Source organism: Pungitius pungitius, chromosome 7 (genome assembly GCF_949316345.1).
Source record: "Pungitius pungitius chromosome 7, fPunPun2.1, whole genome shotgun sequence".
In the NCBI taxonomy this organism is placed as follows: domain Eukaryota; kingdom Metazoa; phylum Chordata; class Actinopteri; order Perciformes; family Gasterosteidae; genus Pungitius; species Pungitius pungitius.
This window is the reverse complement of record NC_084906.1, coordinates 13,708,661-13,852,839: the sequence shown is the minus strand read 5'-3', so window position 1 is coordinate 13,852,839 and position 144,179 is coordinate 13,708,661. Positions and strand designations below refer to the sequence as shown.

Below are 144,179 nucleotides of genomic sequence, written 5' to 3'. Positions count from 1 at the left end.
CTCCTTGAGCCACATGTATTTCTTTTGTTGCCTTCTTGTGGCCTTCGTAGACTTTTTTTTTTTAAGGAAATGTGTGCCCAAGGCAATAGCAAGAAGCTGAGACCCTCTCTCTCTACACTCCCTATGCTCTTCAGCCAAGGCCTTGTGTTGGTATTGATTAAGCGCCGTCTTTTTTTGTCTCCTGGCAGCATTTTGCACAGCTTGGTGTGAGCTGAGAGGAAACAGCAACACAGAATAAGGAGGAAAGAGAAGGTGACTAAATCCAGAGGGTAGAGAACGCTTGTTCTGAGTTACTCCATCCAGCCAGGCAGGGAACCATACAACGTCCCCCATCCCAAGGCCAGATGCCTTCCAATACAGTCATTAAATGGCCCAGCATGATGCCCGTTTCCCAATCGTTCTCCACTATGGCCAGCTCGTTACTATTATATATATATGTATATATAGAGAGAGAGAGAGAGAGATTGCTTAACACGGTTTAAATGAGATATCCAGAAGATGCAGGGACAATGTTAAAGCGTGATACTGTACTTATATATACTGTATATGTGTTTTTTCTGTTTGCCACGTCGTTATCCTGGTTTCTGTCTCACTCATTCTCTCACCATCTGCTTCTTCCTCCTGCTTTTCTTAGGGTCTTTTTTCTCCGTTGCATCACATCCTTTTTTCTCACCACTTTGGCAAACCCTGTTCACAGACTCGCAGAGACTTTCTAGGGGATTGTAAACAAGTCTCCAACACTGTGCAGACACGAGTGGGTACTGATGTTACAGCTCTGAAAAAGCACAGCCCACAGCCCAGTCAAACAAGGCATCAACAAGATTTAGATGGGCTGTACTGCTTATCACCACATGAGATGTGTGCTGCTCCCCTGAGCTCGACCGCATTTAAAAAGTAAACTTGATTAATTTCATCTATGTTCAATACATGCCAGCATCATTTATTTATTAATTATCGATTTGGTGTTTACAATTTGTAGTGAGAATTTGTAGTGAGTACCTGGAAATGTCGATCTGTAGAGTGCATGTTTATAATTTAAAAAGGTAAAAGCCGCAGTGGATTATTACACATAAACACATCCCGACTTCAATTAGGTCTTTTGCTCTCTGGGGAGATCATCACATAAGACCCATTGTTGGTAAAAACTGACTCATCGTAGGCCCAAACAAAAGAGAAGTGTGGTGAATTATCCTTAACACTGTTTCTATCAGCACTTCTCACATATTCATTGCCAGTGCAAGCGCCTGAGGCGCTGCTGGTTAAACTGTAGTGGAGCCCAGACATGTGTGTTCATGCACAGGAGGCCAGATGCTGGATGTTTTTAATGTTGGTGCAATTAGCAAGCTCCCATGGCATTTTTTGGATGTAGTGCTGGCTGCTGCCTCGGGGTGAAAGTTATTATAAATAATATGGTGGGATGGGTAGCAAATGTGGAGATTCAGGGGATGTAAATATGTTACTTCAGTTCAAATGATAATACTGCAGAGTGAAATCAGATCAATATGCGCCTGTCGTAGCAGTGCCTGTGATACAACAAAATGAATACAATCTATTTGAATGCATCGGCTTTCAAGAATTTCCCTGTCGACAATTTGTGATTGAAGAAAAAAAATATGCTCAGGTGGAGGATCTGTTCTGAAAGGTAAATGAAGCAGAAAAGGAAAAATGTGTTCCCTTTTGAAAGTACAAATAAGAGAACGCGACCAGTGGGTTAGAGAAACAACCTTGAACACAAAATAGTTCAACCGAGGGGAGGTGAACAGCCCAAAAAGGAGAAAGAGTGGAACCTTTTCATAAATTCTCAGTGCAGCCATGATAGAAACATGTGGAAACACCAAGCGGTGAATCAGGTCTGTTAACAGTAATAAATTACTGTTTTGGTTTGCAGCATAATTCATGAACTATAAAAGGTATGTTCTTGATCTTGTTAAAACAGTAAATATTTGAAGTGACTGATTTTTAAGTGTAGAGAGTTCTGACTATTTACAAAAAACACATACTCAGAAAACATCTACATAAAAGGATAATGATCACAGGGAAACGTTTCACTCCTTTTTGGTGTTATATTCATTCATCAATAGGATGCCTTGCTCAGTGCATTCTACGTTGTTAGATCTTGTCCTGTTGTTATTTACTCCCAAGCCACGCTGCTCTGATCCAACTACGTGAAGTGATTCAGTGATGAAATGCTTCTCTTCAGTGTGGGCGGCTCCACGACGAGCCCACGGCTTTGAAGTTTTGCTGTTCATTAATTAGAGAAGCAGAGACTCCTCTGTTTGCGAGTGGCCCCCGTGGCATGTCTGCAGCGCTGATCTGAAGGCTGTCTGAATGGTTTGTGGGCGGAGGTTCACAAGTTCCACCAAGAGCTCTGAACTGAGGATCCCACAAGTAAAGAACCATCGCTGTTACCACATGGGCTGGCCCGAGTCAGCTGAGCTTATTTGGGCCAAAATGTACACGATCACACGTCACCATCTTAAAAGCAAATGCTTTCAAGCTGACATATACACATAATATGAATGAAGAAACTAATATTAAAGAATCCCTATCCAGAAGACGTAGATAAATGCCAAAGACGGTCTAACGCTGTTGTAATTGATATGATATAATTGAGCTACTTGAGGCTTAGTCATTAGCAGAAGAGATCTTGTTCCAGAGCACGCAACTTTAATTAGTGAGTTCAATTAAAGGCATTTATTAGCTGCAAATGACACTCAGTTCATAAAAGTGGATCAGATTAATTGAAGGTTTTCATGTATCAATTAGAATAAAATGATTATCTCTCACGTTGCTGGCAAACATGTTTAAATAAAAACTCATATTAGTAGCGGTGTGATTATTTCTACGCAGTTTATGCATCAGTGAATATTACGTATTTGAATGGTTTATCAAAAGTTCATCCAATAGTCAGATCTTCAATATAAAATCATACGCTGCTGACTAGCTATTGCACTCCCGTGACATTGTTAAACTCACAATGGGCCGTAAAAGAACCAGAGATATTCTTTATTATTATTTCATGCATTCTTCTTCCTCGTCTCTTGCCAACATTACCCACAATGCATATATGTCATGCAATATTTTTTTCACAATTGCAGTCGCAACCCAACTACCTTTAAAGCACATCACTTTGGGACATTTTAACACATTAGGTAATACTTCCAAATTATCTCTGTATCTCTGTATATACATGTATTATGTTAGGCTACCCTTTAAAAGGAAAATTTTAAACAGAAAGAAATATCCTTTTCACAGCTCAGAACAAACACGGTATATCTCTACTCATAGCACATTGATGTGCATCAAAGGGTCAAAGGTTAATAGCTGCATAGTATGCTAAAGATGTAACAAAGTGCCTGATGTTCCTGACAGGAGCCATTACTTGCCAGTAGATTTTTTTCGAATGCTAACCTGCTGAAAACCACATCCTAAGAAAAGGACCACTTCCCAATAAATCTTGTATGAGCACAGAATGAATTCCTGTCTTTTGGCCCTGTGCAGCAAACGAAAGAGAGAGGTAAAGTGAGAATTGTTATTAACCTAACGAAAGCCAAGCAAAATGACAGCTCTACTGGAAGAGTGTCTCGATTACAGCTCAAATCCACTGACACAAATTTTCAGTAATTTGTATTTTTTTTAAACCCCATATAAACACATTTTTGAGGTATTTCACCAAAATGTAAATGCAAACATCCCAGCTAGAGAGCAGGGCAGGTCGTTTTCATGGCTAGAGCTAAATTGTGTAAAGACTCGTTGAAAATGCACACTCAAACTAAGGGTATATGCAGTAAAAGGATCCCATCAACAACATTGGTAATTAACCATGTAAGGATACTGGCAGAATGAGAAACAGCCGCCACTTTGACCCAGCTGCGACCTTTCCCAAACCTCAACATGGCATCGTAGTTCATTCGCCCCAGAGGCAAGTCGGATAAACCCGCTTCTCACTCCACGGGATAACAGGCGTGAGTCAAAATCCGATATCTGGCTTGTGATTGAATAGGCTTTTGCAGCAGTAAGACATTATCTGAGAGAAAGTTGTTGGACATAATAGTAGACGCGGGCAGGAAGTGCAGTTGGATCAGTAGGTTGGAGGCAGTTGACAAAAAAAAAACCTGGCCGCCCATTGTTCAGTCAAGTGGAAGTGATCGATACTATGGATCTAAAGTTGGAGAACTACTTTTTTGAAAATTGCAGATGTGTGTGCATCTTGGATTCAATAGATTATTTGTGTGTGTAGGTGTGAGCGTGTATGTGGCCATAAACGGTGTAAAATAGCTTAAGCGGCCATCAGGCAGAGCGGGGCCCTCACAGTGGTCGGTTGTGCTCATGAAATTGTAGTGAGGAAAGATGCCTGCACAGAAGCTTGTATTTTTTTCCAATAACACAACAAGACAAGTATGAGAAAAGATTGTTGTATGTATTGTTTTGGGTGGGTGGAGGGGCGGGGTGGGGGGGGGGGGGGGGTAAGCTCAGTGGTCATGAGTTGTAATAACAGGGAGGCCAGTGAGCTCATGGTATTGTGTCCGACTAGAGCTCATTTCAGTTAGTTTACTCAAGTATCTTTTATATTTATACAGAATAGGGTGAACTTATTGTCACAGAAAGGTATTGCATTTGAACAATAATCAATCAAGTTGCATCAGATTTCCCTTTGGCCACATGCAGAGTTGTCAAGTTTCCTTTAGAATGAATTAGTTAGGTTAAATATTTTTTTTCCGTGACAATACAGTGTGGCTGAATGAAGTTAAAGGGGTTGCACAATAATATATAGCCTTAGTATATAGTCTTAGCAGATTGTGAAATGCAGATTTTCAACAATATGTGTTTCACTTTTATTTAGAAAAAAATGAGATTACAATACTCTATCCTGATCCTGATAAGTGATCATAAATGACAGAATCAATGCAGTATCTTTCATGTTGATGCACTGTTTTTGATGATGGAGAGTTCATGACTCTTTGGATTTTTGTTTAGTTTCAATTTTGAAATAAATGTTTAACCTTTACAAAGCCTTCCAGTTGAATAAAAAGGTAGACAAATCTATTTAGAATTACGAAATGTTGGGAGGTTCGAGAGGATACAATTGGCTTTCATGAGTTGTCAAACCAAACAACAAATGCACTGCAATGTACATTTTTAATGAGGACTATTTTTGTAATCCAGTCTAGTCTAGAGGTATGATGTCAGGAGGCTGATATACTGCATGTATTGACAGTCTATTTTCAGTTACAGTTAAGAACATATTTATTGATTTCACAGCACAGACGGCTGCCCCTCCCCCCACACACATACAAACACACAGACAAAGGTCACCTGCCAAAGAAGAATCCTGTAGTATAGTATTCATTTTCCTATTTTACCATAAAATACAACCTTATTTTTTTGTGAATATAGCTTTAGTGTTACTGCTGATAGAAACAGCTCTTTTGCTAAGTTTTGAACTGGAACCACGTTCCCCTCTGGTAATGTCACCTATCAACAAAAAGCCTACTTTTTCTAAATGGTCAAAAGGACAGTTTATGTGGATGTTATGTCTATGTTGGTTGATAGTTGCCATACAGGGTTCCTGTCTATGTCCTTGGGGCTGGCCTGAAAATGGTTAAAGTGTGTTTGAGCCCAGTCTTTGTTGCTTGAGGCCCGAGCTAATTTAATAGGTGTTACCGCAGGGTGGACAGGCCGTTGGCTTTGGGATTAAGTTTCTCTTGTGCCAACATAAGTGGTTTAATTGTGTATACCTGGGCTTCATTCAATGCCAAAAAATGTTGAAAGTAACATCAGGAATGTTGGCGACTGGCCAGGGGACCTTGATGAAATTGCTGCAGATATCCCAGAAAAGTCTCCCTGCAGCCTGTCTCTACTGTCTGCAGTTATGGTACACTTAAACACAGTACAAAAAAAAAAGAATAAAAGGATCAGGTTTGTATTTATCGTTTCAGCGAACTTGAGGGATTAGTGCATCCAGTTGACACTTCTTCAAAGCAGATCTATTTAGTCAGTATTATTAAAAATCTTCTCCCTGTCACTCAAATATTTCTTTTTTCCCCCCAGTTATTTTCTTGAAAAGCATGAACACTTTTAGGTAACATACACTCAATATTTTAAGTTACTACACACAATAGAACATTATTTAATGTATGATGGTAATATTATGGTCTTTGTAGCATGAATGAGCTCATGAATACTAACATAACGCCATGTTGGATCGGTTCAGGAACAACGTTACAGATGCCCAATCATACATCTTACCAGGGCAAAGTTCTATCAGTATCTGGACCACTTTCATCTATTAAACACTAAAGGTTAATGTGGACAACTTATACTGCAGAAAAGATAGTCAAGAAGGTGGTGCCATAATTTGGATTTTTTTTCATTTTCAAGAAAATATCAGCCATATGCTTCCAAGATGCTCTCATCAGCTTTGTTATCTCTTCATGGTCACGGTGGAATCATGAGACCATCATGTGTCAGTGTGGATGTGCATGTGTGTATATTTATGTGTATATAAAGAAATATATATGTATGCACACCACACCATTTACATATGTATACGCTCTGTTCAGTCATGCAGCAAGCAACAACATTGCTTTTTGGTTTTTTTAAAGGAATATCACCTTTGGGCTCATATTGATGTCAACCAGAATTCAAGAGGGACAATTGGGTATGCAAGCCACATATATATTTCATTAGACAGGGTATGAATATTTATGAATAAAAGATCTGCAGGGCACTCGTTGGAAACTCACACATTCGTCACATTCACTCTGAATGAGGTAAGATGGTGTTCAAAGAACTTTTTCTTTGAAGAAATTATTCATCCAGATCAAAGACTTATTGTGGGAGATGGAACCGTGTAAAACGTGCCACTGTGTCTTGTGTTTATGTGAGATTTGTGGTAAAGTTGGGGAGAGATTAACTAAATTGAGTAAAATAAGAATCAGTATGATTTACCTCCTTTTTTCCTGAATCTATTTTTTTTGTTACATGTTTCCTCCTTTTTTTTCTAAAGGAGTGTGAAGGAAAAGATTTTTGTATTAAATGTGGGGAAAAACATTGCTCCAGGTTTGCAACTGTGCATGAGATTTGTCATAAACCAAAACTACATCTCAACTAAAGATTTACGCTCTAAGAACCCTCTACTATACATGAACTAGGGGTTTGGGGTTTTGAGCACAAAAAGTGTGTGTTTGAGCCATGGCTGTTACACCTGTGTCCCCCTGAGGATGTACTGCCCCAACAGGGACATGCATACAGATGTTGACTAGGACCTCTGCCGTTTTCTTCTTTCAATTTACACTGCTTCAACTGGTAGAATTACCAAAAAACACTTAAGTAGCTCAGACCTTGAGATTTGTTTAGGTTTTCTCTCGAGTCCTAGAATGAAATTCCACTTAAGGCAAATTTGGGAGTTCTGAGAGATGATGATCGACGTGACATAATTGACTAAGCTTCATTGTGATGACGTTTCCCCCCTTGGTGTCTGTTAGCTGTCAGATTTCAAATTAAATCTAGTCTAATTTATTATGTGAAGTGAGTCTTCATGAGCTTTTTCATAATACAGATGAAATGAGCTGGCAAAGATCACTCTCTCCCAGCTTGAATGTTGAGATTGGAAACAGCATGGAAGCATTTTTTTTTGTCCTCTCAACTGCAAATTACTTTAGAAGTCCACAGCCCCCCCCCCCCCCCCCCCAAACCCCTCAAAGATATTTCTGTCCCCACCAGTGTGGATGTGTTAGGAGAGAACGCAGTCCCTGTTAAGTGTCACATCTGCATGGGAGAGACAGAAAGCGGGGGAGGGTGGGGTAGGAAGGTTGTGGGAATTTGAAGATTATTGTATTCTAATCTGAATCTCTGGAGTTAAGGTTCACTCTGCGGGACACGGCACGAGCCGACTGTGGATTTCGATTTAATTCAAAGCAAGAACAAATACTTATTCATCAAGTGTTCCTTTGAACACATCACAATAAAGTAAATAATATAGATTTGAAAAATACTCCTTTTTACTGAATAGATCATTATAAAACTGTGATAATCTTGAACTGTTAGCTAAATGATTTAAGCATGCAGGACTGTGCTGCCCATTGGCTGTAAACAGCTAATGTCAGCTAGCTCTCCTGCAAATTCAAACTCATATCTGTTGTTTCTAATGTAGCATCATGAGGGGAAAACAAGAGTGCATTCTAGTGTACAGTGAACAACGGGCGTCCATGACTAGTTTGCACATGTGCAGTACCGAGCAGGGTGGAGGTGCAGCAAGTGACATGTAGCATAAATAAGGTGATACATGACATGACAATTTGATATAGGATCAGTGCATATGCGTACTTGCCAATTCCAAATCCAGTTGACATTGACATTTTTATCAGTTGCATTTCTGATACTGGAATCAGTGTTGGAACAACTCCACTTCAACGTTAAAAGTGAACCTGGACAATGTAGAGTGCTGAAAGCACAAACAAGTTATATGCATATTCTTGCTGCAGTCTAATGATAAATCCTGCCAAGAAGAAGACATTCTTCTTCTGACGATAGCGGACATATGCCTCCAAGATGCTCTCATATGGTTTGCAGTCTCTCTTGACTCACAGCTCAAGCATTATTTTCTGGAGTCATGGTCATGGAAAAAGAGTGGAGGTTTTCATTTGCAGATGGGTCAGCATATGTGGTAAAACCTCTTGAGATGAGGGCTCTGCATTTTCTGCTCTTTGTCACGGAGATTGATGAACCAAAATGTTTCTGAGAAAGCATGTCAACTAAAGATATTTGGTGTGATTTTTCACTTCACTACACCAATTTTCCTACAGTCCTTGATGTGATTATTTTTTGCAGAAAAACATAGTGTGAATCTAAATTATATTTACCGAAAGAAAAACTAAAAAAGTATTTGCTCAAGCTACATTTTTCAACAACTGCTGAAACTCTGACCTGGTCAAAACACATTTACAACCTTCATGTGTGATAAACCATATTGTGTTTACCATAACCGGAGACTGACCAGTACCACTCTGTATACGTTTTGTTTATTTGGTTTAAATTTGAAGTCGTAAAAACAAGAAAACAAATAGTATTTTCATTTTGTCCTCACTGTGACCAGAGGTGTACTTAGCCTGGAGGAGGAGGGGCGGGGGGGGGGGGGGGGGGGGTTGACATCTCAAACCCCAGCGCTGGACCCCGGGAGACTGTCACGACACCCGGCAAGAGCCGTTTCACAGGTAAAAGGCCGAGCGTTGCACCTTCAAAACACAAAGCCACTTAAGCAAAACATAAGGCACCCATAACCTCTTATTTCTGGTGTATCATTTTTATCAAAGGATTCAGGTTTAGCATTTTTTTAAATCAAGAACTTATTTTTTTTAAATAAGAACCATACATGCAGTTTTATGACTGTGTGTTAACATTTTACATTTTAATGTGCACTTACAAAACTAACACTATAGCCAACAGATGAAAAGAAAAGTGAGGAAAATAGAGAAATCCTTTTCCTAAATGTGCCTAAATAACTGTAATAAAAAGTATACGCTATATTGGTAAGACTATTTAGCAAACAGAAACATGTAACCAAACTGAATAATTACATGATGGATAGAAAATAATATGAAATGCATCTTTCTCTTTGCATTTCTCAGTGTGTAATATGTAATATAGGTGAAATAACTGAAACAGAAGTATCAAAGTTAAGGATTTATTAACATGATGAATGATAATTCTTTCATTCATCATTGCACTTAGGGACTATGAACCTAGACAAACTTAGATGATGGATGAAAAGATTTTACAGTTGGAATGGCCCTCACCACCTTACATGAAAACAGTCCATTAGTTCTCATGTAGATGAATAACACTTCTATTAGTCCATAAAAAATTAATTGAATTCTTTATATAATTTAAGCGCTAGCAAATTTGAACTTTGATTTTATTCCACTTGTGCTGATTATAGGATAATTTAGATTTGCATGAATATTTGATAACCCTCAACAGAGTTTGAAAGGAGATGTTAAAAAGAAGCAGAACCTGAGAGCAATGCTTGTGAAATTTAATTGCGCTGAGAAAAGTTTTCCTGTCACCGTTCAGCTCCTGAATCTGTGAAACAGTTATGAGACTGTTTGAAGTGGACTGTACTTGTTTCATAGGCATGGCTTTCAGCCTACTTGACTTTTATTAGAATGAGTGTTGCCACTGTCACAATGAAACTGTAAACGGGATCAGCAAAGGAAGAATATTTCCAAATGTTCACTGAGAGGGAACACTGTTTTTTTTTCTGAATCAAAATAAAAAATATAATGACTATTGAATAACCACAGTCATGCCCATTTCAGGAAAAGAAGTCCGCTGTGTCATTGATGTACAGTCAAAAAGTCCTCTATTGTTTTTGAGAATTCATCAGTTCCTCCCAGCACCACAGTGAAGCATAAATTTGCTTAGGAACAAGACCACAGAGACAGATGCAAGACCCTCGTAGTGCAGTGATGTAGAGTGAATTTCCATCCTGCGTTGAGGACATGAATCAAAAAGGAAACTGCAGTTTTACTATAATAATTTAAAATCACACAGTTCATGTTAAAAATGGGGCCAAAAGAAATTGTTGCTACGGTGCAAAAGAGAAAGGTGTAGCATATGGATGAAAACTGAGGAAACATGGGTATGTCAACAGACAGACCAAAACCAACACCTGCATGGCAAATCAATTGTGTACCAGTCGATATTAATGAGTAGGTGAGAGACCTATTGGCCAGCTAAAGGAGGCTGTGTACTTTTTCTCTCTCTCTGTCTAATGTGCTATATTCTAATTCAATATTTACTTTAGAATGTTAGTTATTCCTGCTGTAAAAGAGAAGGAGAGATGTTGTTAGCTGTTTCTTCCAGCATTTCCATTTGTCTGTGGGTTTTGGTTGATAAATGTTAACAAACGCAACTTTACCACGTTTCTCACAGCTTCAGTTATCCCCCCCGGTTTTATTCCCTCCTCTAACTCTCCTGCTGCTCTCTCTTGCTCCAGGGGCTTGCTAATGTGGTGGAAAACTGAAAGCACCCCCCCCCCCCAAATAAGGCAGCCTTTCCTGTGTGTATTGGTCTTGTTGGAAGTGATTAAAAAGGGATTTGTGCCGGGAGGTTTGGGATTGTTATCGCTGCATTTGATTTATCACCCCGAGCTTGTGCGATGAGGGTCCTATTGCTGCCGTAAGAAAACCACTAATATCCAGGTGCACCAAGCACCCACGGAAACCCCAAAATGAAGTCCATCCAACACTGGCACATGTGACTAAACAAAGGGAGACACACGCGCAAAACAAGCACGCTGACAACCTCCCACGCCTGGATTTGTCCTGGATCGCAGCGGAAGGGTGCTCTTATCTTTTCACACCGATTATTCCATTAATGAAATCTTAGCTGCTATGCTGCTTTTCCATTTGCCTATGAAACAACTTGTGTAATGACCTGTACATGTACTGATGCACATGTGCATGGCAGGTAGTGAGTCATCCCTGGTGATTCCTCTCAGTTAAGATTATATTCACCTTTTGCTTTTGTATTTTGTTACTACAATGAGGACCGGACATCAATCCAAGTTGTGGGCCATGTCCTGTCTTGCATTGGCACACCCATGAGCAGAAATAACGAGCATGCAGTTTCTGTCCGGAATAACAGCTTTGTCAGAAGGAGGTAACGATATGCAGAGTGAGAGAAGGGTTATTCATCGTGTTTTGTCTGCATAATCTTCTGTTGATTAGGGTCCAATCGTAACACAGCTTCCCGATTTCGTTGACTTCATGCACAGGATCCAGGACCGCGTAAAGGATCAATTAATGGATTTGTACGTGTCTGATGATAATCAGTTTGTGTGTGTGTGTGTGTGTGTTTTGTGTCGTCGGGAAGGCTTTCAAAGTACACCAAGAACAAAAACAACAACAACAACCGTGTCCTTGGTGAGGCTAAACTATCTTGATAAACTTGCTGGAAACAGGTCTAAAAGTAGGGGTTTGACCCGTGACAACACTGAATTATGTATGATGTTACAAATGCATGCATGTTTTAACAAGCGCCTCACACTTGAAACTCAATGCCATTTTATGAGACTTTTTCCCTGCCTGTGACTAAGAAGAAATGAAAGCTAATATATTGTGCAGCATGTTTAGAAATGTTGAGTCATATTTCGTCGCTGTTCGGACTGGATGTAAAGCGACGCGTCTGCTTGTGACTTTTAAGGCTCCTCCATCAAGAGGCGGAACTGTGGGAAAGGAAAGGACTTTAACCTCCATTAGAAAGAACGGGGCCTGCATTATGAAAGGAGACAGGGTCAACTGGAGGGATTTGGTTTCATTAACGAGGAGCGTGCTCCCTAAATGTGGTGCTGGTGCGGGTCAGCCCAGAATATGGAGGTGCATTAGTCAGAACAAAGGGCTGTACCAACGGTGGCAATGAGACAGAGGTGGGGTAGGTCAAATGATCCTTGGGGCCAGCTGGAAACCATAACAGCCGGTATTTTGAAATAAAACGAGGCATAATATGGGGATTCCTTAGATTAGTGAAAGTAAACCAGTCGAGGATGGATTGTCGGTGTCCTTCAGAGGAGAACATTTTATTTTATTGTTGTGCACCCTGTTTCAGTAACCTTGAAGGATTTTAGTTGTGCTCTCTGACCAGAAATTGGTACAAAGTAAATAATGACTGTAACAAGTCTACGAAAAGAAAATAAGCTTTGCTGGCACAGCTGTTTAATGGGGGTAAACTCAATTATTTAAGTGGGATTGACCGTAAATGCGGCAGCAAAGAATTATGTGGTGATGCTGACATTATTTATTACGGTGTTTGGGCTCTTTTACTGGCGTCCATCTAAGACGACAGAGAACGACATCGGCCATATGGTTGTTTAATTCCACTCACGGACTGTTACAGGTTCAGGAAATTAGAACGAAACTCACAGAGCCAAATGCCGTCAGCAAATTTCTCACCGAAAGCAGCTCGTTTTTTTTATTTCATTTTTATGTCTGTCCCTTTCATGGTGGTTTTCATGTAGTGATCTGGAATACTGTTGCTACATTATTCTTTGCTTCGTGTTTGTGTGCGACTGTGTATGTTAAGAGTTTGTAGACAAGCGTCTGGGCCCGGCTGCTTTCTGAAACCACATGATGACAGCGCCCAATGAAGTCACAGTAAACAGTGAGCCAGTCTTCATTATCACTCGTGTGTGCTTCTGGATTTATTTCCCCCAGTTATAAAACTCCCCACTGTTCTTGGGTATATTCTTGTGGCATGTCTCAGTATTGAAGTTGAATTTTGGCCCACCACTGTGGACACAGCGTTTGAACACAAAGTGACAGCTTCTGACAGCATAAAACCCGAGGCCGGATCTGCCTCCTAATTGTCGAATGAAGTTTACCGAGTTGCTGATTTGATACTTTTTGAACAGCAGTCCTAAAACGCACGCTGTGTTGCTATAATACTGAAGAAAACACCTCGATAGGTTTCACCTAACATGAGCTGGGATAACTGCAACTTTAACAATGACAACACACATTTTGGAGATTTGGCCAAATAATCAACAATCAACTGCAAAGATAATGGGGCATTTTTAAGTCTGACGGAGTGAATGGCTGCGACATATCCTTAACATTTATAGATTTAAATATTGATAAAATAATAATTGGTGCATGGAAGCATGTGCACCACAGAAAAGGGCACAGAAAAAAACACAAAGGTTTGAAAAATCATTATTAACGTTACTCAGGCACCGGAGGAAATGACCGCCCTCTGATGACCTCTTGGCTCTATAGAAATCCACATTCTTTCTATGAGCACTAATATTTTTCATCAGAATTTTTCAGGACCGTGAAAGTCACTTTGTAGGTGTATCTTTGACCTCCAAAGTTGCTTTCTAAAATCCAAATCTCATCAGCGGTAGTCAATTTTCTTTGAAACACGACTGTCAGGCCTATACAGAGGTCTAATCCCACCACACCCACCCACACACAGCTCTTTTCCTCCTTTTACAGCATGTGTAACACAGCCACAAACTGTTTTCATCACCACTTCCAATGGCTTTAGCTTTGGTCTCCATCCGTCTCATTATCTGGTGCTGGGAAATGAGGATCCAGTAAAAATACAGAGCATCATTAAACACTGTAAACTGTACACTCGGACTGGCAAAAATAGCCCTGTAAAAGGGCTGGGAGAGCGCCAGGGAACCTATTTAATTCCTCCAGCTGCTGGTGTAAGCTGCGGCAACAAATCACCCATTCTACAGGTCTAATTTGTAAAAGACAACACCGTAAAACATATACGGAGCGTAAAACGTCCCCCGAACAAAGGTACTGGCATAATGAGATATATGAGACCTGGTACCTGCCAGATTTGACTCTTTCATGTTATCAGACAAGGACAGTGAGGAGGTTAAAAAGTAGATAATTACATTGGGTCAAAGTAAATTGACAGATATACAGATTAAAACGAATCCAAATGATAAAAGTCAACAAACAAACAAAGATCAGTTGAAAATAAAGTAAAGCTGATTGAAGAGAAATATTTGGACAGTGAGTTAAAGTAAGTTCTTTCCAACCCCAAGCCATGAATGCTAAACAGATTTTGCTCTAAAGCATTGATGGAAGGGTTTATGGCTGCTTCTTTTACAAAAATATAAATAAGTTCAAGCTATGGAAATATGCAGATATTACTGGACAACAATCATTGCATTTAGAGGATAACAAAGTCTTACATTGATATTTCTAAAACGTTGCAGCATTGAAAGTCAGCCGTATGCGGATCCGACAAGAAGAAGGTCGAAGGCAGCATGAATGCTATTTTAGGTTGAACACAAATAGTTTCTTTGTGTGCAGATTTGAACTGACGTGATTGGACCAAGGACAGATCCGAGCACTCAGGAAACCCGACCAGAGTATTTAGCTTGGACGGGTGAAGCGCTGCGAGGCTGCCAGAGTGCTCACCTCGCCCAGCCTCCCATAAACCCCCTCGCCCTCTTCAGTCCCTCGCACTCTGCAACGCCTTATCCATATTCCACATTGCAGTGGAGATGAGTTTCTCATACAGAGCCGTGGCTTTAATTGGAAAGTTATGCAAGTGTGATGTGATGTCAAAGTGCAGACCGTAGACACCGGGGGAAAAAAAAATGACCACGGGACTGAAATTGGGGCCGTCGACGGCGGGCCGCTTTCGGAGCCGTTACAATAAAGTGTGCCCACGAGAGCCTATTCTCCAGTCTGCCATTCGTCTATTTCACGTTGTTTTTATTTTAATTTAAGTGAAGGCACTGTAAAAACCCGAGTCGCCTCCTACCCTTCAGAAGTCTTTATTTTAGGCGTATTACCTAAATCACTGGGGGTAGGTTGGAAAAACAGGACACCCCATAAAACCCTGAAAAAGGCCTCCTGTTTTAATATACTCAGGGGGAACTGAATCAGACTATCGGTGAAAAGAGCACTTGTGTTGGATTGAAAGACAATGAAATTGGACAGCCAAGTGCAGGAACATTTCATTATAGTTTGCCTGTTTTCAACGGGTTGAGAGCTTTCGGACTCTGGAGGGAGATACAGTACATTTTGACTTGAGACAAAATAAAAGCAAGCCTTGGTTTCCTGGTGTTTCAGAATATGACACAATATTTCTCAGCCATGTGACTGAGGTTTAAGCCAGAGGGAGAAAAAGGGGCGAAAGGTGACTACGGCTTAGGAAATATCTAGCTCAACTTTCAATTTTGTTGATTGATGGAAGGGCCGACTTGTGCCCTTTTTATCTTGTTATCAGTGATCAGATGGAGCAGGGGGGGAGGAGGGTGGGGAGAAGAAAGAAAAAAAGAAAAAGAAAGTACATTAGGACGGTCAATATGACATCATGTAGGGTGAAGGACTTTTCTTTGGTAACTCAATCTGATCAAGTGCTCTAAAGATTTGCCAGATTACCTTATGATTACATTTTCATGTGATTTGACATTTGTGTATCAGTAGGTTCTGAGATCAGAGTTAAGCACCGGTCATGTACTTGTATTCTTTATTCTGAATTTTAGCAAAGTGGTTTAGACAAATGTTACTAGCCTTCCAACACCTGCATTGTAAGTCTATGTCGTTTTACGTTTGTTCTATGATACTGTGTGTGCTTATAAAAGGCTCTCATTTAAACATTGCAGGACTGCGTTAAATTTTGAGGGCTAGGACATTTGATGGGTCAAATACACAGGAAAAGGAAAAACTAAATTCCCACGGCAGGTGACATTCAAAACATAACTTTGCCCTTATTTTGTGGTTGATTGTTTAGCTAAATCACAAATTGGCTGGACTGAACTAAACTTCAATACCTTGTGGATCTTATATCTGTATCAAGTTTGAATATTGCATGAACAAAAAAATCTTGCTTCAGTCTTACAGTTTCTACTGGGGTAAGGAAACTCTACTTGTGTTCATGATTATAACAACATTTCCTCATGTGTATTTTGGACGGTGCAGCAAATCCGGCAGACATGCCATGAATCGTGGGTCACCCTGTTGTCTTGAGGCGCAGTAGAGGAATATGCTTCATTGGAAGAGCCTTTAACAACTATGTGTAGGAATTAGCAGACATCTATTACTTTCTTTTTTACTTTTTTTTGCCCTTTAAATGTCAAGTAAAGTAAAGTACATGACAATATTACAGAGTAGTTTTGGACTTGCCTTTAAAATAACTGCTGCACAAATTAGGGAAACTCTTGATCCATGTAAGATCTCTTACGGCTAATCCCATGCAGATGATCTTGGGAATGCATTCGTTTTTCTTTTTTGACGTCCCAAACCACTATTCCTCTGGTCACACCAGCCCTTTGTTCAACAACGACAAGCAGCATCAGATTCACCCTCTAAGTCCTACTGCATCATGCGAGTGGGGACTCTCTTGTTTCATGCGGTTACTATAAAACTTACCCCAAGTACTTGCAAAAATTGCGCTCTAAACCGCAGCCACAGCACTCACCCTGAAACACTTACAATGGGACAATTACAAACTCGTTGCAAATTATGGCGCGTGCATTTGGGAGTTGTCAGAAAGCTGAAGCGGGTTTAAACACTTTCAAAAGCTGAAGGGGTTTTAAAATATTTCTATTTGTCTAGGCAGCTGCAGTGAGGAATGGCAGCTCAGGCTTACTAGCATGACTGTCTAAAAGTGTTATATGAATATGGAATTATCATTTAAAACAAGTTTAAGCTTTGATGTTAATCATTGAGTGCACAAAGTCGCAGGTGATAATCAAATCAGGCAACCCTTCGCTCACTTATCACATTTTTTGGCCTGCGCTTCATGTGCAGATAATGGTTTCCAGTGGGGAAGGAATTAGATCGATATTTTTTATTTCCTCCTGAGATGTTTCTAACCACATTAAAGAAACCCTCTAGTGTCACTATACTTAACCCCTCGCAGGGATGATGTGATTTGCCTTGGCTGCTCACACTCACAATCTGGTAGTCGTCTGTTCTTTTTCTTCCCCATCTGCTTAGTGCATGGCGGGTAAGGAATGTAACATTGATAAACTGTTATTAGATGAAGATAGATTAGACTTTCTTTATCTGACTGCTCGATCTTAAATCATCTTTTAAAAAGTGTGAAAAATGATTGGTATGCATCTTATCATGTCCATCTGACACTTTCGTATGTTCACACACACACACCTATACTGTAAATCCATATTTGGCTCACACACAGACACACACACACACACACACACACACACACACACACACACACACACAGTAAGGCCATAGCTAACATGCAGCAGATGCTGAGAGTGCAGAGGCAGCAAGCTGCAGAAGGGAGGAAGTCAAGTGTACTGTTTTCTACTCTCCTACCATGCCACTTTTCTTTATTTTTTTTTCCAACTTGGCCAGTCCTGTTGTGGCCCGTGATGCAGGGTCCCAAGGGCCCGGTGGTGAAATAGTAATATGGACCATCTGACACCTGTCAAAACAGCCCTGTTAGTTGAGCGTCAAGCCCTGTCAGCTTGCAGAGGAAAGTGCTACGCAGCCTCTCAATTTCCCCCCTCCTTCCCCCTATGTCTCCTTCTCTCTTCGTCTCCCCTGTTCTTCTCTCTCTCTCTCTCTCTCTCTCTCTCTCTCTCTCTCTCTCTCTCCAACAGTGGATGGCTCTTCTCACTCCTTTTCCCTCTTGAATCTTTCACTCATTCACTCCATCCGTCTTCTCATGTACTATATTGCTATTCCTCGTTAAGTCATAGCTTTCCAATGCTGTGACACCCTACTTTGCCCATTTGTCTTTTCGCATAATCAAGCAACATCTAATGCCAATATGAAGAGACAGAGAGGAGGTTGCATCTGTTTCTTTAACTTCATTTCCCTGAAAATTTCTGACTCTCACATGTGTCCCTCTGTGCTCATAGTGGGGTCAGTTGAGCTGCTCAGGATGCAAATGTAGGACAGTGCGCTTAATGATGATACGTTATATGATGCAACATTTACGTTTTGAAGCAACACTGAGACATTCCGATTAGATATACCAGTGGTGTGATTTACTCAACCAAAGAGATGCCTTTGTAATAATCATGGAATAAGTGAGCCATGTTTAGTACTCCTTCAGCGCTTACCCCCCCCCTGCTCTCAGTTTGTGCTCCTCTCTGTACGCCAGCAGATCTAGAGATGCAAGTGGAAGTAGAGAGGCAACATCAGGCTCAGCGTCTCTACTAGGAAACAAGTCCTGTCACGGTCTGTGTCAGTTCAGCTCAATTCAATTACTATCAGCCCTATCTGTTTACATTGGATGTTTGCAATTGCTTTCCCAGTGTGGAACAGGAACTGGGCAGGGGGGAATTTAGTTTGTGTGGTCTTCCTTCTCCTATGCTCCTGAGTTCTTTTCTATTTGATGAATAGATGAAACAATGCAGCCAGGTTCAGAGGAAATTCATATAAGATTGTGGTCAATTTTTTTCTGAAAATGACAATAAAAAAGAATTCCACGGCAAACGTTCCAAATGTCAGTAACTGTATATTTGGATAGAACAATTAGGTAAATGCCCATGGTTAGTAAAGCAGATGTTCTGATACAATCCTAAAATGAAACCCTTGAATTGTAAAGGCGACGTTCTGAAATAAATGGAAGGTTGTTTTTGGAAGCCGGCTCGCTCTTATTTTACCAATCCAATGAAGTAGTTAAATATGGTGTTTTTAGGCTAATGACAGGTCTTTTTTTTGGTCCTAGAAAAGCAAAAGTGTGTTTAAGAAAGGAAGGTCATCCCAAGTATTACAGCAGAGTGCAATTGTTGAAAGGAAATAGTTCACAAAAAGAAACAAGAAACAGACCGGCATGTTCCAATTCTGTTCTTCATGTTTTATTAAAAACATACCCCTGGATAATCTCTCATATCCTGCCTATTAGAAAAAGGCGTGCTGGAACTGCCACCAGAGAAACTAAGGGCAATTGTTTCCAGTGTAGAGTCATTAGAACTCATACTGAGTCCCAGCCATACAGTCCGATGTCTTTTACTTTTCAAGTCGTTCCTTCTGGTTTACAGTGAGGGAGGAGTAAGAAGGCTAAATTACTGCAAAAAGGCCTGAGATTTTCTCCTGGTTATGAAGTTCGATACAAGGAATTTAGATCTAGACTATTCCACCCTGGAAAAAATTGATAATAATATTGACATTATTTTCTATGACCTAGGTTGACTTTGAGTAAAATCCTGAACTTAATGGGATTTCTCTCTGGCATTGATCATGACTCACTATTGAGGTTTTCTGCCTCGGATTCAAGCGCCGCCTGAAGCACGAGCAGCTGATGTCGATGCGCTTATGTTGCCCAGACAATGAGGGTAAAAACGAGGTACTTGATGATGTTGATCTTTTCCCTCAGTTCTGTCAGTAGAAACAACGTGACCCAAGTGCTGCATGTGTCCTGCGTTAATTAAAGCGGGATCGGTTGCGGGGGAACTGCAGCCTCTTCACGAGCGCCGGCAAGGGCCGGCAACGAGGAGACCGCCTGTGTTAGACTGACACACCAAGAACCGCATTAGATGTTTCACCTCCCTTCCTCCCCTCCTGTCCACACAAATAGTGCTTCTCTGCTGCTCTGAGAAGATATTATGTACATTCCATAGCCCTGTTACATTTAAGTACCTGCATTTCTATGTTGGGGTAATGGACCTTGGCACTGATGTGTATGAGGTGTTTCCGATTCAAGTGCCGTGCTGATACGGAGATGGCTGATGGAGCGTAGGATGGGAATGGAGCCCGGCTACCTTGGCTGACAAAATTATAGCAGGGATAAAAATAAACTCTCCCCTCCACAAGTGTTAGGGAATAATAAGCATAACCCCAATCAAAATTAATGATGTCGTATTAAACAGCATTTATTGAGAGAAAAAGGGGAAACAACAGCTGTCTCGTCCTGCATTCAGTAGAGAGATTGTAAACATGATGTGGCGGCTGGTGGCATTTATAGCCTTGCGAGCGGATGATTGTGAAATTGGGCGTGCGGTTGAAGGGTCAATAAGACTCAAGGGGATGCTGTGGAGAGATTGTAAGAGCTATTTGCTGCATAATAGTTATTTTTATCTCAACACTTATCTCAAGACTGCAAGCACCAGTTTCCTGTGCAACGGTTAAGGCTGATTAGATCAATATCATTCATATTCAGTCCAAACAGTTATGCCTCAGGAAAAGTAACCAACCCAGCACGCCAGGTGACTTATTACACCTAATATCTGAGAAGCCATCATTGGAAAATGTTTGGGAATATGCAAGCCAAAAAAATGTGACTGATGATTGGATTAACTATCAGTCAATCAAACTTACTGTAGGGAGGAGAATGGAGTAATTTTTTCCTATTGAGTTTAGTGATTTTCTCTGCTCTTCTTTTAATGAAGAAAATACTCTTGGGTTCCGGCATAACTAATGCTGTTGCAGCATTTGCGCTAACCTCATCAGTAGTCCCCATTGGGGGTTTGGGGAGTTGGAGGAACACTTTGGTTAATTCATTTTGGCCCTTTGTGTTACTCAGCTACACCCGGCCCAGGACACGGGGGACAAGCCCCTAACCCATTGTACTGGGCCCATGCAGTCCATAGCAAACGAGTGGCGCTATACAATTTTGCGCTTGTTGGGGTGACTCTTGCTATTGGTCTGGAGTAAGCATCCATTAAAGGTGACTCGGCCACTCATAAACAGTTATTAGTAAGGGATTATCTCTGGCTGAGATTCTGCATGGGGCTTAGCGGGAGGGGGCACCAAAAAATGATTCGGTAAGCGTGCAATTTTCCACGCATTACATCATCGTCGAGGCACTCTGCGATGCTCCTGCTACCAAGACGGTTCCGAAACAATACCGTCCAAAATAATATGGCTTCTTAATACAAGAATCATCTCTCCTAAGTCTTGTGTCTCTGCCTCTCAGCCAGGTGCAGAGGGTTTAACGGGGGGTTCATTCGTAGGTCAGTCACAGACATTTCTGAGTGATCCATCCATCTTCATTCCATAAAGTAACAGAACATATAAAGAGCAACGGAAAAATAAGTAATGTTAGGTATTCTTGTATGACATTTCTTTGTATTCTTCAAGGCATTGGGTTATTTATCATTTTAAATGTTGATATTTTTTTTATTGTTTTATGTTATCAAAAACACCAAAATTTGAACACTATCTTCTGTTGTTCAGTCTTTGGTCCCTGGCTGCAGCGCTTGTGCTTCTCCACTCTCCCACAGGGGCCCCATGCTTAGGGGGCATCAGAACTGTGTTGGGCAATGGAGCATACACACTATGTCACATAGTCAGTCACTGTCTTTACCCAACTGAGCTTGCCTCTTGATAGGCTCCCATCATCAGGGTCTGCTGGTCACACAAATTAAGAGACAATTAAGGCCTTGAAACTGCAGACAGATCAAAGTAGACGACTGTATAAGAAGTCAATTGGGAGAATTTAACAATTTTATAAGGCAGCAATGGTCTGGCTAAAAAGGAATTTCAAAAGATCCATCACATTGTTCCATTTTATTTCCAAGTCAAACAAAGGGAAGATTGTTTTAAAACTGTTTACCCCTCAAGTTTTTGTTTCTGTTTTCTGCAACTTTGTCTAGAACACTGTTATTTGGACGCTATCAGTGGGTATTTGTGTCTCCATCAACCTCCTACTTTCAGGTCTTGCTTTGGTAAATATCTAGGTTTTGTAACTACATCGCTACGCTGTTGATGTTTTCCAATGAGGAAGCAGTAAAAAAAAAAATCATCTCCTTTGTCACAGCTTTTCAGAAACAAAGGATTTGAGCTTGCAACCTTTTAGTGATTAGCCTGTTTTTGTTTATTCCCATGATTTTTTTGCAAAGGTGAAAAGTGTGTAGTTCAATTCTGTGGCCATAGAGGGGTTATCAATCTCACAATTGAATATCAACAGCTCCCAGCCATTGACATTCTTTAACTCTATTTCCATCAGCATGACAAGAGACAAAAAAGGTGTGTGTGGAGGGGGGGGGGGGGCAAAAAAGAACATCTTCTATTTTTTTCTAACATTCTTTTTCACTGGGTTATAAATGGCAACTAATGCCAACCCCAGTCCAGTCAAACAATGTCTTAAATGAAATGTGCCGTTTTGATAAAAAATCTAATTTGTTACTGTTAATGAAAATGCATTGTGTATAAACACAAGTGCTTTATTGTGTTGAGGGCATGGAAGGTGGGGGCTGGCTTTAAACAATGACAACCGACAGGTCTTTGGAGAGAGGCTGTCTGATGTTTACAGATTGGCCCTGCTGCCTTTAAAAGAAATAAGATAGCGCCGGCTAATTTATTTTAGAAACGTGTGTAACAGTATCTTGAGTCCGTGTTGTCCCACAATTTAATGTTGGGGTTCAACATGTCTGATTCTCGCTCGTGTACCCAGAAATACTTACACGTACCACACAGCAGTTAGTCATTAACCAGATTATTAATTTATTGTAAACTTTACATTCTATTGCTCATAGCGTAAAAGAGGAACATATGTGTTTGACACACTGATAAGTACAGAAGTAGAGGGTCACACCTGTCTTGTAAGGCAACAACATGACTACATGGTCAGCATGCCATGTTGCTCAAAAATATGCCAATATCGTCCTGTGACTTCTATCCCTGACACCCAAAGAGCTTATGCTGATATATGTGGATCTCACTCAGCAGATTCACCATAGGAGAAAGTATATCCCCTGAGAATGTGTGTGTGTGTGTGTGTATATATAGGAATGTGTACTGTGTGTGTACATTTGTCCACAATTTGTTTCGTTGGGTAACAATCTTAAGAGTGCTTAGAGTGGGTGTTTTGGGTGAATGTGTGTCCTTTACTGTGCTTCCCGTAGACCACAGCTGCACACGGACATTAATTCAAACGCAGCATACACTCATTAGGACCGCTGTGTTATGTGGGAGCAATGTGCCCGGGTCGGGGGTTAGGTTATGTCGAATGACTCTTCGAGTGTGACCGCTTGTGTGTTGGGGGTTGCCATGAATGTCGTTGGCTCTGTGTGTGGAAATCTGTCTGCCTCTGAGCATTTGTCTGTCTAAATATCTCCTCACAAATGTGTGCGAACATGGATTTCTGTGTGTGATGAAATAACTTGTGGCATTTGTCGTCTTCCTGGCGTGGGGAGGGTTTTGCCTTACCCTACCCTTACAGTACTAATTTGTTAATGGAAAAAGGATCAGCAAAAGCCTTTACCATTTCTTCCAAACCAAATCTCTAGACCACAGTGCACTCTCAGTTTTCATTAATGCTCCCTGAAATTCTACAAGGATGCAGAAAATAATTACAAATGATAATATCAAGAGAGCTGCTTGAACTGTAATGGCAAAACTTCTCAAGATTGAATGCCACTATTCCACATTTCTTAGAAATGAATATAAAATGTAACAGTTCTAAACTATCCTCTAACTGGTTATGGATGTGGACATTGATTCCTGAAACAGGTCACACATCCTGGTGATTGATTGGAATTTGACTATAACTCTGTGCCTCGAACATAAATTCACACTCGCTGACGTGCAAACCCAATCCTGCATTAGATCGGACTTGCCACATGCTAAATTATGACAGGCACTCTGCAGCCATCTTTAGATTTAGATAGAACATAATAAATATTCAAGTGGCGGTGGGAGGTGGAGAGGGGTCGATGGATTTCTAAGTGTTACCTCTTTGGTCTTTGTATTGACTTTGTATTGCCCGCTTAATGTTCAACCTGGGCTCAGTGTTTGACAACGTCAGTGTGAAGGGAAAATCTGATAAGCTGGCCACTCAGAACATGAAATACAATCCTCACTGCATTGGGCCCTCCATTAGAATCTGAGCAGGCCGATCGATAAGAAAAACAGATGTGTGAATTAAGTTATAAACAGCAAGGGTGCTTGACTGTACACAGCCATACCGTTGCAACAGCCAGACCTCTTTTGATCTGACCTGTGGTCAGACTTGTGCATGGTGAGGGATCTTGACAAGAACGGCGCTGCCTGGACCCAGGGTTTTAAAATAAAACCGCCAATGAAGAACTCTGAGGCGAGGGACCGCTGAGTTGGAGGAAAGAAGTGGAGGGTCTGTGCGATCTCCAGGGATTTTTATGTGACCGGGTGCTTTAGGGCCAGCTACTAAAGAGGGGTTCATTACCGGAAAGCAAGGGTGTCAGAGAAATGCACCTCACCCCCAACCCAACCTAACATTACATCGGAATCACTCTCCCATCCATCTCATTGACAGGTCGGTGGCGTCAAGTGCCAGGGGGTGTGACATTGCCGACAGCAGAGTGTGCCCTACAAATACACACAGACACACACACACACACGCACACATTACTGGTGCCTCGGGATGCCCCCCTGACTCACATCTGGGGACGGCCTGGAGGGGGGTGGGCAACTTGATCTGTGTCCACAGCTTGGGGGGTCGTAGCAGGAAGGACGAGTGGGGGCCCTTTCACTTAAGCTGATCCCTTCAATGCAACTCTGTGGCACTTACATATGGAGGTCAGGATCGTAAAACTTCAGAATGTACAGTTGCTGGGGTTGCAGGGGTTCGGCAAGGCCCCTGATTGCATGGACGCGGTGTAGGGGGAGGGGAAACCTATTTGTATCCATTGGTGCATCAACATGTTTGGACGGTTGTGTGCATGCTCTTGATTTGAGTGTCACAGCTTGTTCAAAGATAAGGGGAGCAGGGTTAGAGGGGACGTGAGCAGGGTTTTTTGGTACGTGACTTGCTGTGAATGCAACCTTTATCATAAACATTAATGTGCACGGGTGGTGGGGGGGAAAAGCAGTAGATCCTGGGGCAGCTGAAACTTTGCCCGACCTCGGCTGGCTATATCTCAACCATTTCTCCTCGTCATGGGGATGGGGCTGAACGCTTGTGTGGCTGTGTGACTTTCCTCTGTAATGAAAATTCCACATTTGGCACATCGGACATGGTTGACGTTAGCTGTCGTCACTACTCACAGCTCACCCCGGTCTGTGGGGCCACTGCGTTTGCACACACTCACACATACACACAAACAGACAAATACACTCATACAAAAGGCCCCTGGAGAAAAAAAACGACAAATGTTTCTCCCCGCGACGTTTCCCGTGGAGATACAGTGACAGGCTGAACTGTTTAAGCGAGCACTTTTAAAACCTCTCTGATGGCAACATTCCTCCCCTGCCTCAACCTTAAAAATGAAACGAATCCAATTGTGTTTCAAGCTATTGTTTTCACGGTGTTTTTGATGAATAGATTATGAATACATTCCTTGTCAAAATTTACCTTTGATGACAACACTGACATGCTGTTTGCGAGGAGCTTCATCTGAAGACCTTTTCAGATCTCAGGAACGTCATGATGCTTGCTGTTATTGCTTCGTTAATGGGTTACCGATGCAGAGGCTGGAGGATCGCTAAATTGCCAGATGCATTCCATCGAGCTGCAAATCGACAAGCACGTGACAAAAAAAAAAAAAGTGTCATTAAATCAACATCTAATGACACATTGGAAACCCCATGAGCAGCTTTGGTGCAAAGCAGAAAAACGCAACTCTCTTCCTCTCTTTTTCTTTCCTTTACCTCCCTTTCTGGCTGTATTCTGTTGGTGGTGGATGGCACCGACAAGATGGGATGGATCTTTAATAGATTTGTCTCGGGCAGCACAATGGGAGGAAGGATCGTTGTTAACATTATAACGTATTGATCGCTTCAACTCCATTTCCCATGGCCCTGTCAGACAGGAGCCATTACTCACAGCAGTCAACCCCACCACCACCACACATACACACACGCATGCACACACACACACACACACATATCCTCGTCTCATGGCTGGCAGTGACAGTGCCTGTCTACACCATTTCACTATTTCCATGTCTTATGACCCCTGTAGGTCTCCTTATATCCTGCTTTGCTACAATTTAGTCTTTCCTTTCTCTCATCGGCTAAAACAGCCACTCTGTATGAGGACATGAGTCCCGCTTGAACAGATGCACTGTATGCATCTCACTCAAAAGACAATTGTTACTTTGTTAGTCCTGATTTATATGAAAGCACTGAAGTGTGGTGGTAATACCCAGGGGCCCAGCATTCCCGTTGGTCATTGAATGAAGCCTGAGAGTAAATTGGGAATGTGCAGGTCATAAACTGCAAACCACAAGCACAGAACACAAATCCCATATGCATTTTAAAAAAAATGAAAAGCACAAAGTCACATTTGTTTGTCACATCCCATTGGTGTCAGATTAATGTGCTTCCTATGTTTATTTAGCACAAAACTCAGTGTGTGCTCTATATATCTTTCTGTCCTCTGGTTTTACTAGGAATGTAGGAGCACAGCTATGCAGCAACACACTTGCAATAAAAGTTGAAGACAGCAGCTGGCTTTTAAAGTTTTTGATGGAAGCTGTGAAGTTGTGAAAACAATTTGGAGAGCAAATTCAATGACAGTGATCAGAGGATCAATTAGGAAAAAAACAGGCTAAAATGAATCCTTTTTAGCTCTGAGGGATGTTAAAAGTTAACACTGTCTTAGAATAGAGTAATCACAAAAGAAGATGTTAATTGGTCCAAAAAAAAGTTGGTAAAAGTTGGTATGGGTTAAAATCGACCCGGACCATACTATGAAAACATTATGGTAAGGCAAGATAAAATAAGATAATCCTGTATTTGTCCTGCAGCAATTATTCAGTAGAGCTTTTGGTAAATTGTACAGGTCACAGAATCAACATGCCATCCACATGCTGTTATGGCCCGAAGGAAACAGGCCGGCTTGGAAAACAAAACAAAAAATGTATGTCTCACTATGTCTCAGATACTGCAGGTCATGTGTTTGTGTTTTTTCTCACAGAGTTGGACAAGTATTGTGTATCCATGCCAACTGCTCCTGTAGCGAAAGGGAGTGGACGGGTGTGGTCCAAAAGTCTATTTTGCTTCGGAAAGTTCCCGAGTCAAATGACGCTTGAAGTATCAAAGTGGTCTCTACTGTAGGAGCTGTTCATTTAAAAATACATTCCAACTTATTATAAACCAGGAATTACCAAGTATTTCATTTTTTTATATTTTACCAACTCTGGAACGATTGGACTGTGACATAAGCAGTCAAATTAGTCATTTTAAATTGAATTATCGAATTGTCAAACATGCAGGGTTGAACCCATAGTGTAAAATTGCATTACAGCCTTATTTACTTATTCCAGGGACACTTTACGACAGGAGATTTAGAAGTTAAAACGTTAAACCAATTTCTTGACAAGTAAAATTTTGACTTTGTTCAGAGCGTGGCATGTTATTGAGGGCAGATGTGGGAATAGCAGGAGCAGATTGAGTTGTCTTTCTGGGCAGCAGATGTCTCTCAGCTGTACAGGCTGTTTGGGATGGAAGTGACAGCCTTGAAACGTCCAAAGACAATCGTTTTCAGAGGGACTGTCCAAGCCAATATACAGAGCAATGGATCTTGCCAGATGTTAATGAGTTGCGATTGTTACCCGGTCACAGGCTTGACCTTTTTTGAAGGCCAATTTATGCAAGGGTGTGTGTCCGTTAGTCATTTAACAGAACACTTTTTACATTGAAACAAGGAAAGTTATGTCCCTTCTCACACACCACACACTCAAAGACTTCAAATCCCCGCTCTCTGTCCCATTGTTCCAAAAAATACAACCCGACCAGCAACCAGCAGCGGATCCATCACGATTGGCGAATCCAATTGGCTTGGCCTCTTCTGTCCCTGCCCATTTGATGACCTGCAGAGGATTGATGAGCAGAGCACTCCGGGGTCAGAGAAGATACCTTCTTTGCCCCACCACCATGACGGTTGAAATGATCTTCAAGCTGCAATCTGTCCTCTTATTTTCTGCCGATTCCCATGTTGAATGATGGTATGGAAAATGAAGAGTGAGGCCTGATACTTAAATATCAATTTCCCAGACGGTCACGCATCACCTACAGGTTATCTGTCTCCTGTGGGTTTTTTTCGGAGGTTTGATATACTCTCGGCACATATATCTCCGGCCTGCTGTTTGTACAATAGTTTTTGAGTTCTAGTTCTTATTTGGGGAATTGAGGTAATTCTTCTAAAGTAGGTTCTACTTCAATAGCATTTGCTGGTAATGGAATCATTAACCACACTTAATGACATTGCCAGCTAGACTTTTGACGTCAGCCACGGTTAGATCCTCGTGTTCCAACCTCTGAGACCTCAACATTTAAATGCTCAGTCAGAGTTTTGGCCTAATGTCAATGTGCCCAATAATAGTGTGCCTAGAGTATACTTTTGTTTGCTCAATCAGGCTTTGAAATGTTGGTTGATCAAAGCCTTGAATCAGGAAGCCTTTTATCAAGTTTCACAAGTGCATATTTTATATCCATATATGCATAGATGTAAATCTGTTATTTTGTGTGAGATTGTGTCTAAACATTAGACATGTGAAGGAAGAAGGGTTGTCACGATACCAAAATAATGACTTCAATACTATACCTGCCAAAATATTACAACACCTGATATTTTCGATACGATACCACAAATAAGATACTGGAATATTTATCGATGATAGTAATAAATAAAACATCTGTAAGGTTCCCTTTTTTACCAGCTTGTTCCTGCTCAGCTTTTTGAACACTTAACAAATATATTAGTATCAACCCACAGCAAGATATTAATGAAAACGACATGGTAAAATCATAGCATTGATTATACACGGCTATGTAGGCCTATTGTCTGTATCTGACTATATAACTACATAGTTATTTCCATAAGTATGAATTACATCATTTTACAGATTTGTGTTTGAGGTGGAAAAAACTAAAAACCTATGTGGGTTGGGTACATTAAAGATGGACACATAATTAAAGGCATTTCCCCCCACAGATGCGCTATTTACTGTCGGTGAGGTCGGAGATGAACCTGTTTATTTATCGTGAGACATTGGATGTGTGGCGTGAGTGTGTGTGAAAACACGGGGAAAACCGTGAGAGGTGGCAGCCCTGTAGCTGTGTTGGCTTGACAACAGCTTTCCTAACAGTCAAACATCAGCAAGTGCAACAGACAAGGCATACGTCCTCTTTTACTACATTTCCTATTTCTGAGACCAAAAAAATGCGTAAAAAAATAAATACTTTGTACCCGAAGTACTTCCAGATCTCACTTCTGGCATCTTTTCATTCAACAAGCCGGTCGACAACAGCTCCCCTAAGATGATTCGCTTTGAGTGACGGCTGCCTGTTGAGAGCTGGTAGCCCCGCCCACCCAGTCAGTGCGTGCGTGCAGGCAGCTGGACAGGGAGCAGAACACTGAGTGCGCTCTGGTTGCTGCTTTTATAAAGAAGTAATCGTACCGTTTTCAACGTAAGGGTACTTTCTAGTACCGGTACACCGTGCAACATTAGAAGGAAGGTATTACTTTCAATCTAAAGTGTTATGTTCAAAGCATCAACCTGATAATATGTGTCCCTGGTACACGTTAACAGTTCTTTGAGAGGTGATGGGGGGCTCGCAGCAAGAATGGAGTGGTGCATGTAGCAATTCCTCACGCATCTCAATTTGGAGATAATTAAAGGCAATAAAAACACTTTCTCTGTCCACTCTCTTAGGACATGTTCTGCTGCACATCTTTTGTAGACTGAGGTGCACAAAAGATCTTCACAAAAGGCCGAATGAGTGACTGCACAACGGGCGTTGGATACGGACTGCTGGACGGGCCACTGCACAAATTGCTGAACGCCCGTTGAAAACGGTTTGCTGGAACGAATAAAACCATCACAGTTCACAGAAACAGTTGAATATTCCTGCATAAACCTGTACATATAGAGTAGTAGGAAATGCCATGAACCTTATAGTGGGATCCCTCTGGGTCTCTTGATGCATGGCTCCATTCCAAGTGTTACACTAAAATACATTTACAAAACAGCACTATTCAAAATTAGATGAGCCTGTAGGGTAGATAACAACTTGGCTTTGGATTGGTCAAAAACATTTTGATTGAGTAGAACACTTTTTTTTAAATTGAAAACCAAACTTTTTGCTATATTGGGAAATGTATTTTCAAAATGAAGTGTTGCCATCATTAGTAGGGTATATGCTTTGAAAAAATGTCATTAATTATGTTTGCAGTCTCCTAGTATGGCTTAAGCATAATTAAAAACATTAATTCCGTGCCCCCTCCATAGCTTTCCAAGAACATAATCTTCAGGTCTGTCATTGGCTGAATATTTCAGCCCGTCCTGTATAGTAATTCAATGGTGCATCTAATTTTAGCCTGTTCCATGGTGATTCATCACATTTTCCTGCATTCACTCATTCGATTATTAAAACAATATGCCCTGTCTGCTTTTTAGAAGCATCTTGCAAGGAGAAACAGTCAAGAGCCCCACAAAGCAATCACTGGATCTCACAACATTCTCACATTAACCGCCCCTCCTGCCTGTCTCCTTCCCCGCTCTGTCTCTACGACCTGACTTTGTCCTCAACCTTTTCCACTCTTTCTTTCTCATTAGTGCTCTCAATACCTTTTGCTCCCGACTGCATTTCTCCCACCCCCTCCCTGTTTGGACTTCTCATCCTACATTCTGTCTACACTTTTTTGTCAAGCCGTCACCATCCGCATGCCTAGTTTTCCGCAGCAGATCAGACTGCTGTCCTTGAACTGGTGCGGGGTCAGGTAACTAATGTGTTGTCTGATTAGTTACCCAGCCAAGTCAGTGGCTGTGACACCCCCCCCCCCCCCCCCCGTGCAGGCCGTGGTGAATTGTAGTCACAGGTGAAGGAGGAGTTGGGTAAAAATTGCTGCGGTTATCCATACCTGGGGGACTATCTATAACAGGCATCACTGCCGGCACCAATAATGAAATCGGAATTAGACAAATGTTTCGGGCAGAGACATGTTGACAGCATGCAGAAATCCACACTTGATGATATCATGCAAGAAGAACTCCCATATGGTGCAAACGGACACCAGTGATCATGTCTACATGTCTACGTGTGTTAGAGTGGCAGAGACGGAGAGGAGGGAATTTAGTTACTACGACTAACATCAACTGCAATCTTTGCTAAAATCATTTGTTTTACCATCTGTGCTTGATTAGCGCCCCGTAGCACCGAGACATCACCAAACCGAGGCAAATTAATTTAGTGCTAGGTCCACTCAGGTAACTCTTATGTTGACACTCAACACAGTTCACAGTTGGGTTTCAAAACTTCAACATTGAGCTACAGGAAGAAAAGCGGGGAATTTAGGAGACGTTGGGAGACCCTGTTAGGAAAACTATTCACCACTATTTGCTTTCTTCCACAAGATAGGAAAAAGCAAGTAATCCTCTTAAGGGACAAAAGCACATGCTCTTAAGTAAGTATTTGATTTTGCAAGGCAAGCCCACAGGAGGAATTCTCAGTTGGAAAAGGGATTCTATAAATAATATGTGCATTTACATGGTCAGTAATGAAAAACCCACATTAACAGGACCAGATTTGTTTTTGCTGTGCGTGAATGCTGAAACTACTGTTGACTCAGCGATTTCTTTGTGAAGAGATGGAACTAACTCCCCAAATAACGGCATCGGATTAGACATCAAATCCTTTTATTTAAAAGTGGAAAGATGTCAGTCTTCCACTTTTAAATGATTGATCAACAATTTAAAAACAATTCCTTCCAACGTAACCTTTCAAAGTCACTTTGTGAGAAGAAATATACGAACAGCCCATTTCTTTTTGTGGTACAATCTAATGCATCTAAGTAACAAATCTTTTTAAAACAGAGAAATGAAGGGACATTTACAACAGGACCGTGACATTCTTAATTTACTTAAATTAGGTTTGCTTAAGGTTTCAGTCATTTGATTTGAGCTACCACAGCTTTGCGTAATCCAAAATTAGAGAAATACTTTCCATTCTTTTCTCCATGTGACGGATTGCACTAGTTTCACTAAATGATCCCTCATATTCTGCGGCTGAGGTCCCACAAACGTCCTCCTTCTTTCTGCCCTTCTATCTATCCGGTCGTCCCTCCCTCCCTGAAACACTCAGCATAGGGGTTGTGCTTGAGTGAAGCATTATAATAGCTCAAGGAAATGGCCCTTCTTGAGAAACTTTCAGGGAGCTGTCAAAGAGAGAAGATTAATGCCTGACCAGGCTCTCCAGGGGACTGGGACCCCCCCCCCCCCCCTATTACTCTCTTCCTTACCCATTACATTCACCCCCTCTCCTCCTCCCCTCTCATCATCCACTCACAACCAACAATGGCATGCCCCGTACAAGCGGAAGATTCTGTAATAGAATCACTCTAAATGCCATACGCGCATTCATTTAGTCAAGGCTCACTTTACGGGTACATGGTTGGTATTTTGTTATTCTCTCTAGGGATAACAAAGTGCTTTATAGACAATGCATCACTGATGTGTTAATTGTCCCCTCCTGGCTGTCTTTATATCTTTACGGTTGGCCTGATGGAGCACTGAAACATTCAACTGGCTGTCATTTTAAAAACGTTGTCACTTAAATCATGTAATGGACAGGAATATGCCTTTTGAGGCAATCACACGGAACTTCATGCAGGTAACATCAATCAACTCCTCAGCCTCTTCAGAAAATAGAGGTAACAGAGAGGAAAGTGAAGGATGGAAATCCATCTGCTCACATATTCGCCCACCTTTCTGCCTGTCATCAAAACGTCACTTCCTGCGTTTGACACGACTGACATGGAGGAATCCACGACTTTCTTCCTCCCTGTTTCCTCCCACGTTGTCTCTCGTATTTCCTTGGCCCGCTCTCTGTCCTTTCATCCATCCATCTCTCACTCTGGCTGTCTCTCATTATTTCCCCACATTCTACTAAGAGATGTGCTTAGCAGAGAGGTCTGCTCTGCATTTAGGTCTCATCTCTCCGTTTGCAGTGTTGGCCGTTAGGTCTTTACTGAGCAGCTATCATGGGCGGTGGACTTTCTTTCCTTCTCTGGCACACGGCAAAGCAGCCATCCCGTTTGTTTGAACGTAAGCTAAGCTCAGCTCTAAATATGTGTGCTCTGTGATAAAAGACCTCACAACTCCATCGGTTTGCCGTCAGATGCCACACGCTTCAAAATTCCAAACTCAAACATTCATCTCTTCCCTCCATCTATCTCTCCTTGCCCAGTTTTCTGAAAGGAAGGAAAAGTCTCAACGGGGTGCCTCTCCCTCCCTCTCTCTCTCTCTCTCTCTCTCTCTCTCTCTCTCTCTCACAGCCGTCCTCCTCTGAGACTGGCTGTTTGAACTTTCAGAATCAGAATTTGTAACGATACGCAGCAAGGCAAAAGAAGACGCAGACGTAACCGAGCGGCACAAACAAGACCAAGGCGAGGAGGGGACAGATCAAACACAGCCTTTAGGGAGTGAGGATGAACCACCAATCTCATCCCAGCGCATGGCTGCATGTAAGAAGCCTTTTGTCTCGCAAACTCTCCGAGCTTGTGACCTCAGTCCATCATTTGCATCCGAGCACTGTAAACAAGCATGTTATTTGTGCGGCGTTCCCTGGGCCACCCGGCCCATCCCTTCTACTGGCAGACGGCTGAGAGAATTAAGCCCTTGAGCTAATCTGTAGCTTTTCTAAAGCACACACTTTGAACAAAGAAAGCAGACTGAAACTCTGCTTCGCAGGACTTCATGTGCCAAGATATTTATTTTCTTTTTTTGTCCAAATCCAGGTTGCTCTTGGACATTTGTGTTGGCTCGGCTGCAGTGACTGTGATAGCGATGACAGGGGTAATTACTTAGCTCAGAAAATGTACACAGAGAAACAAAAACATGGTTTTTAATGTATGGCTGAAGCAGACACCAAGTGCCACTGACCCCAATATCATACTTTGTTATTCTTCGGAAAGGAAGCAGCGCAATGGTGCTGAATTAGTGCCACAAGCATCGTCTGCAATGTGGGATTCTCCTGTTTTCAAGTCAAACTAATTAGTTGAAAAACGCCGTTAAAAGACCAGATTGGACGGCAGCTAAAACAGGGCGAGTTGAGGAGCTAAGAGAAAAACCATCATGAAGTAGTCAAGGGTTCTAGCCTGAACCTAATCTCTGTGTAAAGCAAACTTGCCCTGGGGAAAATATTCCAAAGACCTTTTAACATCAGGTCTATCATGGATTATGGGGAATGAGTGCGGATTTTCTATAAGTGCTCTGTGAAATCCTGTCCTTCTGGATCTTGTAACTGCCGCAATATGTAACTACTTGTAAAGCACATTGTGGTGAAGCATTCGTTGTAGCGTTGGTTCTTGTGTGTGTGTGTGTGTGGCTGGTTAGAGATGCCTATGGAAAACTGAATTCTAACAACTCAAATATTCGTGAGACGGCCGAGAGAAGGTTACAGATGTTTGGCTTGTATTCCTATTTTATTCAATGAAGGTCAAGTTGACTTCTTGAAACTCTGCACGCTGTGGACTCGTCCGGGTTCGCTCCTAAAAATGCAGCCCTTAGAAAAAGCGCCAGACCTTGAAGGCAGTAATACATTTGAGTATGTGAGCGTAGACAAAACCCCATTCACAAATAACGGCTATATGCCCCGACTGTGAGTGTGTGTGTGCATAAACATGCACAGTTCATGCGTTCATAGTGAGTGCTTGTTCACACTGTGAACTCTGTGGTCCATCGTTGCAGCCCAGACCCTGTTAGTCACCACTGTAATCTGTTTCTTGACGTTGGCCAGGGACAAATCGCGCTGCAACACAAAAGGAGAGAAACGTGCACCATATATGACGGCGTGGTTGGGATGTAAATGATATGATCGCACACAAAATTAAACAAAGGTCTTCCAAACTCTCACGGCAGGGTTTGAGACAAACCTAAATCATAAATAAGTATGCTCCTCCTAGTTTCTTGTTTGATCCGTTAATTTAAACCAGCACATTCAGCTTACAAGTCTCCTTGACAAGTGAATCCACTAAGGCAGATAATGTGTTACAGCACAAACAAGCTTTGAAAAATTGGAATTCTGGGAATTATTTGTGAAATATTAGTCATGACCATCATTCTGGCAAAGTAACGTTTAGAATACAAACACTTTGGGAAATGGGGACCAGGTCCACATGAGGACCACACATGTAGTGAATTGGATGTTATGAGATAATATCAGACGCAATACTTTGGAGAAAGAAATCCATCGTACAATATTTTCCCATTACTTACTGAAGAAAACAGACCATTTTATTCCATGTTGCACATCTAACTGAGATATGGCCAGCCAATTTATTTTAAAATCTAAGTAATCCACACGTTAGAAATTTCACAAACGATCATCTCCCAGGTGCATGCATCTTTTTCACACCTCCCTGACATGGTGTTAAACTCTGGAGGGTAAAGCCACATCGGGAGTGATTAAGCAAGCTTTGCTTCACCAAGCAGCCCCAAGTGTTAAAGGTGTGTAAAGCGGCATTAGCAGTAGCACTGCCTGACCTCCCCAACACAGCTGCCTCCCCTTTAACCAACGGGGTCATGAAGGGTCGCAGCTTAGCTAACCATGTGACTCGGACGGGGTCACAGAGGAGAGGTTAAAGGATCAAGTCCACTTCCAGGGAGGCCCGAGTTTGGTGCACCAGCGTGGCGAAGTCACAAGGGCGTGTCTCTCCTAAAGAAATCAACTTTTTTTCAAGCTTTTTTGCTTTGCTGTGCATTTGCTTTGAAAAATTAAATGAATGAATTATTAAAAGACCTCTCCCTCCGTGCCTGAAAGAATGTAGTCGCTGTGTATTATGTATACGTATATATATATATATATAGTTTGTGTCCTGCTGAATAAAGCATAGGGACGGAAATGCAAATCTCTTTTCTTCTGACTTCAAAGATAATCACTCACTGATACACACACAAAAACTCACACACGCACACACACACACAACATCACACGAGGACTCTCCCAATTGTGTCAGTCTGCATTCATGAATTTACTTTTCTTTTCTTCTTTGATCACTGTCTCTCTCTCTGTTTTTTAAAATCTCAACTCTTCCCTTTCCCAGCGTCATATAGTTGCATATGTACACGTGGGACACACCCGCATATATTCACATGTGCCTGCAAATACGTGTGTTCTCACACAAAAAGGATTAAAAAAATTCCTTTTGTACAAAGTCACTCTCACTTGCTCTCTTCACTCACATGCACAACCCAACACATGGTTTTATTTACTGATTTCTACTTTTTAAATAGCAATGTTGTTCTTTACTGAGAGTTTGCAGACATTTAATCATGATGAATTTGGAGTTTCGAATATTATGTTACAGTAAGACACCAGCAGTAGTAGCCTCCTGTTTATAGTATAAACAAAACGATTTGCGTTTTCCTTCAAAATCATTTTAAATTGTGTAATTTGGCTTAATCTGATGTTATGTGTGTATCAGATATACTGTATATTGGTGTTCTTCAGATCAGGATTTCCCAAATTAGGTCAGGCTACTACATTCTACACTCACAAAACACACCATTTTCAGCCAAAAACAGTTGTAGTTTGAAGGGTGTTGGCTCTCTGTTTGAGAAAGCTGATGTCACACTTTGATACTTAAATCAGCATTTGATGTTAATGTGAGGACAGTTGGAAAGTCCTTTTACATATGTTGCCAGGCTCCTGTCAATCAAATCAGAATAATTCACACCCAACCAACAGATTTGACTGTTACAGTTCTCATTTAGTCATGACTATTTTATGGGACTGCAGAAGAAAACGCGAGAAAATATAGATATCCTTTTGCCCCATATACAGCCAAAGCAAAACTTTGCAAATGACTTATTCCTGGTGTATCATTGTATCAGTGGTTAACACTTATCTTGCTTTAGATAAAAGGAAAGTTCTTCGTCTTAACTGGGTCTGGGGTGGATTGATAATAGAGGTTAGTTCATGAAAAATGAATGGAGGTGAAGTACATTGGAATCGGACACATTGGTTGTAACTGCCACCTTTTGCTGAACACCCCCCCAGCCCCCCCCGCCGGCCCACACCCACACACACATCTACACACACAGGCTCACACGTTCTCTTTTCCCACCTCCTGGCTTCCAGCAGTTGCGGACGCTTTACTTTATTTTCCCCTTGTCCACCCACCAAAACACCCACTCGCTAGTCTCTATGCCTCATTGGTTGCAATCACTCAGTGTGACTTTTGGCAGATAAAGTAGTCTTCAGATCATCTCCCCCTTCATTCCCCATCCCTTCCTGCTGATTTCATCACTTCCCTACCCTCCAACCATTGGACATTCAGGCGACAACTCACAAAGGAGGACTGTGTCCTTCATCCGTGTCAGGATTAAACTTTTAACTAGGGTGTGACAAGTAGGAGAGCCCGTGCCTTTGAAATGCAAAGTGGACATAAATGGGAGGTAATAACCTTTTTTTTCTTTCTCCTCTCGATTTGAATGTTGGTCTGAATTTTGTCAAATATTAAATTCATTGCTTGCCGTGTATTGCCTCAATTCTTGGGAGTGTTTGTTCTTTGACTCGATAGCCGTGAGGTTAGTGTGCCTTTGAAGTGGTTTTATTCCAAGAAAAAATTAGCTGCATTTCTTTAAGCCCTGAGAAATAATACAAATGGCCAGTGTTGGAGAATGAAATTACTGGGCTGTTGCATTCCCATTCATCATATTAAAGAAATGTAGTCATCCGGAAAAAAAAGTGAATAAAAGAACACAGGGGAATCAAGGGAAATAATCCACTATTCCACTCAAGGTTGGACCATTTTTCTTTTTTGATTATATGTTAATCAGGTCACTTTTGTCAATGTGCTTACAGGGAGGGAGGCAGCAGCCAAATGAGGAAATGCGCCATCTCTTGTCACTTGAAAGGATGCTCGAATACAAACTGTGTCTGGTATGTCAGGCCTTGTGGTGACAAGTAGGCCCAAATGGTCAGGCGTTGGGAGGTTTTACAATACCGGACACCTTTGTGCCGTGAACCAGACTGTAGACTGGTCCCTAGAACGTGAGGTGACGGATGAGACAGAAGGTGTGAGCCACCAGGACGTCCTGTGTGACTCATTTTCAAAGGGACGGTGGCCAAGCTGTTTTTGGATGGCTTGGCTTTATTGTGGACTGAGTGCAGGTGCCCATTAGACAGTCATTACATCTAAAGCGGTCACATTTCAAGGGGTAAAGCTGCAAACCATCAAAAGGCCCTATGCTGAAACAAGACCTGACTTTGAATGAAGTGCGGTGAGGTGCACACATAAAAACATGAATAATGAATGACTGCATGCTGAATAAATGCATTTCCAAACCTGGCATGTTGGCTGAAAAAGCGCCAGTTTTATGTGTTGAAAATCAAAATTTATGTTAATTTCTGTCCCTTAGTATACAGAACTGCAAGCAAAATGGTTTGCATTTCAATGACAAATCCACACTGCGCCTCCACTCAGACATTTAAATCCAAAGTAGGAATTTCAATTGGAGAATTTTCAGGTTCCTTAATCTTCCCTACCCTGTTGGCATCTTACTTTCCATATGATTGATACCCAATCTCATTGTCTAGGCACTACTTGAAGGGATGGATCTGCATTTTATGGACAACCGCAAAATGGGCAAGAGTGCTTTTAATTTTCAACAGTGAATCGCATAAAATAGTTTCCGATCCCAGTAGCTAATCCTTTTTCATATGTTGTGGTTGGATGCGTAGCCTAAATAACAGTTAGGGAAATGCTGACTTGAAACAAAATGATGGTTATAATGAAAAAACATATTAGAAGGGGATAAAACCTAGTGATTACATGATTGTTATAACTGATATGTGAGGGAAACATGCAACAGAAGCATAAATGTCATACAGTTTGTTAAGAAGTGGCACCATCAACATGTTGATGAGTTTCGGTTCACCAACATACACAACGTATCGAGCACGTACTACACTTCCAAAATTATTGCCAACTTATTTTTCTCCACTCCTGAGACCACAAGCCTCTTTTTTAATTACTTGCCAGCAAGTGTATTTTCACATTTACATCAGGCAATTACAAAGGAAATTGTAATTTCATCATGCTTTGTAGTATTTATTTGCATTTTCTAGGGCAACATATTATAGTCAGTGGAAAGAGAAGTGGAGACAGAAAGATGGAGTAAATATGTTCAATTTTAACATTGTAACAGTGCATGTAACCCAACAGTCTCACATACCCATTCTTCATCAATGTCTTCTTAAAAACGCAACAGGACTTTTTTTTTTGCATAAGAGAAGAACAGTGCATGCCTCTCCTGTATCTAACTTCAATTTAAAGGATTTTGTCCGATATATTTGCAGTTTCGGGAGAAAGTCACAGTATGATGTCATATTCTATTCAGTGGTGAATCTTGCTGAAACAATGGTGTATATGAGATACAATAACAAACAATAAGCTAAAATATGTTAACGTGAGAAACTTGTCAAAAGCCGGCCATGTTGTTAAACCCCGTGACATCTTCAGGTCCTCTGAAGGCTTGTTACTGTCGTTTGGATGCTTGAAGAGTTTAAGATCAGTTTCGTCGAGATTTCTGCGTCACTGCCAGGCGATAAAGAAAAACGCAACTCATCTCCGCCTGACAGTCAAACTGATAAACAAATCCAACCAATCAAAGCTTTCTTTGGGGCACAGAGGTAATCTGTCCTCCTCACTGCTCAACAACAGCTCTCCTATCTGTTTTCTCATTCATTATCTACATATTTGAAAGGATCCTCATCCATCAAGGACTCGGCAGTCAAGCCTTTGGATTCAATTTCTCATTCACCCATTTTATGTTATTGCCAATGAAGTGAAGAATAAAACATTGGCCTTAGGCATTAATGAGACAGCCTCTGTTTTTTTTCACCTGTCACATTCTGCAAAGTCTAGAAACTTCTTTAGGGGAAAAACGATTTCTAGAATCAGGTCCTTCAAATGAGCTGATGTGGCTTTTAAACAATTGACAAGCCATGTTAACAGATGAGGGTTTAGGCCACTTGATAAGTATTGATTTATTGCTAAAAATCCGTGTGGATGCTCCGAGTTGCAGATTGGCCTTTTATGGCTGTTGCGGCACTCTAATCAACACCATTACTGCATCAAAGCCACAGAAATTCACGGCAATGTGGAAAATGGCTCTATTTCTCTATAAGAAAAAACAGCTCACCATTAGATAAACAGTTATTAAACCTATGTATGGTTTTCATCATATTCATTAAGTAGTTCCACCCTGATAAGAAACTACATACTGAGTTGAGGGTAGAACTTCATATTTTTATTCAGACGGGGTCGCCTCATTTCAACGACTTTCTAGAGTTTGCATATTGTGTTTGTCTTGACATATTGTGTTTATGTCTAAGCAGATCACTCCCTAAAGGACTTCTTAACATGACTATAAGGATGACCTTACTGGTAACAAGTAGCACATCAGGAACTATGGATTAGTTCCAAGTTATTCCAATGGCACACTTAATATTACATGGCCTTATTTCATATTTGTTCAGTGGGGATAAATGAAGATCACACAGCCGTGTTTTAATAAAATAACAAAGGTCAAGGTGTGTATAAACACAGCTTACAAAATGTCAGACTTAATTTTACATTTACAGCCCTCACCCTCATAAAATGATACCCGTGGTTGTGTGGAAGGCACAAATTCAATCAAGGAAATGAGTGTAGGGTCGCAGAGGGGACTATTCTGGGGCTACAAAATTTTAATTTGTTTTTCCTCATTCCAGGGATGGGAGCCCGAGTGCCACTCCCACACCCATCCCTGCGAGCACCTTTCAATTTGCCAGATTAGCACTCGTATTGTTCCTCTGGCATGTTCTCGAGACACACATCGCCACAGCAACCCCCGTCCAAAACATCAGCAAACCCTCCTCAAGCTTCTTCGCTTCCACCTCTCCCCGTCTCCCCAATCCTACTAAGCTAATTAACTCTCCCCCTCTACACTAATTTCATTTCATCTCATGCAGTTGCTTCGGCAATCCCATACCCTTCTTTATCAGATTCAAGGTAAACGTAATGCATCTCTACCAGAGGCTTTTCTCTCACGCATCATGAAAGCGGCGAGCAACAGAGATGAGCTCGCCAATATGAGTGTGTTCGTCCAAACTGTCTTCTCTGAATTAAAAAAAAAGGGTGCCTCTATGAAACCAAAAAGATATTCTGTTTCCATGGCGATATGGTTTTAGTGAAGCTTCAAGTAGCATATCATGTGAGTGCTTTAGATTCCACTGTTTCTCATGTGAAGGAAGCGTGAGACTAGAATACTGAATGAAAATATTTTGATGATACGATCTTTTCTGTTCACATTTCTTTTATCTCATTTTTTGTAAACTGCTAAACTGAGGATGTACGTTCTATTGTAAGTATGTAAGAAAAAGAAGAGTTTCAGTTTTGTTTACAGTCCAAATTCAATTTTTATTAACTATGAACGTAAGGTGAAGAGTTTGTATTATAATATTTTAAAAATTAAATTGGCACTCACTGTTGTATGAGAATAAATATCAGAAACAAAGAGTTGAGCAATATGTCTGACATGAGCCAAGTGAGGAGACAGCACAAAAAAATTGCAGCAGCAAAAGGTTCTATGTGTATTTTATATAAGCCAGATAATCTCTACACATCTGCTTTGCCGTAGAAACGTGTTAATATTTCCATCACAAACCAAATAACCATACCTTAAATTGAGCTTACCTTGACTTGTCTATCGATCACGCCACATACCTTGGATTGCGAGGAGATATGTTGAATAAACATGTGCACTCTACCTTTAATATTTTCTGTCTGTGTGTTTACACCTACACATAAACACATGGGGAAGAGAGCGCCACACTCCCCTTCCCTGCAGCACACGTCCTGTTGCAGGAGAGGACGTGATATTTCCCAATCAGGAAGGAATGCTTATGTGTAATGAGAGACATTTTACGGCAGCCTTAATGTCAAGGGTATCCACATTGCCTTCCTTTAGAACAACAATCATGTAAGTTTTTTTAGTTATGTCATGCTTTATATTGCCTTCATAAACCATAAAATCTTTCCTGTCGGTACCATTCACAGAAACAGTATGTGTCGAAAGTTGCAAAATGATATACAATATAAAATAGCTTCAAAGGATGTCCATTGACAGTTGAAGCAACATCATGGTGGGATTCAATACAAAAAACAATACAGCTACCTTCATATTTCAAATCAATTGAGATTTTAATAAATTCATGTTTTTTTCCAGCCTAATGAACGTTAACATTTTTAGGATTTGATGAATCCTAATCACAAATACCTATACTACGAGCTGTAGTACCACAAAGAAAGTATGTGTTGTTTTGGAATTGTTTGAGTGCCATCTCTCTCACTATGACCTGCACAATTCTTGTGTTGGGTCAACACCCTCCTGCCATATTGAATGTACTTTGCACTGAGCGCTGTAGTCGTCAGCCTTTTAAAACACCCGGATATGATTTTGAAACATGAAAACCACTGTACTTACTCTATGTGCAGATATAACTTGACAACAACAAACACCCCTGTAACAAAATAGGTGAAAATAGTTTGTATTCATCTTCATTAGAGTGCTGGATAACTCTTAGCTGTGTGTAACTTGCTAAATTACAGTCTGACTCCTGATTAGAAGGTTCATGTTAAGAATGAAAAACGTTTTACAAATTGTAGGCCCTAAAACGGTCAGTCACATTGTCCTAAAGAATACAATTACCAACTGCAATCACTTATTTCCTTTTCCGCAAGGCCACATGACCCATCAATCTGTCTGTTTTCTACACTTACTCTCAACAACCACCTCCCCCCCAGCTGAACCAATAGGACCCCGGGAAAACAAAGCCCCACCAGAGTCACATCCCCGACAAAGCAATGATCCTTGATTTTAAAGTCTGGATCCTGCCTTTTCTTTCACAAACCTACAGGGCAGAGCCCCCTTGAAGGATTATAATAGCACAGGGAGAGGGAGAGAGAGGGAAACCAGCCAGAGACGGAAGGAAGGATGAGCCCTTGGTTATGGGTGCTGGAGCGGCAGCTGACAGACGCCACATTGTCAATAGGGTGTGAAATTCCTCCTTGGATGGGACCTCCGTCTGGTAAATAGCTGAAGGGACACAGAGCGGGAGGAAACGTGTCAGCTTGTCTGCCCACACCGGTCCCCTGAGCCATGCCCAGGGAGAGAGGAGGGTTTATCTTTGGTCGTCGATCCCCAACCGATCTCCCCGGTGACCTCTGTTGGCGACCAGCAGGGAGGCGGCCATGAAAACTAACAAAACGCTAGCGAGGGGCCCTGACGTAGCCGTGTGTGGCCAAAAGGCTGCGCAGAAATAGCAGAAAACACAGTGATCAAAATGAACCATGGAAATACTGTTCTTGCCTTGGCGTGTGGCTGTTATTTTGAGGAAACAAATACATTGATGAAATAAAGCAAGGGGATAATGGACTCAGCTGTGCATTTGGGTTGACAGCTGTCACCGCAATATGGCTTTCAAAGCAGCCTGAATCCATTTTGCCAGCGTGATACAAATATATGAAAATGTGAGCCTTTTAACAAGAGAGACCAACAGAGCTGGTGTCCGTCTTTGCTTTCTAAGATGTGACTGAAAAGCAGGTTTACATTGAAAACTACAATCTTAACTTGGAAACTTTCATTAGGTTAAGAAATGACCTGTTTCCATCTTATTAGCAAGGACCTCGACCTCGGTTATTGGACTGGGGTCCCATTGCTCCATATTGCCTCACCTCAAACTCTGTGACACATTTCTCCAATAACGGCCCATTAATTAGTTGAGCGCATTAAACTTTTCAGAGGTGGGACAGCTCTTTGCCTGGAGCTGGCCACCCCGTCTCGGGCGGGTAGACACATGCAAATCTGTTTGTTTCATCAAGTGTAAATTCAATTTGCGAGGCTCTTTTTAATCTGGAGCACCTTTGCCCCCAGCGCGTAGGAGGAGACCACAGAGCTCCCGTTTGCGGAAGTTTTGATGAAAAAGAGTAAAAGTAAGGGCAAAGGGAGAAGGAGCGGAAGACAAAAATAAGTAATGAAATGGAATGGTGGGCTGTTGTTCGGGTCGGGGAAAGGCTCAAGGTCTTGCAAACTTGGGGAGGTTACATGAAATGTTGCCTTTTCCATCAGCACCCATGGGAAACATTTGCACATTCCCACAGAACCGCATTAAGCGGCAAAGAAAAAATGACAAACAATGACAGATACAGTAGTCCAGGAAGAAGAAGAAGAAGAAGAAGAAGAAAAAAAGACTGATGTTATCAGCATTTCTGTACCCGCATGCTGTTTGTGCTCGTGCTTGTTTGTAGAGTGTTTTCTGCTTTTCCCCACGGATGCAGTCAGTTGAGAAAAGAGAGATTACTACAAAGGCAGATCACCATCACCATCACTTTCGTGCTGCGAGTGGATAGGGGATGGTACCACGTACCGAAAAGTTTCTTGAAAGCTGATTTGTTCTCTGAGCCATGAAAGAACACCCACATGCATCCAGACCCACATACAAGAATGCGCTCACAATCAAAAAAAAAAAAAACTTTGATCTACCATCTCGCACGCCAAACACTTGTGCCAGAAAACAGATTGCTAGTTACACCCACCCTGAGCCCAAATTCTGTTCTTGTTCATCCAGTCAAGTGAGCACAAACCAATGTCGCCACATAAGTGCAAACACATAAATAACTAACACAACACAGACTCTCACTGAGAGTCTGACATGGTGATTAACTCCCGTGGAATGCGTTTGGGAGTCAGAAAAAGGAGACACCTGACTTTCTGCTCGCGGTGACTCATTCAGGTCTGATTGGGCGGAGGCCAGGATGCGTCGTTGTGCAGCGATGACAGACAGCCAACGTTGGCCCTACACTGTCCGTGTTGAGGCATGCAGCGTCGTGACATAGTCTGTTATCACACAAATGTGTAAAAGCAACAGGCCACAAATCACACCAGGGCAATGAACATGACAACATTTTCCATTTTAGGAAGAAGGTGGGAGGGATGAGAAAAGGCTTCCCGAGCCAAGTAGAATTGTTGTCTGTGTAGCCGTATGAACTTTGGCAGGCAGCAGTTTTGTCATGAGAATAACACCATTGTGTGCAGCTTTGTGTGCGAAATGATGTCATTGCTTTTCACTTCCATATTATGATACGGCCGTTGTAGTCACTCTCGTTTGCAAACTTCACTCTTAGTTATGGAGAACAAGAATAACATATCAGATATGATATGTATTTCAAAGTGATATCCAGCCAAGGGTTTGCTTGGCAAAGGTACCAAAAACAATGCAGTGAGACCACAGAGAGACAACTTTTGCTTCATGGTGCAGGGTAGCGAGCCTCAATGAAATTATACAGCAACTGCACATATTGATCTTTTCTACTCTCCCTTCTGCCATTTTCAAGGAGACAGTATACAAAACGACAGTAGAGGAACTAGGACTGGAACAATATGCCTTTTTTTATTAAATATAAGAACAGCAGACATAACTGAGCAGTAAACAAACTGTCATCAATAACGGAGAAGTGAACCATCAAATTGAGTTTCAAAAACTGCCGGATTCTAAATAATACCATCAAACAAGGACTAATGAGTTTAAAGATTATTTGGGAAAATGAATTGTTTGTCAAATATATGATTTACCTTTTTCTTTCTTATTTGGAATATTGTGTATTTTGTTGTGCATATAATCGTGTATGGCCTAATTATCATTTCAATCCTCCAAGTTTTTAGCTTCCTAATCTGCTGTAGTTCTAGTATCTCTGGTGTCACGGTAACCAAAACAAACAGATGGAAACATAACGAATGTGCCAAATTGTGTTTGTTAAAAAAAGTTTGCAGCAGTTGATTTAGATGATGCACTGTGAAGAATCATAGGAAAATTCCCCAATTGATTGCATTTATAATGCATTGTATTGTATGATACAAACAAGTAAACCAATGATTAGTTCTGTCTCTATTCTTAAATCCTAGGCTTACATTTGTCTCTCTCTCTCTCTCTCTCTCTCTCTCTCTCCCTCTCTGTTAATTGCCTTCGGGGGGTTTGGATGGAAGTGTCTCTCTGGCAAACCCCTCGTGAGAAGACATCTGGCTCAGGCTGACTCTCCCCCCCTCACAAGCAACGCATCGGCCTCAAATGTATTTACACTTTGCCACATGGATATTTGCAATCAAATATTTACAATGGATGTTCTGTGTGATGACCCCAATTTTCTTCTCCGATGTGCAGTGATGGTTTCGGATCAGGTTAAGCTCTGCTGCTGTAACAAGTCGCAGGACCCTGAAAGGACTACAACGGACAGTCTTCACACACGCCGCGCCGCTGGACTGCAGCACCTCAGAGGGTCGCAGTAATCCTACCGTATACCATTACACTTTTGTATAGACTAAACACAAAGCCAGGTGAGGGAATGACGGAGAGTGCAGAGTATGTGTGTGCATGAGTTCACACTGTTAATGTACCAAAGCAAGCATTTTTTCTTTTTTCTTTTTTTCGCCAGAGTAGCTTTGTCAAAGTGTGCCCATGTCCGTGTGTGGGCCTGCTGACCCGTCTCACCTCGTGTTTTCACTCCCTCTATACATTTGTGGTGAACAACAGCAAGAGTGCGTGCAAGCCTGCTTGTGTGTATGTCTGCGTAATTCAGAACAGCCTTGCCTCCAACCCTAACTTGAAAAAAAAAGAAAAAAAAAAGTCACACAGCCAGGAGGCCACTTTGAAATACCAGGTGCTCATTTGGCAAATCCAGGCAACTGGGGTGTTTACATTTCAGCGACTGAGAAGGGAAAAAGACCAGATGCCCCCATGAGCTGCTCAGCAGCGTCCGTACAGAGATCACTCACATCGCCATGGGTGACAGACCTGTGTGTGTGTGTGTGTGTGCGAGGGGTTTGGGTCGTGGGAGGGGCAGAGGCATATAAAAAGCACTGGGCAAAGTCACTAAACACCCTGTGATGACTTGCAGCAGGAAGACATGATATAATGCAACAATGCTGAAAATTAGCCACTTTGGCAAAGTTTGTTTGTTTGAACGGACCCCATTTTCTGTCCCCACAAACCGCACATTTACCCACACACACACACACACGCGCGCGCGCACGCTCGTGGTCACGTTCCTCTTGCGCTGTTATTATCCGTTCTCCTTCTTACTGGCCTTTGAATAACTCTATTGTCCTCTCCCTTTGTTGACACACTGGTTGCAAACAGCTCAAGTACTTCCTTATCAGTTGAGGAAACAATGAGGCATGAAGGACGGTATGCTGGGGGTTTGGTGAATTGCAATTGCATTCTTTTGACACACACAGACACACACCTATGCGCAGCTAATGTTCAACAACGGAGCACCTTGTCCCGGCGGTGGCTGCAGACGTTTTTATCATTTCATTATGTGTACTATCAATTTACCAACAGTAAATACACTCCGTCTTGATAAAATCGTGTCTGTCAATGCTCTTCAGAGCACCTGCTCATAATAAATCGGCATTCGTTCTGACTGATTGCCCCTTGGCACAGCATTTTGTGTTGTCTGTTACGAGGCAGGCACAAGGCGACTGGTGGTTATGGGTTGGTGTGCGGGCAGTGGGACTGTTTCCTGTGTATATCTTTGCCATAAACATGGGTGGGGCTGCTTTAGAGGGAGAAAAAGTCTGCAAATTCAAATGTAAATGTGAGAATGCAGGGATACGTAGTTGGCAAACTTATTAAATGTGTCAATATATGAGGGACTGCACCCATATATATATATATATAGCAAAAGATTTTTATTTATTTTTTCCATTGGTTCTGCCTGCTTTTTTTGTGCGACCACACAAAATGTATTTCATTTTTATCTCAGCTCCAAACGTTTTCCAGATCTACTTTAATGCGTTCTTCTTTGAGTCAAAATCGGAGTTGTGTAAATGTCGTTGAATTGTAAAGCGGTTCAACTTTGCCTCCCCCCCCCCGCGTGTCGCTGTCTGTCAAATACTCGTTGGGTACAGTCATGTGTTTGTGTGTGCCTGCACAACTGCATGCATTCATCCCTTATGCCACGTGCAAACTGTGCAACCTTGTCTGTGCATGCACGCATATTTGTGAATTCTCTGCCTTCCTCCTGGTCTGCCAGTCGGCTGTCACAGCACGCATGAGTAGAGAAACTAAGGGCGCAACATGCCAAAGCATTATTATAAACCTCACATTTAAACCCGTGTGACCTTGTGCGCTCGAGAAATAACGTGACACAAAACAGAAGTAACCTTTACAATTGATAAACCTATATCCAAAAGAAGGGTTGAAAAGAAAAAAAACACAGAAATTATTCGTAGTCAGTCCCTGATTCTTGGTTATAGTGGCCGCTTATTCCGAAACCAAGCAAAATATATAAAAACAGTAATAACAGAATAATTATGTGTGAAAAAGTCATCCTATACCTTTGGCAGCAGAACTTGTTGTGACTCACAAGCAGGGGAAACATTATGATTTGCAGCCTAGCAGCACTAGTTGCTCTTGTTGCGTTAAATATTGATGATATAATGATGTGTAAGAGCATGTACAAGTCAAGGCCCCGAGGCCAAACAATAATATAGCTCTGTTTTGTCTGCTTATGAAACAACTCTGAAACTGCAGTGTGAGTGTTTATTTCATGTGTGGCTGGACTTTTATTTGTTAGACTCTTTATCGAGGCAATATTTACATAAAAGCAGAAAAAGGGAAGTATGGTCATATGCACTATGAACTGCATCAGTACAGGTTTAAGGGATACAATTTTAACTTCATGTAAAAATTCTAGAAAATACATTTTCAGCAAGTACTTCCAACTCTTTCTTTTTCCTGCTTACTAATACATTGACATTGTTTCACTTCATCATACAGGCTTTAATAGTTTGTTACATTGCAGCTAGTCAAAACCAGAGGAGGAGAGGTTTTTGGTTCATTGTATTCAATCCCATAACAATGCAAGATCCATGTAAAAGGGTTAGTTTTCTCCCCAACAATGTAATTACCTTCCGGATCTATTGGTATTATTCCATGACGTGTATTTTATTGTCTAAGTGTAAAGAAAGCCATGTCTTCATTGTCTGAATGTATATGAGGTTGATAACTTTTTTTTAAATTGCACAGCAACATAGTTATTAAGAAACAACATCCTGGTTACTCTGGGTGATCCATAGAATAAGGGAAAAAGGAGATTCATTCTTTCTACAAATATTTCTGTAACGTGTTAAGACCTAATGTCTTCCAGTCTGAAAATGTTGTTTTTTTGGAGAGACATCTAGAATATTAGTTTTTTTACACACCAATAAAGACACCCTGTGTACCTCCCACAAACCATTTAACTGGATGTGATTTAACTTTGAGGAAAAGCCTAGAGACCCTAAAAATGCAAGTTTTAAGTATATTAAACAATTAAAGGATTCTGTATGATCACCCCGACAGATACTAACAAGGTACTTTTCTTAATCTTTGTGGCAGTCCTTTTCGGCACCACCGTGTTCCATTGCTTAACATGTGGAGTAGTTCTCAGGGAGTCTCATCTGGTAAAGAGGAAGAAGGGACACGCAATGCCATGCGAGGGTAATAACTACCTCGGTTACATTACGCATATGCTAAGGTAATAAGGACATATCACGCACACACACACACACACACAGACCACCTCACACCAGCCCAAACTGAGGTAATAAGGGCTTGGCGTACGTATGACCACACATACACAGTGAGTGACTACAGTCCTGCACCGTCTTTGCCAGGTGCCTGTTCTCTCTCACAACATGCAAAAGGCCAGCTAACTAGTTCACCAGCTGACACCCTGTAACACCACCACCTCTGCAAAACAATCTTCTCCCTTTGAGATGGATGTATCGGGACTTGAGGTGAGTCAGCAGTGCCCTCTTACACATGAAGGCCATTAGAAAATATCACAAGCGTTTATTCAAATATGTGGATGACATTTCCTATTGGTTGTCTCGATTTGAGAGTGGTGGTGGTTATAGCTCTCTGCTTCCCATTACCCTGCTTTTTGGTCATGGTGTGTCGTGTATGAGTGCTGTGATCACGCAGTGAGGGCGACCGGATGAGAACCATGTTGAATGGTAGCGAGGGGCTAAACTTAAACCATGTGCTTTTGCGGTTAGAAACTTTGTCATGACTAACTGCCTTTGGGAGAGCCCGACTCGTGCTGGACGCAGAGGGGGAAGAAAATCCCTTTTCACCTGACTGACAGTAACTAGACAAGGACGATTTGTTGCTCATGAAAAGTAGACAGCGAAGCTATTGACCTCCACTTCAGTCGATGGCCTCAAGTAGTTCCTCTATATGAGGTATGAGTATAGCGGTAACGACACTATCACAGAACTTGATGTACTTTCAAATGCCCCCCCCCCAAAAAAAATCCTCCAGGCCTGTTTAATCTGTTAAACCTGTTAAATTCCTCGGCTTGTTTTTGAGAGATGTTCATATTAACCTCCAATAACCCACGTAGAGCATCTGCCACCATTTCTAACTGTTGGCAGCCCACAGGGTCACACACTGCACGGGAGACAACATTTTGCAGCTGGACATGCTAAAAGCTCAGGGGTCAACACGGGGTTTCTGGGTACGGAGGAAGAATTTTGCCCAAGAGGGAGACACTGTGTTTACATTGTGTACGGACACCTTAAACAATGTTATCTCAGACAGCATCAGGGCTCTGGTCCAATCAATCATTTTGTTATTGGACCAGCACCGGTGATAATTCATCATGGAACTCTGATATTGGCCTGAGGTCAAATGATTCTTCTGTGCGCCTGCCTTTTCCCTCTTTGTCTGGACTGGACTCAATTTGTCAAGGCTGTATTTTCTTCAACACATTAAATAGTTTGAAGCAAATTGAGTGTTCTTTTCTTTTATCCACTGTCCTAAAGAGAACGTACACTTAAATTCAAGGTATATTAAACTCAGCTGTGCTTGTAAGAAAAGAGCATATGAACTGTATTATACAAGTAGTCGTACCTCGGTAGAAGAGGTACCAGGTCACACATTTGGAAGGCCATGCATTTACAATGATACGAGCAACAGGCAGGTTTTTTTCCGTGCTTTTTGATGCCACGTCTATTTTGGAAAGCAGTCGGTTTAATATGATGATTAAAAGTCCCCTCCAGACATGTTTTACCCGATAGCTGCTTGGAATAATAATTTGTGTCTTTTGTCATTTTTAAACAAAAAAAGGCTTAATTGCATGATGAAAAAAAATCTCTAAATTAAATCTACGCCTTTGATGCCTTTCAAGGGATATTATTCAAGTGAAGCAACAATAAGGGGGGGACTAACTCTTTTATAGGTTAGAATAATGATAGACCTTTTACCCAGTACGTTCTTTGTAAATGCTAGAAGTATCGTCTCACACAACTGATCAGAATCGAGGGACAACAAAGTGGGTAAAGAATATACCGGACTGTTACGTACACCAGCAGGGAAAAAAGAACCCATGTTTATGTTAAATGTGATGGAAACTTACATGCAGCAATGACTGACAATAAGATAAAAAACAAAAATGCTCTGTATATTACAAACCTTACAAACAGTGCAAAGGAATAAATACTGAATGGAGAAAGAGGGACTGGATGATGTGAAGATGCCCACACAGTATATTACATTCATATTAAAGGATTTATATTGACAAATGTGCCTTTAAAAAAAGTTGTGCACTTAACGATTATGATGTGAGCTGAAACCCAGCCCGTGATGTGCCTGCTCGGGTTGTTCGTCAGAATGTGTGATCCTCACGCGACTCTGACGGCGTCTGCCTATGACGGCCCGTCTGCCTTCCTGTCCGTCGGCACAAAGACGACTGTGTCGGGGTGACGGTGGGCTGAGTCATAAATCTGCAGCCACCTGAGACGGTGAAGTATATCTTTTTCTGTTGGGTAGTGAAGGTGCTGAAAGGTGCTAGATACTCACCAGAGACACACAGTAGCTGGCTGTGGCACAAGTTCTGAGAGTTGGTAGTGTCGAGCGGAGAGGATCGTTGGGGGTGGGGGGGAGGGTGGGGGGGGGGGGGGGGGTGCTTGGCAAGGAGGTGCTGATTTACAGCTGGAGGCGACACAGTGGATTTGGTGTTGGCTGTGTGTGTTTGTGCTGGTGTGTGTGTGTGTGTGTGTGTGTGTGTGTAGAGGAGGGTGGATGGTCGGGGTCTTGAGGGGGTTTCAGTTTGGGTCTGCGTTTGTGATCCTGTGTTAAGTGCTCGGTCAGTGGTGAAGGCCTTTAGGATTAGACCCCCCCTCCCGCCCCCTCGACCTGACTCTTGTAAACAGCCCCAGTCTCTCCCCGCACACACACACACACACACACTTCCTCTCCGCCTGGATTCCAGGTTTGAGTCCTTGTGAGATTCTCCAGAGCCTCCCCCCACCAACCCCTCCTCCACCAGTACTACCAGAACACACACACACACACACACGCACGCGCAAGCACTCACGCACACGTCAGGAGACACTCCATCGCAACCAACGGCTCACCATTCCCTTAATATTGCCACAGTAAAGCGATCCCCTCACACTCACAACACATTACTGCTGCTATTAGACCATACCCAGACGCGAGGGCCACAGGGTGTGTGTGTGTCTGTGAAGTCTGCCAGAGTTTTATGCATGCTAGAGGGGGCGACTCTGTGCGTGTTTGTGTTTGCGTCCGTCCATTTGATTTGTGAGGGAGGGAAAAAAAAGGGGGGGGGGGGCGGGGGGGGGGAGGATTTAAGTGTGTGTGAGAAAAAGGTCTTGGGTCTATCTGGGTTTGTGTGTCTGTTTTTTTTTTTGCGTTTTAGGAGACCAAGTAAAGACATTGAGATCTTGGCATGAGATGAGTGGGAGGAAGGATGGATGAGGTTTGCGAGGTTCAGGCGAGGGTGCACTAGGTGTAAGCTTGAGAAATTTCCATATGGCAGTAAAATGTCTGCCACTTTCCTTATTGAGTGTCTAATGTGGGCCAGGTGCCTCCCACAAACATTTCATGGCCCATGTCTCTGCGCCTGTGTACTGTACGTGTAGAGATATTTGTCTTAAGTCACATTCAGACCACAATTGAAACTCCAAACCAGACCAGCAATTGCCTGAAAAGAAAATTCAAGAGTTGAACTATCCTCTAGTCGTGGTTAGGGGGATCATAGGCTAAAGCTAAGGGCAAAGGTAAGGGTCAGGTATAATATGGTCATTGGTAATATGTAAGATAAGGGGCCGAGTAAAAAAACGGTGCGTCTTCTCCAGAAGTGCGATATCTATGTGTTGGTGGGCGTTTTCAGCACCAGTTTTGACCTGCTGGAATGGATATAAAACAAAATGGTCGTATATACAGTTTTTACTTCTGTATTACTGAGCGAGAAAACCCTCAACTTTCAAACTGGACCCAGATGACACAAACTAGAAAATATAGAAAAATAAACCATCTCTGAAAGTAATGAAATAACCCAAACATGGCTACAAAGCACAGAACCGTTGATTTATTAATGTGGACACTCCAGTCATTGGGAAAAGTCCCCCCCCCCTGGTTCATACCAAGCCTGTATTTTTGGTTTGACACACTTATCTTTTACATTGGTAAGCAGTTGAGGGTTCAGAGGTTCTCTGGGATTAATCCCTTCAGAACTTTTGTTTATCACAGACTAAGTATTTGAGCTTCTGATCTTGTGGAAGAAACCTTTAAAGGTGGAGAGGAGCCCTGAGAAAGGTCCGTCAGAAATATGTTTTCGTTTTTTTCCGCAGTTACTCTCAAGTCTTTATCTCATTTCCTTTAATGCGAGTAAAAAGCGGAGGTGGCTGGCGTGAACTTAGTGTGCTTCTCGTTGCCCCTTAATGGTGACCAGGCAGGAGAAGCTGGGGCTTGGGCGGTTTTGGCAACAAACGAGACGGTCTTCTTTGAAGACGCCACAGATCCCCTTTCCCACATCGCTTCACTTATGATATGATTTATCCTTCAAAGAGGCTATGTCGTGAGATATATAGGAAGTGTTATGGGAAACTGTCCCATCTACCTCCCAAAATACGTTGATAAAGAGGGGACTTTTAATACATTATTTTAACTCTAGTACATTAGTTTCTGAGTTTTTGAGCCCTTCACACTGAAAATGCTAAACCAATGCAACATATTATATACAATATGAATCAAATATGAATATACATTATTATTATTTTGCAGAGAAGATCAGGATGGATTAAAAGAATAACTCATAAAATGTTTCCCTTTTCATCTTTATAGTCATTCAAAGAAATTGCTAATATTTCACAAACATTAAAATAAGTTTTCAACCCAAAGGAACACGAATTGAAAACTTTTAAAATTTGGCCTATAACACAAAGCTAGCAAACGTTGGAGAGCATTTTGCCTCTTCTCATTCATATCCGCAGGAGTCCAAGCTTTTCAACATATTTTTCATCTGTGCTCGCCCCAAAGTAAAGAAAATACAAATTTGCTAAAGCATGGGAAGTAGAGCCTTTGTAGCAGAGTTGAAACAAATCAGCCAACTGAATCCAAATCTAAAAGCAGAATTTCAAAAAACGACAACAGCTCTTTAGTAATAAAAATGATCTTAAAAACACAGAGAAATATTTGGACAATCCACTCTGGATGAGGTTTGAATTCTCACTCTAAATGTTTCTGTTTTCGTTCGGAGCACTTGTAGTATTTCTTCCTAACACAAGTCCACGCTTGTGCCCCATCACATATAAACTAGTTTTGAGTTGAAAAGATAATTGCATTTGATTAGAAATTGAATCCATTTGAAGCAGTGGAAGATTTGTTGATTGCAAGAGCAACAACGTTTGCTGATGATGCTGAAGTAAGTGACACATAAAACGAGTCACGCCACAGAGCGCATTGGTTCCATCTGTATGCTCGCACCCAGCACCCAACCTTTCAACCTCACTCTCACAGATCAGTCATTTGGCTTCACTTTGAGTTTACTCCTCACTTTAAAACACGTCTTCATATATAAGCAGAAAAAGCAACAAAAACAAACTCCTTTTGATCAACATTATTAATATTCTTTGCACATAAATCACAGTTGAAGCTGCCTGGCAATTTATATATATATCTCAAGTCCCTCAAATGTACTTCAGTACTATCACCTTATGTGAGGTGCATAGTTCAACTCTCCACTTCTTTCCTTATCTCTAAATACAGGAGGGAACACATCAATATTCAACACATTTAATAATTTAGTCAACCCAATATAAACGCTGACATGTGCCACGTTCAGCCTGTCGTGGAACTGTGGCTGTCTCTCTGCTGTTGGAAATGTATCAGCTGGATATAACTTAATGAAATGCAAGTGTTTATGTCATTAAATGATCCCATGTGTGTGTGTGTGTGTGTGTGTGTGTGTGCCCACAGTCTGTGCTCTGCAGGCTCTGTTTGGTCGGGGTTGTGATTCACATCTATTTAAAACACAGGAAAAAAATACTCTATATATTTTTTAAGTTATATTAAAGGAGTCATTCGGACTGATATTTCTAATTCCTGCCCTTCTTTTTACTGCTGCTTTTCGAATAGACCGACTGATATAATACATTAATAACACCACTGGGGAGAGGGTTGAAGAGAAAAGCTGTAAAAGCTTGTTCCCGAGTTTGTGACAAATAGCCCTTTTTCTTTCTTCAACACAATCCAGGGAAGAAGAAAAGAAAAGAGCAGCTCTATAATCCCCGCAAGAGAAAGAAAAAGAACACACCGCCCGCTTCGTTTGGCCCAACCGGCTGAGCCCAAAAACGCCTCGCTGCGTTCTCAGTACGAAGCAGCGATTCGAATCAAACTGTTACTGTGGTCGCGCAGGAAGCGCGTCCCGGGAGCTTTTGGAGCACCTTCGATTTTACAGACGCGAGGCCACAAACTCTTGTGATTGACATTTTGTCAATTCGTATCTCATTGATGTTTTAGTATTTAATTGATTCTTTTTTTTAATGAATCCATATCCACGTCGAAGTCGAGAATGTAATCGCATTACGGTGTCCCGATGTCACTATGATACTCACAGGAAAAATCTCACATTTATGCCCGAGGTGCTTTTTTAAATTCCAAAGTGTCTAACGGAGTTCTCCGAATCCACGCAGTTTAAGAGAAAACTGATTTGAGCGAAGGGAATATTCAGCAGAAACTTCCCTCTTCTCTCTCTTGTGCACCGAAACGGAGCGACCCGCAAGGGGGCGCTGTGTGTCCATGTCTTTGGGTTGAGCTGGGAGTCCTGGAAAGGGAAAAAAAACACGCAAAAACAACAACAAATAACTACACAAAAACAACTTGACAGCTAAACCGGTGATATATTACAACATTGTTGAATGAATTCAAATGCACTCATTAAAAATCATCCAAGTCACTTATCCCACGACTATGAAGGATTTCTATTTCGGTGCACTGAGGTCATAAACGAGGCGTCCGGGAGAGATGGTCGTCTCGTATGTGCACCGCTTTCCTGATTGCGCTGCGTAAAGAAGCGCCAAATGTTCACAATGCAAACCCACGTTTCTACAACCTAAAGCCGATTGTGTTTCGTATACTAACAAATGTGAAACTAAATGATTGTCAAGGTAGACATTCTGTTCATCGCAGCTGCTTCGATGGTAACCCCTCCTCCCGGTGCCCCCCCCCCCCCCCCCCCCCCACACACACACACACACACTTCCACTCTGCCGTTATTCCTCCACGGCCGTGCGTGCGCTTCATTCCAGTACACGAGCCCGAGCGAAGCAGACGCTCCGCACATTCGCTCTCAGGGAATAAAAAAAAATCCCCAACCCTTTCAGACCGCGGGGCGCTGCGTCTCCGGAGGAATACCAGCCGAGCGCGGACGCATGTCAGAGCGCACATGCCTTTCTGGGGACTGCACGCCATGGCTCTGACACAAGTGCGTCTATCGCTGCTTCTCTGACCACGCAGAAAAGTCGTCTTTGGATCTCCTCGCGAAGGCGGTTGTTTCTTGGTTGTTTTATTTTGTTTTCTTTTTGTTTTCCTTTTCCCTCCCGCCATTGACTCACAACGAAATATTGCTGGAAATATCCTCCGGATGGTGACCGCGGACTGGACTACCTGTTTTCAGCCGCTTCGCCCCGTACCGAAGGGAAGGGACTGGGAGACTGGTTTAAGAAGGCACGTTGGAGATCACTGAAAACCGAGACGGGCTACCAAATTCACTCATTTGACACCAAGGGTGTCATTCCCCCTCTTGACACGCACACACACCTTGAAGGCGTTTTTGGTGAATGGGGGTAACTCTGGTCCCAGAGGCTTGACACTGCGGGAACCGGGACGGGACTGAGTGCGCGGAGCGTGGGATCACCCAGGATAGTGTGTCTCCGCGGGTCTGTTTACATGTCCGATCTGACTCCTTCATGACGATGGATTACTTTCTGTTTTTATGCACCCTCTTGCTGCCGGTGGTGTCCACCGTAGAAGGTAAGACATTCCAAGTTTGCTAGATGTCGCTTAGCAGGGCGCCCAAGGCGTATTTGGTTTCCTCCATACCAAGTGGTCCGCCAGCACTCTCACAGGCTGGGCTCCGCGGCGGGTGAGGCTCCTGTGTTATACCCACATGCTCCAGTTTCTACCATCCCCGAATTTAAACAAAGGTTTCATTTTCAAAGTGCCCATTTGGCGCGTTGGAAATGCTCACTAATGGTGTTATTGGCTTTACGCGGCCAAGCGCTGTGGCCGCTACAGCTTCCAATACACTATTGTATTGCGCGTGATCGACAGCTCATCCATTTCAATGGAAGTTGTGTATTGTTTTTTTCCCCCTTACATCAGCTATTCCCGATTGCTAGAGTTTTTTGTCACTTAAAGGAAATTAGCGCCACACTGAATCTCACCAGGGAGTCGTGGCTGCCCCCCTCCCACACACACACACACACACACACACACACACACACACACACACTCACGCTCTCCAGACACTTTCTCTCAGGTCGGCGGCATGTATTTTAGGGATGCGTGGCCTTTTGACATGTTTGAGGTCAAAGTCTTCAATCAAAAAAAAAGCAATAATCATTTATTTTGATTTTCTATTCATCAAAACACATGTTCTGTGGTTTTTCGAATTTTAGAAAATCGCAAAATCTCATTGAAATAAATGGCATCAAACGGATCACATTAATTGGTCTCTTTATTTTTTTCTTTGGGATAGTGTTTTTTTTTATGGCATGGCTGGGTGGATCATTTACAGTGGCATTTTAACGCAGTTGCTTTCTAAAAACACCGCCATCTGTTTGAGCTGAGTGTTGGTGTTTGCCGCGCGTCAAAATCGATGCGAAATTCTAGCTGTCTCCCACCAGCGAAGTGTTACAAACCCTCTTATCTATCCTTCCCTTTTCACACATCATGGAACGTCTCACTGTGCCCTCTTTGTTGGAAATGTGGACATGGGTCCCGAAAGCAGACGTCTAAAAGCGGCCTTAAGCTTGAACGGCGAATGCTGGAGCCCAAGTGAGGCTCCCGGTTGGCTCGCGGTGGCAGCAGCAGGAAAGTAGGACAGTGGGCCGGTAGCTGAGCAAACGCCTTTCTCTCTCTCTCTCTCTGCCCCCGCGCACCCCCAAAAGACCCGGTCGCACGTTCTTAAATCACGGTGAAATGCGTCTTTCATGAGGTCAACGTGACCATTTGGTGATTTTCAGAGCAAATTTGACTCATCCTTGTTGTTCTACTTGAAGTCAGTGCGTTTAAATGTACAGTGAATAGGCTGCATACAGTAGCTGAAGCGACTATTTGATAGTGTATTGCATGTTAATGTCTCCCCCCCCGGAGGTCGTGTTACTTATTCAACACCCACAAACCTGAATAAATAAATGGATTTGATTCAAGAGTATTGCTCAACTTAATTGCTAGTTTTCTGACCTAATTTACACGCTGTTTCTTGAGCTCTTCGTCATATCACCATTCTGACTAAACAGCCTTTGCATTTATGTTGCTTGGACCAGGCGTAAAGCAAACATGCGTATCCATGGATCAAAGCATTTTTAAAGTTGATCTTTATCCGGGTTGTTGTGTTCTCGGTAGGCTACCACCATAGATTGACTGTGACTTTATATTATTATATGACACTCTAAGTGAGGATGTGGGCTCGAACGTGATAAGTTCAGACGGGGCTTCTCCCCTCAAATAAAAATAAAAAAAAGTGCCCACTCTTAAAATTGATGTTCTTACACTAACTTCTCCTGAACAAAAATGTTTTTGTAAGTGTAGTTCTTTAGTTGGTGAGGGATTCTTAGTGACCCCGGTAGGTCAACAGAACCCCGTTTGGGAATATCTAAGAGAGAGAGAGGAGGGGGGGGGGGGCGAGGGCAAAGAGGGAACGGGGGGGGGGGGTCCTGACAATAGTTGCGAGTTGGTTGCGCACGGGCTTGAAGTTGATATATTTCGTTAGGACAATATATCCCGTCCGTAAGTGATGCCATAAATTGCCACCGGTGGACCTGGCTGGGGGGGTGGGGGGGTTACCAAAGCTTTTAATACAGCTAGGTGATTTATGCCCGCTGCTCGGACCTCTCGGGGTTTATTGCGATTTAGGGAGAAACAAGTGGCCTGGTGCGGATGTCTCTCCGGGTACCAGGGTCACACAGCCCGGGGAAATGCTCCTAATATATTCATCTTTTCTTTTCTTTTCATCCCTCGCTCTTTTTCCGTCCTTTTTTTCTTTCACACCCCCTCTTAAAATGCCATGTAATTTGTTTTTTAAGTCAACGCTTCCAAATCGTCTACACTTAGATTACAGTGAATTATTTCATTATCGCCCTATTACCCTTTTCGGCCGCTTCGGAGCTGGCAGTGGCACAAAGAGCAATACCAGACACAAATGGGAATCTGTCCACACACTTTGTCATTTAACTTTTGGGTGCGTTTGTTTGGCATAAAAAAAACTTTTGTAAAGAATAATTATTAATTTCGTAGAGGATTTTGATTACTCTGTATTGTGTTCAACTTTATTTAATGTGCTAACCGTCCCGAGTTCCACTCGAGTTATTTCCATTAGAAAGTAAATGTCATTTTTGTTTTATGACAAAGGGAAAGCAGATCGCTGTAATGCGGGTGAGGTCACATTGTCCAGTGTAAGGCCCTGCTTTTCCAACTGTCCTGGGGGAGACAAATTGCGTCGATGACAGTCCTCAGTAGCGGACACCCGTTGTGGTAACTCCTCGCTGTAAAGAACTTGATGAAGTGGGGGAGGCAAAGAAACAACACAAAAAAAGCAACGAAATAGGCGCTATAATTATATTGCGTTCAGGAGAGCGGACGGTGCTCCCACTTGGATGCTGTTTATCAGAGTTTATTGTCTTTGTGCGGCTTTTGTTGACACAGTTCAGTTCGTTTGGTTTAAGGTGAACCAACTTACCCCGAAGTCCCAGTTGGAGTGCCCCGACTGAATAGGCTTGTGTTCACTTAAAAAGTTTGAGCGTATTTATTGTGACAAAAAACGTCAACCCCGTTCTGGTTGAACTTCAGCCAAAAAAAAAAAAAAATTCAAACCTCTTACAAAATCCTTCTAGTTGAACAGCACTCACCTGGAATCATTTTCTGTCTGAAGTAAGACAAATGGGTCCTTTATGGCCACCGCTCAGCGCAGGGTTTCCCCCCCCCCCTCGCTCCTCGTGTTCTTGTTCCTGATGGCCGTGCATTTCTTGGAGTGATTACGCACAAGCTGGACCTTTGAAGCGCACATATTTATGTTTTTATGTGGGTGAGATCGCACCTCCACAGGAGGTTTTCCTGAGCTGTTTGCAGTTGGCACATTGCATATCTCCCGTACCATGATGTATTCTCCCTGCTATTTATCAAGCGTAGGTGGTCCTCTCGCCATTATCATTATATCCGATATTGTCCGACGCAGTGGTGAAACCTATAATGTTACGGTGGGGGTGTGTACATCAATATTTTCAGTTTCATAAGTAGGTAAAATACACGTTAAAAAAGACTAACATGAAACAAAAACTAAAAAAACGATTTCCCACAAATATTAAAGACGCGTATTTAAAGGGATTGCTGTTGTAAACGATCGACTAATGTTTATTTTATATCAGCTTGATTGACGTGTATTCTCTTTCACAACACTAAAAAAAAGTTCAAAATCAAACATGGGCCATTTGTACAGGTTTGAGACGACCGTATCTTACTAAACTCAATCACCATGCGTGACAAAGGGTGTCATGTGGCCATTTTGTCCGGCACGCTCGCTCTCCGAAGGCCTCCGTGCGCCAGGGTTTATTCAAGAGCGCAGCATCGGTCATGTGTGGTCCGCCCCGAGGAGGGCTCACCGTGACGCTGCCACGTTAAACCTGACTGCCGGAGCTGCTCTACATAACATTCAAAAGCAAATTACTCAACAAATGCAGTTAGGGTCACCATTTGAGAGACAAAGGGAACCGTTAAAGGCTCCGCGGAGGCCATCACACAGACCCTTTCAGGGCGGAGTGGAAAACGTGCTAAAGAGGCATGAGAAGTGTATTTGCAAAATGTAAAAAGCGAAGTCGTTTGTGGAAATTCTACTGATCAATCATTGCCGAAGGCACTGCAGAGGTCAGAATAGAAAGTGACTTATGTATCTATTTATTAATCTATACAAGTTGACTTCTGAAGCACTATTAGTGTTCCTTATCTTCGGTATGGTGAGCAGATAGATACTGCTAGTAGAGAACAGAGAGGCACACACACATACACGCACGCATGTACACACACGCGCACGCAGGCACAGAAACAATACGAGCTTTGGAAGTGTCAATTAATGCAGGCGATCGATCGAGCGGATCAGCGCGCGCTGCTCAGCCGTTAAACACCGCGGAATCAGTGCGCGTGAGAGACTGGGAGAGCTGTCTCTGAACTGCTATAACATATATATATATATATATTCATAAAGTTATTCACCAACCGGTCCCGAATCAATCGTCTCGGAAGGATGACTTTTCCCGTGAAATTGGCTCAACCTGGTTTCAACAACAAGCCATAACAATAATTCTTGATAGAATAGATATTTAAGTTGAGGAATAAAAAAAAAACACAATTAAGAATATGATGACGGCGGAAATATCTCACTGTATTTTTACTATTTGTATCATTATTTGTTTACTCACTATATGTGTACTTACATTTGTAAATAAAGTCAATACATTCATTTTATGCAATACTAACTCCAGTTTGTAATATTTAGTAGATCATTTCAATTTCTAACACTAGAAATGCAGGTCCATCTTCACATTCACAGACATGCATTCATTATTATTATTATTACTACACCAACACATGAATAAATTATTGTCGATCGCTTTCAGCGGCCTCCTGCTTCACTGACCTCGGCAGCGGAAGCCGGTAGGTCAAATGCTAGGCAGCAGCCATGTTGAACACATGTACAGCGACTTAGGCTCGGATTGGCGAATGGCGCTCAGGAGGAAGGGGGAGTGGATGACGACATATTGGGGAGTTGGGGCGAGATGGTATCGAGGGGGGAGCTGCGGTGGTTGGGATGTGGGACGGATTTGGATCACAAACCCAGAGGGCAGCGGAGCTGACAGACTTTATAGATGCAGCGGGCCTGTGGGAGCGGTCATGTGCACCATCTGATGGTTCACGGCTCTTATGGTGGCAGGGAAAGATTCACTGAGCTGGAATTTTAACATGTAAGCGACAGCCGTGATAGGCCTGCTGTGGCCAAAAAGTGTACGAAGCCGGACGATTGGGGAAAAAGGGGGGGGGGGGGGGGGGGGTTGTGAACCCAGCTTCAGCAGAACAGCTTTTTTTGTGAAGCTGTGAGTTCCATAAATGGGATTTAGGTGTAGTTAAGTTATTTGGGTACTTCTTAATTAAAGTTAAAGTACAACGGAGACTTTCTGCTTTAGGGTAGAATAATATTTTCCTGCCAATTTCCAAAACCAGTGTGTGTGCGTATGCAACTCGCACGCATTGCCGTTTGTGGATATAGCATTATGTGTGTGTGTGTGTAGTCCATCCTGGCATCCGACAGAGGGGCCTTGTGGGACGGCAGGCCTTTGACACCCACTGTCAAGAGCAAGCGCGGAGGGCAAATGTGTCTGGGCCTGCACTGCACAGACACAGGGCTGGTGTCTGAAGGCAGCCGAGCAGGACAAGGGAGGGTGAGAGAGAGAGAGAGAGAGAGAGAGAGAGACACATACACACACACACACATACGCACACACCCACACAGACTAAGGCAGAGGAAGAGATTTTGCACTCACAGAGCAAGATGGGTGGTAGATCTAGGGGGTAGGAGTTTGAATGCGGTATTAAGGTTACAGGGGTTGTGGATACAGTATGTCATGGTATGCCTACTCCTCTAACTGAAGGCCCTGACATAAACCCAGAGTACAAGGACAGCTGCGGACACGTAGTCATTCTGATTACTTGTCGGAGTGCTCCTGGAGGCCGCGTTCCACACACGCACATTCCTTGTGTTTAATGAATTAAATGTTTACACCCTCTGGATTCTAGCAAACCCTCATATACTGGCAGATGGAAAAAGTAGAGTTTTGATTCATGGGGGATTGTTTTTTGATAATAAGCAATGTGACGGTAGCATGAAGAGGCGGCAACATCATCCCCTGTTTTAATCGCTGTAATAATTAAGAATTAATGCGTACTGTAATCCTTTTAATTAAAGATTTCGCACCATTTTCACACCCCAAAAACACTTAAATTCTTTAAACCAAAACAGAACATTTCCATTTATTTTGCCATGGAAAAGAATAGCATGTGAAGGTTTAATAGCGTGTATACGTGCATGTATGTACTATAGGTATTTTTACTGTACTCAGCTGACACGGATGTTCCCCCCCTTTGGTCCTTACTGAATAATATTAACGCCTTTCAAAAAACCAAGGAAATGTTTGGCATGATATTAATCGCCAGCAGAGTTGACGTTTCATAGGCGCTGTCTGCACCGGATGTCCATAAAGTGCAGCTGAAATGACCACATGTCAAAAAATCCAGATTATAAAGTGAGTTAAGACTCGCTCTGCTTTCCACCCACGTCCTGTGAGCCCGATCCAGAGGTCACGAGGCGGGGGGTTTGAATGAATTCGGTGGGGGCTTTTTCCCCAAGGCCAGTCTTGTTCCATCTCAACAATAGTAGCTTAAACACAATCAAGCTCCAGGGGTTATCCTTTTCCAGTGGTGAAAAAAAAATACACAGAAAGAGGATGTGTATATTTAGAGGGATTGAGTGTGCAACTTTTCACGGCTCGTTGACACATAACCATTGGTAGAGAAAGACCCGGTCAGAAGCACAGTGGGAGAGTTGGTTCGGAGGTGTTCGCTTGGCTTCTTATTGTCAACATGTTCAGCCTCCACGTCAGGGACGTTGTTCTCTTTGCATGTAGAACCGGGCTCAGTTATTAGAGACGGCCTGGAGCTTGTAAGGACATCAGACTGGCATTATGCCACACAGCAGAAACCAGGATATTCAAAGGAACACAGGGTGGTGGACTTCAACACCCCCCCCCCTCTCCCCCACACTTATGTGAGCCACAGTTTTTTGTAGCAAATCTTTTGCTGATGAAGCAGAAAGAGGCCTTTAATATTTGTCTTTAAATATTAGCCAGTAACATTTTTCTGCAGAGTGGACGCAGCTGTAAAACAGTGTGCCCGATTTTTTAACAGTCTTGTTAAGCGTACGAAGATATAGAGATTCAGGAAATTCTTTTAAAAAGAAATAATAGATTTGATTTTTAACACACTCGTCATTAACATATCTCAGAGTGTGACATAGTTAAAAATGAAGTGAAAGCTAATAAAAACATAGGAAAAAACTAAACATATAGTAAAAAACGCTTTCTTTAATTAAAAGGTTTTTCGAACCGTTTTAAAAGATTCCATTTATGGATGTCCATTACTGCATTAAAGGGTGAGTAGTAGAACTTTGTAGTCAATCCCAAATGAAACAAGGAGCCAGTGTAGTGAGTTTGGAATGGGTGTTTTGTTGTTTTAGTTTAACCAAGGTGGTGGGACCTTTCCTAGGTGCAGGGCCTAGTGCCTGAACGTGTTCCCTTCAAGAGCAAGAACACAGCATTTTTTTTTACATATAGTAAGACTCTGCCTGATGATAGCAACAGCTTCAAGGGAAATGCTGAGTTCAGATATAATGTGATGAGCGTAAACGTTCATTGTAATTAACCATAATACATGTCTGAGGAGATAAGTGATATTTTAGTTGGGGTACTCAGGTTCCAATTCACAGTGTTACAGATGGCTATTATTCTATCTTCTGCCCAATTTCTACTTCCTTGTTGTCAAAACTTGCCTCGTGCACTTCATCTACACTTCAAAAAACACGCAGTCAACAGGATGGTCCCCGCTGCTATTAAATATTTCTAGCTTTTTTTTTTTGTCTTCTCAAGAACAGCAGCGGGTTGCTTTTCGCTCATCAACAGTACACCAAATTCACCCTAAACATTCTAAAGTCTGTCTCTCCTGCACGGCTCACATATGGTGAATCCAACACATTTCAGTGGCAGTTGCACCAATCACACCTGACCTTTTGTCAGGATATTTACATAATCCCCATGGTTCCACGCTGCAGCCTCCTGGAGGCACTGTCAGCTGTGAAGAGCATTTATTTAACCTCGGCCCAAGTGGGGAATGGAGTTTCGGTGACACAGTGACTTCATGTTTAGGTGAGTGAAATATTTAGAGGTCAACGGAAGGGAAGTTGAAACGCCTTAGTGGCTTTTATTACATTTCACGACAGCAATCAAGCAAATGTGGAGGTGCCGCTTCTGAGTTTTTTTTTTTTTACTTAGATGGTCTTAACACCTGTCCATTTGGTAGAGAGGTGGATGACCATGCGCGTGTGACAGACACACAACATGTTGTGTGTTTATAGCAGCAGACGGAGGAGGAGAAGGGAGGCCACCCTGTGGGTTTGCCATCAGCTTCACTCAGTTCACAGAGCGGATGTTCCACTGTTGAAAGGAAATCTGTTCCCCAAACAGAGTTTCTTTGTTTTGATAGGAAGATGCAATCAACTGCAACTGGTTGAGTTTATTCATTTAGGTTATTTTTCACACAGGATTTTTCATTATATCTCCATAATATCCGTTACTCCTTTAATATTGTAAGTCTGCATTACTGAAACAACACAAACTGAAATTCATATTATCATGCAATTTTTTTTTTTTTTTGTATTCACATGCTGAGTTGATGTTGGTTGTTAGCTGTGATTTGAAGGATTTGACATCCAGGGCTGTGAAAGACTAATTGCAATGAGTCAGATGAAAGCGCCCAGACAATATAGGCTGACCCCCTCCTTCTGTGCCAAGTCAGGCCATAAACAGCTTCCCTTTCCCTTCTGACCCCCAACTCTCACACACACACACACGCACACACACACACACACACACACACACACACACACACACACACACACACACACACACACACACACACACACACACACACACACACACACATTTAACACACATGAATGGGGACAGTTGCTCATGGCCATACACACACAGGCACGCATTACCCCCCCCTCAATGCACATGCACATAAGCCCCTACAAACCTTCACCCAATCGCATACACACCCAAATACACACACGTTTCCTAATGTCAGAGCCCACATCCACGCGCTTTTCTGCTAATGAATCAATCAGCTGGTTCCATTCATTTCATTGCTGTCAGTCTCCATCGATCAGACCCCTTTCTCCCCGTCCCAACAGAGCAGCAGGGGAGCTCAGAGATTGAGAGGAGAAGAAGGGGCTTGAAAGATCCTGGCAGTTCAAAGACTCCTCACTTCTCATCCGCTTTGGTTCCCCAGAAATATTGCGTTTTGATGGTGTGTAGCAGTGTGCATGTATGTGTGAGAAATGAAAGAGAGGGAAGGGATTAAAAAAAGATCAAGAAGGCAAGACGTCTGTCTTCACCCAGAGTTTATACGTGGTATCTGACCTTCATTTTACCTTTGCAAGACTACTGTGTTTGCACTGCGGTTTCCAACATCACCGGAAGGATAGAGGTGGCGGATTTCAGTCAGTTGCAAGCGCGTTGGCTTCCAGGGATGTCCCCTTTTTGGCCACGATGCATAAACAGCCCCACCCCGCGCTGGCTTTTGAGCCTCTAGCTTGGCTAGGTGAGCAATGTGTATAGTGGGTCCAACTCTCGCCATGCACCACTCCTCCACCTACAGAGTCAAAGTCAGAAAGGTTATCAGTTTTCAAAGCCCCACAAAAGCTGGAGTTGTGTGTGTGTGTGAGAGAGAGAGAGAGAGAGAGAGAGAGGCCATGCAGAGTGAGAGAAAGGGAGACAAGAGAGGGGGTTTTAATTTTCAAAAACCACTTGGTTCTGTTTATTGGCCGGCCAGCTCATTTCTAAATGTGTTGACATAAGCAATAACGCAGAGACCCGAAGTTGCAGGGGGGCACTGAGAAGGTAGGAGCCAGAAGAGGAGGAGGATGTCCTGTGAGGAGTGGAGGAACAGAGCAGCAGAAGGGTCTGCGATTGTGAGATCCAGCTCAGCAAAGGAACTGCAATCTCCTGATTTGGACACGTGCCACCAAACAACCCCTCACTTTCACATCGTGCAGCTTTCTCTATCCTGGATTGGTCTTGTTGCTTTTGACAGTACCTTTCACGATCCTTCTTTCTCTGTATGCTGCTCATGCATTTACACTCACATTTGTTCCAGATGAAAGGTCTATGCTTTAATGCAGTCTGGAAGAAATCTGCCAGCCTTTCTTTAATGAATGTGACAAGCAGGCCAGCGCAGACCAATTGAAACATTGTGTGACGATTTCAAGATGCAATCTCAGATTGTGTCACAATGGCGTCAATGACAGATGTAACAAATTAATTAGAGTTGACCGAAAGGCGTGTGTGAGCGACTGAGTAAACACTCATCTTATGTACTGTGATTGCAAACAGCCAAACATTGTGGTTTTATTATCTGCTCACGGTTAAGTGCCTTAGAAAAACAAAGCGTTGTAAAACAAGTTTATTAACAAGAGCAAAGCATGGTATACATTAAGGGTGACAATTTCCCCTTTGATTTACACAGACATTGATTTATATGGACCAATAGAGTTTATTGCTATTTGATTATAAAGTGTCTCAGCTTTTATAACTGCAATGATGGTTTATCAGTCCTCTTATGTATTGTGTCAGGCAGACGGAAGAAGAACTGAACTTTTCAAGACTTTCTATATAAGAAAGGTTGTCATTAAGCAAAAACCCTCTACAGACAAAGCCTCCTTTTGTATGCTATTTACCTTCCCTTTCTTCACCTCCCGTCACTCTCTTTGGTCTTGCTCACAGTCCAGGCTCTCTTTACCGTCTCTCTTCAACCGTCATCCTGGTCCTTTGTTGTTTCATCCCATGCTTCTTGTCCATCAGTGTGCCCTCTGTTCCTCTTAAGTTACCATGTGACTGTTACAGTTAGTCTTAATTGCAGTATTACTTTCCATTCTTTGTTATCTCACGCCCTTCTGATATCAAACTCCCAACAGTGACAGTAAGAAACAGACAAACTATTTGCTGCTCAGAGAGCCATTCTTGTTGTTTACTACTTGATAAGGTCTTGACTGTCAAGAGGACTTCCTCTATCGTGTATAGGAAAGTCTGCAGTTGAAAGGCATAGCAAATACATGTCATGTCCCCTCGTTCCAATGACTGAAAATGTTTCCTGACATGACATGTCTGACACACACTTTTCTTTCAACATGTCGCCTTTGGCTTTTTCCACAAAACATATTGCTTGCCTGTCAGCTTGGACAATAAAAAAGATTAGCGCAGACGGAATGGATACAACACACGAAAGACAAGAGTAACTCAGTGGGCTGTAACGCAATACGTTGCTTTGGTGGGTAACAAGAGGGTGTCTAAGTGGAAGTCACATGAGGTGTCTGGGTTTTAAATACCTCAGCCAAACAGCTTAGAGTGTAAAAACAATCTGCAGAGACATGAAAGTGGGAGTGAGAACACACACCAGGGTCAGATAACCCCTGGGCAGATGGGGATGGTCAACTGAGCAGGGAAGAAAGGTTGTGGGGGGTTGCCATGTTTATGCCACTAGTGTGAGGAAAGCGATACAAAAGCAATACCCTGCGCTCCACTTTTGGCCTCTGTAAATCCCCAGAGATGCTGGAGCTAAAACGGTGGTGATGATTAGAGATTCAATTTGGCCTGCCATCAATCAATGCCACCAAGATCGACAGGATCGCTGCCGATAGCCCACGCTTGCAACCAGATTGGGCCTGTGCCTCTCGGGATTCACGCCTTTTTTTCACGCTTTGTTAATTAAGCGCCCAAGCTGCCCCTGCACTTACTTATTTATGAATGTTGGCTTCGACCGGGAATGAAGACCACTGGGTTTACCCTAATTAGTCTCCCACTAATGGCCCTGATTCCAGACAATCCATACAATCTCAATCCAGACCACGGGACCCTTTTCTGTCAATGCACACACGGAACCATGAAGGCTATATGACCTTGACGTTACACAACCCATGTTGTCTGGTATCGTGTTTCTTTGGCACTGGGTGAAGTGCCCCACAGGGGATAATGAGGCATCACTTAAAAAAAATCAATTTCATCTCCGTCTGTCTAAGTAATGTCTCACCTGTTCATTAACCCAAGAGTAGAACTACCCAGATGTGTTGATTCTTGGCTGTCATTTGGTGGGAAAGGACCACAAAAGAAGGCTTCATGTTGGTGAAATATTAACGCTTTGCCATAGCGGTAATGGCTTTGCAGGTCAACTCTGCAATGATTTATTGATGTCTATCTTCTGTCAAGCACAGATGTTGAAAGGAAAAAAAATCATGTGTATATATATATATATATATATATATACTGTTTACTTCATAACACCTTCTTGAATGTAGTATGTGAGTAACATGACATCATTACTAAAACCCTAACTTATAATTACTGTAACTACTAATCAGTCCTCCAAACACCCTGCCCAAAAGCCTTTTTCCTTTCCTCTCAATGAAGTCACTGTTCAGGGTCAGTTGGCCCATTCGCTGTGGCCTTGTGTGGTGTGGTTTGAATCCCATAAACACCGGTCCTGACTCAGTCAGATTTACTGGCTAGCGGCCCCTAGGGATTTATTTGTATTCTGCCCACTTTGACTGGTTCAGGGTCAAGACGATGACTAATCAGGTCAGTGCTGATCCACACCCTGCTGTTGGAGCATTACCAACCCCACCTAGCTCACTTGGACCACCAGGAGGTCTGGCTTGTGTTGTTATGTGTGTGTGTCAAAGGTAAATGAAACACATATGAGCTTCAGCGAATGCTTTGTGCATCTCATTTCCTGTGAGAAAAAAAAATAGCATCGTGTTGTTCTATATTCTCTTCAGATTGCATCGCCACAGGCCACAACAGAAGTGAACCCAGCTGAACACTTGTACTAATGGGTGAGGTTAGGCATAAACATTAGGGTTGTTATTTTTTAACTAGCTAAGTTAGCCAGAGGCTGGGTTATAAGGATCACAATAAGGCAGGTGGCTAGGTGGAAAAAGTTTTGGCAAGTTATGACAAAACATTATTGCCACTCTTTCCTAACCGGGTTCCAAATAGGAGAATGTTCACTTAAATGTTTATATATATGTTCATTTGTAAATATAGAATAAAACAAGATGAAAAGATCCCCTTCTCGTTTCTCCTCACTTCCTCCCATCATCGAATCTGGTAATCGAATTAAGACAGTAATGTTCTTTTAAAAATGAATGGGCTGTGAAAAGAGCAAAAGGCTACACTGCATATTGACCATACATATACCCCAACCAATGACCCCTGCTCACATATAAATAAAATCCCTGTCCCTTGGATCTACTTACCATCTTCCCCTTCTGTTTATATGTGTATCACTTTTTATTTATTTGGTTTCCCCTGATGTTTGGAACACTACAGAGCTTATGTAAACACACACACACACACACACACACACACACACACACACGCTAGTCTCTACCAGGATGAATGTGGCACCTACATTACATTTGTACTTGTAGTTTTTTTGAAATTCCTAGACGACTTTCCATATGCCTACAAACACACACTCACAGACACACAAGTTTTGGATACAAGAAAATGTTTATGTGTGTGCTTAAGAATTTGCTTGTGTGTCGGTGAATCAATGGGTGCCTGGTGGTCTTGGGGCTAGAGCCACTGTGTGTGTGTGTGTGTGTGTATGTGTGTGTGTGTGTGTGTGTACGTGTAGGTGTGGGGGTTATTGGTGACACCTCGCTGCTTCCTAACTGACAGCTTTAGTTACACATCAATGAAGGGAGAATAATACATTATCTGGTATAGCCCATATCCCCTCCCGAAGAGGAATACAGAATAATGGAGAGATAAGAAATTAGAGGAATGGAGAGATAAGAAATTAGAAATTTACCATTGGTATATATATACTGGATATACTGTGTCGATAGAATCTATACATACAGTATATACAGTATATATATATATATATATATATTGAACACCCCAGCACCCCAGGTTCTCCCTATTCTCATTTGTTATTCATCATTCAGCCGAACCATGAAACTTCCACCTGCATCACTTCCTGTTTAGACGGTGTCCCTCTCCCCCTCCCATGTCCTGATTGACGACTCGCCTGTCTCTTAGATCTATGCTGCTGTTTAAGTGCTTTAAGGACAACAGGACACCTTCCAGGGAAACAGGAGGCATTGAGCCGGTGTGAGTTTATGGATCGGTGATGCAAGTGGTTCTGTAATCATGGTGGGATTATTTAGACATCCGTCTTACTGGGACGAGGACAGGATGACAGGATTCTGTTTTTGGGGTAAAGAAAGAAAGAAGGAAGCCTCCGAAGCCGCCGTGAGATTGTTTCTCTACAAGTCTATTTGCATATATGTGTGTCCATATGTGGGCGCGTTACTAACTGCTGGATAATTTATTCTTTCTTTCTCTGGTGTTTCTGTCTAGGGCCCTCTGTGTGTCATGCCAATGCGCAGAGGACTTTAGGTAATTGCAGTGGGCCTCTGAAAGCCAACTGCCATATGGACTCTAGGAAACTTAAGTGTCTACGCGTCCATCCGTCAATTTATTTTAATTGCCCAGAGCAATGTGCAGGGCCCATATCTATCGAGTGGTTTCTCTATAAGTTAAATACATTAATTATTAATATGTTTTGGGACCCCAAGAATCCGTGGCCATGATATTGCCTACATCATACAGAGCTGAGCTGAGAGTGGTTAGAGTTTAGATGCTACCGGCTCTAGAAAATATTGTTCCAATTTAATAAGTAAATACAGCAACTAGTTCAAACTATTTTTCACTTCTATTTCGTTACCTTCGCATTGCATCATACTTTCAGAGTCACATCAAAATGCTGCACCTCCTGGTTTCCAGTTCTTAGGCCATGTTGCAATCTAGAATCTGGAGCTTATTGCGCAGTGCTGCTTTTTACAAAAGCCTGTTTGTGGGGATCTTATTCAAATGGATGACTTGAAAATGCACTTAAGTATTCCCTCATGCAAATACAGGCATTGGCATGACCACCTATGAGTTTTTTTTTTATGGTCCTGTCTATGCCTGTGTCCTGGCTGGTTCACAACTGTGATGCTTTTTTAGCTGCTGGAGAGGCAAAGTCCATTTGCACAGAGGTCTAACAAGTCAAGTTATTGAAGCCGCCAAGTGCGAGAATAATTAACTCATATGCAATTAAGAATGCGAGTCCAACGAGGATCTTGCTGGCGAGGTGGGAGGAGCGCACACACACACACACAAAGATACACATGAGTGTGAGAAAGAGAGCTTTAAGTCCAACACGGATTAACGTGATTAATCTCACCCAGACATTTTTTGGGGCTTGGCATTGCTAAAAAATATTGCCATGAATAATTATGAGCTCAACCTCTCAAATCTTACTTTAAGTTAATGATGCCACATATAACAAAAAAAAACATTTGATCTGCCCTCAAGCTGCTGCAGAATTGAAATAAATCTATAGTCCCTAAAATACATGTATAAACCCTTTTCAGCAATCACTCCGCAGCTGTTTTTCATGATAGACCATTAACCCGTTGCCCACAGTGCGTCGAATGAAAAAAAGATAGGACTATCTCATTCAAGAGAACAATGCTTCTGCCATAGTTTTGGAGGCAGTGAAACTTGAACTACTCCACTTTCAAGCTGGCTCGTTGGGCAGCAAACACACTTTTAGAAAGAATATAGAGAATACTGGGAGTGGTTGGAAGGAGAGACTGAAGGTAAGAGACAAAGGGGGAAACAAATGAAAGCGGAAGGACGAAAGGATTAGTGAGTGAAGAAGAAAGAAAAATGACAACCTGCCCAGTTGACCTTGCCCAGTGCATTACATAGTGTAAACAGCATCTGCTGTGTGAGTGCATCCAGGCCATTGTTCCTGTTCCTGTTTGTGTTTGTAATGTGTTTTACATAAAACGCCACTCCCACACTTCTTTGTATGTGAGGGTACAGGGAAAGAGATATCCATGCTATTATGTGATCTTTCCCCCCCCCCCGGTTATAACAGAGAATGTGTGCGTGCGGCAGTGTCTCAGACACACAGGCCCGCGGAGCCCTGACCTGGCGGGTTGCATTCCTGACTTTACCTGCCCTAACCTCCCTTTTGTTCTCTGTGTCTTTGACCTAAGAGGCTAAAGACTGGGCAAGCAGGTAAACTTTAACAAGCCCATGTGAGAAGCATCAGTCTGCCCGCAGGGTTTGCTCGCCACCTGGTCCTCCTTATCCGTTCTTTTGAAAAGAAAAGACAGGGGAGTGTGGAGGGGGGGGGGGCGGGGGGTGCGATGAGGTGCGATGGTGGTTGGGTTGAGTTTAATTACTCATCAGCTTAAATTCCCCATATGCCATTTCTCTCGCTTTTCTTGTCTTTCTCACAGGTAAATTAGGTTATACCTGCGAAATTAACACAAATGGCGGTGATAATTAACTTGACAATTACCCTGCAACATCTTCATAAATCAGAAGCGGTTGCTCAATGAGCCTTTTATAGTCTACACTCAGAGGGTAGTCCCCAACCTCCTATTTTATTTCGTTTCTTCGTTGATCCTGTCTGCCCAAATTTCCGATGAGCAGCAGAAAAGAAACGAGCAAACCTCAAAAGACTTTTGGTCCCCACCACTGCAGTATTTTTTTTTAAACTGTTCTTAAGTAATTAGAAGCCACTGGCACGCTGAAAATGTGGACCGCATCGGGACTTTGCCCCTCGCTGCTGCGGACGCCCAGGCAGCTGTTGAAGCAGGAAGTAGCCCGCTTTAAATCAATTCAACGTAATCATTACACGCTGCACTGGAAACGTGATCTGATATTTTGGTAGAACGTGGAGAGGTGGCATTAAGAGAAACAATGGTAAAGGGGGGGGGGAGGGAGAGGGGGCGAGAGGGCATGCGTTTGTCAGAGAGACGCGCTGGCTGGTGAAACAGAATGGCAAAGCTGGCCTGCTAAGCCCTTTCACTTGTGGCGCTCAGCCTTTCAAAAAGCCACAGCTTTCATACAATGCCCCGTTCCAGCTCTTTCTAGGCTACACCCCCAGTGAACAAACAGGATTTGTGTGTGCGTGTGTGCGAGAGAGTCTTAATAACACGTCTCCTTTTCCATTTGGAGGTGTGTTGGCGTTCTTATCGCTTAATTATGTATTATGCATAATGTGTAAGCATTCGAATTATGAAAGTTTACAGTATGGGTTTGTGTTCCCATGTGATTGAGTTCTGTTTGATGAGTCAGCCGTTGCTGACATACAGAATTGCTTGAAACCTACTATTAGAGTTGTGGGGTGACTACACTCACACACACAACCCAACCACGCAGGCAGCACAATGGCCCACCTCGATCGAACAAAAGCGTGTGTTTGTTTGCGTCTGTTTGAGCTTGTTTATGCTTTTAGTGCCTCGGAGACAAGCTCAGATAATCGCTAGCTTCCACCCAATAAAGCAAATATTCATTTGTTCACACGGAAGATTGTGTGACTCCAGACCAGCTCCGCTCTCTACGCCAGCGTGTCCACTGAAATTCACACATTACTCTCCAAGGACGAGTTTCCATATGTTTGGTCTAGCAAATCTGCGTGGTTATCTTCTACACAGTCTGTTGCCAGGGCTATCGAGCGGGTTACGAATGGACGCCCTGGTTGGCACGGGGGCAGTGGAAAGGAGAGGAGACGACGGGGAGAGGAGAAGAGGAAGAGAAGAGGAGCAGAGAAAAGGACAGCAGTGGAGTAGATGATGGCTCCCCGGGCTGCCATAAGGCAATGAGCAAAAAACAGTTCCCATCAGGCTGCCTGTTAAACATAGACACTTCAGCAACACGCACACGCACACACACACACACACACACACACACACACACAGGGCTTTGTAAAACGTCTACGCACACACACTTTCACACGCAGACAAACCGTCTCTGAAGGCCGCTGCATGTCAGCATGCCAAAAAAACAGTGGCACTGAAAGAAGCACAAGGGCTGTGGGGAATACAAGAGAACCAGCATGTACCGGCTCTCCAGCCTCATCTACCCCACCCCCCCCCCTCCCCTTTGTTTCCTTGCTGGCCCTCTAGCCTTTCATTCCCATCTCTTTCCCTGCTTTGCTCTCTCCTTCTCTCTTTGATTTTCTCTTCTTATCTTTTGCACTACAGTAGGTCTCCCTCTTCCTTCCCCGTTTTTTTTTTTTTTTTCTTTTCCCACAACTCCTTGTCTTTCCCTTTTCCTCTCATCCTCTTTTTACTTTTGCGGAAATCTAGGGAGGATTACATGTAGTCTGGTATAAATGAGTGTTCACGGACCGCCTTTTTTTCCACAAGAAACCACACCCAAAGCTGTGAATCTCAGTTGCTTTCTCTGTGTCTCGCCTCTCCCTTGCTTATCTCAACAAATAAGCACATATGAAACCGATATTTCCTTTGTTCTTTGGCTGTATTAAGCTGCTGAGTAATGCATTGAAAATGGCTGTTGGCAGATGTCCTAGTTAGTTTTTCAAAGACTTTGATCCACATCCATTGTTTTTTGTATCTGATATGGCTTTTTTTTTTACTGCTCCAGTTACAACCTTTGAGCAAATACAAGTGCACTTCTTTTCTCTGGGGAATTCAACAGTGTTATAATGGCACACACTGACCTTGCCGATCAAACCTGCCATGTGTTTGTTCCAGCGTGGCCTTTATACCAACAAAGCCAGTCTCCTTACAGGTCTACGGGCTGATGAAATCCCAAAGTACAGTATAACGTCGGGTTGTTGGCTGGCCTACTTGGTGTACTGAACGTGACTTTGGGGTCAGCGACTCCTCCCACTCACCTGACATGTTCTAACTCCCCAAATCCCTTAAAGCGGCACAGGTTCCAGGTGAATTTGCTCTCCCAGACAGACACACATGCTCAGCCTAGCGCCACACTTGCGTGCTGCCTTCCTTGAATAGTGAAAGAGGAAAGTGGGAGGCAAAAATAGATAAGTGATGCTTGATTTTGTATACGCACATTTTTCGGTCATACGCCTGGCGGTCTGCTTCTCACACCTGCATGTTTTTCTGTTTCTTAATGAGGAATTCAAATTGAAAAGAGACTGTTGAGAATGAAGGAAGATTATTTCAAAACCCATTAAATCCCCCCCACCCTTCTCACATTTGACCTTCGAGGCACTTCATATTTATTGGCCTTCGCGCCACCTCACATGATTTGGTATCCGGGTTGCTGGTTACTTTGTGCCGTTTGCTCATTAGCCGTATCGGCTGAGGAGTCACCGGAGCAGTCTGCAGGTTTGGTCAGACAAAGAGGCCCATCAAAGAATATCGGCAGTGCTTTATCTCCTTCAGTTAAATTACTCAACCGCCCGTCCTTTTATGTGTCTCTCTTTGTAGATAAAAATATAATGAGGCAATTGTTGAACATCAGCAACACGCTTTAGGTAAATGCCAGGCTACGTAGAAACACGAGATGGAATGATGAAAACAAGTGTATCGGTTTTCAAAAGATGTTAAAGAATATATTGTGTCATGCTAGCAGCCCGTGGTGGTGCAACTGATGTTAGGAGACATGTTGCCTGTTTGTTATCCGGATGTGTGTCTCAAAAGTCTTTTTATAGAAGTTGGAAAAGTGCACCTTGGCGTGTTCATGTTTGTGTGTCCGTGTGCGTGCGTGTGCGTGATTTCCTTCTTTGACTTTCATCTGCGTACCGGGGCGACTAAATCAATCAGACCCGGCGGAGGTTACACTTCACTTTGACTATTGCGTTTTTAAATACAAATTGTGTTCCAGGTACTGCAGCCCCCCCCAGGGAGAGCCAGGTTAGACGGAATGAAATCAGCAGCCGCAGTGACATGCACGCAGTATACAGACACACAGGCATTTTACTCTGTCTCGCTTCTTTCCTTCCACTCTGACTAATACGTCCAGGCAAATACTCACAGAGCATGAGTAGGAGATCCATATTTCCATATGCAGATCCCCGAGGCAAAAAGAAACCTGCTTCTCGCTGGCTTGTTTGCATTTTTCAGATGCAGTTGAACTGAGTCATTTGTCAGGAAATCAGATCATGGCATTTTACATCCACCCCCCCCCACCCCCCCCCGCGCTGCGCTAGGATCCAGCAATCCAATTCATGACTGGCGTGTTGTGATTTAACAGTGTTTACCGTCAGCTGAATTGAATTGATGGTGAACTTAATGAAGGGCGGGAAACAAATGAATTCAGACTGAATAAGGAAATGTTTTAAATAGAGAGGGAGAGAGAAGAAAATTTCCAGAAAGCGTTCATTTATTGTAAAAGATGAGGCAATAGTTTCCATGTTAGGTGATGTAAACATCCTGTGTCCCTACAGAAACCTGCCCCTCCGTTGGTGGTGTTTAAACATATGCAGACGCGGTTCCCTTAAGGTAGTCATTTCAAAAATGAGTAAACATGACTAAATGTGAGCGGTGAAAGTGACATCAAAACAATGAAGTCATCTTCTAGTGCCATTTCCTTTAGGAACTTTTTCAATTTCTAAAAAGAAAAATAAAGAAAACATCACGCACTGGAGACATGGCTTTTCAAAAGAAAATAAAAAAAAGTTGAACAAAGGTGGTTTAGACAATGGCCCACAACTCTGTTATTAAGTCCATTTCTATTCATAAGTTCTTTAGAAGCAGCACACACAAACTGCTGTGTACATTCTCGGTAAAAGGAGCAGAGAAGACACAAAGATGAATGGGGTGAGATGTTATGGACGCTGGATAAAAGCTTTCGGGTTCCCTTCTGGGAGCAAAATGTTTAGTGCAGTTCTCACAGTATTGGAAATGAAGCGGTAACTAAAAGGTTGCAAGTTCCAAGCGAGCTAAAGTATTCGCCTGAAAACACCCAGTCAGTCAGCTTTAAGTTAAACTGCATGTCTCAGGCAACCGGCCTGGCTGATGGAACACAGGTCCTTCCATTTTAAAGCAAACAAAAGCAGAAAAATGTGCTGATGAGATTGAGGTAACACGAAAAGTAGCAAAGATGGCACTCCTAAGAAAATGCCCACACTCACACTATGGAGGTATTCTGAAGCGCTTGTGTCAGAGTAAGCAGCCAATGAAACAAGTGCTAAAGGCTTCCCCATACTGCTAATGTGTGTGTGTGTGTGTTATTTTGTCAGCACTGTCGAGGAAGGGGCTTTGACTTATTCAATAGCAACTGAACACAGAGCCATTGAATGAACCCACTGGACAATGCGGACAGCTGTGAATTCCGGGTCTCGGACAGGGTGAGGGGTTGGGTGGTTAACTAGGAAGTTGGGGAGTAGCAGGGAGAGAATGTGCACATTCACAAACGCAGATATGGACACACAAAAGGAAGTTTGCAAGCTGGAGGATGTGGGACCGCATTTTTGTTAAAGCAAGTAAGAAAACTATTTCCTATTTTGACACTCACGAGTGGAAAAATTCCTAAGGCGGCAAACATATGTGTGTATCACGTAAAGCAAAATCCTCTGTGGCAACGCAGGAAGCGCAGCAGAAGGTCGATTTTCAACCCTCTTACAATCACGCACACATTGATGACTCGATCAGACGCACGTACATTCACTCAGACTCATCAGAGACTCATCATGCCTCGCAGGCATAAGCGCACATAGCCGCTGAAACACACGCATGTTGACACACACAGACAAACCTGTACATGACGGCACACCTGGTTTTGCAGACAGCTTCCCTTGGGGCTACCTGTTCATCAGATCCTCTGTGCTGGGTAATTACCAGAGTCAGAGGGAGAAGGGGATAGGAAGGGGGAGGGAGAGAGAGAGAGAGAGAGAGAGAGAGAGAGGGAGAAAATAGGTGGTAAAGACAAAGAGGGGCCCAGTCCATCAACGGTACAGGAACTAGACTAGACTTTGAGAGCCCTTGAAAATGCAACACACTCCTTGGTGGCAGCGAACACGCCCACGGTTACACATACGCTCACACGCATATGTCATTTCAAGAAGCAGCTGCGCTTGCTCGCGATGTCTTCCTTACGGGGGATTTAAAGCTGTTTTCCATTTCAACTGCTCTTCCCCCCCCCCCCCCCATAAAGCCTCTCACAGAAAAGGGCATTGTTGTGTTTGCTTTTGTTTACATATCGCATAAGTCCCAGAGTCGTACGGTTAAAAGCCGCTTGTCAGAAATGGCCTCCGCAGACCTGATGGACCAAGCAGAAAACCCAAATAGTATAAGGCCCCAAGGTATCTTTTGACAGGGGGGGTGGAGGGGGGGGATAATTGAGGGGCAGGGGCCCAGACACAAATGCAGAGGGCAAAGAGGTGAGTTCATTAGGCCCTCCCATGAGGACAGATGATACACAAGTTACACTGAGGGAGATGGGAACACGTCTTGAGTCAAAAATAAGAAACAAGGAGAGAGAGAAAGAGAGATCATGTCCGAGTCATGAACAGTGTAACGCTGTTGGCAGACATGACAAACCTATTGTGTGACAAGCATTGTTGTATGACTGACAGTGAGTGGTAGCGGGCTAGAGTATTTGTGAGTGTGTGTGTGTGTGTGCTGATTGAAAAGAGGGGCGGGGGGTCGTCACGAGAGGCGAGTCCGTTCAGGAATTCCACAGAGGAATCACCTCCTTGGCCTGTCTATGTCGCAGCAACCAATTACCGTGACTGTGTGTGTGTGTGTGTGTGTGTGTGGGTTGCTGAAGGGGAGGTCTCGCCATAAAATGGAAGGGACTTCTCCTAATCATTGCACTCTGGCCCCGCACAAAAGCAAAAAGGCTGTTTGGACCATTTGAATTTGAATAGCAACCTTCCTCCTGCTCTCTTCCCCCCCCCCCCCCTGTGTCTCTCTTCCCTTTTTCTCGACTGCACGCTGGCTCACAAAAGCGGGGCCAACAAAGATAGCACAAAAAGCAATCAGGCTAATAGCGCTAATAAGTTGAGCGTGGGGTCCTCGCTCTCAGTGTTGACACATTTCACTGTTTCTCTGGCTAAACAGAGGCTCGAGTGTTTGGCAACCAGACAACATAGTATTTTAATGGAGTGGCTGCCCCACGCCAGGTTGCCATGTGCTTGGTCTGTTTGACTGTCGCAGAGTACAACAAAAGCAGCAACTCGGAGGAGGAGGTGGGGAGCAGATAATTAACTAGTGGAGTAGCCCAAGGGGAGGATTTTGGGGAAGGAGTCATCGGGAAGGTTATTTTTATTTTATTTTCTCAGTACTTTTTTTCTGGCTGTATACAAAGTCCCGCTGGTATTATGTTTCATTAATGCAGCAGTTAAAGCTGGAGTAAGAAAGAAAGCCATTTTGTTATTAACAGGATGCAATTAAGTCATCTGTTTGGACATATCCGCTAGGCTGTCGAGGTCATATAGCTTTGTTTTGCCTCAGTTACCTTTCAGTTGTCATCTGACGGGGTCACGCTGACAAAAACGAGCGCGCTCAGAAGCTCAAAGTAGTCGCCGCAAGATGCAAGCTAAATCCTCACCTGTCTACTCCTCACTACTCGGGCCCCGTGGAACAACTGCACATTCCTCTCGCATCAATAATAGCCTTTCTTCCCCTTTTTCCTCTTTGGGCCTTTCCCCCCCCCCTTCTTTAAGAAGTCTGCTTGTTTGAACAAAGGTATATTTTTAAAGGCTTGTTACTGTGGGCGCTGTGTAGGTGTGCGTGTGTGTGTGTGTGTGTGTGTGTGTGTGTGTGTGTTGGATGCGGCCATAGGGACAAATGCTTCAGTGCCCTCCCCTGTTATTAGGCCTGCCCTGTCATTATGGGATTAGAGTGTAGGGTTTGGCTTTGCGTGTGCAGATGCATGTGTGCGTGGACGCATGTATTTGCCTGCATGTGACTTCTCCGAGCCGGTGTGTATTCCTGCAATTTTTCTCACACAATCAGAGCCATACATAATGCGGAAAAATCGTACCCCCACGCCCCCGGGTTTGTTATGCTAATCCCTTTGGTAATTGACCTCAATCATAAATACCACTTCGCTAAAGCCACCCCCAGGTTTCTCAAACAGTGACTGTCTAATTGAATAGTCTTTGTAACCGGTAGGTGGTTAAAAAACATTCCCCCCCTGCCCCACATGTCACATCCATCACAGCACAGCATGAAAACACAAGCACAGATATAGAGTTTGGCAAGAAAAAGAGGACGGGACAGGAAGAGGAAAATAAATGAAAACAGGTTGAACGTTTTCGAGTGGAGTGGGGGGGGGGTTAAGTAGTCAGAAAAGGTGGAGTTTCAAAGTGTGTGTGTGTGTGTGGATGGGGGGGGGGGTAGATGAAGAGAAACGGATGGGGAATTAGATCTAGCCTTCCACAGAGATGATGAGAGATTGAAACTGAATAAGAGGAAAGTCAGTGCGTGCAAGGACGAAGGATTACTCATCTGTACGCTTCACTCTTACTCAGTTATTATTTGGATGTTTGTTTGCCTGATTCACTTTGTTTGCTCTTTCCCGTGCAATCATCCCCTCTCTCTCTCATTTTACTTTTCCCTGATTTGAAAGGGTGATCTGAAACATATTGGGCTAAAAGACAAACGAGAGCACCTTCTGTACAAGGGAGGATCTTTTAGTCACACAATGGCTGTTTCTCCCCCAACTCGTCCTTCTGGTTTTCGTTCTATTCTATTTTCTATTTCTCTTTTTTCTCTTTCTCGGGCCGAGCCTATTAGGCAAACAGCCAGCATGGACGCTTTCAGAGGTAAAACGAAATACCTTTCACTCTTTAATCTTTCTTCGGCTCCCTCTCATCCTTTATAATCCATACAGCACGGGCTTTGTCATTTTGGCAAACAGAAACGTTTGCTCTGAGCATAGACATATCGCTCTTTATTATCTGGCTTGTTTTCTTTTCTCTATAGTGTGCGTGTGTGTGTGTGTGTGTTTTTTCTGTGAATCCGCATGTTTCTGAATTGACTCGACAGTCACGAATATTCTGGTGCACGTCTGCCACCTGATGTACTCCACACACACACACACACACACACACACATAAAAACAGTGCTCGGAGACAAATGAGAACAGCAGCCACCAACATTCACACAAATGCGCGCACAAACACACACACACACAATGACAAAGAGGCCTGGTGAGGTCGGGGTCATTCAGTGTTTTTGCTTTGGCCCATTGACTGCGGATTGGTGCTCCACTTTGGGCACAATACAGAGCTGTGATGCACAAACACACACAATCGCACCACCACATAGACACACGTACGCACATTCATACTGACGCACAAGCGCAGACCCGGTCAGGCTAAACAATGCGGACGCATCGAGAAGAGAAGTGTAACTGCTGCACATGCACTCCCAAACGATCCACCGTCTGCACCACTGCGCCTCGGTGTCTTTCTCTTCTCTCGTTATTTCCCTCTTGTCTCCGTCTCCCCTTCACCTCCCCTCTTTGACTCCGCCTGTGTTGCGCCGTGTTGTCTTTTAAAGCAAGGCCAGCTCTCTAATGACAAGCCAATACAGCACACAGACGAGCCAGTCATAATAATAAACACCAGGCGTCGGGAGGCGTATCGTTTCCACCACAGCAGCTTACCTACCTGCGCGGCTGTCGGTAAAAGGTCTCAAATCACACACTGTCATGGTGTGACTCAGCGGAAGTCCCGCAGCTGGCATGCACTGACACCGTTTTTTTGAGATGAAAAGCCTTTATTTATGCACGTGTCAAATGTGACTCATTGCCTCCATTTTCAAAGAGAGTTGTACACAAAAGCAGAGTGAATTAATTCATTCGAAAGCATATCTCTTATCAGCACAGAGAGATATTTGAAGGCTGACAGGCGAGAAAGGGGAAACGATTATTGGGCGGTGAGCTGGATGCAGTCCTGCGCTGCTACGTGCTCCGCGAGCCACTCCCAGAGAGACACCGCTTGCTGCGGGGATGTGGGAGATTCCAGCTTTTGACCATATTTCTACTTCAGAAACTCTCAAAAGAAGCCCCGTTTTCTCACCGGCACCCACTAAAAGCACGAGGGGGTGAAATTCAATGAGAGTTTACAGCTTTAACAGCAACTCGTCTCAACAGAGACTCACTGAGCTTGGGTTTACTCTTTTATTTCACTCCCTGTCAGCAACAAAGCGAAACGAGTTGACAGACTTCTTCAGCCTTCTTCGGGGTACAACGGAGGAAGGCTAGAACATCGGAACATCCCGCGGTTCAAGATCACTACCTGGCAGCACCCTTTCATCATCTTTTACTATCTTGTAGAACAGCACAGCGGTGGAGATAATAAGCGGTGGCTGCATGCTGCGCCTTGAGCCCCAGGTAGTAAAACACTCTACCTTTGTTGTGTTCCCGGTGCTCTCACAAAGTATTTCCCAATAGGAAACAAGAGGGTGAAAAGGCGACAGGGGACAAGAGATTTGCTGGCGTCAATCCTATCCGCCATTTTGTATTGTGCTGTTCTTTGTGTGTATGGCGAGTATGTAGTGTGCATGTGTGTGTGTGTGTGTGTGTGTGTGTGTGTGTGAGATAGGCGCCAAAATAAGGTAAACATTGAGTGCATTAAGTGTTCCTGGATAGTTTCAACCTTTTGTTCCGCTCAAAAGCTCCTCTTTTGTGACACCAAACTTTATAGCCCAGTTCTTCACTGAGGCCGTCTGTTGGGGTTGTATACCTTGGAGAGTTTTACAACATGTTACTTTCTGCATGTGTAGGTGTTATCAAGTGTTTGTGTGTGTGTGTGTGTGTTGTGCTGTGCTGCCCCGTGGGAGGCGGGACATTTTCTCAGCGAGACCCGCTGTTGTTTCCGTTCCCCGGTACGAAAGCAAACGTCTAAATGAAACTAATTAACCAGGAGGATCCAAGGAGCTGCAGTAAAACGCCCGCACAATACCTCACAGATCACCCACCTAGATCCCAGGCCGACCTTCTCACTGTCTCGTCGTCTTCCTGTCCCACGCGGACACAGTGCTTCTTTGTTTAATTGAAGAATATTGCTCTGAGCCCGCGCTTTCTGTCGTTCATTAATCCGCTGAGCTATCTGAAGAAAAACTCTTATCTCTTCCGCCCGCTCATTCGACCACTTTTATGACTGTTGATGGTTGCAATAGTATTGCAAGTTCTATTGATCTTCCCTCTCAGCCTGTTCCTCTTTGCCTGACCTGGATGTTTTTCTCCTGCTTCTGTTCACAGAGACGCTGATGGACACAAAGTGGGCCACGACAGAATTAGCCTGGACTGCACACCCTGAGACCGGGGTGAGTTTAATGTGCAGTGTGTGTTTGCATGCCTGTGTGTGTGTGTGTGTCTGTGTGTAGAGTAAGACTGATTTATTGATGGAAAAAAAACAATGTTGGAAGATAAGAGAGATTTGGCCCAACATCGCAACTGCTGTTTCAGATTCAAATTTTGAATCATTTATTATCGAGTAGTCAGTAACTTCAACTCTATACTTATTCAGGGGGTACATTCAGTGTTTACGGGGTACAACATACAGTGGGTCTGCATGCCTTTCTCATGTGAAATGGTTTTGCACACCTTCATTAGAAAAGAATTTAACCAAATACGTTTTTTTCGATGTACTTTTTAGCAGCAGAAAGAGATACACTGCAAATCGATTCCACTGCCCCGCCCAGCCACATATGTTCTCTTCCCCTTGCTCATGTGCACTGGTAATGTGAAAGAAATTCTAAGTTTCCTCATGAACTAACCCTTTTAAACACTAAAATATTTCTTGCCGTTGACCCGCTCCACGCCCCGGCATTCGAATCTACCGCACACAATGTGCCAGTGACAGCCCCATCTTTCTTTCCCATGTGGTTCTCCACAATGGCCTAAAGAGGAGGCTTGACCTCTCCTTAGCTATACTTCAAAGACCCCAAGCGCTCCTCCTCTTGTCTTTGTGTGGCCCTCTGACTCGGGCCCTTCGCGTTTTAAAAGGTGGGCCCCCATTTTTATACATTTTTTTTTGCCCCTGCAATTGCAGCAACATTCCATCGCCAGCTGTTGGACGTCGACCACCCTTTTCTTATTCTACCCTTCACTTCTAAGTTACTAAGCGCTAATGAATCTAGACGCACCAACACCCCCCCCAGCTGCAACAATCGTTTGGACAAACACACTAACAGCCTTTCGTTCTTTCGGTCTTCCCCTTGGTCCCCATCCCTTCCAATCGGTCCATCTTCCTTTGCCGCTCCTCCTCGTTAAACTATAATGCCGTCATGATGCTCCCACCGGTTCCATGCAGAACGCCTCCTGTTTCTTTTCCAAACAAACCCGCAACAGATGCTCCTTTTCAATGGAAGTGATTACAGTGGGGAGCCTTTTGCACTCCAGATTAAATTATCAACGTAAAGACTGGAGAAGGGTTTCTCCGCTGCCCCTTTCTTGTCACAGAATGTCCTGTTGATGGGGAATTTTTTCACTCCCCCCCCCCCCCCCCCCTTTTTACATTTCTCCTACAATGAATAATGGATCCTCAATGCTTTTTTGTATCTTTACGGATGAGTGTTAGGTGTGTACTTTAGTGTTTAGGAGGAACCAATACAGTGGCTGAGAGGACCAACGACACAAGAGCTGGAAGGGAGGGGCATGGACAGTTAGTCTGAGATGAAGTAAAATTCATGAATGTTGATTCGGAGGGTTCAAAGAAATCTATTTCTAAAAGAAAAAGACACAGACTGCGCTCCCTCTCCCAGGATGCTGTCCTGTCAAGTGTCGATAACAGCATCTCCGGGGCTTTTCAAAGTGTTGCACATCAAACATATAATACAACATATGGCCCATAAAGATACACAGAGGAAAGATAAACTGCATCTATTGTGAGAATAGATTTTTGAATCGTGTCTGTAAGAGCACATTTAATTATTTTTACGTGCAAGACACATCACATACTGCACTAATGTTGTTTCGTGCATTTCCAATTTCCAATATGTCTGCTTGTATTGTTTGTGCGTGGGGGTGTTTGTTCATATACTGTTTGATTTATCTTGAAAAAACAGATGGCGCATGATGGGGGTATTCCCCTTCATAGCAAAGCTTGCCTTCAGACTTGCAATGACACCCGGAGGGTTTTCCATAACCAAAGTGATAACAATCTACCAAGTTAGTCAGCTTGAGGAGATAATAACTATTGTTGAGTTTCGTTGCCTGTTTCACAGATCCCCAGCATGCTTAGACATGTGTTCAAAATAGGCCTGTTCATACTAACAATAAAAATAGTCAAGCAACGCTTCAAGGGGAACAATTTGAGTTCATCCCTCAATGTAATGATACTTGTTTTTCTTAGTTCCTGTCCAGGTAACTTAAAGTCAATGTTCACCATTAATTCATTTAAGGTTGATGGTTAATGACAAAGGTTGTCCATTAAGATGTCTTGCAGCACAACATGCGTCTACTTTCTCCCTCGATATCCATTGTTTGTTCCCTAGTAATGGCAAAATGCAATCCCACATACATCATCAAGGAGACGGCAACAGATTAAAAGCTTTGATTGGAAAGGACAAAGAGAAAATTAAGTGGAATTGTAAATCTTGCACAACGATTAATCTTGTTGTGAATCAATGCCAAGAAACTTGACCCTATTTCAAATGACCTACTTAATTCATTCCGTCTTTCTAAGCGGAGTGTTGGCCACTGGTGCGTGTCTCCGGGGATGACCTCTCTGTAAACACACACACACACACACAAACCAAAGCACAACTCTACGTGCCTACCCTCAAACAAACACACAGAGCAAGTAAACACTCACATAAGCACATTCAAACAAACACGCACAAAGTCATACACACACCTGCAAACACTTGACTATATCGCTGTTTTAGCAGTGGGTGATTTAATGCACTGAACTAAATACCCATTGACACTTCATGCTTTTAGCCGTGCCATTGACCTGGTCGAAGATTATTGATTCCCTCTAGTAGCTTCGTCTTCGCTCTCGCCGAGCCATTCTTTTAACGCAACGGCCGAGCTACACCCATTCTCCATCTCCCACTGATGGCCTCCAGGGTCCTGGATGAATAGACTTGTTTCCACCACATCCATATCACAGCCTCAATTAAGATGCTCGGACAGAAACAGATGACTCTGGAGAATAAATGGGTGTCTTCAATCAAATGTTCAGAGGCCAACATTGGTCCTTAGAGTGTAAACCATTGACGCTTCATTTGTTATAGATGGGACTTGGCAAATACTTAGTAAAGTATGTTAGTCTTCCAGGGGGACAGGAGGGCTAAGTGATGTGACCAGCCTGGAGTCAGAAGTTTCCAAGTTCAAGCCCATAGATTTAGGCAGCGATTCCAATGAAAGCCATGTACAATAGTAGAAACTTTTACCTGAGACAGTATTTAAGCTTTTGTTTTTTCTTTTCATTTGTCTAGTTCTATGTAGTCAAATGTAATCCCCCGCTTCTGTGTCATGTCTAATGCAAAACACTTTGAAACCTGCTACATATGCAAATAACCTTTTCAAGGCCTTGGCTGAGTTCACTATGTTTGTCTGATAGGAAAGGAGAACAGATCCCGCAGCACACAAGCACAAAGATATACTATACACACAGGAATTTCTATTTGAAGTGAAATGATTAAATCTTGGTGTCCTCATTTGAGATTGAAAAATGCATTAGATGTGTTTCACAGTAAAGCTTTTAAGTCTAGTTTGCCCGCGCTTATTTAATGAAGCTGGTAATCAAAGTTTAGAAAATGTAATCCCATTTTATCCTGAGTAATTCACCCCCTGGGTACTGTAGCAGCATTAAAAGATATAAAGGAGTGTAAAAGATGAAAATCATGAAGGTTAAGCGGCATCTTCATTAGAGGACGTTGCGATCATTGCTCTGTAATTGAAGCTTAATTGGTTGTGAAGCAATGTGACTGCTACTTCCAAACAGATATGAGGTAAACATGCTGCGGTGGCTCTGTGGTGAGGAGGTGACAGGTTGCTGTAATTGAGATGAATTTGCAGCCCTTGTCCCTGGCTCCACCAGCCAGAGTTTTAAAGTGTAGCACGGCAAAAGCAAGGATAGCAAGGAAAACTGCCCCTAAAAGCTGAACGAAATGTCGCAACACCGGTCAAAGATATCAATACACATTTGCAGCCTCTAATCTATTCATGTTTTTCATTTACTCTCTTTTCAGTGGGAAGAGGTCAGCGGCTACGATGATGCCATGAACCCCATCCGCACGTACCAAGTATGCAACGTACGTGAGCTCAACCAGAATAATTGGCTACGCAGTGACTTCATCCAGCGCAAGGATGTGCTGCGCGTATATGTGGAGATGAAATTCACAGTGCGCGATTGCAACAGCATTCCCAACATACCAGGTTCCTGCAAAGAGACCTTCAACCTCTTCTACTATGAGTCAGACTCAGACTCAGCCACAGCCACCAGCCCTTTCTGGATGGAGAACCCTTATGTGAAGGTGGATACCATTGCCCCAGATGAGAGCTTTTCCATGCTTGAGACTGGGCGGGTCAACACAAAGGTTCGAAGTTTCGGGCCGTTGTCCAGAGCCGGGTTCTACTTGGCCTTCCAGGATCTTGGTGCCTGCATGTCACTAATCTCAGTGAGGGTCTTTTACAAAAAATGCTCCACCACCATTGCCAACTTTGCCGTTTTTCCGGAGACGGCAACCGGGGCCGAGGCAACCTCCTTGGTCATTGCGCCGGGAACGTGTGTCCCCAATGCTCTGGAGGTGTCCGTGCCGTTAAAGCTCTACTGCAATGGAGATGGCGAGTGGATGGTCCCTGTAGGAGCCTGCACTTGCGCATCTGGCTTTGAATCAGCCATGAAAGAAACCCAATGTCAAGGTGAGTGTATTCAAAACAGGTATTTTATTTAATGCTCTGTGTTTGTCACGGTGGATTAAGGTTGAGGATTAAGGTTAGAGAGACTTTTACCTGCTGCCCCAAACAATGAACGAATTGTTATATATCTTACAGAACAGTGTGCACATTTTTCACATCTATAAGACGGAGGTGGGGTTGAGGGTCGGGCGTCCCCATGGTGATCAATAATGTATCACAATATTGCTGCTGAAAAAAGTCCCATTAGCATTTTAGGCACATAGGCTCTGATGGTTGCGTGCATGGTGAATCACAATGAGTGAGCAGCTAGGGGTCAAAGTCTTGCCGAAGGACCACAAATGGTTGTTGTGGACGGATTGTGGTTGTAGAGATTGAAGCGGTGTTGTTTTGGGTACAGGTCGCAAGCAGGTCTGTCACTTGATTTTACGTCTGCCCGGAACATTTGACTCATTAATCCAATGATGACAAGGTAGAAGTATACACACCAGAGGCACCCACTAGATGACATTGTCGGCAGGCAACTGTTGTCTCCTCCGATATTCCAGTTTAGCTCGGCAGCTGGTTGCTAAATAAATGGAAATCCAGGGGAGACTGTCTGTTTCTTAGAGGCCCTGTGACGATTTCAGGTCTGATTGAAAACATGACGGGTTCACAGAGGTTTAGAGCAAGGTGAATTTAAACAGGAGGGAGGGGAGAGGGGGGGGGCTCAACTGAACTGCATTGCAGTTGACAGCATGGAGGAGAGCAAGGGATAAATGGACAATGTGTGTGTGTGTGTGTGTGCATGTGTGTGTGCTTTGAGGGTACGGGGGCGTAAAATTAGGTTTGGGCTGCGCAGGTCAAATGGAGAGAGCAGAATGTGACGGCGAGAGTGAGAGAGAGATGGATAGAGGTTGGGTTATTTATCAGCCGTGTTGAATGAATGGTCTCTGCCCTTGTACAGTGTGAACGTGGTCAGCACAGCGCTCATTATTCTCCTCGCAGCAGTTAGAGATGAGGCTGAGAAGACTTTAAAGTTAAGCACCAATGCTAGTGATCATCCGGAGAGTGGGTGGATACTTTACACTGTCAGCTTCTGGCAGACCCTAAATATGTGTACTCACCTTTAGAGGGAGAGTGTGTATGAGTGCGAGAGAGAGCGTAGTAAATCCAAAGCTTGGTGTGTGTGGTTAAAAACTAATTTGTTTGTTCGTGGCAGCTCAAGGTCGAGGCCCGGGCAACTGGGCCCGAATAAAACATACTCTAATCAAGCCTCAGTGGAGACCACGGTGGATAAATCTACCTCGTTCTTCTCTTCTCCTTCCACCTCTCCTCAGGTCCACTCTCCTCTCCAAACCCGTTTGTCATCATCCTTTCGCCATTACTCTTTTTTTTCTTTTTCTCTGCTTTTCTGACCTCGTGTCACCTTTTTTTTCTCCTAGTTTTTCCTTTCCTTCTCTTTTTCTTCTCTATTTGAAGGACACCGCTCTCATTAATAAGCAAGTTACAGTAAGGGTGTCTGCATATTTTTTAATGGATGAGCCGTTTTTTGCCCTTCCACTTGTTTGCTGCACATTCTGCACAGAATATTCTTTACTTTTCTCGTCATGCACCATACTTTCCAATTTCAGCATATATTCTAATCAGTTCCTTAAGCTCTATGTTCTGCATGAACATAGAGCTTATGATAAGACACAAGGGAGTGGGAAGGCTGCTGAATTAGCATTTTCTATGCCTCCACCTCTTTCACTTCCTCCATCTCCCCTTTCCCTTTCGCTTTAGCCCCTTGTATCTCTTTCTTCCTCATTCTTTCTTCCTTTTTATAAGAGGAAATTGATGAAAGGTAGAGGATGACCCCTTTAATCACTGAAAGTTATTGATCAGCACTTTCTAGCTCTTTTTAATGGGCCCGCTTTATCAACTTCTTTCATTAGGCCTACTTGTTAGAGAATTCTCCAAACTCTCTTCCCTTGAGAAATTGCTGGTAGTTGACTTTGGTCAAACATAAATTAACTTGCAGAAGGCCTGATAAGAAATGGAAGAAGTTTTTCCCGCACCTGGTAAAACTCAAGGTTGTTTCTTATCTGTTTATCAAGCAGTATTTCCCAGTATTGGCCAGTGGTGTTGATGACTGATTAATGGTGGAATAACAAATACACTCAGCGCTAATGTACACAGTGCAGTCGACTGGTGGTTGTTGTGCTAATATTGAACTTAGAAAAAAAAATAAAAATAAAGAAAACTGGGAAAAAGCCGTAGCAGGAAGTGGTCTGCTAGAGATTTGACCTCCAACCTTGGTTGTTTTCAACAGGGACCCTTAAACCAACGCCAGAGCTGTGGTGATGATTATTATTCAGAGGGACAAACATTGCAGTGTGTCCTTGACATTGACGAGCTAACGCACCGGTGGGTCACCTAATCAACTGGCCCCTGTAAACGTTGCCTGTCTTACCTGCTCTCGTCTTTATTAAGCGCTGCGGCAAAGTCATTCATCTTTTAACGAGACCGTTTATCAAAGATATGGCGGGCGCCAAAGTCGGCGCTGTCTGCGTTCCCCTCCCTACCTGCGACTTATCACCTGAGTTATAAACCTTCAAACAGCGGCTACACATGGGCGGAGGGCATTCACAAAGGCCACCGGTGTTTTCATCAGATTAACTAGGCCTTACCAATCGAGAACCAGTTAAGGTGAACGCATGATGAAGGGTAACTTTGTGTAGGAGTGTGAAGGGAGTTTTTCGAACGCAGAAAGATGGCAACAAAAGTTTGTTAACACGGTGTAAATAGAAGTGAACGGAGGGAATTGAGGCATGGACGGCGTGAAGTTGAAGCTACATCCATGGTTGTGTGCACCTCAACGTGTGTGCCTCTGATACTCTGTATGCCTGTGCATATGTATTTCATGACTGACGGAATTCAAATGGAAGCCACCATGCCAGCGTTTTAGCTCTGGGGGTCGTATATGTCATTTGGGATGACAGCCTCATAGTGTGAGCATGGGTTTAAGCAAACAGCTACATGCCACTACAGCTTGCCATAGATGCGCTCTCTTTCGGGGAGAAGGGAAAAGACATGTCCATGTGTGCATATGTATATAAACAAACACGTGCTAAAAAATGAACATGTTACTCTGAAGCTAAGGATGTGTAAAAGGAGAATGCATTACTTTGAAAAGTGTTATTATAAGAGCTTTATTGCCTCACAGTTTGGCTTTATTTTGTTTTACATCAGCTTGCAGCCCTGGCACCTTCAAGTCCAAACAAGGAGACGGCTTCTGCTCGCCCTGTCCAGCCAACAGCCGGGCCAGCTCAGGGGCTTCCAGTGTTTGCTCCTGTCGAAACGGTTACTACCGCTCCGACGCCGATTCTGCTGACTCCCCGTGCACCAGTAAGTAAAGACCGCCCGATAATAACCACCTGTTTCAAAGTCACACCGATAGTGTGAAATGCTCGAATTGTAATCTTTGTCAAACAAGACAGAAAGGGATTCAAATTTTATATTCGGACGTTATTCAAATGTATTGTTAGCCGTGAAATAAAATGGTTGACCGTGTCATAAATATTCTCCCAAACTTCCCTCTCGTAATTGTGCTCTCGTTGGCTGATAAATGCCCTCAAGCGTTGGTTCCCACACGCACACACATTGCAAACAAGTCTTGCTTGCTTTCCCAACGTTATCCTGAACGTTATCATCCGGGCCCTCCCCCTGTCTGCCTCTCAGTGTCTATCCGTGATGCTGCCCTCCTTTTACAGACACTGAAGGATTTTTTTTATTGTTGCAGTGCCTTTGTTAATAGCAACACACACACACACACACACAGACACACACACACACACACGTAGGAGCTAATTCATGCACTGGTGAAGAGAGAAGAAGATCCTCTTTTCTGTTGCTGGGGTGGGGGGTTGATTCTCCCACAGTGTAGTAAGAGATAAGGCTCCAGTAATTGGATAAGAATTGCTATGGCTCTGCCAATAGTTGGTCTCGCTCGTCTCGCCCCCCCCCCCTCCCCCCTAGCACTTCACTCACAGACACAGACTGGAAATGAGCATGCAATTTAAATTTGAACTCCTGCCTTCTTTTTCGGAAGAACATTTTTTCATTTGCAGTTAATGCATAAGAAATGTACGGATACCACTCCACAAGGAAGATTCTTGGGTCATGAATCATGCTGCTATGGAATCATAAATACAATTTATGTCTGTAACTATATGCAAACTGTACTTTGCAGTAGGAATCTCTGTCTATCATCATAATCTCTCTCTGTACTCTTACCAAGGCAAATCTTGTAACAGCCATTGTGCCCGGAGATTAAATTCACACTGATTCCGAACCTATTCTCCTCATCTCATCCACGCTTCTCTTTTGCAGCTGTTCCCTCCGCACCGCGCAGCGTCATCTCCAGCGTGAACGAAACCTCACTCGTGCTGGAATGGAGTGACCCGCGGGACCTGGGAGGCCGCGAAGACATTTACTACAACGTCATCTGTAAGAAGTGCCTGCCTGAGCGAGGAATGTGCTCACGGTGTGATGACAACGTGGATATCTCGCCGCGGCACCTGGGCCTGACCCAGCGCCGCGTCACCGTCCGTAACCTCCAGGCCCACACGCAATACAGCTTCGAGATCCAGGCGATGAACGGCGTCTCCAACAAAAGCCCCTACACGCCCCAGTTCTCTGCAGTGAACATCACCACAAATCAGGCTGGTAGGTGCAGCTGCAGTCCCTTGGCTTACGTGTCACACTTCAATTATTGAACTTGTGGGCACTGCCGAAGGCTTGAAGAAGCCGCAAGACAATGTCAGGGAATGCGTTCTGCGCTTGAGAAGTAGAGATCAATTTGCTCTATGCATGTGGGAGTATGTTACATATTTCCCCTTTGAACAGGGATTGAGAAGGAAGACGTTCTTCTGAATGAGCTTAGAAAGGAGACCTTTTTCACACGCCCACAGCGCCGCTGTACAAACGCCGCTGCAAATAGCAATAGCGAGGCAGCCTGCATTCAAAGTGTTGAACCTTCGGTATTTTAGCTGCCCACTGGTTCCAAGGCGCCGCTCATCCAGCCCTCAGCACCGATAGGAGCCAGGCCAATGTTGCAATCAGGGCTTATGTGTAGAAAAATAGAAGTGTACAGAGGAGTGAACTACTGCTGACAATCTGATTTAAGTGAATAATTACATTTGATATCAGTGTTAATGACGTCATTAAAAACATATTTTTACTAAAGAAATTCAGCAATTTCTTTGAGGCTTGAACCACCTCAGCGCTGTTGAGCTTACTTTTAACTGGTGTGTTTGGGTTGGTCTTTCCGTCGAGGTTCTCCCAGGGCTCCTCAGTTGAGCCTTGGATGTGTTTAATCTTTATGTTAAATTTACTATTACTGCAGGGTCAGAAACCCAGTATTGTGCCATGCTCCTTCCCCGATCATCTCTCTCCCCTCTCCATGGCCTTCTCCTTCCTTTTTAGGGAGGCCTTCTGTTTTGGGGTCTAAGACCCAAAGGCCCTAGAGGGCCCCACGTGAGGGCCTCATTGTTAAACACGGCGTTCAGCACTGTTCAGATGGGGTCCACTCTCCATCCGGGGTTGTTTGGGGTCAGTTGCCTGCAAATAAAAAGCGGTGAAAGGATAGGAGGGGGCAAGAGAGCATCATCTGTGATCAGATAATTCCCTGGTGTAGTCCCAAGACCATCCCTTCGTGGGCATTCACCTTTTAAGAAGCAAAATAAATAGTAGGGCGGCGATAAGCCCCAGGGGCCACCTCCATGGTAACTCCAACGTCTCCTCCCGGAGGAGGGCCCCTAATCCCCTGGCTAGAGAAACCAGGGGATATGCTTAGGAAGCATTGTCTTCTGGGGGGAGAAGAGAGACGTGGTGGGCCTTGGTGGGTCTTGGTGGGTAGCATAGGGGGAGGGAATGAGGAAGGTGAGGGAAGGTCTGGGGTGCAAATAGAGAGAGAGAGAGAGAGAGAAGAGGGATGTCCGGCCACAAACACAGGCAGTGGAGAGGGAGAAAGGAAATGCGAGGGGGAGGATGAAAGAGCTAAAAATTGAGGATTAAAAAGCTCAAAGGAAGGGACAGGGTCTAAGACTGGGAGTGGTGTAAAGTGGTGAAAAGAAAGATAAAAAGTGAAGAGCTAAAGAGGAGAGGGGAAATTAAAAAAAGTCTTGTGTCGGAAATAGTGAGATCATTGTTTTTTAATAGAAGTTACAGGTGAAGATTGACAGCTGGTTATGAACAGATTACGAGGATGCTGAGAGGGAGGGGTGCAACGGATGTATAGTCTGAATTTACAAAAGAGGAAAGAGAGACAGAGACAACACGCCATTATTAGGCACATTAGAATAATAATATATATTTTGCGTGTATTAGCAGTACATTAATGAAAAGTGAATAATAACGGATAAACGCAGGAAAGCAGAACCTTTGTCCTCAGTTTGGAGCAAAAGTGCAGCTATAGTTTAGCAGTCAAATGAAAAGTAAAAAGTATGTGTGCTTGCCCTCAAGCCTGCCTATAGTTGGTGTATGGTAAAGGAAAATGCATGTACCAGAGACTTATCTCTCATTTTCCAGTGTGATTCTCTTGTCACAGAAGAATTAGATATCCCCTCTCCCTCCCCAAGCACTCAGAGGCAGAATTTGAGCAATAGTGGAGAATGGTTATGCATACTAACTATCGGTCGAAGCTTTTCACCAAGCCCACAGCCTAAGACTTTGTGTCTGTTGTAGACATACAAAGGGAAAAGTGTTTGAAAAGATTACACAACATGGAAAATGATAACTAAAGCGGAATTCCCCTTTTTTTGTCTTGCCTTCTATAGCTCCCTCTGCAGTGCCCATAGTTCACCTGATGGCGGCCACGGTGAGCACTATGAGTCTGTCCTGGCTGCCTCCAGAGAAACCCAATGGAATCATTCTGGATTATGAGATTAAGTACCATGAGAAGGTAAGCAGCAATGTAAGTCAACGCCTGAAATTCAATCTGATTTCACTGACTTGCATGGTCTCTGCGTCATCTGTGTTTCTGTTAAATGTGAAAAACAATGCCTCTGCTGATAAACACAGCAATGAGGCAAGTCACCATTTCCAATTTTCTCTCGTGTGATCTCTTGCTATCATTCTTTCTCTTCTTCCAATTCTCTATTTCTCTCCTCCCAATCCATTATCATATTTATATTCTGCTGTGCCCTTTTCTGAAGCCCTAATTCCATTTCTCTCTTGCCCTCCCTCTTATCCTCTTTCGAATCCACACATTACAAAAGTTCTGGATTTTCCAAAGGCCCAGAGAGCTGTGTCGGGATCTGCCTTGGAGAAAGAACAAAGTCCCTCAGTGTATGTCAGCTCTGTTGGTTGACATGTCCTCCTCCCATTGAATTAACACAAAGGCTACAATCTGTCTCCTTCCATTTATCCTTCTCTCTCTTCCTCTTGTCTCCATATTTCTTTCATGGCCTGTGTGGTTAGATTGGTGTGTGAGGGATGGAAGAGCATCAGAGAAGGGAGAACATAGGGGCACAGTGTTTTGCATCGTTTTGATAGCATCATTTGATGCATTATTACTCATCTTTGCCTCTGCAGGATCAGGGCGAGGCCATTGCCCACACCATGACTGCACAACGGAGCAACGCCCGCATTGAAGGCCTCAAGGCCAGAACCCCCTATGTGGTTCAGGTCCGTGCCCGGACAGTGGCCGGTTACGGCCGTTACAGCAGCCCAGCCGACTTCAGCACCAACTTTAAAAGTATGTTACTCCCGTGTCTACTTTCTCACCCCCAGGGGTATATTTGATGCTGTGCAGATGTTTAAGAACATAATGGAGTGTCAAAAGCATGCAAAAGACTGAAGTCCTTGTTGAGAAATTGACTTCATTCAAGGTATTGGCTTCGCTTCTAAATCATAGTTATCCTTAAGCAGACAAAGAACAAACTAAATCTTTCTTGCAGTCCTTTTGAAGACATTTATTATTCTCAGTTTGCTCCCTATTGTACTTGATTAAGCCTAAAGAAAGCAGGGACATGGTTGTATTGAGATATAGGAAAATAAACTACAACTTTACAAATAGATTCCGGCTAGTGTGCTGTAAATGTATGTGGGGAGCACCTACTAACCCCTTTTTATCTTTGATCACCAAAGATGACGACCAAAAGTCATGGCATGATCAGCTGCCCCTCATCGTGGGATCAGCCACTGCTGCCTTCGTCTTCATCATTGCAGTCGTGGTCATCGCAATTGTCTGCCTCAGGTACGTGAGGACTTTCAGGAACATTTGTGGAAAATGTTTTTCCTTTGACTTCACAAAAAAAAGATAGCTTCAAATGTCAACTTTATTTGCATGTCCTCCAAACCACCCGAGAAGAGTCTCAGCGGATTGTTGTGCCACCTGTGAGGCCCCTGAATGCCAGATTAGCCTTCTGAATTTGTGAATAGTAAACAGCTTTGGCCAAAATGCTACTTTGCTCACTGGACACAGCATGGTGGAGCAGCTGTTAGGCCTGATAGGTCCGTCCTCGTGGCACAGCACTCAGAATCCACTGTGCGTTTGCCCGGGCCACAAAGAACCCAGATGTGGCCGTGTCCGCTGAGCCCAATTGACCGGGATGATGCAAGCGGCTGCTCACACCTTTCAAAAAGCCTGACTCGTTAATTCTTTCACCATTCATTTGTCAAGCAGGAAATGCAGTGCATGTGTGTGTGTGTGTCTGTGTGTATATGTGTGAAAGGTTGGCACCCGACACTGAATTGCGCCCACCGGGTTCCCTCCACAAGCCAGTTCAGGCAGCGGCTGACAAGCGTGGGCATCGGTCACGCTAGGCTGAATAATAATCTCCCTTGCTACCCCAACCTCTCGCGCTCTCGCTTGTTCGCTTCTCTTTCTATTTTCACACCGCTGCATTGTGTCTCTCTCTCAGGGTCCGGGCTTAGCCGCTACCCTGACTTCCACTGAAGAAAACGAAGAAAATAGTAGTAATACAAAACGCAGAGCTTTGGCATATTCCCGAACCAAATTTGAATTTGAAATAAGATGCAAATCACCATGGGGTATTATTGCCCTGGTTACTGGTTAGACAACAAAGGAAGCACATTAACATGTTATTTAAAAAAGAAAAAAAACCTGCCCCCCCCTCTCTCTGTCATAATCTGTGCCACTCCCCCCACCTAAAAGAAGATGAGGATGCAGAAATGAAACAAAAAGAGAGAAGGGAAATGGTGAAAGAGGAAACAGAGAATGAGAGCAAGACAGCTAAGGTGTATGAGGGGAAAAAATAAGCACTCATTGTGATGTCTGTAGGGCTAGAAAGGCAAGACAGCTGAGTTTGCTGTTTGAGTCTTCTTTTGTCCTGCTTGCTCATTTTTAAGGGTGCCGAGAGTAAACGACTTTCACTTGCTGCTCCGGGCAATAGTATGATATCTTTTTTTTTGTTTAGACTAGTGTTCCAGTTCCCAAGTATGAATATTTGTGTCACCATTCATTGATCCAATCTTTTGACATACTGTGCATCCGTTTCTTCAGATGCTGCATCGTAGTGTGGCTACATCTCTGCAGACGTTATTAGGGATCTATTTTCTCCTCTCCACTTCTGTTCTGTTCCGGGCACACGCAGCCTGCTGTTGGGAGACCACGTGACTCACTTTGTGTTTTCATCTTGCTCGACAGAAAGCAGAGAAACGGTTCTGAGTCGGAGTACACAGAGAAACTGCAGCAGTACAGTAAGTCTCTTTGCTGAAATGCCCCTCCTTTTTTGCATCATTCACATTCCCAAAGCATTGCTTCTGTACTCCTACTCTTTCATTACTACATAGCAATGGACTCGGCCTCCTTAACCACTAGAGAACGGCTCACGTTAATTGGTGTCTAGTGCAATAGTATTTGCATTGATCTATCCCTTTGTTGATGGAGAATGTGTTTTCAGACCCTTACATAGGGTTAAAATTGTGTTTGACGCCATAGATTCACTTTCCTGTTCTTGCTACTGAATCCCCAATAGTAACACCTGGAATGAAAGTCTACATTGACCCCTTCACCTATGAGGATCCCAACGAGGCGGTGCGAGAGTTTGCCAAGGAAATCGACGTCTCCTGCGTGAAGATCGAGGAGGTCATCGGCGCAGGTAACCCACCAAAGCTCCTGAGCTACAGGGGGAAGACTGCTAGTCACCTCCAGGCCATACCGTTAGAGGACTTCACAGCAAGCGGTACTTTCACTCAATTTCATCGCTAGTCCTCTCCTTGCTCCCTCTCCCTCACACACTTGTTCCTCTTAGGAATCCTCTTTCCAGTTGTACAGATGTCTAAAGCATCACTAGCTGCAGTTTGCTGTTTTTAAGTTAGCGTCCCCTAGGGTGTCTACCATGATTTGTGCATTTGGAGTAGCTGTATGGTCGATTATAATTTCACCCATTTCCTTTAAACAGAGTCCAATCCTGGATTAACCAAAATGCTAAGTGAGAAAAATTCATTTAGTTTTAATGATAATAGTCATTTTCCAAATGATTTAAAACTTGATTCTAATGGAATCAGATTTGGCCCAATAAAAAAAAACTTCAGCCCCATACAGACAGGATTTGTTTTGCTAGGGGAGATGGCAATCCAAGAGCATGAGTTTGGTTTAGTCCCTTATCTCTTTCAGTCTTTATTACAGCATTGTTTTTTTGGGACACTTGCTGTTCATGCATTCTCTCATTTTATTACTTATAAAGATAGATACTTTTTGTGGTATTTGTGCACAAAGCAATTCCTGCTACCACGGAGAACGGCTTATATTCATCTCCTGCATCCCCCTGAAATATAGATTTCTGTCTGCACGGGGCGTAAGATATATAAACAAATCTTTTCCAGGACTGTTAGTCTCTGACCCTGCCCCCATTTTGAGAACCTCTTTACTGAAGAGTGCTTCTACTGGATAACTACTTTTAACCCTTGTTTCTGGCATTATGCGATTGTGTCTCCTCCTTTAAGGACCCTCCCAAAAATGTTGTTGTAGATAGTATTTCACTATTCCATGTATACAATATATTTGATAGTAATATTTCTGATTAAAAGCTGCAGGACTCTGCCAATTGAGATTGAGTTTTCTTATCATTGTACTGAGCCAAAATGGAGGACGTTGTGATGGCAGAGATGGGAGTCCCTACTACTGCTTCTGCTACTACCATTACTACTGCTACTACTACAGCTCTTCTACTTCTGAGGCCACTACTTGAAACCCGTCGCTTCCCAGCATTCGCCTTAAAAGTGACGAACCCTCAACCCGTGTCTTTCCTGTTCCCCTCCTCTCCTCTCCCCCATCCTCAAATCCCTCCCTCCATCCCCCCCCCACCTTCCCCTGACCTCCCCCCCACCGCGGCTCACATGGCTTGATTCCCCCCCCCTTGCATTCCTGCACACGCTCGGCGTAGACTCCAAATGTAGAGCGTCCACGACCCCAAGAGCCCCCAAGCTTCTGTCCCCACCCATCTCCTCCTCCTGTGTCCGCTTCACCAGGCACCCTGAAGCATAGCACCCCCCTCTCCCCACCTGATTCACGTCCCCCCTCCTCCCCTTTCTTCCTCTGTCACCCCTCCATCTCACATTCTATCACCATGCTGTTCAGAATTTTTTTTTTCACCTTTCAAATACGTTTTTTTTTCAAATCATCCTCTCACATTTCATTTTTATTCCTCAAACTCACCACGCTGTTTCTTTTAATCCGTAGCTTAACAGCACAGCGCCATTGTATGCTCGCCCGTCACCACCCATCCCTCGACACTGGCCTAGAGTCCTAGCTTATCTTGCCGCTCCCTCTGACCCACCCCTCCTGCTACCCGTCCCTGGCTCCTTGGTTCTAACCAGTTAACTGTCCCGTCTCTTCCCCCACTCTCCTCCACTCTTCCATCGTGCCTCTCTCCCCTCCCTCTCTCTCTCTCTCTCTCTCTCTCTCTTTCTTTCTTTCCCTGCTCACGTCGGCTCTCACAGGAGAGTTCGGAGAGGTGTGTCGCGGTCGCCTCAAGCTGCCTGGGCGCCGGGAGATCATCGTAGCCATCAAGACTCTAAAAGTGGGCTACACTGACCGCCAGAGGCGAGACTTTCTGTCCGAGGCGTCCATCATGGGTCAGTTTGACCACCCCAACATCATCCGCCTGGAGGGTGTGGTCACCAAGAGTCGGCCAGTGATGATCGTGACCGAGTTCATGGAGAATGGAGCACTGGACTCCTTTCTACGGGTGAGGGAAAACAAAAGGCCCACACCAACAGTATACATAAAAGCAGCAGATCTAATAACAGTTACGCCCTATAAAACCTGATTTTTATCATTAATGCAACTCCATCCAGCAAACCTGTTTTTTCATAATCCCACTTTCTTTGGAGCCATGAAAGGTCTTCTTAACCACTGCTGCAGAGCCACAATGGTTATCTGACGTGCACTGCTTTCAGGCAATTGGTGACATTTACAAAGAGCTCAGTCCCCAATTTATCACTGCCTCAAAGTCACATCATACACTGTCTGCCAGAGAAAGGGTAGGGGAGGAACAGAGGATGGATAGGTTGCAAAGAGACATTTGCAAAAAGACATTACAGTGTAAAGTGAAAGAAGATGAAAGAGGCAGGAAAGAGGGCACATGCAAAGAAAGTACTGTATCAATGACAGAACAGCATATAGGTAGGACAAATAAAGGTAAAAGGGAGGCTAACATGTATTCCTTTCAACATGAAACCTTGATCTCCCATCCAATCCATCCTTGTTTTCTCTCTTCCTGTGCCAGCTCAACGATGGGCAGTTCACAGTGATCCAGCTGGTCGGGATGCTGCGTGGCATCGCAGCAGGCATGAAGTACCTGTCGGACATGAACTACGTTCACAGGGACCTGGCTGCCCGTAACATCTTGGTCAACAGTAATCTAGTGTGTAAGGTGTCCGACTTCGGCCTGTCTCGCTTCCTCGAGGACGATCCCTCAGACCCCACGTACACCAGCTCACTGGTGAGTCAGAGAGAGGCTTTGTGTATGCGCTTTGAGGTTTTCTGTTCATGTTTGGAATCAATGTTTAAAGGTGCTACAAGTACTGTTTTAACATCAATACATCACCAATTATTTAAGACGTTAATTGGTATTGCCAATATGAGTGTATTCAAAAATTAGCGTGTTCCCATGTGACATAACTTTTTTTTCTTTCACATTTGATGGTAGGTAAAAGTGGGACATTTTGGAAGTAGTACCTCTACTTCAATGACAGTTTTATTTATTCTTTTATTTGGATTCGCTTCTGCGTTTTTTTACTGATGAAGCTTTTGCAGAGACATTTTGCAATAGTCTTTGCTGGCAAATTACTGGCAAGTATGTAATAAAAGACTGAATAATGCTCTTATTATCCATACATTTGCAGAACAGAGTACAATACATGGGATAGAGACCATTGAGATGTGATTGTTAGAAAGTTACATGAACTCTGGTAGCCAGTAAAAGCCACCACTTTGTCCCGGGAAGACATGGCGTTTTATTTATCTAAAGTTTATAGTAATTTGATTAAATTGGGTTTAGACTAATTCTAATATACCTCACAACCAAATTAGTTTACTTTGTGGGACAATGTCAACGTGAAATACAAGTTTACCTCACCTAGAGTTCAATTTGTCAGATAGTTATATGAAAGGATTCTACGCTGGTGATGTATTGATGTTGAAAAGTACAGTTTGTTGCATATTAAATATTCTTCTAGCTTCACATGTTTGTGCATTTCATTTTCTGTAACTCCGTAAACCTTGTTCGTTCCTGGTGTTTGGGTCGTACAGCATGCATCCATGTGTTGTGCATCAACATTTCCCTTAGACTGTGTTTTTCTCACCCTCTCTCTCCCTCTTGTATGTGTGTGATTCTGTGTTTGTGCTCCATCCCGCCAGTATTTCATGCTCACCTACTCATTCGCATATCCACAGGGGGGCAAGATACCCATCCGCTGGACGGCTCCCGAGGCGATTGCCTACAGGAAGTTCACCTCGGCCAGTGATGTGTGGAGCTACGGCATCGTCATGTGGGAAGTGATGTCGTATGGCGAGCGGCCGTACTGGGACATGAGCAATCAAGATGTAAGCTGATACAAGGATATTGTTCCGTAGTTTGATATGTTTGACATTACATTGTCTACTAATATTTTTCAGAGAAATTGTAATCTGTTGCAATATATCTCATTTGTTCTCTTCTGTCCGCCGTCACTTGCTATTTCCATCCTCTCCCATTCTCCATCAATGTGTTTCAGTGGCCTCTGCACTGTACTCTGTGATTTAAAGGCATTGAGATTTCTCTACCGTCCTTCCTCAGGTGATAAATGCCGTGGAGCAGGACTATCGACTGCCCCCACCCATGGACTGCCCCACAGCCCTGCATCAGCTCATGCTGGACTGCTGGGTCAAAGAGAGGAACCTACGACCCAAATTCACCCAGATTGTGGCCACGCTGGACAAGCTTATCCGCAACGCCGCCAGCCTCAAGGTGGTCACCAACAGCACGCAGTCCACTGGGTAAGCTGCAATATAGTTATTATGATACAAAAAAAGGATAGGTTTATACTGATGATCAGTGGAGCTGGTGAATAAAGAAAAGAAAGAAATCAACTTGATGGGTTTTAGTCAGTGGGTCAGTGATCTTCATGAAGGGAAATAATGTCACATTAGGGTTAGTCAGTGCTGATTGCTTTCTAAAAATCTTTTACGGTTTTCTTGGGCCAAATGTTGGGGAGACCTGCTGACTCCTGTGATAGATTACAGTAATAGGTCAGTTAGTTTATTGAATGAAGTCACTTGACTTTCCATCGGTGAGAGTACTTTCATTTGCACCTGAGCCAGAGTAACCTCGATAATGATTTCCATTGGGCAAATATTTCTTATCCAAGGTAATATGGAGAACGTGAGTCACTCTGACTCAGCTGTAACAATCATTTAAATCCTATAAAGTGTAGATCTTCTCCAATACAACTCTTTAATTCTCGCAAATGCAGCCTGGGCCATTATGCAAATCCAAATTACCATCACTCAATAGAGCCCTTAAAGCAACTACTGAGAGCTTAATCAATGGTGTCACGTCTACATTTAGCTGTGCTACCTTCCCTTGCAACCTGTTTCCTAGAGAGAACTTGGAGGATAGAGGGTGTAGATGTGGAGAGAGAGCGAGGGGGATGACCTACCTATCTGTCCCCGTATCGGGGTCTTTCTGTCTCGAGGGAGGGCCGTAGACAATCCTGGTTCGGGCTCACGGGGGACACGAGGTCTCGGTTGGCCGCCAGATTGACGTTCTTAGAAGATTACGCTTGCTGTTAATTAGCTGGGTTAAGGGGATGCAAAAAAAAAGAAGATGGGAGCGCCTTTTAATTAGCCACTAACGAGATTTGAAACGGGCCAGCGGAGAGGTGGCCTCCTGCCGACAAACCTAACAGGGGAGGAGTGAGAGACGCTGCCGCCGTGCAAGGGTGGCTGGAGGTTAGCTAACGCTGTCTGGGTCAAACGTCCTTTGATTGTGTGGGTCATGTGCACTTGACGAGGCCAGACGTATTGCATTGGAGGTGTAAAGGGGAATGAGCACCAGAAGTTTGGTGATTTTCGGCTTTCTGCACCATTTGCGCTGAAGATCGATCGTTGAGCCTATTTCGTAAATGCAGACATTCACACTTTCTAAACTTAAAAAATGCACAACAGTTTAACAGAACCTTTGGAGACGCTAACAGTCCAAGCCATTGTATGTGGATTTAATTATGGCCAGGAATTGTCTAACTAGCCAGCAAACTATATTAACCAATGTTTCTGCTTTCTTTCTGTTTTTATTTGCCTGTGGCTCACATGTGGCCTTTACACTAACAGTCTGGACCCTTTTGAAGCCAACCTTAGAGGACTAACAATACTCCATTAAGAGAAAGCCAGGGTCTGCCGTTACCAACGGCCTGAGGCCTTGGGCTCCTAAGCACAAGCCTTATTAAAAATCCCTCCATCTACACCACTCAATGGACCCTCTGTATCACTATTATTAACTCCCCCTCCATGCTGTTTCTCTTTTATCCCTCTTTCTTTCTCTCTCCATTCCTCTTTTAATTGTTAATGAATCTAATTCCATCAAAAAGGATGACAGGGATCAACAGAGCAGAGAGGAGGGGAGACAGTGGTGCTCATTCTCTCTGCATGTTCCCTCGCCTGTTTCTCCTCCCTCTGCTCACCACACCTCCATGTCTCCCCCTCCACCTTGGTCTCCTCTCGTGTTTATCCGCTTCTTGCTGAGTTGTAGCACAGTTGTATTAAAACTTCCAAGGTGGCCTCTCTATCTACAGCATTGATCAACATGGGGGGGGGGGTTAATTTCTGTTGTGCAACAACATGCGAAACACAACACTCCAACACAGGGACAGGAATACACACATCAAGGTTTGTCAGGCCTTTTCAGTATTGCTCATGTATCATGCCATCGGTGTTTACATTCCACAGATCTTATGAAGCATTTCTGCAGAATGTCTTCCTCACCTCATCTGCGATTGTGCTACCCTTTTGTCTAGACAACCTCGGATGACGTTGCTGTAAGAAAGTATGCATTGACCTTTAAAAATCCATGGAATACCAGAACAGGTTTAGACCACACCTGCACGGTTGTGTCAGTCCCCATGAAGCAAAGTGGCATCTCGCTGAAACGAGAGCTATTTCAAAGGAAACATGGCGCGTTCTTACATCATCAATGCTGCAAATTAAATGCATTCATGATTAAGAAACCTTTCAATGACAGCTGTCGGATCTGGTTCCTTGTGATATTTCAATATGTGCATTCACCATTCAGAATCCAATTCTGATATGTCAACACACACCACCCTGCCGCTTCAGCTTCAACCCAAGCACCCACCACCCACCCACCACCCACCATCCAAGCCTCCAGCCAGTCTCTCCACAGTCATAAAAGTGACACCCCCCTGCACACGACTCCTTACATGTCGGGGAGAGGAGAAGAGAGGAGGAGAGGTGGAGAAATGGAGAGGTGGCGCTCAGTGGGGGGCGTTTGGGGGTGAGGTTGGCCCGCAGAGGCAGTAGAGTGACGACCTTAACCCTCTCTCTATCTCTCTGTTTCTCTTTCTCCCTCCTCCCTCCCCCCGCTCCCCAATGTAGGGTATCCCAGCCCTTGCTTGACCGCTGTGTGCCAGACTATACTACTTTTACCACTGTGGGGGACTGGCTGGACGCCATCAAGATGAGCCGCTACCGTGACAACTTTGTCAATGCCGGATTTGCTTCCTTTGACCTGGTGGCCCAGATGACAGCAGAGTGAGTGAAGAGTGGATGCAGCTAATCAGCCGTACAATTATTGACTGGGCCGAGTTGGAGAGCCTAATAAGTGTTACACAGATTTTCCTTGAACAAAAACATGGTTTATGGTTTCTCATGGTTTAGTTTAACATGAAACAATGTGGAAAGACATGAATAACGAGTTACCAGCAACGCAAGATATGATGCGGTGAAAACATAAAAAAAAATAATGCTTTTCCTTTAATTTGGTAGGTCATCAATCAGGATGGGTTTGCTGTAGAATGGGGAGCATAATTCAATCTCCAGAGGACCAACAAAATTACATTCTTCAGAAGCTTTTACACAATTTACTATTTTTTCAGCCATCGACTATGATGTGCGGGTCACCTTGACGATCATCAACCTTCTGCTGTGTTTACAAACAGGAAATGATGTAATGGAAGTCATGGGAATTGGAGGCCAGTGATGATGAAATAAATTAATTAGGGTTATAATGATAAATAAATTATCCTCATTAGCTGCATAATAGGCAATGGAGGTGGGGTAATTTGTTTCAATTTGGCCAGGCTGACAGGTGTGGTGTACTGTGGTTCTCTGTTGGCCTTAATGGTCAGTAATTCTTCTAATGGTTCCCATTTATTATCATTTCATCCTCCATCGGTTCACCAACGGGGGTGAAAAAATATGAAAAATAAAAATAACAGCATTTATTAATTTGAAATTGCAGTGATGCGCCTTTATTTTGCTTTGGAGAGGATGGATGTGCATTTTGGGTCTGTGTGCGTGGCCACATGCACGTACCGAGTGTTTTGCACGTGTCTGCCTGCACTTTTTTACTAAAACGGATTGGGCCACAAAGTCGTTGAGACAAGGAGAGTACATGGTGACTGTGTTTAATATTAGATTAACCAGTATTTGTGTGTGTGTGTGTGTGTGTGACTGCACGGAGAGGTCGCAGACTGTGGCAGAGGCCCAACAGCCAGCTAATCGCCGCTCCAGACACCGTCCGCTCTCTCCCCAGCTATCGACTGGGGAAATCAAACAAGCGAGCGGAAAAGAAGGTTCTGGTGATATAATTGTACGGCGTTAAACCAACATGGCCATGACGATTAGATTATGCTGTCGGACTAATGACGGCCGAAGCAGGTGCACTCTCCCAGGCCTTTTATACCAGGGTGTAGCAATGTCAACGTTACAGTATGTCAACATTTCATATTTTCTCACTGCACCTTCAACTTACTCTAAAGATTACATCGTAGCTGCTGTGAGCCCTCGTCTATAAGACTAATTTACACTTTCCAGTCTTATTTGCTGTAGTTTTTCCTGGATATTTTTGAGCTCTGAGAAATGGGGTTCGTAGCAGAGGCTGAGCTAAAGCTGATTTACTGCTACACATACCCATTCTAAGTATGAATGGCAGGTCCCTAACTGAGTAATCTGTTTAGTATCTTAAAGAAAGAGAGAAAATCGTTGCTTTCGGGTTTCTAAAGCAGTGGCGGGCTGGTGCAGCCTCTGTGAAACCCGCCAGCTGCCGAACAGTAGCTAAGTTTGCTCTCTAATCATTAACTATAACATAATGGCTCGTTGACTCTCCTCCTGCCCACCTGCCGGGCAACAGAAGCATGTCGCGTTAAGAACCACATTCACTGTAGCTGGATGAGTGTCTCCATTGTGTGGACGCCGGTTTATGGGTCATTTCCAACGTGCCGCGACTGTTCGCACCTGGTTGAATGCGTGTTTGCTTTTGTGCGAGAAGTGAAATTTGCCCTTCCGCTTTACACATGTGATGTTAGTCTAGTTATTTTTATCCATATATTTAAGACTCGGCCACCTGTTCTTATTTTCTTCTCTTTTCTTCTAAACCCACAGGGACCTGCTGCGGATAGGGGTGACGTTGGCCGGCCATCAGAAGAAGATTCTCGGTAGCATTCAGGACATGAGACTGCAGATGAACCAAACACTTCCCGTCCAGGTGTGAGCGACAGGACAGACAGATCGATGCAGTCGAAGGACAGCAAGATAGGAAAAGGGGGGAGGAACTGTGCCAGAGAGAGACATTGGAAAACCCTAGCTGCCTGCCCCATCTCTGCCCATTAGACGCTATGAAACTGGCTTGCAGTGCCTCTGACTATTTTTTTTTGTCGTTATTTCACTACCACTTTCACTTCCTGTTCCTGCTTTTTTGTTATTCCTCATTTTTTCTTTTTCCATCCAATTGGAATTTGTGTGTTTTTTTAAAGAGGAGAAAGAGTTACCCCCCCCCCCCCCGCCGCCCCTCCTCCCTTATATTCCATGCGTGCCTCACCTGCTGTGGTGTGGGTTGACAATTGCATGCATGTGTGTTTTAGTGAGGTTGGCCTCAGCCCTGTAACTGAAATGTCACACTCTGATCCTCACTCGAGAGCCCGTCCCTGTGACCCCCCCCACCCCAGCTTTGATGGACATCATATATAGTAAGTAATGAACGCCCTGGTCTGAAAAAACGTGAAGAAAAGGTTCACAAAAAAACAAAAAGCAGAGGTTTTTTTTGCACCCACAAGAAATAGAGGACAGTCCTTTCCCTGATAGAAGTTGTGTAACTGTGCACGTGTGTGTCGTTCTCCATCTTCATATTGAAGGTGTGTGATGTAAAAGGGCATTTGCTGGAGAAGGGTGAGGCACAAGGAAGAGGAGAAATGATGGGCTGAGATCAAAGGTCAAGTAGATGATAGGGGTCAAATAGGTCAAAGAAGGACAGCCGCAGTTTTGGACACTTGTTTTGGCTGTTGAATCCTCACACGGTCAGCAGATGACCTCTGACCTGAAGTGACTCAGAATAGCTCCACAGCATCATCCAGTGTGTTTTTACAGATAAATGTTCTATTTTTGTTTGTCCACACACCTTTTTTTCTTATTTTTTTTTGGCTTTCTTACACATTTTTGGGAGATTTGTGGTTTTAAAATGGCCGGTCAACCCCAAGTACGCCCACTGGACACTTTTTGTGATTAAGGGGTGACAAGGACTGTGGCAACAATATAGAAAGACCACTCGGCCTTTTGTGTGCGTTTTTGTATGTGTGCGTGCGCATGTGTGCGTATATGTGTGATTAAGTGTGCTTGGATGTGTGAGTATGTCGAGTTGCACACAAGTATACTGTACAATACAGCTTCCGCTATTTGCCACCGTGGAGAATTAACGCATGAACTGACCCGTGACAAGGAGCAAATATATCTGAAACAATTACGCTATATTCTGTGGACAACTGTTAAACATTCTTTTTTATTGAATCCCAAAAAAAAAGTTGACTTAGGGGACAAACTGAGAGAAACTATGATGGACACCTTACCTTCAACGTACTATTATCTGGATTTAGAAATAATCAAAACTTTTGTTTTAATTTCTGGAAATCCTGCCCTATGTATTTATTTGTACCCCCCCCCCCCCCCGAACCCCCCACACCCCATCAACACCCAAATGGACTGAATTTGGGACGGACTTGAAACAATCACAAGGAAGAGAAACTCCGAGAGGATTCACCTTATGAATTGCTGAGTATTAAACAAAAGGAAATGCATATAAATTGGATATTGTATTTTTGTTGTTGTTCTAAACAGCTTGTACATGTTTTCTAACAAAAATACGATAAATAACAAAGAAAAATGGTGTTTTGACAAAATGGAATTGTTGTTGTGAGATGTTTGATTCAGAGTGAAATCAACAGCAAGTAAAGTACTAAGAGAGAGGATGGGGGAAGTCAAGTGGCAGAGGAAGAGGTTAATAGCATGTCACCCTTTTACTCTTCCGTCCGTTGTTGTAAGTATCTGTGCCCGATTCTGTTCACGTTTATTTGTGCCAGCCGAACTGGATTATTAAGCTTCGCCAATCCGTTGTCATTCATCTGTGAAGCACTTTGCTTTTCTTCAAATCAATCACCCCTCAAACAACTCAAATGTGGCCCACACACACCGATGCTCATGATCACCTCCAACAATGAGATCCTCCCGATCCATCTTATGCTGAACTGTTAAGGAGCATCCAGGAGGATTGTCCACAGGTGATGAAGCCTAACTGCGCACTCAGTTTGATTGCAGTTGAGGCTGAGCAGTTGATCCGTTGTTTTCCCGCAACAGGACCCTCAGCAGAGAGTCCCGAGCCGTCAGGAGAAAACCTATTGGTCTTTGTCTGTCAGGTCGATTAATGCAGCAGCCGATCTGGCATCGCGAGGCCACGGGCATGCAGTGAGCGCAGACATACGGCTGGCTGACCTATCATTATCTCTCTTCATTTCCTGTCTGGCCTGCAATCATCCTGTCTCAGCCCAGGCTGCTGCTTGATTGGTACAGTGCAGGATCAACAGCCCTGGCACGAAGAAAGCCAAAATCTGCAGAGCCCCTCTTCCCTAAGTGATAGCAGCTGCATCAAGACGCCATACTGTTTGCACCTCTCACAGGGGGGGGGGTTGAAGGTTTTAGGATTAAAGGATAGAGTTGCACCAATGGTGTGTTCTTCCAGATATTCATCCTATTTTTTGGGTTTGAGCTGATCAATGCAATACATTAATATAATTAGTTAGGTGTATAATGATGACTTAATGTTAGCGGCCATGCTGTGTCTTCCCATATTATTTTGTCAGACTTTCTTGAGTACCTTTAAAAGCCATGGAGGATATTATGCAAAACAACAATGTGTTTCCAGTTTTTATATTGTTTTATCTTTTTCCTCACATGGATGTTTTCAATTCTGCACATTAGGAGGGTTACTAACCCACAGTAATGTAACTGTTGTGAAAACAAATTATACGGGAAGTATCATATTGCTATTTGTTGTCAACCCAGATTTCTATTACAATGACTGTAGAACAAAAGCAGAGGTATCGTCAGATGTATTAACATAATGAAAATGTGGTGAAAGAGTCTATTAGATGAGCAAATACTTTAGTTTCTCCCAAAGCAAAACACAATTGTGTAAGGGAAAGAAAAGAGCAGAATTGATGTTATCGGAGGGTGACTTTCACAAATAGTCTCACGGGAATATACGATACTATACTTCCCGATGCCCTCGGCTCAATCATTCAATCATTTAAGCCCCTCTATTACAAAGTCACACGCGGCACCAAAATGAGACAACGTTGACGAGCGTAAACATTAAGCTGGGGTTGAATTTGGAGGCTAAACACAATCAGATGGCAGACGTTCCCACTCTTAAAAATGTCAGCGCTTCGGAGCTTCATGAACTATTGATGAGGTGCACATGGTTTACTGGGGTCTGGAGTTATGTTCACTAAAGTCAACCAGGCGTGAGTGATGAGCTCAACTGCAAACCATTATTCTTTAACTGGATTTTCACACATCCATGGGAGTGTTTCATTTTTTTTTAAATGACAGAAAGGAAAGAGGCTTCTGACTGCACCCGTGGCTGAAATTCAGATGCTTTGTTGTGTTTGTGTGTGTGAGAGAGTGTGAGAGATAAAATCATTTCCATTTTTTAGTACAGAACAGTAGAGTTTTGCGTCAGATATCTCTTTGCGTGCTGATAGGATTCAAACTATCCCAACTCCTTTGCTCCTTTTTCTTCCTATTCCACACAGTCCAAGGACTGTCAAACACACCCAGTCAGTTGTCTGTTTAAATAAAAAATATTGTCTTTTATGTCTTCTAACAAGCTCACTCCACATCTGTCTTTTAGTCCTTTTTGGCCCCATCTTCATACAAGTAAAGGAGATGTTTCAGAGGATACTTTTTGTGTATAGAGTGATCTGCGAGTAAAGCGCTGAGAAATGCAATTGTTAAATCTTCTTTAAAAGCATTAAGATGTATTTAATGCTGCAGACATACACAACAAATTACTAAAAAAGTGATGATGAATTCTTGTAGAAATATTTTTAAAATACCTTTTTGCAATTAAATTATTTAAGAAATGTTACCCGATCTCCTGAGTGTTTATGTTGTGTTATTGAATTGATCGATCATTCATGTGAATTTAACGAACATCTTTCTTCCACGAGGTACTATGGCAACACATAACATGTTCTCCAGCCGTAAAGTTGCACAAAACAAACACATTTTCATCACTTTTTAAATGTGTGGCCGTCCCTCACTCATATAAACAGGACCAGAATGTTACAATAACATTACTGGTAGATAAAGTCTCACAAAAGGCCTCAGTTAGATGCATACTTGCTTCGCACAAACATCCCAAACTTCTTTATTTAACTCAATAAATGTGCTGAGTGTACCTGTAAGAAGGAATTTTTCACCTTTCATCTAAAAGCCCTGTGATGTCATGTTTGTCTTTTCAGAAATGTTTAGCCTGCTTCATTCTCCTTCCCGTGGAATAGCCTGAGGCTACTTAGAGTAACGTTTTCTGTAAAAATATCTTTTGTAATGTTGTCTTTCATCATTTATGGCTACAGGCATCTGATGAATGGATATTGATCCTTGCGAGAAGTTACCAAGAGTTCATCTATTTCTAATGCTATTTTTGTTGCTATTGTAAAGACCACCAATATTAAGTATTTTGCCAAATTTAGTTGCGAATAGTCTAGCAGAATAGCAGAGTTCAAATTCAAAATTTCACCAAATTGTGGTAGAAATGTAGATCCAATTTCACAAAAAATACCATAAAAATGGGTCAATTTTAAAAGGCATATTGTCATAATCACATGAACAAGATTGCGATCCACAAAGCCCATGCCAATGCCAGGCAACACTAAAGCGCTCTGTATTGTCTTTCAAGCACACTAATTCATATGAGCTCCTCTCATCTCCGCAGGCACCGAGCCAAGAGTCTTGTTTTTCCAGCAAAAAAAAAGGCAAGATGCTCAGATCATAGATTCTACCTCATCCGCCCCTCACCTTGTCCCCTGGCTCCCTTCCTCTCCCTCTCTCTGTCCAATTAAATACAGAGCCTCGGAACGGTTGGTCTCGGTGTTTGGGTAGGGCAGATATTTTTGAAGCTCTCCCCCCAGATGCGCTCGAAAAAACTTTCAAAAGAAGATTATGTGGTTTCTTTTTGTGTTGCGGTAGGCAGAATACATTTCATCTCTGATCTCCCCCAACTTTTTTCTTCTCGGTTGTTGTCAGATGGCATGCCCACCGCATTGAAAGGTCCAGCAGCATCTCATGGAGAATATTGATTTTATGGGTGCCTATTTCATCAAAATTGGCCAAATATTGTGAGAGGGTGATATGGAAATGTCAAATAAGATCAATTTATTATCCCTTATTGGTCAGTGAGGCGGCACTAGCATACATTTTGCAATGCATTAGCATGTCGGTCCGGGAGAGGATCAATGCGAAACATGATCACACAGCTGCTGAAAAAAAAAAAAAAAAAAATCCGCCCCCTCAAACTCTACTTACCCACTCCGTCCCCTCATTTCCAAATCCAAACTCTGGCTCCCTTTATTCGCTGTTATCCCCAGCAGACCATCCCTCACGCTCACAGGGCTCACCGCTAACACCCGTTCCCCGTCTACCATTTCATCCTCTCCCATCTCTTCTGCTATAATCCCCCTCTTTCACTTTAGCTTGGCACAGCTAATTGGTCACGTTTGTACTGTGACATGGGGACCCGACATAATTGCTGGACAAATAGCGAGGCATTTAGCTTCGGACCTGTCTCAGCTAAGCTGCACACAGACACCAGCCGACCGGAAAGCCTAATTACCACTCCGACCCCGCCACTTGCTAATTGGCAAACACTTCCAACAAAGAGATATGTGTGTGCATCTGTGTATCTGTTTTTTTGCCTTTAGTTAAGGGTCTTTTAAAACAAACAACAACATAAAATACCAAAATGCAAACGCCATGGTTCATCAGAAGGATTGTCTAACAGGATTTGCAAAATGTGCCGCCCTTTCTTCAGTATATTGCGTTTTTAAGGTGATGGACGTTCATTGCTGTTACTGTATTGTCCTGGTCATCATGACAATGCAAATTTACTGTCCTGTTTGATCAAATTAGTTCATTCCAGATTTTCTCCAAAACCCTTTTGTTTTATTACTTTTTTTTTAATACCGTTCTACTACCCTGTACACACCCACACCATCTTTCTAACACATGCAGTCTCCTGTAGACCTGATTTAACTGATTAGCATTTGCCCCTAACATGGCCATGTTTTTCACGTTTTCCTTTCAGCCAGTTATGACTTTATTTGCCGAACTATTAGTCCAGTGTATTAGGACATTTATTACACACTGTTAAATGTTAATACTACAAGGTATATTTAAAAAAGTGTGTCATGCTGAACAAATGCTCAATTCCTGATTCGTATACATATATAGTAGGTAAATATTATGGTAACTTCTTACCTGATGATTCAAAGGAACATCACAATGGATTATCTCATCATAAAACCCCGCTCACATCGCCCCCTTCAACAAAAAGGGGACCTGACCTGTTCCACACAAGATTGTTGTGTGTTTGGGTGCAGCTGCATGGTCTTTCTATCTGTCTCCCAGGGAAACAATATTCAACAGGACTGCGCCTGGGGACTACGGGGTGACCTGGAGGTCACGGTCAAAGTTGGTGGGAATATTTCACATGTTAGAGGTATCGCAGCCTCCAGGCTGAAGCAAGGCCTTTGAAACGAACACATCAAAATACAGCTGTGGGAAGACAAGATGTTCTCATGGCTACAATCATCAAGATAGAGCCTTAAGTTACTGTAAACAGAGCACGATACACGTGCTATGATGCATACATCGCATGGCCTGGAATGAAATGACGTGGTGCCTGCTACTCAGGGGAGCAGAGTTCAAACGTTCAGCAATGCTTACATGATGCTTGCTGAGATAATGATCCTGCTTGTCTCAAGCCCCTGCTGAGCTTGCCTACATGATTTCACTGGTGAGGTTTAGACTATAGAATTCAAAGATGGGATGATGGGCTCAGATGAATCTTTTGATCTGCTAATCAATTTATCTGGAGTGTGCTTTTTTGTGGAGTGCACTTCTTTGTTGAGAGCAATAAAAACATAATCATTCTTAGTTTAGCTGACGTTATTATGAAGAATAATATCCCAACGAGCATCTGCTGGTAACTATTTCGTTGATGTGAATAATCCATCTGCCCCATCGATAATCTGGCTCAACAACTAACGATAATTTATAGCTTGTGTTTAGCATACGGGAAAGGCGGTCGTGACATTGCCAAGTCAAGGTCATTTTTCCTCTACAGCGCTGCCATCAGGAGGCATGAAGGGAATGGCCTTGTTCCTGCCTGACATCTCATTAACTGCTCGATATTTATCAGTCTTAATCAGAGCTGTGGCAGGTCTGGTGTGATTACTTCCTGGGTTTGAAAGCAATCCCACCTCGTCCTCACCACTGTCCTTGATTTATGGAAACAGAATGGCATGTTTGAGAAAGTTTGACAGGAGCAAGGAAAAAATAGAAGATGGAATTGAAAAGACAGCATTCCCAGCTTCTGCCTTATCTCACTGTGTTGAATACATCCTGCAAAATCCATCAGTATTCAGGCTTGGCAATAATGACAGACTATTTGTTTTCCCTCTTAAAAATGCAGTAGAGGGATCTATCATTGTGCGTCCACAACAAACGGGGCTGTTTAGAAAACTGTCAAAATTGTATATCTCAGATATACACATTACCTTGTCACTGGAATGTTTTCTTGTGCATTCGTAATGGAAAGACGGTTTTCCCCCTTCAAAAATCTGTTGTTCATTTTGTTTGTTAAATCATATTGTCCACCTTGAAAGTGATAACCAAAATCATTTAGCACATTATTCTAATGAGGTTCAAATATTGTTATACATACCGAAACAAGAACAAAATTTCAAAGAGACAATAGTCACAATAGTGACTTGAATATTATCATAACAATATTTTTTCCTGTGCACTCAAGCGCTTTGATTCCAAGGAAACCTCCCAATATGCAGCAAAAATCATTCAATAATAATGTAATTACTCAATTAAAAGGAGACATGAATGAAAAACAATACAACATTGCAATTACAGATAGACAAAAAGGAAAACAATGGGTACATTATATATGAAAAAAACTATAATCAGTTTCCAGCTGCAGAAAAAAAAATGCAAAAAATCATACCGATGCAGCACATTCATCTTTTGTTAACGCACAAAAAATATTCATTAACATCTACCATCAAGCGTTGGGTCTTACCCCCTTAACCTCAGTGAGGACCTCTAACAAGGCCAAAGTGAAGCAGCCTAATGTAAGGTGGCAGGCACACAAAGGTGGAACAATGGGGGGTGTTGGCTAATGTGCTAACATTCTTGTGGGCTGTGCAGCTGTGGGGGTTCGTGGGTGTTTTTATTTGGAACCAAGTGTCAACTCGTTATGAACTCGCCTTCACCTCTCTGCTCCGCCATTGACCTGTAAACACTACGAGTCGCCCTGAGTCGCCACCACACAAAGACCGAGCCCGAAGCCCGGTGCAGAGCTTGAGAGTGAGGCAAACGCAGCGGGGATGCCAAACGCTTTCTCCGTCCGATAAAATAAGACGAAATCCGTAAAAGTGGGACATCGTCCGCTTTTCACACGACCGGCCGAGTTATGTCGGGGAAGGGAGGCAGAGGGGGGGGGGGGGGGGGGGGGGTTTGCCGTTGGTATTGTTGCATTCGCTCAGCGACGCTACGCCAATCGCATCATCGCGCTCGGCACCAATCACGACCACTGACGCACAACGGAGGATTCCGATTGGACAAAAATGACCGATGTGCGACCCCCCCCCCCCCCCGCCCGCGGCCAGACACTCGCATCATGGCGGCTGGGGTCATACAAAGGCCGGATGGAGACGCATCCTGGGTAAAGTGCGTCCTCTTTTTTTCCATGGAGGGCAGTTGTGAAAGAAATATAGGACAGGAGGTAAACAGAGAAAGTATCTTTCTATTAAACACAGGCGCAGATTTAAATGGACTAATAGACATTCATGATTAAAGGGTAGTTGTTGCCCTCATGCCCCACCAGTGAGGGTTGTGTTAACTAGCTGTGTTGAGAGGATCCTAAACACACAGTGCTCGCATATCGCTCATTAACAAAGATTTGCAACAAGCCTAATTTAACTGAGTGCGCCATCAGGGTGTAAATGGTGTCCAATGAAAAACAATAAAGGCTTCCGATGGAGGCATAGTTAGCACATCCGGCAATTGCCTCTCATTACATTCTACATCGTCAGAGCCGCATCGTATTAAACACACTGAAAATGTGAGGTAAAAGCGAGGCTGCGCACATCGAAGGCTGCCCATAACCTAATTTATGAGGCAGCATTATCTTGTTGTTTGCTGCAAGTAGTTGTAGAAGAGGAGTAGTAGAAGGAAATGGGTTGTAAGAGAATTTTGACAGCAGTGATGTCTTTGTTCTGCTTTTTTCCAGTCTACCCTTAATCCTTCTCCCCTTAATCCTGCATCTGATGTTTACTGTATATTGGTGTTCGGTCACAGAGAAAGCTTTGATTACACAGCATAGGATTTTCTTGTTATTGAAACAATCAGTTTAATTTGATTGTCAAAATGAGTTTGATGGGTTAATTCACATTTGAGTTCTTTCAGTTATTTCAAATTTTGACATGATCTCCGTGTTTGTTGATGCTTGGGATCGTCTTGCGTCTTTCCGATGGTTGCACCCGCATCAAACATGTAACTTCGGTGCGTGTAGGTGACTGTGTGCAGTCATGCCTTTGGCCGTGCGTGTTTACCTTCATGTCTTCATACTCGGCTGCAAACGTATGTTGTTTTCAGGGGAGCCAATTTTGCCGTGTTGACATATGAACACCATCGCTCCATGACAGGAGCAGAAAAAAGGATTACCAGCAAGTTAAAAAAAATATATATATATATATATATATATATTTAGACATGCTTGAAAACAAGAATACAGGCACACCTCCTGCCGCTCTACTGGTTCCGTGTGATGTGATAAAATCCTCACACGAGAGGCTGAGAGTCACGGCAGACAGTTGGAAGACATGCAGCGACAAAGCTCAATACAATAGCTATCACTTCTCCTGACGCACTGTGTACCACTGAGTTTAAAAAGAAGCAGCCCTTTTGGTTCAAAGTTGATTCTATAACACAAATAAACATTTAATACAGCATGTTATGCTGCGTTTAATGCAGCGACAATCATGTTGATCTTTCATTTAAATGGATTCTACTTCATTGTTGTACCCCATCCTTAACTTCAGGTAGTGATTCAGTCCAAGTCATTTTTCAATTAGGTATGGATTGCACATGTTCCCACAGAAGTCTGTCTACTTTTCATGCATTTTAAAATTAATTGGGTTTCAGCTGTCTCAAACACTGATAAATTGCATTTTTGTTGCATACACACATATTTCGTAAGAGCTGACCAATGGGCATTATTTCTGTGCCACTGGCAACAAAATGAAACACGGCTAAATTGCTGTGCTTAAAGCACTTAGTGGGTCACGTCTCCTTTCTCAAGGACAGAAAAATAGAAATGACAGGGTGGGTTTGAGAGGCAAACAGACATTTTGTTCCACTTCCTGTTTAGACAGTCCAAATCGTTTTGAACCACCGTCCCTCTGGTCAAAGGTGAAGTTCTCTCACTGTTAACTCGCCGCAGTGTGCAGTTGAGATAAGGTGACCGTGGTTGCTGGCTGAGCCGATATTTACCTCAGGTCAAACACCTTCTCAGTGGACAAGTGAATATTGCCAGACTTTGTGCCCTCTGTCAGGTAGCATGTCATGCTCACACAAACAGGGCTCACAGAACTCCGACTTTAATACACACAATATATGCATGGACAAAAAAAAAGCTTTCCTGCACACGGTTCACCTTGAAAACACATAGATAAGACTGATGTTTCTCCCAAAGGACTTTTAGAACAGTGGAGTGGAGCTTAAATCGATTTGGTGTAAGGGGAGAATTATGGTCGTACATCTTTGTTATGGTGTATGGAAAAGAGAAGAATAAAACCCGCCAAGCTCTAAAAAGGAACTCTAATTTCTCACCACTCTCCTGTAGTGTTGCCTTGTGTTTAATCCGTGATGCCTGTACCCCTCCACCTGCCTCTCGCCTTCGTTTAAATCCTCAACACCATCTGCCCTCTGCTCTGAGGGTCAAAGACGGGTCATGTTTACAAAGCTGGAGCTCACGTCTGGTGAAAAATGATGATATACTCTGGGCCTCAAAACGAGGCCCATTGTAGAAGTGAGGAGGCTGCCACTGGTAATAAATTCTTTTATTGCTTTCAATCAAGCCAAAAAATGGGTTTACACACTTCTTGGAATGGGTTTGTTGTATAATTGGTCTTGAGAAGAAAGGATATTGGGATTTCTTTGAAAGACATTGTTATTATCTGAAGGGGCTCATCAGTGATTAGCTTAAAAAACATTTAAACTTAAGATGGAATGTCTATTTCAATACATGTTTAAGATAATTATATTCCTAAAACAAATGGTGACATTATAACTAATATAAGTTTTGAGAGTTTAAATTATTTGAGGATATGGCAACAAGAACATATTTTAAAATTTATCAAGCCGGGAATTTCCTCATCATATTAAACCATTGTATGAAGTTGTATTATCCTTTCCAAATATTTTTAACGTGGTGATTGTAGTTAAAAGAAGAAAAAGTCAGCAGAATATCACAAGAAAATTGTCAAAACTTGCATGTCAATATGGTGTACGTATTGTCGCACAAGCCTCAGCAACACAAAGTCAAAAATCTCTGTCTAGGGATAACATTAAGCGTCACATAAACTGCATATGCAAGAACGCTTTGTGTTTCCTTGATCGTGGTTGTTATTGTGATGTGCATTACATTCATTAACTAAAACCCCTAAAAGGGAAGCTGCATTGCCGTTCGTCCTCCCCTGTATGTCAGTGATTGAGCACAATTTAACCTGTCCCAAGCCAGTAAACTTGATAAGGACAGGTCGGCCAGCTTGCTTGATGTGTGGGAAAGCAATCCGACTCCATCTCCAGTGAGCTCTCACAGCTTGCCTTGCAATGCCGCATAGTTTGAGTGTGCAGGCATGCTTGGCCCTGTCCTGAGGCGTTCAACCTGCACTTGCCTCCCGGAACAGGGAGATAGAGCCACACCCTCTCTCGACGTCCAGTTGATAATCAAAAAACAGCAAACCTCACTGCAGCAAACCTAAAGCTATTATATTTTACTAGCAGCATGTAATATTTCTGGTGGAATCAAAGATGGATGCACGGAAGGTATTGACATTTCGTTTTGGATGTTAATGTTGCACCTAAGTCACCTAGTGGAAGGGTTAGAATATGTAACTCTAACCACATGTCACACGGGCTGTGCCCTTTAAAGGGCTCTAAAGAGTTATTTGTTTGGAATTCCCTGTGGAAAAGAGATATGTCATCCCATCTGAATGACTTCTCATTCAGCCTGTTAAAGGCTTAAAAATATGAAAAGTCTGCTGATTTCAGTGCTAGATGGGAGCGATGGCACCAGACCAATTCATGATGGCATTTGAAGTTTACCTGCAGCTGGAAATAAGTCAGCCAAACAAGCTACTAAGGGGGATAAACTTCCTTTTTATGCTAACTCAGATTTCCCAACATTCGGTAGACTCACAAAAAGGTTGAGTCCAGCCACTGAGAGCACCTGCTTGGTGAGAGGTTGAGGGACAGCTGCTGCAAAGAAAGCTGATGACTTTTTCCAAGTCAGTGGGGAGGGCGGCAAACCAGAAAGGAAGCAGCACGGAGAGAGGCGGCACTGTGATAACATGTGCCCTAGACGGTTGCAACTGCGGAGATACACACTAGCACCTCAATATACTGTCACATTCACATTTTGAATGTCAACGCTAACGCCCTACCGCCGCCTCCTTTTGAAAATTACAATATAAATACTTTTCTATCAGGACGATAAGATAATAATAAGACATGGCTTTTTATATATTATATTATTATATTACAGTGATGATAACCTAATATTCAATATAATTATGAATAGGAAAGGCCAAGGGTAGAGAAAGATGACAAGGAGAATGTGCTGTGGTAAGCGACAGAGGAAACCTTTTTGTCCACGGCGAGTAGCTTTTGTGGGACTGAAGATCCCGCATTATCTAAAGTCATTATCCAGTGTGTCTATCAGTGTTGAAACTTGAGCAGGGAAAGGTTGAACAAGTCACACACAAGCTGACATTGTTGGGCCGTCTGAACCACTGGGGGAACATCACAAGGTCTTAGCCAAACTGGGAGCATGGCGCCAAAGGTCGGCATGCCGTTCAGCTCCCATGGGGGTACAAGACATGTTTTGCTGTTGCACCCCGGGGTGTTCTGTTCATAGAAAAGGATGTCAGGCACCTTTGAACTCATGCCCCTTTATGGTTTGGACACATACGATAACAGTCACTTCTGTGGCCTATGGGTTAAATCCAACAAGAAAAAATATATATATATTTAGCAATGTCAGAGTTTTCTGTATTTTACTCTACCTCTCGTCCTAATTTCTGCAATATCGTTAACATAAACGTTGGTGGGGTTTTTAACAATTGCTGTCAGCCCTGCAGGAAAAGCTTTAGATTCATAGGACCAACTTTGGCAAACAGTGATGAGGTTTCGGGTTGAGTCTGGCCTACCTGGTCGGATATTACACTTTGTAACAGTGTCTATGTATAATTGATGCGTAAAGCTTTATCTTTCATCCTGTTGTATGTATAAATACAAATACCTTCTTTTGCTCTCCAGTTTCACTTTTAGAATAAGTGATGAGGTTAGTGGCAGAGGCTGTTTGTGTTCTTTGTCTTTCTATGTCTTTGTGGTTTGAATTAAATTTGATAAATTAATACAATGAGCAATTGATCTTCATGGCAGCATAATAGTACATATTCTAAATCTATTCCGCCTTTGAAACTCAGCATTCTATGCAACTCCATATTGTCGCATTCGCTTCCCTCAAAGACTGGTACATTATCCAAGCCATTACCTACCTCTTTCCAATTCAAGCTTACTTTGCCCCAAAGTGGAATAAAACAGGATTAATGATTTCAATTACTCTGACCCTGCTTGCCGTTTACAGTGCCTGAAGTCTGGGCGAGGGAGCTGTGCTGCATAAAAGCTGATGGTGAAGGACATTTACTAGGGGAATGATTCAGTGAGGAGACTGGCAGTTTGTGCTGGCTCATCAGTGGGGGAACAGAGCTTCTCTGTGCTGGAGCCTTCCTATTGCTCAGCTTGGATACCACGGTGTAAATTCATGCTTCTGGCCATTCATTCCTCTTTACAGGTCTCAGTATGGGATACCTGTGGAATTGATCTCATAAAATTTCAGAATGTCTGAAAACGGGGAAGAATCTGCCGTAGGCTAAAAATAATTGACATAAAAATCTAGCCAAAGAGGTGGGTGTGGAATTAGTGAGAATGGAGGATACTTGTGCATATTTATCTTCAATTCAACTCAATGGATTTAAGCCTATGAGGAGTAGGTTCCATTGCAAAAAAAACACATGTAACACAACCTGTAAGACAAAGTCAATTAATTGAATAGATGGGAAACAACGATTAAACAATTTCTCCATTTGCACATAGTCTTCCATACTTTGCATACCTGAGAAAATAACTTTTTTCAAAGTTTTTCATCAACTGGATAAAAAGATTTTTTTTAAAGAAATTGAAAGGAAATTGTTGTGCAGTCTGCATTGTGTGTCGAATGGAATTTCATTATCCCAACAAATTTGGATATTATGTTCTGCCACAGTGTTTTCTGTGATCAACAACATGAAGCAAAACTTTATTTGTAATTGCATACAGGTTTGTTATTCATTTAAAAAAAACATTATTATTATATAATATTAAAAAAGAGTATTATTTCAAGCCAGTTTGAAATTTTGCAAGATTCTAATAATCAGTCCAGATTAACCCTGCATTTATTGGTATATTTTGAATTATATAAATACATTTAATTACCCAATCACTCAATCTAAAAATGTTTTATCAACTGAGGGTCAGAGAGAAAATTGAACCGATTGAACATTAAAATGTTGCTTTGCATTTGATGCAAAGCACTAAACGTTTTTTAGTGCTTTCACACAACGAATTACTACAAAATGTTGATCAAAATGCAGTGAATTAACGTAACCCCGACACTAACCATTTCCAAAGTTGATTTAGCAGACAAAAGGCTTTTGAGATATATTATGTAAAGGTTTCTCTGATTTAGGGATGCATGGTTATATTCCAACCCAGGTTCCATTTGAACACGTTGGTTCTCTACTCGAATGCATGCACTCAGTGGTGCTTATCCTTTGGATAAAAGCATACACCAAAGAAAATGAGACGAGTAATGGAGTATGAGAATACTTTGAGAGCTTTCAATTAGGGCGGAGGGGGCATGTGGCTTTGCTTGAGGTCAGAAAATAATGCTATTATATTTTCATCTTCACAGACGGGGCTAAGGAGTCAAAGGTATGGTAACAGATTAACCGAGGCCGACCCCCTCTACTGGGTTCTCCCCGTAGTCAAGACATTCTCTGTCATCCTCACATAGAAAACCCTTTGACCGCCAATTTTGCCTCAGGACATCTTGAATATTTAAGAGGAAAATAAAAGAATCACATGCACAGTCAGCAGCCTGGTGGACTGATGGTGGGTTTTGTTAATTACATGAAGTGCTTTTAAAAGGGAATTGATTGCTCTTTATAGCAGATGATGCCTGCCGACACTGTATAAGCACAGTCAACAACTATGTGCAGGTACAAATATATGATTAGTGTGTAGTAGTATTTGAAACATTATGAGCCTTTGAAAATTGCTTGAGTAAGGTATTATGTAGTTTCCTATTGCCTCGTCATTGGATATGAGGATTTTTTCTGACCCAGGCTGCCTCTCATGTTCACAGAATCCCAGCCTGTCATTCGATGTGGGTGTTAAATATGAGTGTGTTGAACAAATATTGCTACAAGGAAAAAACAGCTGTCTCTCTTCAAGTTACACATCAAAAGCACCGCCATGGCCCTTGAAGTCGTAGCGTGCCAATACCTGGGTGCAACAGATTGACAGCAATCCAATTTGAGTATTATTCTTCCTTTTCACAAGTCCACCGTTGAACAAATAGGAGGAGAGGAAAAGATAGAAACACAAAACACGACGCGTTGAGTGCGTTCTTTCGTCGCCGTAATCTCTCGGCGCTGCTGAAACGCCTTTGGAGCTCCGCGGTGAGGTCGGACAGTAACAAAGTCCTTTTCAGCAGGCGATGAAAGAGTTTCAAGTCATTCCCCATTCTGTTTGGGGCTTTGTGCCTCTTATCCACTTATTCAAATCAGTATAGATGACAAAGTGTCATATTAGCAGGCTAAGCAAAAGAAGTAAAATGCTTTGATATGTATGGGAGAAATAAGTGAAAAGACTAGCAGAAAGGGCAAAGGGAACACACAGGCACAATCCACTGATCCTCTCTGCTTTGTGACATTCACGCTTTGGTGAATGTTACAGACAGCTGTTGTGTCTGTGTGTTTGGACATGTGTGTGTAGAGTTCCAGTTATGCATATGTGCACTTAGGAGCAATGTGATTAGAGCTTAGCCTTTTTATACGTGACATACAATGCTGTCCTCACACACAGATACTTCCCTCTAATTAGAGGGAAAGGAATTTGGGGAATATCAGTGAACCAGACTTGGGCCTCAGATTGACACAGTGGAGTTAGATTGACAGGGTACACAAGCAAAAGGGAGAGGGAGGGCTCTGGGAGCAGCATCAGTGGGGGCGGAGATGTCAACACCATGTCCATCAACTACGCATATTAGTATATGCAAGAACTATGAAGCATAATTGTTAATTAGCTGGGGCATGAACTTGTCTTGAAAGAAACCCTGAGCATTCCAAGGTCTTCCCACCCTCCCTCATGCTTTCAGTATTTGGCCTCCGTCCCCACTGGCCCTATCTCTCCTTTCACAAAAGTGAGGATAACCGTGGCCCCCAGCCATCCCGTTTTATCATTTTAAAAAACAAAAGAAGAGGAGAGAGGGAAAGGAGAGGGTTGGGGGAAAAGGCCATTCAGATTTCTGAGAATGTTGCTCAACAGGATTAGAATTGGTCCGAATGGGGGTAAACAGTAGCATGCTGCATGGCGGCACCAATGGGATGGGAGTTTGCTCAAAGGGGCTGGTGGCGGAAGACAATGGTTAGATTAGCCATCTGTGGGGCTTCTGGAGCCCGGCGTCATTAACCGGCTTAGGGCCCCACAGTAACACCACACACCCTCCTCCCCCCATGCATTAAGTAGCAAGCCGTGTGTGTGTGTGTGCTTGGATGGTTGGTGGACAGGGGGAGATAGTCGTATCAAGGTATGGTCTAACAAATCTTATAATTGCATAGACAAACACACGTACGCACACGCACACACACTTAACTAACGGCCGTGTTTGCTCACATCTGCTAGCACATTTCAGCCCCTGCTAGAGAGCAGACACAGACACACAAACACATTTAGCATAACCTCCCCATGACACCAACATGCCCCCACCCCTGCAATCCCAGTCTCGGTCTCAGTTCAGGGAACACAGTTTGACATTTGCTTTGTCTCTCTTTTTTGTCTCCAGAGTAGATGGGTGCAATTTTGCATATCACTACACATTGGCTGGAGATGACACATGACTAACAGTGGGACCTTATTCAAGTGATTACCACCGAGCAGAGAGGGGGAGCGGAGCAGAAAATCTAGCCTGTTTACAACAGGCATTTGTGCGGTTTTAATTCCTAAATGGGGACATTATATCCGGGTCCATTGCCTGCATGTCCCTTTTGTTTACACCGTGCATTTGTCTTCTGCATTGTGATCATTTTATATCTGTTGACACAGATCTTTTACTTTCAAATTTGTATTTTTTATGTATATTTCATTTTCTATTTTTAATAGATTTTCATCTGTAATGATTTTCTGTACATACAAGCAATGGACACTGACAACCAATGATGAACTGATAGGAAGTGCTTCATCTCTTGAGTGATATTTCAACTTAACTGGCCACTGTCTTCACATGACTATAAATCATTCAGGTCTTCATAGTTTACAGCTCTCCATGATGTCTCATTAGGTTAACCTCCTGTCAAGTGTTTACATTATTGCCCTTACGTAAATGCACGGTGCACTGTGTGAAATGCATGCGGTGAACAATGACTGTTGTAATTACTGTGATAAACTGGCATCTCTAAAATTGATCTTTTACTGGCACTGTCTTCTTGACATCCTCTTTTCTTTAGAGGTTTTCCTTTTTTCACAACCATTTTCAAATGATTCCATTCCATTATTTCACAAACAAATGAACATATAAACCTGAAAGTATGTTTTTAATAATAGAAATGTCACCTACTGAACTGTTTTTGAAAATCTTCAATGGTTAATTGGGAAATTTAACCATATATTTATGTGGCAAAGTTGCCACATGCGTTACCATGGTAGAAGTAAATTTGAGTGAACCTACTGGACTGAGAAAACATCATCCAAATATTATAAATGTGTGTCTACAAGGATGTAACTTTATTTTAGATTGAATAAAAGCTATAGACAAGGGCATTTAAATCAGAAGAGACAAGTCAGATACAGAAAAGATACAGTAATTGTTTTCTGTTAACAGCTGATATGTGATAAGAGTCTTGGATAGAACGGACCACCTGATCCAAACAGTGCGCTCTTAGCTCCCCATGTAATCAACACTGACTTCTCAACTCACAATGATCGCTAAAAGGTGGACTAAAGCACACACAAAAGAGACATTATTTTGTCTAAATGTCAGTGCAGAGTAAATTGTGGACAGGGGGTGGGGACAGTAGAGGTAATATGTTCTGAGGTTTAAAAACCGAATGACCATTTAAACTCTGGTCACTTTGGGAAGATATAGTTTGCTTTGGTAACAGGAACACCCGAATAACCTAAAATGGGACTTACATGGGAGTGCAGAATTCTCTGTCTTGTGGTCTAAATGTCATCCCTGAGAAAGATCAGACACATAAAACTGCTTTTTGCACCTTTATTTAATATTATTGAGAGTCAATGGGGTCATAAAACAATAAAGCCCTGCCTATACATGATTCTCTATTGTGTGTAAGTTATGAGCATTTGTTCTCTATACCAGATACGTTGCATCCCCTGTGCATGCTAAGCATTGCACATGAGGCCCTATTGATGACATTTATCAACATTGGTGCATTTAACTTGGCGCCCCAATTAGCTCTTACCTTTGTGACTGGCAGCTACTGCATTTAAACAGGAGGAAAACTGTTTGCTTTGGAATGATTAGTACCATTGTCTCCATTAACCTTTCGGATAAAACCCTGCAAACACAAGTGGCACTTTGTGATGACGGCCATGTGCTAACGAGATCCCGATTAATGGATCATAGAACTGTTCATTAGCACTCCCCCTGCCAGAACGGTGCTTGAAAAATGGAAATAGGTTGTTGTTTTTTTTCCCCTCTCCCAATCACCTTTCAAGTATTATCATCATGAGTACGGAACACTAATAATGGATGGAACATAATACACGATGAATAAAATACACCATCTTCTTTCACTTTCGTACAGCCAGTGTAAAGGTTTAAGACATTCTTTACATTGAAAAATGCATGTGATGGTGTTTGATTGGTTAAACAGCAAACAGTTATTACCTCTTTTTTTAAATAAGTAAAAGGATATTATGACCTAACTGCTAAATGTGTAGACCTTGAGCAACTAATTCAAAAGTCAAACCTCGTGTAATCGAAAGAATACAAACAAGTTCTTTAATAATCTTTATCGCATGCCTTTGTGGCTCTACAGAGATACTGTAATGTTGTTTCTTCAGGCACAGTTTCCTTCAATCTAGGACTGATGGAGAAGGCTCCACAGGGCATTGTGGAGATACGGCGTCTTCCTAGATTAGGGCTAACAGGGTGGCGCAGCTCATCCCCTCAGTCCCTGATGTATTTAGACAGCACTTTGCTTGCCCACAGGAGGCTAATAAGCTGGGCCTTCTTCATACCTGATATGGCTTGTGGCACACATATGTGTAAAGAAAAAATATACCGATATGAAGGAATTTATAAATGTGCAGAGAGGGCACTGTATAACTAATCATCTTTATATTACACACATATGTGTTCAAAAAGCCATAGTGCAGAGTAAAATGTATCTCCTATATATTTTTCTGAGTGTCATTTGAGAAGCCAGTGCTATTTTACTGCCTCTATTCAACCTTGACTAAAGACTTCATGTGTTTCTGAATGTTTCCACGTGGTATTCAAGGCAACTGACTTATGTAACAGTCTTCATTTATTGCATGTCACATTTTGAATACACCAACATTTCTAAATTGAGTCACTTATAAACAGTATGTTTGATCACAACACGGCGGCAAAAATGATCACAATCTTCTTTGAGGCATTAATTGACAATTTCAGATCTTCCAAAATAGGAAATTATAAACCTGAACAGAATCAGAATCAACCTCTGTGATAGTAATCCAAGTTTATATTGTTATTACACTCCGTTCTGTAGCCATGATTTGATCAGTAACATAATTAAAACAATGCTGCTTGCTTAACGATTATATTTCGAGACTGATTGCAACAGATTAAATGGTCACATATCGTGTGTTTTTGCTTTGACTTTGAGTTGAGAGGAGTCTGGGGTCTGTCTGTTTAGCTTGAACAACCTCAGCTGGCAGTAAGTGAAAATGTAATTAAAGTTAATTAAGGGACTGGGGTTCTTACTTAACACGTAGAGAGAGTGCTTGTTAATCCCACAGATGTTTCTTTTTGTCATGCTTTCAGGTTTTTGCTGAGAATATATAAAAAAACAACAGCCATATGGTTTGTGCACAGAACCATCTTTGAAGAATGTTTTTCTAAAGAACTGGGTTTCAAAAATACTTTGCAGGTGATTTGATTAACTTTTGTCAAACAAATTCTTGCCAAAGCCAGTTGGGAGAAGAGAACAAATATATTTTATTTTTTTAATGAAGACATTTTTTGCCATTCATTTTTTTGGAGGAAGCAGAAGGAGAAGAACCAAGCAAATCATAAAAAAGAAAAATGCTTATGGATTATATAAAGTCCTTGATTTATTTTGAAGATTAGTCTTTGTCATTGGATTACATTAAATACCACACTGATATATGCAGCATTAGCACTTATATACATCCCATTATGTATGCATGTAGCAATTTCCATAATTCCCTCTAACTGTCTACTGTTATGTTTGTTAATTAATTTACAGTGAATGAGTTTATTATCTGGGCCTCTGTGACTAAGGGCCATTCATTTCCTGATTAAAGCACAACATTGTGGTCCCAAGTCTCAACAAAAAATGCTGTCTTTCAGCAAACTTGAAACGAGGTCGCTCGTGGTTACGCCTGCCTTGGGCCAAAAATTGAACTCAGCTTCAGACTATGTGTTTAATGTAAAATAGAACAAAAAGGCTTACTTGTGGCTCCATTAAACCTGACCTAAGTGGGCAAACTGTAGTGTGTGTAGCCTTTAATTATTAATGGGAGCCAAAATTAAAGTCTTTGCCTCTCATTTGATATAAAACAGAACTCTTGAAGAATGTATGCCTCCAGAGAGAGAGATACCTCTTTCTTTACAATACACAAACACAAAGGGTGAGGTAACCAACATTTGAAGAAATAAACTTAAGCTTTGTAATTCTTAAAGATATACAATGATCCCCTAGGCATAGGTATAATGGTAGTCACCTTGAATTATTTCATACAAACCATTTGTGCACCATAATTAATGAGCTATGTGAGGTATCAAAAGCTCCACTTGTACACTAATAACACTGAGGCTTGATTACAACACAACAGTGGCTAACCAATGAAAGTGTGATAGAATTCCATATTGAAACTGTACAGCGTACCTGATGAGTCATCAACCTGGTTGATAGCATTTAGAAACAAACAGCTATATAATTGCTGCACATCACAACACCTCTTGGTATGGCTGTATATATGATCCATGTAGAAATGATCGACATGTTGGACAGCATAACGCAAATGGTAAGAAATCCAACCCACATACGTTAGCCCTTAAACCCCTTCTGCTAAGTGCATACACAAACAGCATTAGTGTTGATTAGTGCAGTTACAAAGTGCACCCTCCAGGTCTGAGGACAAAACAAACTGAAAAGAAGCACACTGAAAAAATATTTAGGAAAGAAAGTATCATTCTCGTTTTTCTTGCTTTCGGACCGAAAGTGGTGAAACATACTTTGAAGACCTAAACAAGATTTGTTTTTGTGTTGGGCGGATGAAGACTTCACAATGCTTACCTAGATCCAACCAACCAAACACAACACATCCTAAATAGAGACATTTTTGAAGCTTGTTCAAAATTCAAATGAGACACATCAGGACGGGTTTCACAGTTGCCTTTAGTTTTGTTTGTACGCACACTTCTCATTACAACACACAAGCCCTTGCTCCCCGTGTGGTTGCTGTACGCTCAGCTTGCATAGTCAGCCACCACGTCGCGCTACAACATATCAACAGATGGGAGCATTATAGCCTTGTCGAGTATAAGTCTCTGCTTGTTACAGATATATCAAACCAAGCCCTCTTTTTTTAATTATCTCTGACACAAGGTCAGCTTGAAACGTTTAATGCGGCGCTAGTGACACCTTGCAAACAGATGTGTTTGGGATGTAAATGAGCAAAATGGAGAAGAAATCTCCTTTGCTTCTGCATTGCCAATGGTACATTTGGCTAGGAACGATGTTTTAGCTAACGATCGGCCTAGATAATCATAGGAAGAGTGATGATGGTAATACCCATTACTGGGCTGCGTGATAGGCCCCATGGTGATACTTGTTTACAGTTATTAGTCAGAGCACTACCCAGTGCTGCATGACGCACATTAATAATGTGTTTGTTAGAGAAGGAGAGAGATGAAGTGTTCTGGGTTAAATGTCTGCACCTGAATGCCACCTTTGGATTAGAGTGTCTGACTGTTTATGGGCCTGTTAAATTGTTTTCACGTGTGCATGTACCCACCAATTTGTGAGTCTTTTCATAACGGTATCGCTAAAGTGTGTGTGTATGCATTCTTTTAGGGGTGTCTGCATGTGTGTGCGCGTGCTAATGTGTGTTTTCGAAGCTCTGTTTCTGCTCAGTATCCATCTGCAGCAAAGCCATCCATCAATCTGTCGACTCCCCAGCCCACCGTATCACCTTTCCTCTTTGCTTTTGCATTCCTCCCATCTTTCCCTTTTATCTCACACCTACACCCCTACCCTTCACCACAGCCCCCTTCCCTTATCCTACTCTATCCCTGTCACCCACTCAGTCCCATTTTAAGCATTATCATACTTAGTTGCGGCTGTTGGACAAAATACAGGCATGTGTGTGTGTGTGTGTGCAAACATTTTTTTCACAGGACTGAATTCACACGTTTTGTATATTTTGGATTTGTTCAGGTTTAAGCCTCATGAATCTTCTTCTGCACAGGTAAAAGTAATGAAAGATTCAAGCAATTCAAGCAGCAAAAAGAAGAATTCAAACACTGCAGTCACAAAAATCTCCCTTCTCAAACATACTCACACACAGACACATCAAGGCCATTTCCTACACTAGGGGCACCTATTGGAAGGAACTAGCTGAGGTCAGTGTAATCGTAGCACTCCTGATCAATGCTCATTCGCTCGCTTTCCTCACTTTGTACCAAACTCCAACCAGCCTTGCATCATTCATGAGGAGTGTAAAGAGAAGCTCAGCAGCTCTGGGGCCAGCAAACCTCCAAGCCAAGGCTGCCCCCCCCCCCCCAATTGCCCTTTGTGAGGTTCTCTTCTGCCTGTCTGTAAACTTGACAAGGTATTACGTTGTGGGGAAGAACTGTCACCCGGGTGGGTAAAGATTTGACTGACATAAAACAAGAATGGAGTGACTCAAGTCTCAGGATCGTCATGTCAGGGTCCGGCTCACAGTTGTGCAAACATTTGGATGCAAATGTAATGCAACATCACACAGCACACTCTACACAGCATTTTTTTAAAGTCTACCCTTGTAACCTCGACGCAAAGACAGCATGATTTTTATTTAGAGCAAAGTTTTGGCAGCTTTGTCATCTTCAGGGAGATGCTTTACATTTTGATGTTGGAGTAAAACCGCATTAGAAGTAGGTGGGAACTATCTCTTTATTTCACCCTAGTTTAGACTGCTGAGAGGATACCGTGTGTACAAATGTACAAATTCCCCCAAAATGGTTTATTCATGAAGTAGGCATATACAATAGCAAATACTACCTAACTCAAAGTTACAATAACAGCATTTGTATGTGCAAGTACCTTTTAATGTCATTATTATCAACAATAATGTGTGGGTGATACTCGCAGACGCTTCGACTTATCCCAGCACCTGATCCACACACGTATTTCCACGACCTGAAGCTTTGCGGTTGCATTTTTTTTTTTACCTTTTGCATAAAGAAAACAAATCATCTCCCTTTGATCTGTGCAACACAAGGCGATGGACGACAAGGTATTTAACAAATATCTCATTAGCCATCGGCCCACTACACAGGAAACCCTAATCAAGCTCATGTTACTTTTTTCCTCCTTTCGCACCTCACCCGTGAGACTAACACATAAAAGTACAAGCAGGCAAGCGGATATGTAGTTAGAGAGGCATTATGCAAATAACTTCCTGTTCTGCTGCGCGGCAGCCACATGTATTTACACTTTCAAGCTGTTCCCTTATTTTGGTCTCCACTGGTGCCTGTTCATTAACTAAGCCAGCCCTTGCAAACGAGATCAGAGACGTAAGGTGTTAGGACATCTGCAGCGTGAGTTGAGGTTTTTTGATTGGGGCTATTCTATCGTCAGGATAACAAGGCGAAGCTGTGATGCACACTGTCGCCACATCTTTTATGGCGGTGCTGCTTCCCCTGCCTGGCAGATAAGCTGGGTATGAAAGGTGGTTACAGTTTGTTTATGCGCAGGTGAGTGTGTTCACGCATCTGCCCGGGAGAAAAGAGGGAAGAGATCACGCAAGAAAAAACATTCCCATAAAACAATAAAGTTACGACGCGCGCACAGGCCTTTTGGCTCAGACTTTGCCTCCTCAATCGATTCATCTCTTCACTGTCTTTTCACAAGCTTTTATTCCCATTCCTGGGTATCACTTAAAGCTTACTATGCATCACAGGCTTGCACATCCCTTTCACCTTTTTTTGTTTCCCCTTTGCTTGTGATCTGCTGTTCTCTACCACGCCTCTTGTGAGTGTACCTTTGCTTCCACGGGTTACTTCCTTCGGTTTCCTCATACTATTTCAACATGTTTTATTTACCCACTTAAGCCTCTTAAATGCTCCTTGAAGGCTTATCTTAAATTGATGACGTTTTTGAGTTATTGAGGTAAGTAATTACTGGACAAACAAGGCAACAAGAAAGCATGGATAGCACTTGTTCAGCATGACTTTCCACTAGCAGGCGGTTAATTGAAGTCTTGAAAGCGATATAAATTTACCTGGATATAGAGATAGACAATGATGAATAACAAGAGTATCAGAGGCTCCCGCATCTGCCATCAGTCCTCTTGCCTCCCCACTCCCCCACTTAATTTCAAGAAGTAACCATGGTTACAAGAACAAAGACGGCAGCGGGAGAAGTAAGTATAAAAGACAGGAGTGAAAGAAGCACACGGGGAAAGGAAGAGGCAGGGTATTGTAGACAGAGAGGAAGACAGGACAGAGAAAGGGGACAAACACACGGGAACAAAGTCGAAGAGGGAGAACAAGCAGAGGCAGGTAACATTCAGTAAGAGAGAGCTCCTCTGAGATCTGACACAGTGCCAACTCCAGGTCCTTCCTACTGTGTGAGGACGTGAGCCCAGCGAGGACAGTGACATATACACGGCTCACGTCTCAAGGGAAGCAATTTCACAGACACCGTGCGCTGCTGCAAAAACTTCCATTTAGCAAATTTGCCCCTAAGAGATCATGAAGCCTCAGGGCCATTTACTACATGTTCTGCCTTTGTTTATCCTTCAATTTCTGTCCGTGTTCATCAACACGACTTGGCCTTGTTAAGATAGGTCAGTTCTTTCTTTCTGCATTTGCTGCAAAATATTGCATCACTTCCTTATATAAATGATTATAATCTGTGCAGATCCATGAGAGCAAGACAGTTGTAACGCTGCCAAGTGTTTGTCTCTATGGCGGTATCAGTGGGTATGGCTTTTCCTACTGTTTTCCCTATAGGGACAACCTTGGGGGTACAATCTGTTAAAAAGCCTAAAACATACACAAACACTGTCAAGCTGGTGGCGGCCCACAGTCAAACACTTCAGAATACACAACTAGACAATACAGCTACATGAAAGTAATGTAATCCAAGCCATGTGGTAGTTTTCTAGAGCTGTAGTCCGCAGTAGAAAAACCAGCAACTACTAGTACCAATCTGAGTGGTCAAAAAAGGTTTTGGCTGTTGGTATTACTTTTTACTGTGTTGCTTGAATAACATTACGTTTATAAAATATTGTCATTGAAGGTAATGGAGGTAATTGCTCCCTAGGCAAAAATGTAAAAAAAAAAAACATGGGTCAAAAATGCAATGCAAGTCTCTTCGGATAAAAGCGTCAGCTAAATGAGATGTAATGTAATTTAATGTAATGGCAACTGTAATGCCCCGTCCTGTTTTTGTAATGACATGTGAGTAGGAGAGGGATGTTGAGGTTTTCTCGTTTTCAATTTGTTCCTCTGCCTCTTCCTCCTTTCCATTGGCTCCTACAACAGTTTTATTGATCAAAAATAAATGTTTTAAAACATGACTCACTTTAGAAAACGTGTATTTCAGACACTGTTGATGTTGATTAATTGTTAATTAAAATTAAAACACAAAACTACACACATTTGATCATCTTGGAGGCAGAATTCCACCTGGTGGAACATGTTGAACATGTTGAACTAGCGACTTTTCCTGCTGTCGTTGTGCACTTTGCTCTCAACTCTCCATCATTTAACAGCTGTGTTTGAAGTGCCAACAATCTCCCCACACTTAGCCAGGACCTTTTCAAACCCCGGTCTTTTAGGGACACAGTGGTGGTCCTCTGCAGACTGTGTGCCGCGCAGGGTAACGTTAGATGTTGAGATGAAAGAGGCCTAGCAGCTAGCTTAGCCTAGCAGCTAGCTTAGCATGGCAGTGCTTTAAGTGTTCCATTTGACATAGCTCTCCATCTTGCCGCAACTGACTGTTTCATTTCCGGAGTCAACTTCCGGTTTACTTTTGATGCGTTAATTTGGCCAGATGAATTGCACAGATTATTGCGTTTATGTTGACAGCCCTAAAAGATACACTAGGTTTGGGTTTGCCTGTTAGTGATAATGAGTTTATAACTGGGAAGGAGGGAGGGGGTGTGGAGGCGGGTCACCTGTGCACTCCACAGGTAAAGCGCAATGCGGATCACTCCACTCTCGTCTGCAAGGCTCAATGTTTGTAAGACATTTTGAGTGACAGTGGCTTATTTTACTGCCACCTTCCTAAACCTTTGTGACCCAGGAAGCACAAATGCATGTAGCTCTGGAAGCAGATTATGACAAGGGGAGTCTGTGATGAGGCATCCGCAGCCACACACAATCAGACATGTTGGGTCAGAACATGCCCAAGCAGACATAATAATACGAATATACAGGGCCTGGCAGTCTCTTGCATAGTTCACTACTGCTTTTCACACTTTGCAATCCCTTAAGCTACTGTGAGTGTCTTACTCTCTACTTCAAATACATTTAGCATATTCTTACCACAGTTACTCGAGCGATTCTGCTTCTGAGCGTCGGTGTCGCTGCATTGTCTTGTGACGGTGTTTGGATCAGTGTTAAAATAGAACAACGTCCGTTTATGTTTGTGTTCCAGTGCATTTTTACCTGAACAAGGAAGAAAGCCCTTTTTTCACTGTTTTCCTCTGTGGGGCATAATGTGTCAATGTGCTGGAATTTTTTTTAATCAAATATTAAACCACATAAGAATGGGTGTTTCTCCTCAGTTTTAAATGCTTTTACTTGCATGTTGAGGCACCTAAAGCAACAATGTTAAATCCAGTATAAAACAGGCCTCTGCTGGGTGCAGCATAATAAAAATGCACTTCTCTGTATTATAAATCTTAACATTCACATTTAACAACAGTGCAAGATTAGGATTAGGGTTAAGTTTTATAATGCTGGAAGCGGTTAGGATTAGGTTAAAGCGCAAGTCTCTGGTTTGTAAAAAAATCATTAAAATGTGTCTATGCGTAGGATGTCACCAAAGTAAAATTAAGGTTTTTAACTTGTCTCCTGCTATAGAGGAAGTTTGAAAATTCCAATACTACGTACTAAAGCAAATATGTACACCAGATAATCCATGTACCATGACAGGCTTTGAGAGATTACCAAGCGTTTTGATGGACAAGAATGCTCCGTCTATCTGACACACATCGGTACTTGCGTCCCCATAGAGAAAATTGCTCCGAAAGATACAGTCACACACACACACACACACACATTGATACTTCCTGGTATACACTCTTTAGTCGTCTCTCAGATGCTCAGTCAGTCAGTCATTGTCAATCTGCAAGTGTCGCTCACATTGTGCCCAGAAAACCAAGTCGGCTGCTTGCATTCCTGAGATGCTGCTGCTCCCACAGGCCATAGCGACACACTTAAGAGCAGCGCCTTGCTGTGAGGCCTAATTGTGTTCTGCGTAAATGTAAGTGACAACTTGGTTTGAATATAACGAAAGGCAAGTCTGTCATGACGAATGTAGTTTAGATTTAGCTATCATGCCTTTTAGTAGTAATGTGATTGTAACTCTCAGTGCTGAGATCTGACTACAAAGCAGCAAGTCTGCATTAGCAGAAAGAAAAATCTCCAAAATATTCCAAATTAGTCATACAGTACAATTTTCCCCCAAAGCTTACAAATGAAGTGTTTTAGGGATCACTAAACTATTTGGCTACTGTACAAACTGTCTGAACCTCTTTTAAAAAAACTTAAGTGAAATTTTTGAAAAGGTGTGGGGGATTAGATACAAAATGAGATATGTTGTAAATACTAAACTTAAAAACACACTATTATTCTGTTAAATTAATCTTTGAAAGAGTAAGGAAGGTTCCTTTTCTTGTTTGGCTGATAGCAGTTTACCATAGAAGACTCTAGCTCTAAAAGTTTTTTGGTCTTTATGCATTTGATCCATGGTATTTTTGCACTTATGTAATGATGACCATTGTAGTAATGTAAAATAAAAGTATACAATATTCTCATTTCCATACCTCTAATGTCTGTTTGCCAGTGATTACCTTTCTAACTCATCTCTCTCTCCTTCTGTCTTTGCCCATCTTTATGTCTTGCTGTCAGTGGTAACCTCTCCAGGGAGATGTATTGCTTTAGGCGGAACAGGAGACTATGTATTGTGCTCTCTTTCATTCCCTTACTCTCCTTCCCCCTTTTCTTCTGTGGCTGTCCCTCTTTCAATTGATGGGAACAGTTAATAGCCGACAGGCATATGAACCTTGAAGGAGAAAATGACAAGCAAAAAGCTGCATTATGATTCTAAACCATTTATTTGTAGTACTTGAGGATGACTGAGCCTACAATGTTGGTAATCATTCTTAACTGCACAGAGCAAAATACAGCAACTGTTCTAGGTCAAAGTTGAACCAAGATGTCACTCTCTAAATTATGTTGGTGTGGGGGATCATTTTTCTGTTTGTCATTGTTTCAACCGATGGTTAAGTTAAACAACACATTTGGGGCAGGCCTTTGTCTCAGTTATTATATGTGGGAATACAATGTTATTACTGATAGGAACAAAAAGGTGCAGATGGGTATTCAGGCAGTCAGGCAGTCAATAGCAGAGTCCCCACAACTGCCAGATATCCTTGATCATGTAGCCTGACTCAAGGTCACACGCAGACACACATGTTACCATTAAAATGTTCCTCCCGGTAGACAAAACCATTAAAACTAGACAGAACTTTCAATAACTGATCTTTCAAACAACAAATACATTTACAAAACTACGTTTGGTACAAAGCCGGTTAGAATATAAAGATTATTTTACCAACAACAATTTAGCCCAAAACTGGCAGTGGCTCACACCTTCCTGTATGCAAATATGGCTTCAGAGACATATCAAAGTATGTGTAATAATAATCATCCCCATGACACGCTGATCACGTGCAATGCAACCCTTCAATTAGTGGTCACTGAGCTAAACTCAAGCCTTTGACCGAAACAGCAAATAAAGATGATTTGAATCCTTACACAAAACATCAAATGTTGCTTGCAGATAAAGACAATTAGCTTACTGACACTCGATGTAGTGCTCTCAGCTGCACTAGAAACCAGATGACATTGATCTGTTATCGTGAATTTAAGACATTAATCTGAGGGTCTTATCTAATCATGCAGTGAGAGCAGCAGCAGACTGAATCACCAGTTTAGCTGGCATTGCTGAAAAATGATATGTTGAAGAGGATAACTTCAAGCAAAAGGCTGTCGTAAATAACTAAAGAAGTAGTTCAATGATGACTATGTGGATGTTTTTATATGAGGAAGAAGAAAATCACCACCAACAACTTTCACTCCACATAGGAAATCTCTATGGGTATGTTGTTTATAGACAAAAAAAGAACTTCCAAAAATTGTTAATTTCTTTTTTGGTTGTCATTCTTTTGCTTTGTTTATCCAATCATCTTTCTTTTTCCATCACACTTTCTCATTGTTTCCGCAAACACTGCAATAAATACGCAGGGGACTGTTGGAGATTGCTGCAGTTTTGGCTAATTAGTGCTAAGCTCTTCTTCTACAGCAAATGAAGGCATTCGGGATGCTCAATCCGAACGCAGCGTTCAACATAGTGGCCTTCATAAGATGTGGACCCAAGTAATATCGAAATTTGTATCCATAAATACAAGAAATGAAAATTAGGGGGGTATATAGTGTTCAACTTGTATTAAAAATGTAAAAAAGATGTTTTCTTTGTTGGTCATCACAATCACATTCAGTGGTCCTTTGTTAGAACATTTGTAGACAGGGCGTGTCGGCGAGTACAGGTGGGTGAGGTTGATTTTGTTGACATTTTTTTGTTTTGTTTGCGTCATCCTCATGGATGATGGATGGACAGAAATGCCAAAATGAGACTGCCTGAAAAAAAGAAGCATTAAGAAGTCAGGTCTTTTAAGACCACAAGTTTAAACAGCTATTCAAACTGGTTTCCTGTAAACATGAAGGTTGTTGTTCTGGATACGTGTGGACAGCCGTCATCACTCCTCTCGCCCAATCCATCCCGCCCAGTTCTCTTCTCTTGTTTTATCTCGCAGCTACTGTACTGCACAGCAAAGAGAGATCTTCCGAGCGATGCAGGTCACGAAAAAGAAATCTAGTCTAGGAAAGATAATGGGGAGGGCCAGACATGATAAAACTGGTTGATGCCAATCTGGTACTGGGATACATGAATGTGCACAATGTTACATATCTTCTCTGATTAGAAAAACAATTAAAAAATGTACCAAAAGACTATGGCTAGATCGGCAGGATATGTGACTCAAAACACTGCGGAAGTTGTGACACAGTATGAATGTCTTCAGTTCCCAACAAGTTGAACTCAATTTTGTTGGCAAGAATAAATGGATTTGCTTACGGCTCTCGGGAAGAACAAATTCTGTGAATGTATGAGTAAGATAAAAAAAAGTAGGCTTTTTTAAATGTTCGCACTACAGCGTAATTTTGGCTCTTCGGAGGCCTATGACCATATTTTTCTCTGTCTATAATCTTACTACGGGTAATTTACTTTCCTGGTATGAATGAGGTTTAATCGAACCAGGCAAATATTTTAGAATGATAATAACCTATTAACTTAATGATTTATAATTAACATATTATCATTGCAGCCCCAATTTGTTTCTGTCTCGCTGTAGTTGCGCCGACGTCAGTCATTGGAACATCATACGTCATTGTTTGTATCAACAATTGGCATCAATTGCATTGCCAGACTCTGTGTTGCCGAGCTGACAATGGCCCGTTGTAGTTTCTTTATCTTGGCAACGAGTTGAGTTTGTTTTCGTGTTTACCTCCTCTTCGCCTGATGTTGTCTTTGGTGTCCAAGCCCACAGGCAAGGACACTAAGTGTAGTGTACTTGTTTTATCTGATACTGCTGAAGACCAACTTCCTACAAGCTTTATTCTACTGTCCTCTTGCAAAATGTGTCCATTAAAGTTCAAGCCGAGGATAAGCGGGGTCGTACCGGGAGTGGTTTGCATTCACAGAGTTAACACAGAAGAGCTGAACGTAATTACGTTAGTGGAGGATGTGATAACTTGTGTCGTGCTTGATTCAAAAACTACTAGTGAAGCATTGTGTACACTTGTTTCACAAATCGTTCATTCAAAAGTGAGATCTGGCTCAGAACAACACAATCTTTGTACACAAAAGATGTGAGTGAGTGAATCTTTAAGCGCCCTAAAAATAAGCTCACCTATTCACACAGCATCGTCTCTCCTTATCCTACGAGGGTGTTTCAGACTGTCAAGAGATATAGCATGGCATAGTGCTAGATAGAATCAAGCCTGTTTAGACATGCAGTCTGCCCACTTAAGGATTCCCCTACCTTTGAAAAACCATCTCAGCAGTGCCTCAGTGTTAATGCTCTGGCGCCTTCATTGTTGTTATCAAAAATGTCTTATGATCATTGCCCTATTCAATTCTACCATATTTTCAGACATTTGGATTTATTTGGTATTATGATATGCATTTTTACATTGTAAGAAACTGTATGTTTGGTTAAAATATTAATTTAATTATTGAAGTTTGTCTGCATAATTACACTGGATTCACGGTGTGAATACAAATGAGACTAACCTGAGATATGTGGATCCTTTTTACTTCTTCTTTACTTTTCTTTATTTATGGGCCTTCAAACTAGAGCAGGGGAGATAACTTTCAAAGCCAGATTAAATCTTTTTTTAGTTAATTCACGTTTCTATTTAAAGCCCTTTGTGTATAATGGCCTAAGGAAGTTCGGGGCATATTCAAGAGCTCCTGTACCTGTCCGTGTAATTATCTGCAACTTATATAACTCATGAATTGGCTTACTATTTCAATTGGCCCTGTGGCAGCATTCCAAAATGACTATCACGAAAAAAAAACTATTCCTGAGAGTTATGTTTAATCCATGAGGCGCTGTGCAAGATCTCTATCTGTGTGCTGCTCATAGGCTGTCGATCTAAAGTTTCACATCCAGATCATTGACAGTGAAGAATGGCAAGAAAAAGAACATGGAGGCAGTGAGTTAAATTGTCCTCTCTGACTCACGATATTATATTCAACAATCACATGTGAAAAGGCCTTAAATTCTCTAACAACAGATGCCCAGATGGAGTGGTTTTAGTGTTTTATTAGAGGTTAGATTTATATACACAGGTAGTATTGGGGGATTTCCAAGACTGCTAAGCTATACATTTTACATTAATAAATTATACTTTTCATGTTCTATGCAAAAGAAAAAGAAATCCGATAAATCCTCTGATACTTGGATTTGTGCAATCTCCTTTATTCCTGTCACCACTAAAAAAACAGTAAAAGGTTGAAACACACTTCTTGATCCAGGCAACAGAAATACAAATAGTCACTTCCAACATTCAGCCATAGATACATCCAGGGAACCGCTACACACAAGATTAACTACCTGTGTTGTTCTCTGTGCCATTGAAATGTGGGACAATTGTTCATTTTTACAGCTACATAAATTTACATTAACACTGCCATGAATATACTGTATTTACTGGAGCCTGTCAATGCCAGTGTGCTGATGTCAGCCAAGGAAAATGTGTCATCAATCATTGAGTGACTAAAGATTTCTTATAATAAGACGGTTCCAACTGTGCTCTCACACTTTAATTAATTAGACATATACCGATATTTACTCTGACTCATATATTATTACACCATTTTTTACATAGGTTAATTTGCTAAAATGAGTGCAAGGCCAGCATAACTGTGATGCTACAACGATAGATACCTAAGTCCAAAACCGACTTTTGTTAACGCAATGAGGACACCAGTTTTCCCAGAATCAGATGCATCGACGGAGGCTACAAAACCATGAACACACCAACTTGCTTTGCATTAAAAACAATGGAGAAAACACCCAAAAAAAGACATCACAAAAAGCTTGAAGGAAATAGTCAGTTCTCTGTAATGGATGACCCATTGATAAGTAACCCTGACACAAAGGCCCGGTTCAATATACCCTCCAGTGTAACACTGCATGTGACAGAAACTGTCTTCGTGTTTCTAAAGACACATTATAAAAGTGCTTAAGCTGGACCCCAGTCAGCCCACACTTCTGTCAGGATCAGGGACAGGTTTTAATACGCAAAACACTTTTTCAACGCTTCGCAAACAATGCTGCTTTCAACAAGAGCGGGGACACACCAGCTGGTGGTGTTACCATTTCTAAAGGGAGCAGGGCTTAGGCTGCCAGCGGGGACACATAAATTAGCTGCTTGAAAGATACCACCTACATATACTTTCCAACTGGGAGAGTAAAACACGACAGGGGTCACTGTTCTCTAAATGAGCCACCTTAGATAAAGACTTCATCCTCCACCCAAAGACAACGGGCTCTTGTAAGGTAATAATTGGTTGATCTAAGCGCAGCCCCTCCAGAACCCTTTTGATGGCCATTTTAGGGTTCACTGTCAATCAATAGGGTCTTTTGGCCAATGAGGACTTGCTGATTTAGTTGAAACATCCAAATGTATTGTTCTTAAAAGCCTAAATTCCCTCTGATTTCCAGTTGGGTTGTGTGATCAGAGTTGAGAATGTTAAAAAGTACACTCGATCAAGCAAGGACATTTTGTAGACTAAACAGAAACGTTTTTTACGATATTTTGAAGTACAAAGAATGATAAGCACAGATGAATGTGGGAGAGGAGCAACAGTAAAGTATGAAAACTGCTCACATGCCAGATATCAGAAAGTTGGAATACAACTTTTAGCCAAATATACATGATGCAAAACAGCCCATGTCTCAACCCTAATCAGCATATTTTCAACATGATGTTTTGACATCTTTGAGGAACATGAGGGATAGTGATAATGGGCAGTAATAAAACTCTCCGAAGGATTCTTATGATGATCATGTTCTCGTCAGCGGGCCAAATAAAACAGAAGACTTGGAGAACTTGGACCTTTGCTGATATGTGCACCAATACTCCCTACAACCTCCCTTTATCGTTCTTCCCCTCCCTCCTTGCCTGATAAATGGTTCCCATAGCTGCATTCAGAGAGCCAGGGGAGGGTCCTGCAGCTCCAGATAACAGACAACACAACCCAGATATCCTTGCATCCCCTTATATCAGGGAGTCAAAGCTATATTTTTGGCTTATTTATATTCTTCGTTTGTGTTTTTTAACCACTAGAATCCAGCGACAGTGCTCATTAATTGGTTCCTGCTTAAAAATGGATGATTTAATCAAGATCAAGGGGAAACTACTCAGATACTTATGGGTGTTTTAGGCTCTGAGCAAAGAAACAAACTTGCATGAACTCTAGAGTAATGCATTATGCA

The 144,179-nt window shown here is 42.7% G+C and overlaps 1 protein-coding gene across 12 annotated transcripts; it reads left to right on the top strand.

The window, feature by feature from the left end:
• Window positions 1-57,006: 57,006 nt before the first annotated feature.
• On the top strand, window positions 57,007-112,607 carry LOC119216240 (ephrin type-B receptor 3-like). Of its 12 annotated transcripts, none has more exons than XM_037468870.2 (16): window positions 57,007-57,749; window positions 84,878-84,942; window positions 88,819-89,491; window positions 92,699-92,854; window positions 93,839-94,174; window positions 96,286-96,422; window positions 97,043-97,205; window positions 97,598-97,706; window positions 99,120-99,172; window positions 99,451-99,657; window positions 101,417-101,664; window positions 102,205-102,420; window positions 103,338-103,523; window positions 103,756-103,955; window positions 106,569-106,724; window positions 108,576-112,607. In XM_037468870.2, the coding sequence occupies exons 1-16, from the start codon at window positions 57,686-57,688 to the stop codon at window positions 108,682-108,684; spliced, it is 3,078 nt and encodes a 1,025-aa protein (XP_037324767.1). In that variant the 5' UTR covers window positions 57,007-57,685; the 3' UTR covers window positions 108,685-112,607. The 12 variants fall into 12 exon arrangements, with proteins under 12 accessions (XP_037324767.1, XP_037324776.1, XP_037324778.1 ...); XM_037468881.2 differs by having other exon boundaries at window positions 57,008-57,749; window positions 96,286-96,410; window positions 99,451-99,573; window positions 103,374-103,523; XM_037468875.2 differs by having other exon boundaries at window positions 57,008-57,749; window positions 96,286-96,410; window positions 99,439-99,573; window positions 103,374-103,523.
• Window positions 112,608-144,179: the final 31,572 nt, after the last annotated feature.

Coding starts and splice junctions, on each gene's coding strand:
- LOC119216240 (XM_037468868.2), top strand. CDS start 57,686: ATGACGATGGATTACTTTCTGTTTTTATGCACCCTCTTGCTGCCGGTG. Junction 92,855..93,838: donor TGCTGACTCCCCGTGCACCA/GTAAGTAAAGAC, acceptor TCTCTTTTGCAG/CTGTTCCCTCCGCACCGCGC. Junction 103,524..103,755: donor GGGACATGAGCAATCAAGAT/GTAAGCTGATAC, acceptor GTCCTTCCTCAG/GTGATAAATGCCGTGGAGCA.